Below are 120,622 nucleotides of genomic sequence, written 5' to 3'. Positions count from 1 at the left end.
ATCGTAGGTGAAAAAAAAACACAAAACCATCACACCCCTGCAATGTTAGCCTACATGGTTTTCTCCACCTATAAAACCGTCATCTTACATAAGAAAAAAACAGTATAGCCACACGCTTTCAACGTTTCATTTTGCGACTAATTATATTCATTTTTATATTTATTCGCTTTAAAACACGCGATATGAAGATACAATTTGTATACTTGGGATAGAGATTATGTCGGCACTGGCATAGGATTATGTCACAGGTATAAAATTTATATCGCCTGGATGGCATTTCTCACTTTAACCCAATTCAGGCCACTGCCCAGCGATACAATGTTTGTCTCTGATATGTAAGATTCCTATCACAATATACAATGTATGGGATACAACTGGCGTCACATACAGGGATACGATTTACATCCTTGGGATACGATTTATGTGTCACATACATGCAGGAATACGATTCATATCACTGTGGTGCAATTAGTATCACATACACGATACGATTTATATTACTGGGGTACGATTTGTGTCACATACAGGGATACTATTTAGATCACTGGGATGCGATTTGTGTATAAATAAAACAAAATGTTATATGTCGTATAATAATTACTATATTTATTCAATTAGAAAAGCTTTGATTTGGCGGACACATAAAAAAATTCAAATTTTTAGTTTGAGAATAGGAGGAAGATTATGTATTCAACTTTATATATTTCTAGCTGAATGAAAAGATAACTTAGACAAGTGGAAAGGGCAATAAAGGTTTGCTCCACAATTTATAGTATTGCGCCTATGAATATCAGACAGCATGCATGGTAGTTTCGAAAATTAATCGGCAGTAAAAATGAATGATGAAAGTATTTATACACTAAAAGCAGGATTTGGTAACTAGCTGTCTGGAGCAGCGTTAATATTTGTACATTTTTAGATATAGGTCCTGCCTGTTCAAGTCGATGAGACTGGTTAATAATTCTATAACCCGCCCGTTTCTGAATGACATGGAAGGGAGCAAGATATGAAATATGACTGTTACCCCATTCTACGATACGCTGTATATCTGAGGTAGATACAGTTCCTGGGATACACTGATGTTTTATTTTAATGTTTTATACGGCCACCACATTTATGCCATGAATGACTTAGCTTTCCCAATATCCTCAATATCATGCGTGGCCGAAGTGGTTAGCGTGGCGCAGTGATCCAGGAGTCTCACACCAGAATGTTGGCCAACAAGCATTGCCCTTGGATGCAGCGTAAGCATGATCAAAGTGTTTGAAGACCTCTGTGAACTTCCAGAAAGACTGTGCTTTGTCGTCAGTCACGCGAAACGAGATATTGTCCAACGACATCATCTTTTGACGATAACGAGTCGTTTCACCAAACGTACAACGTGCAGGCAGCATAAATAACCTCCAATACGCTCTCGCGGACAGTCTTTTAGTCTTCAGAACGCCTATATGGCATGAATAGTGTCTGTCTTACTTGATACCTCTTTGATCTTCAGAAAAGATTTACCTTGAGCTTTAATCGCTTAGGAATCAATACTTTCTGTCTTACGGGTTCCTATTATAAAAGTTATATATGCACATTTGTATACTGGTAAGTATAGTTGTGGTTTGTTTGGTGCCTATCGTTAGTGGATATGTGACATAACTGGTGGCTGGTGTAACTGTACATGTCTTGGTTGGTTGGTGTACCTGCACAGTGCTTGGTTAGTTGGTGTAACTGTATAGGGCTTGGTTTGTTGATGTACCTGTATAAGGTTTAGCTGGTTGATGTACCTATACAAAACTTGGTTTGTTAATGTACCTGCACAGGGCTTGGTTGGTTGATGTACCTGTACAAAGCTTGATTGGTTGATGTAACTGTACAGGACTTGGTTAGTTGATGTACTTATATAGGACTGGTTGGTTGATGAACATATGTAAGGCTGGTTAGTTGATGTACATGAATAGGGCTGGTTTGTTGGTGTGCATGTACAGGATTTAGCTGGTTGATGTACCTGTACAAGGATTGGTTGTGTAATGTAACTGTACATTGCTTGGTTGGTTAATGTACCTGCATAAGTCTGGTTGTTGATGTACCTGTACAGGGTTGGTTGGTTAATGTACCTATGTAGGGCTGGTTGGTTGATGTACATGTACAGGATTTAGCTGGTTGATGTACCTGTATTGTGCTGATTGGTTGATGTACCTGCAGAGGACTTGGTTAGTTGATGTACATGTACAGGGAGGGAGTGGTAATGTACCTGTACAGGGTTTAACTGGTTGATGTACCTGTACAGGGCTTGGTTGGTTGATGTAACTGTACAGGACTTGGTTGGTTTTTGTAACTCCATAGGGCTTGGTTGGTCGGTGTCCCTGTACAGGGTTTGATTGGTTGATGTAGCTGTACAGGACTTAGTTGTTTGATGTAACTGCACATTGCTTGGTTGGTTGAAGTACCTGTACAGGGCTTGTTGGTTGATGTACATGAATGGGGTTTAGCTGGTTGATGAACCTGTGCAGGGTTCAACTGACTGATATACCTGTACAAGGCTGGGCTGGGTTGGGTTGGTTTTTGTGCCTGCACAGGTCTCGGTTAGTTGATGTACTTACACAGGGTTTGGTTGTTTGATGTACCTGTACAGGGTTTGGTTGGTTAATGTACCTGTACTGGGTTTGGTTGGTTGATGTACCTGTACGAGGTTTAGCTGGTTGATGTACCTGTTCTGGGCTTGTATGGATTGACCGATGTACCTGTATATAGATTGGTCGATGTACCTGTATATGGTTTGGTTGCTGTAGCTGTTTATGGATTGGCTGTTGCAGCTGGACATTGGCTGGTAATTGTGTGTGGGTTGGTCGATGTACCTGTACATGGATTGCACTGTGTACCTGTATCATATGCATTGGTTGGTGTAGGTGTATATGGATTGATCGATGTAGCCGTATATCGATCGATCGATGTACCTGTACATAGATTGGTTGATGTACCTGTATATGGAATGATCGATGTACCTGGGCCGTAATATGCAGTCTATAAATTGCGTTTGTATGGACTCTGACGTGGTCCTATATGACGTTGGGTGGCGATCTCTCACAGGCAGACATTATTGAGCTCACTATTTTCTATTTTTCCCAACCGGGCAGTCTTGTTTCCTCCACCCATAATCCTGACCAACGCCATGTAAGTGAAATACTCTTCCTGAACTGACACATATTGACTGACATGCTTGATTACATGTCCTTAATTACATGTGATTATGTGGTCCCTAGGAAGAATTGACGACGGGCATGCACGTGGGCCGAGTCTTTGGTGTGATTTCTTGAATAGAACCTGCAGGAAAGCTAATAAATACATGTACCCACCATGATAAGGTCTATACAAACGTAGATGATCAGTTGGCCTTGTGTGGACATTTAAAGTGTGACTAAGGCCAACATTATATATTCATACTCACTCCGTGCTGTGAGCATAGATCTATGGTTGCATTTTTCATCCGAGACGCACAGCGTATAGCCAATAAGCATTCCCGAACTCTGTCGTCGAATACGCGTCACCTACTATATCTGTCAACTAACGTACAAATTTTTAAAAAAGGCTGAAAACTGATCTGTTAGTTCGGCTGACATAATTCATTCCTGAGAATAATTGTAAGTACCTGTGTACCGAGTGGCCACACAAAGTAAGTTAAATGAAGTGCTTGAATAAAACTTAAGTTTAGAATTCATATTCCTGTACACATTAGAGTAAACTATATTTAGTGTGTCAAGCACAGATTGCCTTGTTCACGAGTCGCACCGGAGTACGTCTGCACTGTGAGGGTGATCCTAAAACTGCTGCCATGGGCTGGGGATTCCCCACACCTGGGCCTTGCTCTTGGCGCATGCAAGTTCTGCTTTGTTCTGCTCTACTTGCTTCACGTGCTGAAAACACAACAGTTCGACCTGGTACCACAAGACATGCGCAGTGAATGTATTCTGACATCATGTTGATCTACATCATCGCATGCTCATAGCATGACAGTGTTTCATGACACTAGAAGTGTAGGTCCTTATATGTCATGGTTTGGGCGGGGGGGGGGGGGGGGGGCGTTTGGGTGCAGGTCGAAACATCATCGTGTGAGCAAGTGCGGTAAAACGTCCCCTGAGTTCTTGAAGACAAATAGTAGGCCTACATCGACCTTATGTATCATCGGTTTAATTGACTGTTTGCAAATGAATAAAACATTGCCCTACATAAAGTATTTACCGGTTCGTCCATATCACTAAGGTCAACATAACCTTGCATTTGAGCTTCAGTTAGGCCTATCATGGACCTATATACACCATAGAAATTTAGGTAAAAATGAACCCCAACAAACATTGAAGATGTAAAGAGTTCACGTTTGTGGCCTGAATTAAGTACCGCGGTGTATAGATGAAATCGATGCACCTTATTTGCAGCAAGATTTGTTTATTTTCACTGTGTACTTCTGGCTAACAATCGTCAAGCCCCTTATTAGCGAGTCAAAATGGGAAGACAGCAGGCCTAACGTTATTTTACGTGTAATATAAGTTGTGGCACACATGTGCAGACTCGTTATTGTCTAGGGAAAGACTCAATGCTTTTTAACAAAGCCTACTTCGGTACTCAGAACGAACCAAAGCAAAAATCAAATAAATCAATAAATCCAGACAAGCCCACTTGTTGGAGAAATAAGCTGGCTATGCGACGCTGTGTGTCAAAGAAGACATCGCTTGCATGTTAGATGCGATAATCCTAACCATGGCATTTCGTTTCAGTTTGAGCCTATTTCTTAAATTCAGGAAGAAGTAGGTCTATAGTTGATTACTCGACATATTTTCATATTTTACACACGGCAAAAATTCCGTTCGTTTCAAAATGACGAAGGTTATGCAGAGTTTCTTCTGTGTCCCATATGTCTTTTGGTTACAACGTAAATAAATGAATCTAGGTAGCGGTCTATAATAGTCCAATTTCAAAACAATGGTCAGCACTACAGCCGTCAAAGGACTAAAAAAATATATATATATTCAGTAGTAAGAGACAGTAGGGTGGATTCATGCAAAGAGTAACAGTCAGCAATTTTCAGTGATGACAAAATGACACAAGGAATGTTCTATGCGAAGAAATGCAACCACTACCATATTCCAGAAACATGAAAAAACAAAAAACAAAAAAAACAACAGTGAAGGGGAGATTACTCTCAATCAACATTTGCACAAATACTCCCCCGCATAGGCGGCTAACTCGGTCGAGGTTTCTTACAAACACCAAAACGAAACACCTACCAAAACATCCCTGAATCAAGAGTAAAATAAAAATTGATTCAGTTTTATATATTTCTCGAATGGGTCAACGTCTTCCCCTTCACAAATACACACGCATACAGATTTGGATCCCATGTATCCCAGAATAATGTCTAACCAGCTACGGGGTTGCATAACACTCTAACCCCTCGATGCCACCCTTCCAGCAGCTCTGCACCGCCTATGAACGTAAATAGTAGGCCCACGCATTGGCTCCCATAAACCAGTATATATGGTTATTATTAATACGTTGTCACACACAGCCCTATACTATTTATCCCCAGTGCAAAAATATGTATATGAATGAATAAAGCAAACATACATATGCATGCATGGTCATATACCTGGACAGGTTAGTACAGATGGTATATAGAATCTGTAAAAATCAATCACCTGTGTATTTATAGCATGTGGACAAGCTTATAATCACTCAAAGTGGCTTGAACAGTTTTCGTAGCTGCGTGCAAGATAATAAAAATATCGAATCCAACTTCATAACTTTATGTAACAGCCACGGCAGGTATAGGAACTTACAGATATGGTCAGCTTAAAAAAAAAGGAGCCCAGACTATTAAGCACTATATAGCCGCATGTTTATGCCTGTCTTATAGAGCGACAATGGCATCGTTATTCAGTTCATTCTTGAGGTACCGGTGTTTTCTTTTGCCTCATGGATTTGGATATTCTACAAGCCACTTTTATTTCTTTTATTTCTTTAGGTACCGGTATTTCCTTTTGCCTCATATGCCTACACTTGGATATCCTCCAGTTCACACTATAGACTGTGTTAAAAAACTATGAAGAGGTATTGTTAATACTCCAGTTTACTACACATTGTACCTTCGGTATATAAATGTATGTGAAGGGGGCCTCCGTGGCTCAGTTGGTTAGCGCGCTAGCGCAGCGTAATGATTCTGGAGTCTCTCACCAATGCGGTCGCTGTGAGTTCAAGTCCAGCTCATGCTGGCTTCCTCTCCCGCCATACATGGAAAGCTCTGTCAGCAACCTGCGCATGGTCGTGTGTTTCCCCCGGGCTCTGCCCGGTTTCCACCCACCATAATGCTGGCCGTCGTCGTATAAGTGAAATATTCTTGAGTACTGCGTAAAACACCAATCAAATAATAATAAATAAATAAATAAATAATGTATGTTAAGATAAAGAAGTAGTATGCAGATAGGGCATGTATGTAGGGAGAAATCTGGCCCATGCGTGGCTGATCTGTCTACCGAAATCTATACCGCCATTCCCAGGAGTTCAGCATAGTTACTTAAGCAACTCAACACTTATATTAATCCCCTTACTTATGCAATCCAAATCTAACTCAATATATTATATAGTCATTATATTTTTTATAAACATGTAATTTACATTGTTCTCACAAAACAATGATTACTTCACCATGGTAACCGTCTGTTTTGTTGTGGCGATAAATACAAGTGAAGGAATCCGAATACGTACAGTTTAGAGACGGGAGTCAGTCCGCTTAATCTATAATCAATGATCTTTTATATAATCATTCTCAGACATGCGCCTATACATATACTCGGTCCTTTCAAGGTAGATTACAGCCAGCGGTCATCATTGCTAACTAATCAAGGCAGAGTGTATAGCTGCTTTCGCAATGCAATTGTGTAAACTTTTGTCCTGACTTCTTCCAGCATGCCATATACACTTCACCTTACAGACACTTATATTAGTATGAGCTCATCTAGATATAACCTATTTCAATCAGTGGGCGAGTCAACCTTCTTCTGGTTTATTTATCTGACTTATCCAACACCAACAAGACCTTTTCACTCACACAGTATATAGTGATCAGTTTCATGTCCGAGTGGAGTGTCCAAGACATAAACCACAAACACTTTGGCTATATAGTTATTCACGAAGATTGGTACACGTTTATTGATTGGCGTGGTACATGTTTGCTTCGAATTACATTAGTGCGGTAGGCCTTTTCTCCACGGTGTAAACCTTTTCTCCACGGTGCAAACCTTTTCTCCGCGATATTTACCGTTGTTAATCTGAGGAACATACCCTTCCTGGGATGCTGAGTCTAAAATCTCAGATCGGAGCTATTGGGTTTCCACCGCAGAGAAAAGGTTTAGACCACTTAAAAAAAAAAACCTTTCCACCGCGGATAAAACCTTTCCATCGCCCGCGGAGAGGACCATTACACCGTTGAGAAAACGTTTTCACAGCGGAAAGAGCCTCTACACTGCGGAGAAGACCTTTACACAGCGAAAAAAAATGTTTTTCACTGTTTTCCGTTTGTGTTAATTCCCTTTTTCATATACTTTCTTTGTTTTAATAATATAAGCTTTCATTAGAAAAACCTTGAGCCAGGGTAAAACATGAGAAAATGTTATGAATTTTCGAATGTACACATGTATCCTTGGAGCAGGCCAGATCCAACGGCAATATATTTATAGTGCTGCCTCACTGGAACGCTGTACCGAAGACAACAGACACTAATCACATTGTACACCGACCGGCCCGGATAGCACAGTTGGTAGAGCGTCCGCTTCGGGACCGGTAGATCCAGGATCAATCCTTGGTCGAGTCACACCTAAGACTTTAAAAGAGGAAGTTGTAACTTCCTCGCTTGGCGTTCAGCATGAAGGGGATAGTGCAACGACTGGTTGACTCGGGCGGGGCGGCTTACTTACCTTCGGTAAGTCGTCTCAGTGATGCAGCACTAAATAAAAGAGCGGTGGAAATCCGTCCTGCAACAAGGAGGCACATTACACGTGCATGCACCCTAATGATTCCTTCGTCGTCATATGACTGAAAATTTGTTGAGTACGACCTTAAACCCCAAGCACTCACTCATTGTACACCGTTTGATACCGCAGGGTCGAGTATGCAGATATATAGTGCCAGTTAACATTACCGATGTTAAAGTCTTAGGTATGACTCGAGTCGGGATTGAACCGTCTAGGAACTGACCTATAAATTATGATACCAACGGGTCACTCCAGCCCACAGTCTATCATGCAGAATCTACTGTATCAACTGTGCAATCAGTTAAAAAAGAAAACTCCTATAATTAGAGAATTCTGTTTCAATGTTAAAGGTAAACTGCAAAGGTTTTGATCAGAAACTGAGAGAGTTCTTAGAATGTGTACATGTGTTACACTTCTTGTTATTTTGTGTGTCTAAACAATTTGTACCTTACATGATTAGCTACCAAACCGCACATATCTGCACACTCTATGGTATAATTTACTCAAAACGCCATGGTTTTGACCCCCCCCCCCCCCCACCCCGCCACCCACCCACACACACACACCTCCTGGTGTTTGCAGTAACCTTAGTCCATTAACCCACAACAACGTCAAAAAATGCGCTTTCAGACATGAGTAACAGGCACTGTCAATGGCGTCACGACATCCTAAAGATGAAGGAAGGTAAGTGATATACATTTTCCATACAACGTTATATTCTACAAATTTAAAGATTAATAATAAAAATACCTAATAAATTTTTTCAACAAACTTTTACCATCTTACAGCATATCAAGAGAAGGCTGTTGACACCATATTTTGCAAAATTTGATAACGCTGCAGTTCACGTTTAAGGTTAAGCAAGCACCTCGTGAATCAACCTTTCGGCAACCAATCAAAATTAACCAATTTGCGAGGACAAGTATATTTTTGAATGGACCAATCATAATTAACAGCACTATCAGTTGGCGGTTCCTAAGTTCGCGTTCTGAAACTGTGTGAAGATGAGCGAAAGTTTGTTCATATGGTACTAAAAGCAGCGTCTCTAAATAATATCTAATCCCCTTTCTGTGGGCATTTTATTGCGGATCCACATACATGCATAGATATAAAGGATAGTCTATTACCCATTGTTATAACGTTTGCATGGCACGACGCTTCACAACACGTCACATGTAAATACCGCCATGACAATTAACCGGCTACCTGTAGCAGGCCCAGTACATGTTGGTTACACACGATCTATATAGACCACCACGTGTGGCGGCTATAGATTAGTAAGTAGGTCTGTACCGTGCTGGCTTCATCGGCCTTACAATACGCCAAATTTTCCATAATTACAGCCTGCGCCTGAAGAGCATTCCATCCATTGCTAACATCCGGTGCATCGCTGCTGACCCAGTTGCCATAGCAACGCGTGAAAGTGCTGCTAGGTATCCATGGTATTTAAGAGCCAAACAGCATTTCACTTTGTAACATTGTGCCATTTGGTTCTTGTACTCATCTGTTGGGATTTATATTCACGTGTACGGAATATAAAACAGAAATTAAGTGAATCATGCTGTGATTGGAAGCATTACTGGCCTACACAGTTAAACATCTCGTTCTTTGCGGGGACCAAGGGATTTGTTTTCTTGTTAACGAGGTCGATGACAGAACATGAGTATAATGTATGACCGGAATGATTTTCATGACAACTTCGTGTACACTCCTGTGGCATGTTTATGGATGCCCCTGTGATTTTCTTCGATAAAACCTTATTTGTTCTTGTACAGTATATGGCCTACATATAGGCTACATACATTTCTGCTCTGTTTGGTTGTCAATGCTACAGTGGTCAGACAACACGTGGTGCGAGCAGTTCAACAATGGACTGTTTTGATTGGCTAGCACAGGCAGGGTGGCCAATCGCGTGGTGGGCACAGACGTGACATCCGCGTGCATACAGATTTACCTGAGCAGTTGGAGTGGTAATTTACGGAGGGTGAGGACAATCATTTCAACATACCTACACGGTGGGCTGCAAGATGCACGGGGAGCCGAAACATAGCCTGGCTCCGGCTTCACATACCTCCAGCGGACATGTCAAAGCGGAGAATGTTTATAGCAAAGAACATCAGGTAGGATCGAGCTTGTAAACTTAGCTTGCCCGCAGTTTAAAAACAAGGCTACGATCATGGGTCACGCCTGTGTCGTTGTTGTAAATTATGTAAATGTAATACATGTTTATGGCTTATAAGTATGCCAGCCTAGTTGTCCAAACTTCATTTATCACTACCGTAGGCCCAGTCTTTAATCAAAATATAATAAGGTACGTACCGGCAAGCAATTACAGCTTAAACTTTCAATAATAACAATTCGTAACTTTCTGATTGACTGCATCCTAGACGTTCATCCGATTGAGTCACTTGACCAGGAAGGGGAGTTTGGTGGGTGAGGCATACTGGTTGTGCTCCGGTATCCGGCTTACGGCCTAGGGTAATGCATAGCAGACCACCAATGCCCCCCCCCCCCCCCTCCCCTATGCTCGCCCAGAACACTAGTTCCAGTGTTCAACATCATCGTTAACCTAATGGTGTGTATTTGATATGATAAAATCCTATTTAAGTAGGCATACAAACACTGGTTCACGTGCCATGTGAAGCCTATGAATAAATGCCCATTAATTCAGTTCCCATTGGAGTAATTGTCATAGTGTAAATCTGGTGCTGTGAAGTCTGACAGGCATCTATGAAAGCACTCTGTATTGTCCATTTATATGACAAATGTGGGATATGCTGTTTCATGGTTTGTGTTCATATTTAATCACTTGAGTTAACTGAAGGGCACATATATATATATATATATATATATATATATATATATATATATATGCGTATATATCTGAAAACCTCTGCTGTTGCTGTAACAAATAAACTATATTAAGATAAGAATTGTTTGGAGGGAGGGAGGGTATCCATACTTTCTCTGTTTTATGGGCATGGCGGTTCAGTTGGTCTTTAACAAAATTGTTCTTAATGCATTGTTATTGCAATGATTAGCACTAGCAATGCATTAATATGTTATGTCGCAGTTTATATCAGCTAATGAAATACAAAATCTTGAAGTATTTTGTTGGATTGGAAATTTTTGTTAGTGTGATATTATGTACAATTCATGTACCAATTGCCGTAGTGATTAAAGCTCTTGGCTCAGTCAGCAATATTTGTAGAGGGTGGTGGAGGTTGGAGAATGGCTGTTGAAAGAGTGATTTTTTGTGTAGATGAAACATGTGGATGAGTTTCCCCAACTAGTTATCAATGCACTTCATGTGTTATTGTAACTGTTCTCCTCATCAGCTTAACACAGTGCTTTGCCGTGTTGGTTACGGAGGAGTTATTTGCACATAAATGTACTGGCATAAATGGTATTTTGTGTGAATGATACAAGTTGATGGGAAAGTCTAGTGGTTAAAGCCACACAACGACACCCCTCCTTGACCCCTCCCGTGTATGCTCCTTGATATCTTATCCAAACTAAATGTTCTTAAATCATTACAATAAAACATAAAATAATACATTGCGCATATATGTATGTTCTTTATGTTTAACAAAAATGGATGTTAGGTCAATACAAACATAAGTTTTAAACAATGAGCTACATATTATTCACAAATAAACATTTGTTGAACTTTTTTTTTTTATGAGTGGTACCTTACATTTTATTATTTATACATATTTTAAAATTAAGTCAGGGAGTGAGCATGCAAAAGTATTGCCAAAATCTTGTCCTGCTGATAGTTTTGAGAAAGAGTGAAGTGGAACCTCATGGCCAGTTTCTTTGCAGATCAACAATTATCAAACCTAGCAAAATAAAGTCTGTACCGAGAAACCTGTTTCCAGCTTTAGTTTCATTTATATAATAATTGTGTCCCAAATTTTCTAATGTTAATTAAGCAGTGTTTATAATGTAGAGGATTCTGTCTTCATATGAAGGATCAAACATTTTATTGCCAAAGAAATTTGGGATGTGCAATCCAACCCATGTACTAGGAGCACAACAGGTAACACCAAGATAATAAGGGGCCATTTTTGGGATTCTTCGATAACATGGGTTTAAAAGAAAACTCTTATGTTTTGATCTTAAACCTGTAAATCTAATGATATGAATAAGTTGGTTTCAGTTTGTCACAATGGCTATTACTTTACCCACAGAGATAATATCTGTCCAGAACTGAATTGATTTTATCCACAAATTGTGTTTTGCGAGTACTTCATGTAAGCAACAACATTGCAGTTCTTTTTATATTAAAGAATACAATGTCATCCAATTGCACGTGCTGCTTGCAAGCAGATCAACACATGGCTGTAAAGAGGCTCCCACATTGACCATTCTATGGCAAAGTTGCTAAACACTGATGTGGTAATGTGATTGGCATTGCATGTTGAAAAATTTAAGGGCATTGGCTGAGCCACAGAAAAATGGATAGTTCACACTAAATTCTCCGCAGTTCGATTTCGTAAGACTTGATGTGTGATTCAGGTATAATGGTGTGAAAAGAACCGAATTGTGGAGAATGCAACACCAGGTTGACAGCTGCGATGTTCACAAGATTTTCCATTGATTACCTCACCAAATTAACCATTAATTTGAAACCTCACCTCATTATAGAAATATATATGGACACTGATGAAAAACCGGATAGTTGCATAAAATACATACCAAATTTTGACAACAATAATATACTGGTACTGTATCTAAATAGATACTCGTGAAAACAATTTACGGATATATTTATGGGTATCGGATACCCATTAAAACACAAGGCCTGTGGAGCTACCAATCAACAGTCAACCAGTACCCTTTTTTGGGGGATTATTTGAATTTGTCAAGTACTTGGCGATGGGAGACAGTTCTCCCTGGTTTCCTCTGCCAGTAAACCTCACAGATATTTTTGAATATGGCACTAAGCTCTAATCTATTGAATAAATCAGTAAATTGTACATCGTGGTAATCGTATTGAGTGTATCAGCACTCTACTGTATCATCAGCACTTCAGTGTAGTATTATTGAACTGTTATTAGGTTTTCGAGAGATGAAGATTAGGTTGTTTGTGTGAATACCAAATTGATTTTTTCCATTTACCTGGTGATATATCGATAATGTTGATTATTACACTATAACAGTAAGGGAGTGTATAAGTACATGGAACGGCAAAAAAAAAAAAAAGACCAAAAAAAGAAAGAAAAAGGATCAGAAACAGGTTGTTCCCTTTTGGACTTTTGCTCACATTGGGTAAGATATATCCACAATTTAGGTATAGATACCCAGGCTCCACATGTGCTTGTCACCACATCGCCAAGGTGATGCCATCAGGCAGTCCTCTAATGTTTTTGTTTTTTTAGCGCTCTGCTTGGTTTCTGAGGAGCATGTTTTTCCTTACGCAATGCTTATGCTTAGGTTTATGATTTTGTAGATAATGCATAGTATAGTTTTTATAACATACGTTTCTGAATAAATATGTTTATAAAGGAGCATGGATGTAAAATTATGACCTTACCTCTTTTGAACTAGGATTATTTATTACTAATGCCTATTTTATTTTGTGAGTTTGTTGAAGATTATTTCATGGTAAATGTAAACCAATAGGGTGAAATCGGGTGCCTAGATGTGCGGTTAAACACCTTATTGAGTTGAAACAGGGGGCCAGATACAGTTCGATGAAAGGTGGCATTTTGTAATAGTTACTTGACACATTGTGCTTTATCCATGTCTAGAATAGTATGGTACTAATGTATGATATAAGCTACACTATCGTTCTTAATGGCAGAAGTGTCTGCTTTTGGCAGTGTTTGACTTGGTACAGAGACTGATTGTAGACTCTTAACTGCAGCAGGATTTCCCGTCAAGTTTCATCTTACTGGTACACTGTGGTTAAAAGTCTGGTCAGAGGTCAGGGATCAAGTACATAAGTATGGATCTGTGTGCTGAACTGTATGTACATGTATGTCTATGTGCTGAGCTGTATGTACATGTATGTCTGTGTGCTGAACTGTATGTACATGTATATCTGTGTGCTGAACTGTATGTACATGTATATCTGTGTGCTGAACTGTATGTACATGTATGTCTATGTGCTGATCGCCACGATGTGGCTGAAATATTGCTGATGTGTCGTTAAGCCATAATCATTCATTCATTCTATGTGCTGAACTGTATGTACATGTATGTCTACGTGCTGAACTGTATGTACATGTATGTCTACGTGCTGAACTGTATGTACATTTATGTTTGTGTGCTGAACTGTATGTACATGTATGTCTACATGCTGAACTGTATGTACATTTATGTCTGTGTTGAACTGTATGTAAATGTATGTCTTTGTGCTGAACTGTATGTACACGTATCTCTGTGCTGAACAGTATATGCATGTATGTCTGTATGCTGAACTGTATGTACATGTATGTCTATGTGCTGAACTGTATGTACATTTATGTCTGTGATGAACTGAATATACATGTATGTCTGTGCTGAACAGTATCTACATGTATGTCTGTGTGCTGAACTGTATGTACATGTATGTCTACATGCTGAACTGTATGTACATTTATGTCTGTGTGCTGAACTGTATGTACATGTATGTCTACGTGCTGAACTGTATGTACATTTATGTCTGTGTGCTGAACTGTATGTACATTTATGTCTATGTGCTGAACTGTATGTACATGTATGTCTATGTGCTGAACTGTATGTACATTTATGTCTGTGCTGAACTGTATATACATGTATGTCTGTGCTGAACAGTTTCACCATGTATGTCTGTGTGCTGAACTGTATGTACATTTATGTCTGTGTGCTGAACTGTATGTACATTTATGTCTGTGTGCTGAACTGTATGTACATGTATGTCTGTGCTGAACTGTATGTACTTTTATGTCTGTGTGCTGAAACAATTTGTCTATCTTCTTTTAATCCACACATTCCACAAGGTAATTCCACATCTTTTCTCAGATGTTTCTGGTTGCAGATGGAGAGTGGCTATGAGTGAAGTTGATCTAGTCTGTGACCTATATTATTCACAAGGAACTACCCTAATTTCTACTTGGCATGTGAAAGAGCAGCTTTAAATGTGATTTGTGCACCTTTTTAAGTTGATTTTGGAGACAAAACTACATATACGTTGGTAGGCTTGACCGAATTTAAGATCAGAAAAAGTATAATTATTATATACTACAATACAGAATAAATGCCCTCTTTTAAAATGCAAACTTTTAAGTAAAATTCAGTATATGCCTGCTGTCTGAGGAAGGCTTTGGTAATCACTCAGTAAGGTGTACCTGGAATTAAGATTCTGTCTATCTTAATCCCAGGTTGTACTCTGCAGTATGTGCACATGTACCTCACTGCATTTCAGGTTTACCTCATGAACTTGATGTAGCCTGTAGGGTAAGTAAACTTTCATATATGTTGTTACACGTGAAGAAATGGAGTGATTTTCAGCATATTATATTGATATGCTCCAGTGATTTTTGTGCAGACAGTAAAACAGCCTGTTCAGGCCTGGTTCTTAAGTTATCATGAGCATGACCATTGTCCTCTCCCTGCTGTTCAGACTGAGGCTTGATTGTTCAGCTTTGGGTTGACTTCTCCATTCTCTTGTTATCGTCAGAAGGTGTGAATATTGTTCCGTCTTCAGACATAGGCCTGTCCTAGTTTGCAAGCAAATGTGCAGTCCCCGCGTTTCAGCTCTTTGAACATATACTAGCCGTGAAAATGGGAAAATTTATGCTGCAATATATAACCTACCTCTGCACAACAAAATAAGTTCATCAACTTGATTAAGGGAATAAATATGTATTCTGTGACGTCGTGTCTGGTGTTAATATACTGTGCCTGTGTGAGGCACTGAATCTGGTGTTAGTATGCTGTGCCTGGGTGAGGCACTGAATCTGGTGTTAGTATGCTGTGCCTGGGTGAGGCACTGAATCTGGTGTTAGTATGCTGTGCCTGGGTGAGGCACTGAATCTGGTGTTAGTATGCTGTGCCTGGGTGAGGCACTGAATCTGGTGTTAGTATGCTGTGCCTGGGTTAGGCGTTGAGGATGGTGATAGTATGCTGCGCCTGGGTGAGACCTTGAGTCTGGTGTCAGTATACTGTGCCTGGGTGAGGCACTGAATCTGGTTTAGTATATTGTGCCTGGATGTGGCGTTGGGTCTGGTGTCAGTATACTATGCGTGGGTGAGGCGTTGAGTCTGGTGTCAGTATGCTGTGCCTGGGTGAGGCGTTGAAACTTATGTCAGTATACTGTGAATGGGTGTGATGTCATGTCTGGTGTCAGTAAACTGTGAATGGGTGTGACGTCATTTCAGGTGTCAGTATGCTTTGAGTAGGTGTGACGTCATATCTTGTGTCAGTATACTCAGGGCCTAATCTGGTGTCAGAAGGGCAGGGAGTAGAGCCACCGGTGAAGGGCACCTCAGTGTTCAATATTTTGATCCTCATACATTTTTAAGGGCCTCGTTACCACGTGCACATCACAACACATACCTAGCCCAAAAATTCACTCTAAGGATGGCTAGTATTGACTGATATTTGGAGAACTCTGCCATCCCGGATGACGTATGCATCTGATCATCACATTATATCATAACTACCCCAGGCCGTCATTGAAAAGTAAATTGAAAGTAATTCCCGGCCTTCATAATCTGAATGGTAATTGAATTATCATGGGTCCACTTTTCTTGATTCTGGATCCAACATTAAATATGTGTAAATTTATGAACTTTAAACCTAAACAACTGCAGTTGAAAGGCATGCATTGCTTTTGCCACTGAGGAGATTTTTTTGACACAAAGGGCACTTCAGGAGAATGGCAGTGTCCGGTAATCGGACATGTAAGTATACTTTCAAGTGAGGGCAAAAGTACTAATGTTTTCTTATTCTTGCAGTCTATTTCCATAGTGTAAACAGTTTTAATTTAAAGTCAAGTGTGATGTGCAGAAGGTTGATCAATATTTGAGGTACAAAGAAGGAGCTATGGCACTGATGTTCAGTTTAGGACAGGCAGTGTTACTTGTCACTACAAGGGAAATTTGTACTAAATCCATCATGATGCTGTAGTGGTGCTTTACAAGTGTACAGTTTGTGAGAAGGTCTGGCAGCAACCTGTGGATGGTTGTGAGTTTCCCTCGGGCTCTGCTTGGTTTCCTGCCATCATAATGCTTTCTGCTGTCGTACAGGTGAAATATTCTTGTGTACAGTGTAAAACACCAATCAGGTAAATAAATGAACACATGTATATTATGCTGGCCATTCTTTGTGAAATGGGCACTACATGTGATTGGGGTTGTTGGATCACATTGAATTTTGGTCCGCATGTGGTTATGGTTATGTTAGCATATGACACTTGTACCATGTGTACCATGAACATAGTGGTATGACTTCTGAATGTCAAATTGGAAAGTTTTTACATCTTCTGAAAATGTCAAGATGTTATTACGCAGAGAAATGCAAATACTGCTAGGATGTCGGCTGGATTTTGAAAGGTTTCCAACTCCCACACTCTGCATGTGATATTGATTGGCCTATTTGACAGGCTGTATTATCTGCCTGACAGTGGGGTTGGATGGATTCACTATATCCCTGTTCCAAAAAAAAAAAAAAAAAAAACACTCACAGAATTTAACATGGTGGTGTTTGTAATCTGTTAAATTCAGTGTTTAAATTAAAAAGAGCACTTCTATTCTTTATTTATTCAGCAGTAGTTAATGTTGTTAAGAATGTAACCTTTATAAAGCTGATCATGTAGTCGGAGGACTGTTTTAGTCGAGAAGGGACGAATTAGCCCGACATATGTCTACAGCTTAATGCCGTGTGCTTTTTCTGCCTGGCCTGTTAAAGCAGGATACATTTGACACCAGGAGAAAGCCCTGTATCAGATAAAGGACACTGCTCATGAAAAAAGCCTTCCTTATTGAGTTTAGACATGTGGACACGTTGAGAAAGCCAGAGCCCAGTATCTGGTACCAAACATCGCTCATGAAAGCAGTCTGCCATATAGGGTATAAACATGTGACACGTTGAGAAAACCACAGCCCTGTATCTGGTACCAAACATCGCTCATGAAGCAGTCTGCCAATAGGTCTGCCACAGGTACCAAACATTGCTCATGAGACATCATGACACCATGTGAAAAAGAATTTACATCAGGACAGTAGTTTTTCAGACACTTTTTTCAGGGCGAGTTATGATGGTAAGTTGGCCTTCAGACCACAGTTGTTTAAGATTACAGCTTCTCAGGTTTTTTTCAGTCTAAATTACAAATATTTCCATTGCTAGGAGATGGGTGTCACACATTGATCTACTTCTCTCTGTGTTATCTAGGTCATCATCTTGTCCAGGTATAAAGATCTGTAGATAATAACTCACAAAACCTCTCTCTCTGTGAAATGTAGGGGCAAGTTTAAAGGCACCTACCCCTATTACATTAAAATACTGTAATCCTTCAACCTTTTCGTATGTTATTCAAACATATTCTGAAGGCATTATGCTGTAGACTGATAAAATTATAGTTCTTGTGAACTTGGCATGCCTTAAACAGCTGGTTTGATGAGAACAGGTAGTGTAATTAGAGCAATAGACCAGCATAATTGTACAGCTCAAGGTCTCGTGCACATCTATCGTGCAGTGCAGCTTGAGTTTGGTCTTTAATGACCTGTTTAAACATAGCCAGTGCACTTACTGCCAATTGTTTGCCATGAGGATAATTTTAGTCTAGACAGTCTTCCCCTCCACTTGTTAGGGCCATAGTGATGCCGTGTTGTCGTGGTTGGCATGGGGAATTCCTGGGTTTTCATTGGCTGTAATTGGTTACACCTCTGCCAGGCTCCCTTAGGAGACATGTTATAGATCCTAAAGTGGACATGGACATTGTATAACAGAGGTGGAGATTGAGTAAAACGGTGCCAGTTGAATGAACCTATCAGTCAAACTCCTATTCCCCATATTACACCTACATGTATAACTTGTGTTTAAAATTTTACTGCATGCCAGCGCAACACAATTTGCATGCTTTCTGGTGTCTTGTTACCTGGTTCTTAGTTGTTGAAATATTAATAATGTTATGTGTCTGCATGTACCTGTCAGCAGTGTAAATTTGAGCGCTGCCATGTCTGCAATTACCAGTGAACAGCAGGTGAATTGTGTTCGACTATCTTGATGTTTACAAGGGGATTTTGTGTTTATACTATCGGTATCCTGATGTTAGAAGGAGATTTTGTTGTTACTGCCCTCATGTTAGAATTAGATTTTGTTACCATCCTCATGCTAGAAGCAGATTTTGTTTTACTATCTTAATAAGAGGTTTTGTATTAAAGTTGTTTCACTGATTCAAATTCTTTGTCTTTTTGTTTTCTGATCTAATTATAGCAAAACAACAATCATCTCAGTTGAACATGTTTGGTTAGAGCTAAAACGCTAGCCTTGGCACACACAGTACATCTACTTATCCCTGCTGCGCTGTTGGTAATTACTGCCTTTCTCTGTGACTTGTTACTTGGTTGCTATAATTCCTTCCCTTCTGGTTACAGTGATTAGAGAGTTCTAGGGAGTTCATAGGCGGCAGCATCATGCCCTCTAAGAAATATGCTGTGGATTTCTGAATGATATACAGTAATTCTTCAACCTTTTCAGATGTTTGCAAGGTGTTTATTCATGCATATTCTGAAGGCATTATTCTGTGTTGGCTAATAAAATTATACTTTCTGTGAAGCCTCCAAAATGAAATAAAAAATTTGCATAAATTGCACTGAAAGTTGCTCCTTCATATGCAAAAAGGTTGAGGTATTAGGGTAGCCAGCAGTGTGATAATAAAACTGCAAGTAACAGCTGTGCTATATACAAATAGCACACGCCTCTTTGTAAGAATTCCTGATATTTCATCATCATAAATAAGTCAGTGTCTCTGTGGGAATAATATAAACAGGCTCATTTTGGGGAAACTAGTACTCGGTGTGTGTTTTGGTCTGTTATTGGGAGCACTGGACTAGGTACATGTACACTAGGTGATAATGCAGTTCCATGGATGTGTGACTCAGATACCTTTCAGTCCAGTGCTGGTGTCACATGCAAAAACACTAGCCCTGCTGAGGCTCACATACAGGTCAAATCAGGTGAGGACCTTACATTGTACAGTGTATACAGAACAGTGTGGTCAGAGGGCGGATGGGAATGTGGAGGTTGGGAAACCATAGACTACAATGTGGTCAGCAGGGCAGAGGGAAATGTAGAGGTTAAGGAAACTATTGTGATGCCGGTTACAATTTGTAATCAGATTCACACTAGCTGGTGTAACTTCAGCTATGGCACAATTGTATCACAGAGTCGGTGGTTTCGGGGCTCTGGGTTCACTTGACAAGTGACAGTACATTTTTATACAAAAAACATACAGCATAGTAACAAACAAGTTTTAACAAGGTATACAGACATACAATTCTAACAATAACATACATGACTGGTCCCTGATATGCAGCGTTGCGGTGGATTAAAACAGTAGGTGGTCACCATGCCTACAGTTCCACTGCAAGACCAGATTAAAACAGATTATGTGTAAGGCCTGCTAACATTCACAATACAACAAAACCATACACTACAGTGTGGTCAGGCAGGGCAGAGGAGAATGTAAAGGTTGGAAACCATACACTACAATGTGGTCAGCAGGGCAGAGGGAAATGTAGAGGCTGGAAAGCCATACATTACAGTGTGGTCAGCAGGGCAGAGAGAATGTAGAGGTTAGGAAACCATACACTACAATGTGGTCAGCAGGGCAGAGGGAAATGTAGAGGGTAGGAAACCATACACTACAGTGTGGTCAGCAGGGCAGAGGGAAATGTAGAGGTTAGGAAACCATACACTACAATGTGGTCATCAGGGCAGAGGGGAATGTAAAGGTTGGAAAACCATACACTACAATGTGGTCAGCAGGGCAGAGGGGAATGTAGAGGTTAGGAAACCATACACTACAATGTGGTCAGCAGGGCAGTGGGGAATGTAGAGGCTAGAAAACCATACACTACAATGTGGTCAGCAGGGCAGAGGGGAATGTAGAGGTTAGGAAACTATACACTACAATGTGGTCAGCAGGGCAGTGGGGAATGTAAAGGTTGGGAAACCATTCACTACAGTGTGGTCAGCAGGGCAGAGGGAAAGGTGGAGGCTGGAAAACTATACAGTACAATGTGGTCATCATGGCAAGTTGAAATATAGAGGCTGGAAAACCATACAGTACAATGTGGTCATCAGGTTAAGGTGAAATGTAGAGGCTGGAAAACCATACAGTACAATGTGGTCATCATGGCAAGGTGAAATATAGAGGCTGGAAAACCATACAGTACAATGTGGTCATCAGGGCAAGGTGAAATGTAGAGGCTGGAAAACTATACAGAACATGGAAAAAAACGTACAGTACACAGTTATAGCATAGCTGCATGTATTGTGTGGGAAAGCCTGTGGTCACATGTGAACACAGTCATGTCTGGTTTATTGTGTTGTGTAAACAAGCTGATGATATGCCAGTTACTCCATGGGTACCTATATCAGTTCAGGACTAGTTCATTCAAATCACATGTCTGTCTAGTTACAAAGGCTGGCAGCAATTTTTAGTCTGTACATGTATTTTACAGGAGATGTGGTTATATAGATGTAGTCCGTAATAGAGAGGTTAATGGTATAAAACCAGAGAATGGAGACAATCCCAGTACACTGCTGAACGTTGTGTGAAATCAGCCCCTCTTGTTTCCCACATGCATTGTCTCCCATCTACAGATTCAAAGATTCTTGTTTATTATATAAAGAAGATTCTTTCTAAAGGTTGAGAATAAAATTTTAATGAGAGGAGAGTGGAGAACATCAAATTTTACTGCTGGTAAAATGAATTGTTCATGGAATGGACAGTAGACATTTTGCCATACTTGCGATGGCTAAAGTCACCTTGCATTGTAAGTCTGGATTTGTAGTTAACCGTGCCAGACTTTTTCCCTGTCCAGCCTACGCCATAGGTTTTGATGTGAATACAGGTGGAAGAAATACAAGGTCAAGTTTCAAGTATGTAGATTTTCTGTTGGATACATAGAAATAAAATCTAACCTTTTGATAGTGAAGTAGGATTCCCCTGTGACGAAGTATGATGTGTTGCTAGGAGTTACCAGTATTTGTGTAACATTGATAAATTTTTGGTTTATTTGTCATCACTTTGGTAACTTAAGAAAGGAACATTTTACACTGAAAAGGAAGATGTTAACGGCTCTGTGAGGTGAGGATTTGGTTTTACTCTACAAAATCATGAAATGTCCGACACTTGTTGTGTTTCTTTTTTTTTTTTGTGGTTATACACCTCCACATCTCATACTGTATCATGTGTTATTCCTAACGCAGGGTTTTACTATTTTAGTAACCCATACGTGCAGAGAAAAATAACAAAAATGTGTCATAGTCACATGCTCACCTTCATATCAAATATGTTCGTGTCATTCATACACAATATAGGTCAGGAGCTGAAGTACGAGCCAGTCACTGGAACATGACAAATGACCTTCATGGTTCCATTTGAGTGGTTACTTGATGTGTATGTCACCTTACGAAGAGTGCAGGAAAATAATGGCCTGCCCGACAAACTTTGTCTACAGTATGTGTTAAATTAAGCTAAAATTTATTTAATACTCTGTAAACAGGGAACTGTTTCAGGTACACACGTGTTATTGATATCATGTGATCAGGCATGTCGCCTTAAGTCCAGAAAGGAAGTACCTGTAGAGTATGTCAAAAATTTGGCTAAAAACATAAACGTTCCCTATATCTTCATAATAAAAGAAGTTTTAAAAAAAGTTAATAAAATTTATTTTATAGTTTAGAACCTTGCCCTATGGATCATGAGAATATTATAGACAAAATTAAAGGACAAGACCAATGAATTTGGACTGGGTTACACTTTATTATGGACGTACTTGTATGTACAAGTTTTAGGGTTAATGAATAACTCAGTTATATTATAGCCAATTTACATGGGCGGAGGCCTTTTGTTTGTGAAAAGACATCTAGAAACACCGGAAACCCAGTCAAAATTTGTTGATCTTGTCCTTTAAAACTGTGACTTGGTGACACACCTGCATGTTCGCTTTGGGGTACATATTGCATTCAGGCAGTGAATGACCCGATTTTTAGCAGAAACCTGCGCAATACACCACAGTGAAACAGGACACTGGATTAGAGTTACAACAGCCCATGCTGTCTGGAAGAATGTCTGATGAATCAGAGTGGTATGATGGGCCAGGTAATGAGAATATAGAGGGTGCGTCCAACACAAGGTCTATGACAATAACTGATGATATCCATGAATCGGAGTGGTACGATGGGCCAGGTAATGATATTATAGGGGGTGCGTCCAACACAAGGTCTATGACAATAACTGATGATATCCATGAATCGGAGTGGTACGATGGTCCAGGTAATGATATTATAGAGGGTGCGTCCAACACAAGGTCTATGACAATAACTGATGATATCCATGAATCGGAGTGGTACGATGGGCCAGGTAATGATAATATAGAGGTTGGGTCCAACACAGTGTCTGGGGGAAAAGAGCAACTTCCACCAATGTGTCCTCTGATCTTAAAGGCTAGTTTATGAGCGGTTATTTTGCGCCTCACATTTTAACAGTGAGTCAGATATTAGTTTTCAGGTTTGCAATAATGGTGCCTGTCAACTGGCATATATATATATATATATATACAAAACATTGAGGAGCATAATTAAGATATTGAGGAGATATTGGTTATTCGGCAAAATTAGATGGCTTATTTTATTGAGACATTGGTAAACACCACTCTATTGTACACGTGTGTGTTTGCTCTTGCAAGGTGTAGCTTGCCAGGTTCTAGTCTGCTGTTGATCTTCAAATATTGATCTTATTGGGGAAGAAAACATCCGATCTTCTTCTTGGACAAGTGTTGGACTTGAGTGAAGCCTTTATAATGGCTGGCGGAGAATTGAAAGCTTTGTAAGGAGTGTGATAGGACATGTAAATGCATATGCCACTGGATAGTGGGTGCAAAGATCAGCTGCAAGCTGCGGAGTGCATAATGAGTAGGGATTAGACAGGCTTCAGGTCTGGACGTCCTGTGTTTTCCTGTCTGTTTGTGGCATGGAGAAATCACCTCTATTGATCTGTAGTAGACACAAATACCAGTTTTGTAGAATCCTGACCTCTTTTTTTTCCTTTAAAGCTTTAAATTGTTTCAAAGTTTGGATCTTAGTTTTCACATGGAGTGAAGCATGCAAGTTTTATGTGACAGTGTTATGTGAGATAGTGAGGTATCAGAGTTACTTAAGACACATACATGTAGGGATGTTTTAATGCAAGTGGTGACAGTGTGTGGAGTGCAATGTGGAGGAGTGTGGAAGTAGCAGAGGGAATGTTGGATTGTGTGTGTGGGGGCTACGTGTGTGTGAAGGTGAAGGGGGAGGGGTGGGTGGCAGAAGACAGGATCCAAATTTTCCCATTTTACATATACACCAGGGTTTTGAAATGATTTAACAGTATTCAAGAAAGTGGCTTAAAATCACTTTGTCCGGAAAGTCTTGGTTTTGTCCTTGTTTATGTATACATGTCATATATATATATGTTAAATATATATATATATATCTATATATACTGCTGCACATTCCTCATTTCTTAACCTTAAACTCACAGAAAGACCATTTAGGTGCATGGATATGTTGACAGATTGCCTTCTGTGTAATGAAAATATACGTTCCTTTATTTTTTCAGAAATCATTTCCAAGATTTTACGAGTCGTTTGAAGAGACACCTCTCCTGATAGCCATCCTGACTTACATGAGCTATGCCTTCCTAGTTGTTGTGGGCTCAATTCGAGATCTTCTACAGTATTATGGACTCGACAAAAAGATCGCTTATCAAGAGCCCAAACTTGAGGTGAGTTTGTGATTAGAATGCTGTTTTCACATGGTCTTTTTAGTGTTAAGGGTATAGCAAAATTGCGGTAAGTTTCAATGCGGTTCTTCTTTTTCTTTCTTTTTTTGTGTGCGTGCATGGTTTGAATTTGTGGCGTATGTTATTTATATTGTTTGGAGTCAAATTCAATCAAGAATGAATCACAAGTATCCTTTGGTGAAGTTTGGTCATGCTTTTTTTTTTTTTTTGAAAAATCCTTTCAAGGTTGAAAACAAAGTTCTATTAATGATTGTAAGGTTAATTATTTAATATGTTGGAGGTAGAAACTGAGGAATTTGGCTTGTCTAAACACATGTGAATTCTGACAAACATACAGGTGAAATTATTGTATTATTTTCAGCTGCTTTTATATGTTTGAGATTAATATGAAAATATCTTTACTTATTTGTATACTTATTCCAGAGAGGGGTAATAAATCTTTTTTATGGGACCAGTTGCCATGGCTGCATAAACTCTCGGCTGCAATATTGAGTCTGCAAGCCTCTTCTAACCTAATGCGTACTCTTATCAATCAGCAGGCCTCTATGGTCTTTGCCATGTGAGCTTGTATACAGATAAAAGGTTGCTTTCACAAATCCCTATACATTCATCATGATGAACAAAAAGTCACAATGGCCTTCATGGGAGCCATTTCCTGTTCTTTGCATGATTTAATCGTTAGCCTGTTGTCAAAGCATGTAAGACAACCCTGCAGAATTGTGTACATGTTGTAGAACTGGAAATAACTCATGTTACAGTATAAAATTGCCAGTGTTTAATAGAAATGTACCAAAATTTTTGCGAATCTAAGGTTATTTATTTATTTGATTCGTGTTTTACGCCGTAGAATATTTCACTTGTACGATGACGGCAAGCATTATGGTGGGAGAAAACCAGCCAGAACCCAGGGGAACCCAATCTAAGACTATGTTGCTAAATGTATGGAACATGAAGATTAAGAAATATATTTGTTCTTAAAGAGATAACTACATGGCTTGCAGGTTCTTGGTCATTGTACGTGTGGTGCCAGGGCTTACTGCATGGTCTCACACATACATGTAGACACTCAGTGCTACTGTACACAGATAAATCTGGCTGTTTTTGTGATATCAGTCTACCCCTGCTTCAGCTATCACAGCATGGTTAGCTGTGTGGTGGTTAATGGGGCCATTTATGGAATGGCATATACCCTTGAACAATCTGATCCCATACACATGCACATAAGTGGTCGTTAACTTGAAAGTTACCATTAATGGGCTGTGTCAGTAGGCATCATTTTACGGATCAGTTTATATATTGAACCATGGAAGCTGACTGTCACTCTGTCTGGATCGTCCTGACTGATCATCCTGCAATATTAAACTCATTTGCAACAAACCAACTCAGGTTTGTTTCACTATAATTCTTCATGTCTTTCTGATAAAAGGAACAGTGTGCATGGGCAATACTTGAGATTCTAAAACAGGCAAGTTTTAAACACAATGTGAACATAGATTCTCTGGGATGGACTAGTATCAAGTACATGTGCATACCTCTGCTTGACTTTCCGGAAGAATCCATCTATTAAATATGCACGAAAGAATAGAGTCTTTTGGACGTTTGGGTTTGCAGGGTTTTGTCCCTTAGGTGAATGTGTTGACAGTGTTCACGATGCTCTGGTTTACAGGGTTTTGTCCCCTAGGTGAATGTGTTGACAATGTTCATGAGGTTTAGGTTTACAGGGTTTTGTCCCCCAGGTGAATGTATTGACAATGTTCACGAGGTTTAGGTTTATAGGGTTTTGTCCCCAACATGAATGTGTTGAAAATGTTCACGATGTTTAGGTTTACAGGGTTTGTCCCCTACATGAATGTGTTGGCAATGTTCATGGTGTTTGGGTTTACGGGGTTTTGTCCCGTACATGAATGTGTTGAAAATGTTCACGATGTTTAGGTTTACAGGGTTTGTCCCCTACATGAATGTGTTGACAGTGTTCACGATTTTGAAGTTTACAGGGTTTTGTCCCTTACATGAATGTGTTGACAGTGCTCATGGTTTTTTGGTTTACAGGGTTTTGTCCTATACATGAATGTGTTGGCAATGTTCATGGTGTTTGGGTTTACGGGGTTTTGTCCCGTACATGAATGTGTTGACAATGTTCACGATGTTTAGGTTTACAGGGTTTTTCCCCTACATGAATGTGTTGACAGTGTTCACAATGTTTAGGCTTACAGGGTTTTGTCCTCTACATGAATGTGTTGACAGTGTTCATGATGCTCAGCTTTACAGGGTTTTGTCCCCAACATGATTGTAATGACAAATGTTCATCAGGTGTTCGGGTTTACAGAGTTTTGTCCCCTACATGAATGTGTTGACAGTGTTCATGGTGTTTGGGTTTACAGGGTTTTGTCCCCTACATGAATATGTTGACAATGTTCACAATGTTTGGATTTACAGGGTTTTGTCCCCTTGCTACATAGTTGGGAGAGTTTCTATACAAGGTATGCCTACAGAAGAGTGAGGGACTGTTTTAACAGACCTTTGGCCAGTGGGGCAGGGTCAGTTTTCAAGGTCAAAGAGAGGGTGTCGCCAGATTATGGCTGGAGCTTCAAGTAAGTCAGAATTCAGCCGCCTTGTTAATTAAGTTTTCATGTTGTAGAATTCTATGTAACTGCAGTGGCTCAAATTGGTAGCCCTAAAGCGAGCAATTTCTGAATTACTTACATTCATACCTTTAGCAACTCAGTGCCATTTATGTATGGTCGCCCTGAAGTTTTATCATTCTGATGATTGTCCATGATAGTATCTAAAAAACTTCCGTGAGTTGAATGGAGTACAGCAGCAATGTCTTAGACCGCCTGAATAGGGAAAATGACATTTTGTGTTTAAGTTTGAATGAATATTATGCTTCTAAAACTCGCATAAGATAGGGTATACTGTATTATGTGTAAAATATATGGAAAAATGGACTTGGTTGCAACTTCATTTCTAGTAGTGCCAAATGCGTGGAGGTGTACCTGGCATTGGTGTCCTTTGTGATGCACTCATAAAACTGATCTTATATGGTCTTAACATAGGGGTAAGATGTAACACCAATCTACTAACCAGATGGAATTAGGCTAACATTAAGCTAACAATTAAGCTAACAAATATTTCTGCACATTTCCAGTTTTTCAGGCCGCGATATTGAGGCTTTGAACTTTGGGTCGTACAACTACCTTGGGTTTGCTGACGAATATCCACCCTGCATGAACAAGGTGGAGCAGGTGACCAGAGAACTGGGGGTCGGGGTGGGTGGCAGCAAACAGGAGCTGGGTATGTGCACCTTACATACACACACCATTATTAGGCAGATTTGGAGAGTTATAGGGATGTCAAGTGTTTTGAGATTTCTTTGGAAGGTATGATGATATTGTAATAGAAATAGTTAAGTTCTAGTAGCAAGAATATTTTATAACTCTACCATTTATTTATCTGTTAACAATGTACTTTTTTAAGTGAATTTTTAGTTTCATCAGAAATAAGCCAGGATAACTGTTCTACAGACTGCCCTGTGGTAAATGACTTCTTCGGTGGCCTAGTTGTTAGAAGTGTCTGATTCGTCGGGAAACTTGGGATCAAACCTGAGTCGTGTCATGCTTTAAAATGGTAAATGTTGCTGCCTCATTTGGTGCTCAGCAATTAGATGTTTGAGGAAGGAAACAGAACTGGTTTGCATGGTGTGAATATAATGTGACTGGGTTGGGTGTCATGTCTGGTGTCTTTGGCATGATACTTCAGCAGTTGCAGCACTTTGGTAACATGGACTCCAAGAATACAGAGTATATGTACACACACACACACACACAAAAACACAAACACACACACACACACACACACACACACACACACACACACACACACACACACACACACACACCTGATGATTCCTCCTCGTCATATATGTATAACTGATAAGTACAGTGTAAAACCCTAATCATACATATAGGAACATACATATACCCCTTAGTAAGTCATACGCCAGTTATTAGTTTGTCGTTGTGTATCTCTGGAATGAGTCATGAACACTTACAGAATGGTTTGGTTGATGTGTCATGGTATCAACAGATCAAGCATGCCAAGAGCTCTGCAACCATTGGTTGATGGAGGAGAGGGATATTCTTCTTGAACCTTTAATACATACAACTAGGGGGTTGGTTGGAAACCAGTCTTATAAAAACGGAACATTCCTGTGGATTCTGCTTTCAGTTTACAACATGCATAAGCAAGAATTCTCTTTGGTGAGCAGGAGACTTGAAGGGTTGTGTTCTTTTAATAAATAAATCTTTCAACATAAAATGTAATAAAATCTGTGCATGTTTTCTGTTTGCAGGCTATTTAGCCATCCATGAAGAGTTGGACTGCCTGATGGCCCGGTACTTGGGTACTGAAGCAGCCATGACATACCCCATGGGGTTTGCTACAAACTCGATGAACATTCCTTGTCTTGTCCAAAAGGTATGTGGGTCAGTTGATTGATCACAGTTTTTCCACAAACTTCATGAACATTCCCTGTATTGTTCACAAGGTTTCTTCTTGATGTATTAGTCAGTTTGGTGATCTCGGTTTGTCCACAAACTCCCGTGAACATTCCCTGTATTGTTCACAGGGTTTCTTCTTCATGTATTAGTCAGTTTGGTGATCTCGGTTTGTCCACAAACTCCCGTGAACATTCCCTGTATTGTTCACAAGGTTTCTTCTTCATGTATTAGTCAGTTTGGTGATCTCGGTTTGTCCACAAACTCCCGTGAACATTCCCTGTATTGTTCACAAGGTTTCTTCTTCATGTATTAGTCAGTTTGGTGATCTTGGTTTGTCCACAAACTCCCGTGAACATTCCCTGTATTGTTCACAAGGTTTCTTCTTCATGTATTAGTCAGTTTGGTGATCTCGGTTTGTCCACAAACTCCCGTGAACATTCCCTGTATTGTTCACAAGGTTTCTTCTTCATGTATTAGTCAGTTTGGTGATCTCGGTTTGTCCACAAACTCCCGTGAACATTCCCTGTATTGTTCACAAGGTTTTCTCAGTTTGTCCACCCCCATGGGAGTGAGTGTTAAGTATGTTAGGATTAGATGCGTGTGCCTCATCACAAATATCACCATGTTAAACTGAGAAAAGTTTATTAATTCACATTGTTCTTGCTTTGGCATGTTGAAGTTGTCTTTGACACCTGGACAGCAGCTAGCAGTTGTAGCTTTATTCTGGTAAATTCACCACTCAGAACATAGCAGTTAGTGTTCCATTCACCTTTGAGAAAAGTAAATATTTAAATTTGACTGTTCTGTTTCAGGGTTGTTTAATCATCAGTGATGAATTAAACCATGCTTCTTTGGTGTTAGGAGCCAGATTGTCTGGGGCAAATATCAAAGTATTTAAACATAATGGTAAGTTAGATACAACTGAACCATGCTTCTTGGTGTTAGGAGTCAGATTGTCTGGGGCAAATATCAAAGTATTCAGACGCAATGGTAAGTTTGATATTACTAAACAAGGTTTCTTTTGTGTTAGGGGCCAGATTGTCTGGGACAAATAAGAAGGTGTTCAAACATAATGATAAGTTTGATACAACTGAACCATGTCTCTTTGGTCTCTTGAGCAAGTACCAAGGTATTCAAACATAATGGTAAATTTGATACAACTGAACTTTGCTTCTTTGGCCTGGGGCAAGTACCAAGGTATTCAAACATAATGGCAGTGTGAACCATGCCTCTTTGATATTTGGAGCCTGATTGTCTGGGGCAAACACTAAAGTATTTAAACCTAACTTGTACAAGTAGTTACTTTGATACCCCTGAATCATTGTGGTTTGGTATTGTGAGACAGAAACAAAGACAATATTTATCAAGAAACCAATAATCTATAATAATTCTTCCAAAAATCTGTGTGAAAATTAAACTGGGTAGTGCTCAAAATGAGAAGTCTGGTAGAATGCATACTAAGAATGCATCTCTCCTGGGAAATTTTGATCTGTGGTTATTGGCACCCCAGGATGGACAGATAATAACACATCTGGGTGCTGACGGGACGGATCAAGGCAGGTGGTGTATGGTACAGTAAAATGGTGTAGCTTGTATCTGTAGCTTGGGGAATCCCTGCTGTTGCCATGACACTGCAAGGTCCAGCTCAAGTCTAAAAACTGGGTCATCAAATATAATAAAATACTTGTCAAATTATAAGTAAATCTTTATCCTGTGATGGTGGCGCTTCCCATTTAGCCTAATTCTCCATAAATGGTGCCACAACTGTAGCAGGAGTAAGACATCTACATTTAATTGATCATCATTTTAGTGGGGAAAAAAATAACCAAAGGCTACAACAATGTATATGTAGGTTACATGTGTGCACGATATCAAATGGAATGCATGTGCATGCATTTTTAGTGGATACAGCATAGTGATTTCATACATCAAACATATACGCTGTAAGTAGGGCACATGCACACAACTTTTACAGCAGACATTCAATGAAGTGTACATCACTCAAGGGGAGTAATTCATGTATTGTTTCACTACGAACAGAAATATGCAACTTTTCCTTCAAATTTGCTGAGCAGTACCCAGCATTATCACTTCTTACTCCTTGCGTACTCTAAAGAAAATGTTGAAACATTATGAATTAAGCATGAGAGGAATCAAGTAGATAATAATTGTGGAAATTTTAAAACCACTAAAATTACACTTATTTAAATTCTAAAAAAATGTAAATAGGATTAATGTTTTTGTCTATGCATCAAACAAGTTACTTATTGAAGTTCTCTCCCTAACCAATATTTTTCTGATAGGCTGTTTGGCACCATGTTGTGTACAATGGTTAAAATACAAAATCCAGGAAAATTCAAGATAGCCTTGGTTATCGCAGCAGCCACCGATGTGAACAAATATTGTTGAGCTACTGAAGTGATTATTTTCTGCAGACTCAGCCTGGAAAGGTCACTATCTGTATCTCTCTAAAAGATTAAACTCTATATTCTCAGATATGAAAGATCTGGAATCCATTCTAAAAGAAGCAATTGTTAAAGGACATCCAAAAACCAAACGACCTTGGAAAAAAATCTTGATAGTAGTGGAAGGTGTTTACAGGTAAGTCTGTCTTGTTTACCAGGGAATTATGTTGCTAAAAGAAGATGCTGCCAAAGGTCTCCTAAAGCTGTTTTCATTTATATAAGTAGGGTAGAAAATATTTTAACACAAACATACAATTTTCTTTGGTATATAAATACAATGGTAATACCAATTACGTTGGCTTTCACGTCACAACAGCTTCAGCTGTCTGCTTGGGTGTTTGCCTTTGGATCTGTTCTAGGTATGGAATCACTTACAAAGTTAACACGTGTGTAGTATGAGAAGTTCATTACCTAGAAGTATACAACTTCCCTATACATGTAGCGTGTCTCCATTGCACATGACACATGTTACATCATCCGTATAAGCTCGCACCACCTGGTGGAGAAATATGCCAACCTCTTGGGTGGAAATTTAAATGGCTCCTACAAGAACTGGCCACATCTTGAAACCAAAACTTTGCATTTAAAAACTGTAATTTCGCTAATCATTATTGCTATGCAGTTAAGAACCCATTGCCTACTTTTGTATTTCCAAACAACTCTAAAACAGTTACTATTAACGACATTGTTGTCCTTTTAAAAACCCTCTGTTGTTGTAATTTTTATTGGTCTGTTTCAACACAAACGCATTTGGAACATTTTTTCCCCCACCATGCATCAACCGTTTCTCAAGCGTTTGCTGCGCAGTTGTGACAAAACAAACATGTGGCTAGCTATAGGGAAGTTGCATACTGCCAGGTAATGCACTTTCAGTTGTATTAAAAGAGCTACATGATCTACATGAAAGAGCTACTTCAACTACATCTTCAGGCAATATTTTCAAATATTCTGAGAAAACTATAAGGTGTAGAGAAATAATGCATACTTTTGTGAATCTTGCATCTTTAGTGACATAAACAAATCATTCTTAGTGTTATTTGCATAACAATTGTGTGCATGAATTACACTGAAAAAAATGCTTTAGAGGTTTAAAAGGTTAAAGACGTACATTATATGATTACACTGCTCCCTTGAAATAACGCACTCATACGGACCCAAAAGTTATATTGGCTGGAATAAGCAGAAATCTGAACGTGACTTCACGATAGTAGTATGATACAAGATGTATACAAGAATTTCAGGTACTTGTGTTGAGTGAGTTACCGGGTTTAATAAAACAATAACAATTATAAAAATTCTTGCATGTCTCAGTAAAGGCTGGATCATCATCATGTATGAAGTGATTTACCATGCCTAGCATTACTGAATGGATTGCTTTATCCGTGAATCGAGTCAGGTATCTTCAAGAAAGGTGAAGTTTAGACCTGCATGAGTATATCAAGAATTCTTTCGTTGTTTATGGAATGGTGAATTTTTAATAAACCTTAATCCTTGACAATATGTAAGAATGTGGCGACATATTGTTACATCACTGGATTGGTGACAACAAATCTGTCGCTCAAAATAAGCACAAGGAATGATTCATGGCAAGTCGTAATAGATTGAGCAGATGTAACTCCAATATACATATATTTCATTTTTATTTACATGACAGCTGAACAGATTTATAATGTTTTTCAACCAAATTTCCACCACTCAGACAAACAAGCCTCATGGCAATTTGAAAAAAAAAACAACCTATGAGGAGATTCGCAGTTTTCCCTCGGCTGTCTAACTCTTCACTATTCGGTCTTTCAGTAAATATACTGTAAACGAAATGCGCCAAACGGAAAGTGCCACATACCAGGAGAATTCATAATTATGCGCAGAATGTTGCGACACCAAATTCATACAAGAGTTGTATTTTGTGTCCTGTTATCCACAGCATGGAAGGTTCTATAGTACGTCTACCAGAGGTGATAGATCTGAAAAAGAAGTACAATGCCTACCTATACCTGGACGAAGCCCACAGTATTGGAGCTCTAGGGCCACATGGCAGGGGTGTGGTCGACTACTTTGGGGTAAACCCAAGAGATGTGGACATTCTTATGGGTACCTACACGAAAAGCTTTGGAGCAGCTGGGGGATATATAGGGGGGTCAAAGGTAAAATGATTTTAGCATCATTACATGAAGGGCACCTGTATAGAGGGCTTGAGAGTGAGGTCAAAAAGCTTTGGAGCAGTTGGGGGCTGTATAGGGGGCTCAAGGGTGAGATCTCAAAAAGCTTTGGAGCAGCTGGGGATATATAAACAGTTCAGGGGCCTCAGTTGGGTAGTGCGCTAGCGCGGCGTAATAACCCAGGAGTCTCTCACTAATGCGGTCGTTGTGAGTTCAAGTCCAGCTCATGCTGGCTTCCTCTCTGGCCGTACAGGAGAAGGTCTGTCAGCAACCTACGGATGGTCGTGGGTTTCCCCTTGGCTCTGCCCGGTTTCCTCCCACCATAATGCTGGTCGCTGTCGTATAAGTGAAATATTCTTGAGTATGGCGTAAAACGTCAATCAAATAAATTAAATAAATAAATATATAGACAGTTCGAGTGAGATGGCCAAAAATTAAACTTTCGAGCAGCTGGGGGATATATAGGGGGTTCAAAGGTAAGATGATCTTATATAATGCATCATTATACAAAGTAATCAAAATGGGAAGAATTCTGAGCTTGCACTGAAGGCAATATCTTCACCAACCCAGGTATTCAGGGAAGTCATTATGAATTTAGTGTAATTCATAAGGTGTGGAAATCATGCAATTTTCTGGAGAAATGAGTGAGTGCAGTATATGAGATGTCGGAATACAGATCTGCTAAAAAGAGTTCTATTTGTGTTTGGTCAGAAAGTGCTTAATTTTTCTTTTTGACATACGAAATATGAAGTTGATTTCATTGTCTTTACCTCATGATAATTCCTCGTACAAGTTTGATCTGATAGTCAGTGTAAGGTGTTGTGTGAATGTTCACAAAAGCTTTAGGGATTACTATAATAAATGTCTGTCTGATCTAGTAACATTAAAACCTGTAATTTTATTTTTCAGAGGATCATAAATTACCTGCGTGCATACTCGCATAGCTCTATCTATGCGGCAACGATGCCCGCTCCGGTGGCTCAGCAAATCATCTGCGTCCTTAAAATCATCATGGGCGAGGATGGAACCACGGAAGGTAGGTGGCCTGCTTGCTGTGGGAACAAACCTTGTACCGGAGGCCTTGCACAAAATGGCATCCTGCTGTCATGTGACTGGAACATCCTGAGTGATGATTGATCAATTGTATGGACAAATGAATAGTGAATGACAGGTGTGAACAAATGAGTGGTGGACGAATTGTAGAGACAGTTGAGTAATGGATAAATTGTATGGACAAATGAATAGTGAATGACAGGTGTGAATAAATGAGTAGTGGACGAATTGTAGAGACAATTAAGGAGGAAGTGTGTGGATAAATGAATAGTGAATGACAGGTGTGGACAAATGAGTAGTGGACGAATTGAAGAGACAATTAAGGAGGAATTGTATGGACAAATGAATAGTGAATGACAGGTGTGAACAAATGAGTAGTGGACGAATTGTAGAGACAATTAAGGAGGAATTGTATGGACAAACGAATTGTAGAGACAGTTGAGTAATGGATAAATTGTATGGACAAATGAATAGTGAATGACAGGTGTGAATAAATGAGTAGTGGACGAATTGTAGAGACAATTAAGGAGGAAGTGTGTGGATGAATGAATAGTGAATGACAGGTGTGAACAAATGAGTAGTGGACGAATTGAAGAGACAATTAAGGAGGAATTGTATGGGCAAATGAATAGTGAATGACAGGTGTGAACAAATGAGTAGTGGACGAATTGTAGAGACAATTAAGGAGGAAGTGTGTGGATGAATGAATAATGAATGACAGGTGTGAACAAATGAGTAGTGGACGAATTGAAGAGACAATTAAGGAGGAATTGTATGGACAGATGAATAGTGAATGACAGGTGTGAACAAATGAGTAGTGGACGAATTGTAGAGACAATTAAGGAGGAATTGTATGGACAAACGAATTGTAGAGACAGTTGAGTAATGGATAAATTGTATGGACAAATGAATAGTGAATGACAGGTGTGAATAAATGAGTAGTGGACGAATTGTAGAGGCAATTAAGGAGGAAGTGTGTGGATGAATGAATAGTGAATGACAGGTGTGAACAAATGAGTAGTGGACGAATTGAAGAGACAATTAAGGATTTTTTTTTTTTTTTTTTTTTTTTTTTTTTGATTGGTGTTTTACGCCGTACTCAAGAATATTTCACTTATACGACGGCGGCCAGCATTATGGTGGGTGGAAACCAGGCAGAGCCCGGGGGAAACCCACGACCATCCGCAGGTTGCTGGCAGACCTTCCCACTTACGGCCGGAGAGGAAGCCATGACAATTAAGGAGGAATTGTATGGGCAAATGAATAGTGAATGACAGGTGTGAACAAATGAGTAGTGGACGAATTGTAGAGACAATTAAGGAGGAAGTGTGTGGATGAATGAATAGTGAATGACAGGTGTGAACAAATGAGTAGTGGACGAATTGAAGAGACAATTAAGGAGGAATTGTATGGACAGATGAATAGTGAATGACAGGTGTGAACAAATGAGTAGTGGACGAATTGTAGAGACAATTAAGGAGGAAGTGTGTGGATAAATGAATAGTGAATGACAGGTGTGAACAAATGAGTAGTGGACGAATTGTAGAGACAATTAAGGAGGAAGTGTGTGGATAAATGAGTAGTGGATTAATTGTGTGGATAGATGAGTAGAGGATGAAATGGATGGACAAATAAGATGTGGATTAATTATGTGGACAACTGGGTATTGAATGAATGGTATGGAGAAAGATGTGATGGGTGAATTGTGTGGACAAATGCTTGATTGTTGAAGTGAATAGGCAAATGATTGATGTATATATACACCTGCACACAGTGTAAATTGACTTCATTCGTAAGTGAATTCTAGATAAATGATTGGTTGATGAATTGTGTGGGCAAGTAATTGTTTGATAAATTGCATGCTTGTGACTAATGTTAAAGAGTTCTGAAATTAACTAATTGAGCCTAAACTGTTCTTGCTAAGTTGGCATCTCTGGCGATCCTGAGGCAATGTCTGGTCTGGCATGCCTGATCTGAATGTCCTGAGCTTTATCAGCTTTTTGTTGAGGTGTACTGGTTTCCATTTGACACTAAACCACGTTTTTAATGTCTTGTAAGTGATATTGTCTTCAGTGCATGTGTAGCATAAAATTTCACGTACTCCAGTGTGGTGGCATCCAGATATCTCTGGGCAAACAGGAATGTTATAATTCTGTGTGACACAACATTGTTGGAGCTTGCTTCAGTCACCATCACACAGGTATACCTCAGCTGTATGATGATTTTTATGGTTTCTCTCAGGTGAGAAGAAAAGTGTTGTAACGTAGTCTAACTTAGACCAGATTTGGTGCTTGCTTCAGTCCGCGTCATGTAGCTCAGGTGTGGTGATTTCTTGTTCTCAAAGGTGAGAAGAGGATAGCCCAGCTCAAATGGAACAGTCGTTACTTCAGAAGGAAGCTGAAGGAGATGGGACTGATCATATATGGTAACAGGGATTCCCCTGTTGTTCCCATGCTAGTCTATTTACCTTCTAAAGTCACGTAAGTTTCTTTCGTCATTGGTTTATTTGTGTTGAACATTTCATTGTCAGAGACAGACAATTCAACACAAGTTTTTGTAATAGCCAATGGATGTAGGAACCAGTCTTATAGTTATGAAGGATTTATATCCCAAATCAATTTGTTTATTTATCCCAAACTTTTTTTTATTTACAAACTTTTATAGAGTATTTTGGTGGAAATATCAAACAGTTAATGATATAAGCTCTGAAATTAGCCTTTGTAGTCGCTGGTCTTAAAACCCATTCCCTGGCTGTTTATCACTCTTGATCAATATGAATTGTGTTCTTAAAGGACAAGATGGCACTGCAGGCATCCACACTTTTATCTTAGTACCTTTCCGGATGTACATAAGTAAGGTCTGGCTGCTTAAATGAATAAATGGTTAACATTTGGCGGGAAAGTGAATGAATTTAATCTGCATTCGTGTATTGAATAGAAATAACACCAAAAGCTATTTTAGATTTGCATGTACTAGCCTGAAGTGGTAACTTTTGCATGTCACCTTCGATTACAAGTTAGCAAATGCCATCTTTTGGTTAGGATGATTGTCAAACCAGTCACAGGAGATTTCATGGATTATTTACAGGGGATTTAGCAGGCATGTACTTGAGCGTGGCCTTGGTGTTGTTGTTGTTGGCTTTCCTGCAACTCCCATCACACAGTCCAGAGTTCGGTTTTGCCTATCAGCTGCCCACAACAAGGAATCACTGGACAAGGTCAGTCTTCCTAAGGTCAATCTTCTCAAGGTCAAAAGCAGTCGGTTGTCTTGCCTGAAATACATCTATAGCATTTTGCATGTGAGCTTTCTGATTTTATAGCTAATTGAAAAACACTGTACATGGGCAATAGGGCTATGTGTAGCATTGCTACAGTATTATGTATTTTTGCTCAAACATCAGTAGGGCCCTCAGAAATAGGCTTATAGTCATAAGAGGATGTCATTAACCACTTGACAGCTGTGAAGACGAAAACTATTTACAGCTGTACCAGTATTTGTGATTATGCACAATGTTGTTTGCAAAGTTGAAGGCCTCAACATTGAAGCAACCCATTTGAACCTTGTATCAAGCTTCATCAACCTGGAGTCTGCTCACTTCAACCTTGCATCACCTGCTCAAACTTTCACCATGTTTAATTGGTTAAAGCCACACAAATTAATTTTTTTGTTTAACAGGGCAGAATGAACTTTTTTCAATGTTGGAGGAGGGTATAGAAGTAAAAATAACATTGAAAATTCATTTATTTATGGGAAATCCGGAATGTGATCAAATGCCTTGAAAAAATATATTAACAACAGAGAAATTAAGGTTGATTTTGAATTTTATAGTGCCTGCTTGCCTGCAGAGCACACGATAAAGTAGTGTTGCCTAACGAGTGAAAGTGACATTGGCCAATGGAGTGTGCTATTGAATCGTAAGAGTGAAAAATGTGTATCAAGTGAATGTGGATGTAGTTTGCCTAGGGATAGATTAAATGTATGCCAGCGTGTAACTTTGATGAAATAGCTGATAATTAGTATTTCTGCATAATAAATGCAAAGGCTGCCTTAATATTACTCCGTTGTATGTTTTTAACTTATCAGCAAATCGTTGCAGGTATGTAAATGTTACTGTTGTGATGTGGAAAATTCTTGTACTTTTTGTTGTTTTGCAGGCCCTTCAAATTATAAATGAAACAGCGGATTACTTTAGAATAAAGTATTCATCCCAAAAACCAGAAGATTATGCAGAAGAATTTATTGATGATTGAATACTATTTGGTAAGACGAAAACAATTTAGTTTTCTGAGTGATACATTTTTTCGCTAACGTGTATCTGTCAACCTATATTGTAACAAGCACTTACATTGTGTATTCATAACTGAGCTCATAAAATCAAAGATTAGAGCTTTATCTTGTTTTGTAAACTAGAAACTAATTGTCTGTTTTAACTTCAAGGAATATTTGTACATGTTTTCATGTTAGTGGTAAGTAGCAAAGTATGTTGTGTGAGAATTTATTAAGAGGAACAAAGTGAACAGACAGGATGGTTTTATAATATATTAAATTATTTTGTGAATGATTTAATTTACATTTTGAAAAACAGGTTCATTAAGTATGTTATTTCTCATTATTCTTTGTCTGTCAGGAAGTCAAGCCAGATGATCTCATCGAAGAACAAATATTCTGCTATTAGACTGTAAGACCGTCCATCTTGTTGGGGAGTGCACTTACTGTCATCAGTAGGGTCATTTGACTGGGGATTGTTGTGCAGATTGTCATTACAACCTCAGCCATCTTGTACCCTGTGTATTGTGAGGTTAGCTTTGGTAGCATATCAGAGTCTTGCTGAGTTTACATATTCGTTGTGTTTGTATGCCTGGATTTAAGTTTTTTTCTTTTTCTATCAAAAGTTCCTCTCTGTGATACTGTACTCAGACCAAATCATTGTGAGCGTTAGGTGCTTTAGGAAGCTTTGATGACCAGTGTATACCAGTACATGCACAGTCCCTTTGTGGGTCAACATACCCACAAATACTAATTACTCTGGATTTTGATTTATGTTACATATGATTTAGCTTTTGCGAAAAAAGGCTGTGACAAAGGCCCCATATTTAGTACAAAAATTGTGAAATTCTGTACTTGACCTGAGCATTTTGCTTGTAAGTTTGTACTTAATTTTCTGTAAGCCATGATGTTAAAATGTGAACATGTAAAGAGAGTCATGTGAAATTAAACTTCAACAAAAATTGCAGTAGTAAGCGTTGCAAATGTGTTTGAAATTTGGTTTGATAATGTAGTTCTTTAAGGAAATAACCTTGACCTATTTTCAATTTTTGACCTATTAGTGGTTTGTCTACATACTATTTTCAGAGAATAGTATCCCAGATAAAATACATGTGAAACAGAGAAATCATTATCTCAGTAATATGTTTCATTTTCTCCAGGAATGTATATACATGTCTTTTGCCAACTACTGCCTGCCACTTGTAAGGTTTTGCATTGGTGTACATGTATGTAGCAAAAGCTCACCAAATCTGACTGCTGGTAACCATGATCAACAGATTGCAGCATTAACTTTATTATGGCCATGTAATAAAATCAAAAATGACTTTTGTCACAATGGATGTAACTGGAAATTTCTTCCCAGCTTTAGTTGTTTTGTTATGTTAGTGTATTCTATTTTTTTTTTAAGTAAACCATGTGTGTATATTGATATCTAGGTATGAGGAAGACAGAAAATAACTACATCTATCAAAATGTCATGAAGCATAATTGAAAGACATATTTTTCTTTGACTATTTTGTAATTGTCTTGCAATGAAAATTCTTCATAATATTTGATGAGTGTTAATAATGCAGGCTTTGTTTATACAGACCATGGTCACTTCAGCAAAGGCACCTCGGATAACTTGGTGTCCAGCTTTTTCCTTGAAGTAGATATGTCTAGCAATATTAATCTGTTTTTTCATTGTAATTATTAACTTTTCTTGATATTCACTTCCACATCAGCACATATTTTAGGAATTTGTCATCCAATAGAACATCATGTGTAAGGGGCATGTGTTTCCCAGCAATGGTTGTTTTGTCGCTAGAGGATATTTTAAATGTCTGACTTTGGGTTAGTATGTCAGGTTATAATTTTCAGACATTTATTGGAGTAAGACCATATTTGTTGTGTTACAGTGTTCCACACCGATTTAATACTTTTGGCCAAACGACACTGAATTTTCCCAGTGTTATAAGTTTGTTTTCTTTTTGTTGATCTATCTGTATCAACTGCGAAGTGTATGTGCACAGTGTAGTTCTATGCATATGTTCACTTCAGAAAGTTTAGAGTAAGTTTTCATGTATATATGTACATTGTTTGATAAATTTATTTGTATGTTTGTGAGACTGGATTCATGTTCAAGAGGCATAGTACAAAAAATATACTTGTACAGTGTGGGGTGGTTTTTGTGCCAGCATGCTAGACACTAGCTTCGAGATTGTTAGGCCATGTTCCCAGCTCAGCTTCTGCATTTCCCACTCTATTCATTACATTATCAAACCTGGAGCTTTGTCCTGTTGCCATTGCTGTCCCCGTGGTGCCAAAGGCTGAAGGCGTGCGCCACAAGAACATTTCCCCTGATTTTGAGTGATGCTGAATTGATATCACTTCATTATGTGAGAACAATGAAGACCGTAATGTTGCAATTAACATTCCATGAATTTATCTTTCTGCCCAACCCATGTCAAGTGAGGCCTACTCAGACTGAAAATGGTCATTACTGGGTAGTGAAGTTTGAATTACTGATGTGCCAGGTACATTTGTGTTAATTTTGACATTATTTGACTTTAGAATGGAACAAGGCTACATTTACAGCTTGATATTGAGAGTAGCACATTCAGAAATATCAAGTTCCAGGTTGGTGAATGGAATGGAACAGATCTTGATGTAGGCAGGGAAGAATGTAGCAGCTATCAATGGATGAACCAGACCATAACCGTTGAGGTCATAAGTGCAATTCCAGCTATTGGCCCTAACCATTGAGGTCATAAGTGTGTATCCAGCTCCTGACTTCAACCATTGAGGTCATAAGTGTGTATCCAGCTCTTGACTTCAACCATTGAGATCATAAGTGTGTATCCAGCTCTTTATTCAAACCATTGAGGTCATGAGTGTGTATCCAGCTCTTGACTCCAACCATTGAGGTCATAAGTGTGTATCCAGCTCTTTATTCAAACCATTGAGGTCATGAGAGTGTATCCAGCTCTTGACTCCAACTATTGAGGTCATACATGTAAGTTGGTACCCAGCTCTTTATCCAAACCACTGAGGTCATAAGTGTGTATCCAGCTCTTTATCCAACCATTGAGGTCTTAAGTGTGTATCCAGCTCTTTATTCAAACCATTGAGGTCATAAGTGTGTATCCAACTGTCAGTCCTAACCATTACCCTCTTGAAAAGTGCATTTTTGTATATTTTAAGGATTTTTCATGGATTTTAACATCTGGTTCATTTCTGCTCAACAATTGCTTCAAATATTGTCGTTGGATTTTGTTGTAATGTTTTGAGCAGATTCATTTTTTGGCCCCTCAGGTTAACTGTGAAAACAGATGGTACCAATTCACTTCTCTCCCACCAAAGAATACATAGACTTGGATTGCCTGTATGTGTTCCCACACCATTCCATGCCTTTACATGTACCTTGGACATAGACTGTGTCATCACATCCTATTTGTAAACACTGTTGTTTGGTCAGGAAATTCATGGAACGCAAAATCACAGTTGGGATTTGGACAATATTCCATTGACTGTCTCTTCTATTAGGGGGTGAGGTGTTATTGACAATATAGTTCCCCAGACTAACATAGCAGTGCGTTATAATGAATATAAATATGAGCTGGTTACAATATATGCAAACATGTTTAAGCAGACACTTTATATCAAAATGAATCAAGTCTCAACTTAACTTTTCAACCCACAAATATTGATCATAAAGAGAGAAAGTGAATCTTACTACATTTTAAGAGGATGTGTTTGATATGAAGACAATGTTCGACTTCTCAGACAGCATCAAATGATGGTAGGCTGTTGATAGATTGAATCCACTGTTGTCTCTCGCCAGCTTACAGCAGCAGCTTCTGTTTTGTTCAGCTCCATATGCGGATGATAAACTAAAACTGTATGAAGAGTTAGTATCACATTAAATGTACACAGCTTTAATGTTGTATTAATTGTATGTGGTACTAGTATTTGACTTTTGAGCTGATGGATTTAATAGGCAATGGTGAGAGTGCAAAAGACTTGTCTTTGTTATAGCCTACCATGGAAGTAGCACTCATTGTGCCTGCTTCTGAAGCGCTTTATGTTATCAGGTATGATATGTTGGAAATTTGTACATAGTTCAGTTTTATATCATACTTTCCTACAGCATGTATTGGTCTCAATATAACTATTTTCTGATCAAAGGTCTGTGTTCTCATTTTATTTCAAACTGGTTAAGGAAGATGGCTTTTTCTTGAGTGATATCCTTTTACATGCAATCTAAAGCAATCTTGGTATGACTAGAGGGGAAGGCCTCCATATACCAATTTGTTCTACAAGACCTAATATTTACAATGTTCAAGGCATCAAAATTGATGTGATGATGCTACATTTCTGTCTGCAAGCAAGGATGCTTTTTGCATACATTAACGTCATGTCAAGTCCGCACAATATGCCATTCAAAATATGAGAATGGCTTGATCTTGTTACTACCTCGTCGGGTGAGAAGGTAGTATTGGCAATCTTTTAAGAATTTGGGTATAAACATGTAAAGTGGTCCTATCACAGCCTTGTGACAGACCTTCCACAAATGCAAGTATTTCAATTTGTTTTAGAGCTATGGCTATACATGTAATGAACAGATGGCCTGTGAGTTCAAGTCAGCTCATGCTGAATTCCTCTCTGGGCATACACGGGAAGGTCTGCCAGCCGCCTCCCACCAATGCGGTCGCCGTGAGTTTAAGTCCAGCCCAGCAACCTGTGGATGCTTGTGGGTTTCCTCTGGGGCTCTGTCTGGTTTCCTCCCAACATAATGTTGGCCTCAGTGGTATAAGTGAAACATTCTTGAGCATGGCGTGAAACACCAATCAAATAAATAAATAACATGCTACATCAGTACTGTGCACACCTGATATCAAAATTCAACCGTTATATGAATGAGATAGGATTTCACTTCTTAGCAACAAGCAAATAGGTGTTATTTCTTAAACTGGATTTCTTTTGATGTCTTACTCACGAATATTTGACTTACATGGAGAGAGTCAGGTTTGTGGGTGGAGGAAACTAGACATAGTCCAAAGTCAACCACTACATCCTTAACACATCCTTACTTTATAAAGGGATACAGAATTGTTGCTGATTGGTGAGAGACAGACAAGACCAGGCTATGTCTTAGCTAGCCTTAATTTAGGATAACACACATTTATTCAAGATCAAGATTGCAGACCTTAACCCAGACCTCCATTGTCACTCAATCGCACTCAAGTGATTCTGTAACTACAGCTGAATACGTAAATTGAAATATTCACTGCATTCACTGTGTAGTTTTACACTTTGTCAGATATTCACAACTTTGGTTTGGGAGGAGTTGACCATGTGGTGTCCACACCCATGTCTCTTTCCCTCACCGCTTCCTTAAAGCCCACTTCCTGTGCTCGTTTTTGAAATGCCACGCCCTCTGGGGTGTGTCGGGTCATACCATCCATGAACGTGGCCAGCCTCTGAGAAGAAAACAATCCCATCATTTCCACAGCATTGTTGATGACTTGTTTCTGAAAGAACATTTGATTGGTTGGTACAGTGACCAATCGTTGCACTACCTTGTCCACAGCTTCATCCAATTGGCTGGCTGGAACAGCCTCTCCAATGAGACCAATGTCTGCTGCCTGTTTGCCAGTTAGTAAGTCCCCTGTCAGCAGAATGCGCTTAGCTCGCTCAAGGCCTACTCTGTACACCCACATAGCAGTTGTGGGACAGCCCCAAACTCTAGACGGGGGGTATCCAATGCGGGCGTCCTCCGCAGCTACTGTGATGTCACAGAGTAGAGCGATGTCACTTCCCCCTCCAATGGCCACCCCGCTGATCTTACCAACTACAGGTTTGTAACTTCTCCAGATAGACATGAAGGCATTGGTGCAAGCAGACATGAAGGTGTAGTCGATGTACGGGTCCCAGGGCATGGTCTGACTGCCCGGCACTGTGCCCCGCTTTGGCTCAGCAAAGATCTTCAGGTCATACCCTGAACAAAACACCTTACTACCGGACAGTACAATCACCTGGAGGGGAAAACAAGGAAAATAAATTCTATAAGTGACAAAGAAATCTGGGAACAGCTTGATTGGTTTTTCGGGAGAGCAACCTTAGCGATGGATTAATTCTGGTGGGTGCAATGCGGCCGCTTAAAACCTGGTCAATATCAACTGCACAGCCACCTCTGATCAACAGTAGTTCCTGCTCTAACTATTCATAAACTATACCATTCATACCATAGAGACCCACCAAGCACTACTGCATTTATCCCCCGGCACACGTTCAGCATGGACTACAGCAGTCCATCCCATGCAAATTCTCCATCAACTATTCTATTTATCCTGCACAAAATCATTAACTCTCCCATTAATTTGCACATATGCATCATTAACTATTCAATTCATATCCTGCAGATTCATCGTGAACATTTCCATTTATACCCTGCACACCCACCAAAAACTATTCCATTTATACCCTGCACACCCACCAAGAACAATTCCATTTATACCCTGTATACCCACCATGAACTATCCCATTTATACCCTGCATACCCACCATGAGCTATCCCATTTATACCCTGCACACCCACCATGAACAATTCCATTTATACCCTGTATGCCCACCATGAACTATCCCATTTATACCCTGCATACCCACCATGAACTATCCCATTTATACCCTGCACACCCACCACGAACAATTCCATTTATATCCTGCAGATTCGTCGTGAACAATTCCATTTATACCCTGCACACCCACCAAGAACTATTCCATTTATACCCTGCACACCCACCAAGAACTATTCTATTTATACCCTGCATACCCACCATGAACTATTCAATTTATACCTGCACACCCATCAAGAGCTATTCCATTTATACCCTGCACACTCACCGTGAACAATGTCATTTACACCCTGCAAACCCACCATGAACTATCCCATTTTATCCTGCACATCCACCAAAAACTATTCCATTTATATCCTGCACACCAACCATGAACTATCCCATTTATACCCTGCACACCCACCATGAACTATTCTATTTATATCCCGCACATCAACCGAAAACTATTCCATCTATACCCTGCACACCCACCATCAACTATTCCATTTATATCCTGCACATCCACCAAAAACTATTCCATTTATACCCTGCACACCCACCATGAACTAATCCATTTATACCCTGCACAACCACTGTGAACTTTTCCATTTATACCTTGCACACCACAATGAACTATTCCATTTATACCCTGCACACCCACCATGAACTATCTTATTTATACCCTGCACACCTACCATGAACTATTCCATTTACATCCTGCACACCCACCAAGAACTATTTCATTTATACCCTGCAGACCCACCAAGAACTATTCCATGTATACCCTGCATACCCACCAAGAACTAGTCCATTTATATCCTGCACACCCACCATGAACAATTCCATTTATACTCTGCACACCCACCACAAACTTTTCCATTTATACCCTGCAGATCCACCATGAACTATTCCATTTAAACCTTGCACACCACCATGAACTATTCCATTTATACCTGCACACCCACCAAGAACTATTCTATTTATACCCTGCACACTCACCATGAACAATTCCTTGTATGCCCTGCATACACAGCAAGGCGACGTTAAACCCCAAGCACTCACTCACTCACCAAGAACAATTCCATGAACCATCCAGCAGATCCTCAATGAACTACCCCAATTATCGTCTATATATTCTCCATATATTCCCTCCTAATCTTCCATACAACTATAATTTATTCTCTGCAGATCATTCAAAAACTCTTGCAGTAATTCCTCATTCAAAGAGGTTAACTCCAGAAAAATCCTTCTGTGACCTATGTGCTGTACTTTCAACATGAAACAACAGATTGAGTAAACAACATATGAACAAACTGTGCGTACAATATACACTGACCAATTCTGACCACTATGCCTCATTTATTTATATATTTATTTTTGGCTAATGTTTAGCTATTAAAGATTAGTGTGATCCAAATATGACAGCTGAGGTTAAACAGAAAAAATACAAAGTGATCTCACAAAAGTTATGAAATATTTCTACAAACACATACTGGTATGCTACAAATACATGTATGTTGGTCACTCCACAAACACACAATGCTAGAACTAAAAACGCATTTATTGGTATTGCTACAAGCACAGATTGGTAACTCAGTCTCTAAAATGACGTGGTAAACTCTAGATGAACCAATTGGTAACTCCACAAGCTGGAAAGACAACCGTTTCCATCAAAATTAACTTCAACTTCTTCTCGAAAACCAACCCCCATTTTAACAGTAAAATCATTAGATTTGGCCATTTTGGTCGAAGATCAGATATTTTGAAAATCCTTTATAAATCCTTTATCAGATTTCCCTTCATAAAATCAGCTGCAAACAAGCAAGCAAACACTGGTAATTACAACCACACAATGTTATTTATAAACCCAACAAGCAAACATTTGTAACTCTACAAGTACACACTGGTAACTCTACAAAGAAACATTAGTAACTCTACAAGCACACACTGGTAACTATACAAGCTAGCACACATCTGTAACACAACAAGCACACAGTGGTAACTCTACATGTAAGCACACATTGGTAACTTTACATCCACACACTGGTAACTCTACAAGCATCCACACACTGGTAACTCTACAAGCATGCACACACTGGTAACTCTACAAGCAAGCACACATTGGTAACTTTACAAGCACACACTGGTAACTCTACAAGCAAGCACACACTGGTAACTCTACAAGCAAGCACACACTGGTAACTCTACAAGCAAGCACAAATTGATAACTACAAGCAAGCACACATTGGTAACTCTACAAGACAGTCCACACTGGTAACTCTACAATTAAAATGGTAAAACAATGGTAAAAATCTACAAGCACACATTGGTAACACTACAGGCATATATTGTTAACTACCGTACAAACACACATTGGTAACTCTACAAGCAAGCACACAAGACAATGGTAACTTTACAAGCACACAATGGTAACCCTAAAAGCAAGAACACATTGGTAACTCTACAAATAATTAAACACAAACTGGTAACTCTACAAGCACACATTGGTAATTCTACAAAAAAGCCAACACGGGTAACTCCTGTTTCTTAAAGTGGGCCTCTATTATGCCCTTGCCTCAGTTAAAGGATTAGTGTCCAGATTTAGCTATTTTTCCTTAGCATAAAAATTTATGACCTGTTTACAGGTATGTTACTAGGTGGGCCTCTGAGAATCGTAATTATGACCAAAAACAATAGATTTACTACCCTGGCTGAAAACGGTGTCATTTTCGAGATGGATTCTAGCTACACAGAAACAAGCATACCGCCATGTAAATTTGAACCCACAGTGGACGATTTATGAGACTGACATTTCTGATCAGACTTTAGATTTCAAGTTTTCAGACACTGAATTTGATCTTTGTCCAGGCATTTCCAACCGCACTGGCAACACGAACTGGTAAGGCAAAGCTGTATCCTGTGCTACACTGTAGGTCTACATTTCATTTGCATATCAGATTTAATATTTGCTATTCTCTCCTTTTGTCTGCTTCACAATAAATATCATTCCTTCCCCAAGTGGATTTACTTCAAAATGGGGTCTCAGAAATTAACTGGGTATAAAACCCCTCTGTTTTGTGCCGTGAATCCACACTTTCCTGAGGGCCAAATTATCTGGAAACTTTAAAAATCCAACTTCAGGGTTCTTCAGGGACCTGTTTTCACAACCGTATACAGTACAGCAAACCATTTCGTGGAGAAATTCAATAAGCTTGTTGTCACTTGTGTGGCAATTTAACACTGAACTAAATGGTGAAGCTCTGACAGCTCGTAAAAGTTGGACTTGTATGACGTCATTCAGCAGATGTTACCGAGTAATGGCGGAAAAAATGCATAAACCCAGTCTCATTATCTAGTGATTTTAATGCCATATTACTCAGATTTATTGTACTTTTTTCCAATATTTTTTTACATTCAGTTTAACAATGTATACAGTAATGGCTTACTATTAAAAAATAACTAATCTGTACACTAATTCCTTAAGTACCTTTACATCCATATTTTCATTGGCAAGCTCGACAGCAGTTTGTAGTTCTCTCGGCATGTGATGATCAATGGCATTCATTCGCGCCGGACGATTTAACTGAATATTGGCAACTCTGTTCTTGACAGAGTACAAAATGCTGTTGAATACAGGCAGGCTTGTTGATGACATCTTCCTGCACCATACAGGGCTCATAAAACTGAAAATATACCTTTACATGGAGTCATCTGTGCTTATTTATTTCATTGGTGTTTTATGCTGCACTCAAGAATATTTCAATTACCCTAAATGACCTAAAAAAAAAAAAGAGCATTTTCAGAGGCAAATAAATGTCACAAAATATTATTAGTGTTGAAACTTATAATTTTCAAGTAGAATATTATCCCATGTTCCAAGCAAACCTCAAAACACCTTTTATAAAATCAACAGAGCTCTTAGAATCGGGAAACTTGGACAAGTTAGTCATGGACGAAATTTATGGTCATTTAGGGTATAAGATGGCGGCCAGCATTATGGTGGGAGGAAACCTGGTATCCATCTGCAGGTTGCTGAGCTGGACTTAAACTCACAGTGACCGCACCGGTGAGAGGCTCCTGGGTCATTACCACGCACTGGCGTGTTAAACCCCTCAGCCACAGAGGCCCCTGTGGATGTCATGAAAAGTCAAAGGTCAAAAGTGTGATGGTGCTCAATGACATTATCATTGTTGGTGCCAAGTTGCTGAATATTAGCCTGACTAATCACAAGAAAATTGTTTGGTACAGGTAGTGATGACAGCTAGAGCTGGATTCAATTCCATGGCCTTACTGGATAAGGGCAGATGTCCTCATACGGGATCAAGGAACTTAAGCTACACAGAGTTTGGGAAAAACCTCAAAATTTGTTCAAAACTTCTTAAGTTCCCCACTGGTCAATAATATGATGTCACAAAAAGGTTGGAATTTTGATACAATATTGATGTATTCTGATGTATATTAGTTCACTGACTGCGAATGTGCTCTGTCTTTTTCTGAACCTTTGAAATTTTTGAGATATACCCAGAAAACTTCACTAGAAAGAAATTCAAGCCTACTGACATAACATGATGGACTTAGAAGCTAAATTTGTTTCATGTCTGGAACAAAAACAACTTGACAGAAATTATTGAGTGAGTGAGTGCTAATGGTTGAAGGGTTTTTTCAGTCATATGACGACGGAGTCCTTAGAGTGCACGTAATGTGCCTCCTTGTTGCAGGATGAATTTCCACCACCCTTTTATCTAGTGCTGCTTCACTAAGACGACTTACTGAAGGCAAATAAGCTGCTCCACCCAAGCCATTATACTGATACGTGTCAACCCGTCGTTGCACTATGCCCTCAATGCTGAACTCCAAGCAAGGAAGCTACAACTTCCTCTTTCAATGTCTTAGGTGTGACTCAACCCAGGATTGGATGTAACACCCCCAAACAGAAACTATTGAAACCTAGTTATGTTGTAGATAGGCTAGTGAAGTCTTGGGACACATGATTTGACAGCCGTATTGGTTTTATATATAAAAATAAATATATATAAAACCAGTGAGGCGATTGAGCTGAAATATTAACAGCCTGCAGAGCTTATAGACATATTTAATTGAGAAACATATGGTCCTCCTAGGTTCAAAACTGTAAAATCTCGCTATTGGGTGAAAATGTAATGGCACAATCATTTTCGCCCTTTTTCCGGCTCCCCGTATAACACCACATGAAATTGGTGTCGCCTCGTCCAGAGGTTTACCTCACAAAATCTTGGCAAATCGGCCTAAATCTAGACATGACAACGCAAAATTTTTTGGACGTTACGACACTAAGCGGTTGAGGCTCATACCCCGCTTATATTTCTACATCGTCTGTTGAGTATTTGCCACATTAGTTTGAACCGTAAAATTTTCACGCATGCAACCATAAAGCCGAGTCAGCCGCCCATCAGCCTCTCCACCTTCTGGAGGTTTTCTCCTGGAAAACGTTGTGTGAGGAGAACAGCGTGGTATCTCGCGAGACGTTATCAGTGACATTATGTCTGCCTCCAGTCTGTGCTTTTCTTGTTTTACTCTTTGATAATCCGAATTTCTCTCAGTCCCTAATCAATTTGAGCAATCATGTATCAGAATTGGCATCAGATGGGCCAGGCACCCAACGATATGCAGCAGATGAACCCTCAGCAAATGGCCTACCAACAGCAAATATATGGTTGGTATTATCAACAACAACAACAGCAACCATGGGCCGCACAACAAGGGTACGGCGGGGTGTCATCGGTTCTGAACACAGGGCAGCCGCCGTTACCACCACAGCCACCACAGCCTCCACAGCCCGAGGGTGATCCCCCAGTCGCCCCTGCACCCCCACCCAAAGATGAAAAGCCCCCGCTACCTCCTGACCCTCCACCTTCTGATGATGGACAGTCAGCTAAGGGGGAATCTGTAAGTATTGTCCTATTCATAGACCTGTACTGTATTTACTCTGAAATAGGGCCTGCGAGAGATACGAGTTCTTGGGAGTTCCATGTGGGGGTGCTCGCGCATTTACGGGAAGTTGGAGTTAGAAAGGCCTCCATTCGCCCGACACTAATGCGTGAACAGCGGATACTGCCAGGGTTCTAACCTCAACTTCTGAGGTTGCAGAACTGCCGAGAGCTTGCATCTCTCATAGGCCTTGTACAGTTGTTAATTTGCTCTAGTGGTAGAATACAATGTCATTTTATTGAAGAATGTACTTTTGAATTACACGATGGATGCCTTGAGAACAACAAAGAAAGGCAGCCCAGCCTAAAGTGTACAGATCCCAACATAAGTGAGTAGAAGTGCCGTATTGGCTCTGGCTATTGTAACTCTAGATTGATGCACATGGTAGAATGGCCTCAGTTCATTGAAGAGTCACAATTAACACCAAAGAAGTGGGCTGCCAACCAACTAAGGCAGGAATGCCGGTGGAATGCCAGAAAGAGTATATATATCTTGTATTATTACGAAGATCATGAAATGTTGAATCGGCTTGTTGGATATATTTACTTTCAATTTTAAGGGTTTATTTCCTCATGGTTTAGACATGTTCTTGCCACAGTATGGCTATAAAATTGCAAATGTCATTTAAGTGGCATTTAGCCATGATCATTCATTTATTCAATCTTAAGGGAACAGAGAGAAACCCATTTTCAGATGATCCTATCCGTAGATATTATGTTACATGACTATGTGTGTTACATTCCAGAGCTTGACACCATCTGATGATATTGAACAACAGAAGCTGTCACAGCTTCAGATGCAAGCACAACAATGGCAGCAACAGCAACAACAGCATCAATATCAACCACATCAACCACAGCAGTCTCAGCAGTATCAGGGCTGGAGCATGTACCAGCAGCCTCCCCCACCCCCCAGGGATGCTCCTAACCCATATAGCAACACGCAGAAGCCACCACCTCCATCACCAACAAAAACACCAGGTAACTAATAGAATCCAGGCATGTTTTTGTTTCTCACAAATGAATTTGGTGGCCAAAAGTTACAGTTGTTACTGACAGAAATTTGTTCAGAAATACTGAATCATGTATCTGAATCTGCTGTCTCTATCATTTTTCTGATAATGACCTGATGGGGCCCCATGGCCTCCGTTTTTACACGAATGACCCGGAAGCCTCTCATCAAAGTGGTCGCTGTAAGCTCAAGTCGAGCTCATGCTGGTCTCCTTCCTGACCATATGTGGCATGTGCCCATCTCCCATCATAATGCTGGCTGCCGAAATATAAGTGAAATATTCTTGAGTACAGTGTAAAACACCAATCAAATAAATAAATATAATGAGATAAGAAATCCAGAAATCATGCTGTGGAATCATACTTGACCATACCAGTAAAGAAATAAATGCTGTTCTCTACAGAAGTTGAAGCCATACTGAAAGAGGAAGAGGAGTTCAGTCAGCAGTATTCAGATTGGAGAAAACAGTACGATGATTGGAAAGAACAAAACAAAGGTATGCCATCATGCAGGGCTGTCACTGTCATTTGGGAGAAAATTCTTCAGTTTTGAAGATTTCCATGGGGAACTACGAGGCTTTTTAACTTTTTTTCTACATTTTAACCCTGACAACTTTTGTCTGTTAAAATACTTTTGAGAGTTTCATTACAGTGTAATTTCATTGGTTGTAATGTTCATCGACACAGAAAAAAAACATTGTCACATGAAACATTCAGTTGTTGGTGAAATATTTTATAAGAAATGTTTTCTTATAGTTATACTTAAACTTAAAACATGTTAGTCTTTGTCCTTCACAGTCTGTAATAGCAGGTCTGGTTGCACAGAGCATGACTTGAGTTTTGTGGACATTGCATGGTGACACAATCATGATTTGTGTTCTGCCTTTGGTCAGTGTGAGGGTGCAGGTTTGAATCCTACTGTGGTTGAGTTGGCTGTGGTTTCAAGCCAGGAGATAGTTTCAGGTAGCTGAATGAAGAGCATGTAGGTTACTTTAGGAACAATTGTAAAGCAATTGCCATCATATAAGTACGAAGTTAAACCCTTGTCGTATAGCTTTGTGAAGAAATATCATGTGTGTTGTTTTTGTTGTTTTCAGCTCACCCTAACAAGGAACTGTTTCAGCAGTATGAGTCACAGTGGAAGCAGTATGAAGTACAGATGGAGCAGAGGAAAGCTGACATCAAGACAAGGAAAGAAAAGGTCCTGCAATCTGCAGCCAGTGCTGCTCCCTCATCTGCCGGCCCAGACCCATCCAGTACCCAGGGTAGGACAAGTGAAATAGGTAGCTAAACAGACCTGCTGAGTTGTATTTAATGGCTGCTTTGAAAGCCAAAGACAAAAAGGTATTTAAAGTACTTTTAAAAATGATGTTTGTCTTGTGTCAACAAAAACTGTTGGCAGTGGTGCTCAAGATGTATTCAGAATCTGATTACTTCTATTTAAAAAATTCTGACAGTTTTAATAACTTCATGATTAGTGTCTGAAACTAAAATCTATTTTCTATACAGTACAGCTCGGACTAAAAGTCAAAAGCAGGCATAGATAAGTGTGATCCTGGAGGTCTTATAGAGAGCTTGTGGAGCACCTGCGGAGAGTTCCAGGGCAGACAGTCGCCTGCAGAGTCAGTGATCTGCCCACTGTCACTGATCACACACACGTGCCTGAGAACTGTCATGTCTGTGGAAAGCTGACGACAGAAAATTTAGCTCTTTGTTATGGCAATCTTCTTTTAAAGTAGTGATTTATGTGTGAGTCCACGTGAGATTCATAATGGATCACCACTGCTAAAACTAACTCTACATTCTTCATCTCCCTAGAACTGGAAAGTGCCATTTTGATGTGGAGGTCCATGAAAGCACTTGATTTTGTTTGTGTCATGTGAAGAAAGTTATTCGGTGGTAAGAATCTGTGAATCAACTGGCAATGGACATGCACCTAAAGTGGCTGCCAGTGGTATGTACGCGGTAATAGTTTTGTGCCACTATAGACTTCGGTTTCTCTGCCAGAGGGCGCTAAGATTGCCATTTTTTGGTTTGGCGGTAACAACTTAAGCTGTCATTGAGTGTGATTTGGTGTGTGAAAGATAACATTAAAGATGCCAGACAACTGTTGTTTCAGTGATGAATGGCTGCAGTTCCCAGATTTCAAGGACTGGCTTTGCGCGACGCCAGCAGTGTCAGTCGGGCACACAGCCAATTGTGTCTCCGAAGAATAGATGTCTCCAGTATGGGCAAGTCCGCCCTGGACTACTCATGACTGACAGTGGTGCTGTTTACAAACACATGTGTTGTGCGAAAATATTTTAAGCTGCGTTTTTTATTCTGAGGGACAGTGGAAAATTTATAAGAATCAAATATGGGTTGTCTGATTATCAGTGATGTCTGCACCGACTGAAGGTTATGGCACCAAGGCTGCGTACCGGTTGAATGCCACGGCATGGCTGTACCACGCTTACGAAAACGAAATGACCTAAAAAAGTATTCAAGCTGTGCCTGGTGTCACAGTTAGTACGCGAAAGCGGAGATTGGGACTGGTGTTTGAGGAACTTGAATTTGTATTTTAAGTACTTGAAAGTACTTGAAAAGTCCTTGGATTTTTTAGTTTGTCAGGCCTGCGAACCCTGAATACACTTTATTTGAATTTTTGGTTTAACACTTTATTTGAATTTTTTGGATTAAGACATGAGTGTGAAGGATCATGCAAAGGCAAGGCCACACAAGACTGCTGTCTGCCTGTGTTGGGGCGATGTCCTAGGTGGGAGGCATGCGGTATTGCACATGCTTTATTCACAAGAAAATCGCGTTTGTTCATGTGAAGATTTGCCGACTTTGCTATGAAATATCTGCTGTAAGGTTCTTTATGGCATAACATAAATGGATATCAAAATTAATACGCTGATCATCGATACCAGTTGATGACTTAGATCGCATATTTACTCCCTTAAATAAGTCGCTTAATCCACTTGAACTGATTTTGTTTTGCTGAGGTAGGTTACATATTGCAAGATAAACTTGCCGCTTTTCACAGCTAGAATATGCTAACATAGCTGAATACACGGGGACTGCACCTTTGCTTGCAAACTAGCTAGGATAGTATATTCATAACTTCGACGATAATCCTATGCGCCTCAGTAGCTCAGTAAAGTGTTTGTCTCATGTCAGTAAGGCGTTATTCAGTATCTCAGAGCATGATATGAGTGGTAAATAATTGACCTCTAGTCTGAGCTGGACTGTACCTGTTGTGATTTTGAAATGTTGAGTTGGAATGAATGAATGTGGCTGAATGCCACATCAGTAATATTTCAGCCATATCATGGCGATTGCAAAGTTGGATCCTGAGGCCAACAGGTGCATGTTTTTTTTTTAACATTTTCAGGTTTGGGGCCAGGCTCGCAAGATAATGCTGGAGGGAATTACAGCCAAGGGTTTGGTTATGGAGACAATCATCAGCAGGGATATGGCTACAACCAGCAGCGCGGTAGAGGAGGACAACAACAGGGCTTTAACCAGCTCAATCAGCAAGCATGTGGAAGTCCTGATTTTGCACGTGGCCGTGGACAAGGTGGTGGAATGCGAGGCCAGAGAAGAGGTGGGCCTCAGGGAGGCTTTGGCCAGGGGAGAAGCCAGGCGTTCCAGGGGCAGACTTTTGAAGGAGGTCAGAATGATATGGATCAGGGTGGAGGGGGTTTTATGGGGAACCAACAGCGACAGGGCTGGGACAAGGATGGTGGAATGGGCCAAGGAAACAGAGGCCGCGGAATGAGGGGCGGCTTCCAGCGAGGCCGAGGTGGGCCTGGGCCTAACATGGGCAGAGGAGGACCACAAGGCTATGGGGGAGAGGAGGGCAACCAGGATGACCTGTCACAGCAGCTCGGAGGCCCTGGGCAGCGGGGGCGAGGGTTTGGTCAGAGGGGCCAGGGTTTTGGTAGGCCCTGGGGGCAAGTTAACCAGGGGCAGGGCCAGCAGCGGTTTCAAGGCCCTGGGATGCGGGGTCAGGGATCTGGGGACATGGACATTGAGCCGTCAGAGGACAACCAGGAGGACATGGGGACAGTGTCCCAGCAGGGTGGCTATGACTTCTCCAATCAAGGACAGCAAGGCTCCATGAGCATGGGGGGTCCTAGACCCCGAATCCCCAACCAGAGAGGAGATCTTTCTGGTAGGGGCGTTGGTAGAGGAATACGCTTCCCTGGGGCTCAAGGTAGAAGCATGGGTCAGTCTGGTTGTTTCGACTCCAACCGGGGGATGGGCAGCAGATTTGGGGGTCCAGCTGGGCGAGGCATGGTGCGGGGAGGAGGCCCCCGGCAGCAGGGTCCTGTGTCCTTGATGGACCTGAAGGTCCCAAAGCCCACACAGAAGCTGGGTGAGGAGTTTGTGGATCGGGACAATGAGGACAGGGGTAAGCCTGATGACCCCATGAACAGGGACATGGATAGGTTAGTATGTATAGTACACACATGTAGTCTTATCCTAATACTTTGAGTGGAATAAACTCTGGCTTCCAAAACTTCAGTAAGTGGTGGTAATAAAGTCAAGACAATAATTATGATTAGATGGGATTTAGGAAAAACTTCCCAGGAGCTTGTTTCACAATATACACATACTTACATATTGACGTAATACTGTAATTCTTTAACCTTTTCATGTTTCTGCAAGGTGTTTATTCAAGGATATTCTGAAGACATTATTTTGTGTGGACTGATAAAATTATACTTTTTGTGAAGCCTTGAAATTTGTCACTCCCACCAGTGTTGTTTTGTCTTCAAAATCAAATTGAAACTATGCATAAATTGCACTGAAAGTTTCTCTTTCATATGTGTAAATGTTGAGGAATTATGGGACCTACAGTACTGGTCACTGTGGATGTTACATGCACATTACACTACTTGCACTTGGTGAAACATGCGTCAGTGTCCACTTACTCAAAAAAACTCTGAACATTAATACAGGCACGTAACTTCATTGGTGATATAATGCCCACAGTGCTGGTTAATGTGGTAGACTTGATGTGAACTCTAATTTACTTTATTTGTTCAAACTATAACATGCGACAAGTACATCTATGGAGCTGAGAAAAGGAAAAGAGAAAAATGGACAGGTGTTTGATATGCTAGAGGACTTAGAGCTCAGATTCATGTGAAAAACTACTCTGTAGATTGGAATAATTTTTCTAACCAGGGTTCTTGAAAAAAACCTGTGTTTCTTCAACAGACCAGATTTTCCCCACGTTTTTCCGTTCTGTTTTTGATATTCGTAGTAAGTGGTGAAGAAAGTGTTGTTACTTTAATTTGGTCAAAATGAAAGGTTAAGCAAGATAAACAATCCATTTGTTATGTATTGAAAGCATACTGGAATAGTTTTGCTTATGACAGAGGCAGTGACCATTCCAGTGACCAGATTGGCCAAGGGGAAAGCACTGCAGCTAGACAAGGGGGGAGCACCCAGGCTGAGCAGCACGACAGAGAGGTAATAATGAAATGCCTTCTAAAAATAAGAAAGTAGCAACCGTAAACCCATTTTACCTGATGTTGATGTCATCTTTTATACATGAATGGTATGTTTTATCCAGACTGTCTAAAAGAGATAAAACATTGAGGAACAACTTTGGTCTGAGCTGATCCTTGACAACAGTACTACATGTATGTGCACACAGTATGCCAATTGCCCATCAGTCTGGTTCCACATGATATTCTGTATACCTTGAACGTGGTGTCAGGTAAAATACATAGTTATCAGTGTTCCTATTGGCTGAACATACAGTTTCACATCCACAGTATGGGAGGCTTTACCCTTGCATGTGGAAGGGTTGTTACGACAAATTTACATACAAATGGAGTAGTAGGATGCTGTGTTGGAACCATTGAGCAGAGGACAATGAAGATGTTCTGTGCCTCCCCCTACAGCTGAAGCTGTTAGCACCACCTGACATCTTGATTATGTTAACATTGTGTAGAGATCTAATTGTGGTTTGTATCTTGTGACTTGTGGACTCCAGTTCAAATTAAATATGCCTGATATGTTGAAGGGAAGCATCACAGGCTCTGATATAGGTCACGAGGGCCATATAGAGGACGATGAAAATATGGACATGAACCAACCATTTGACAACCAGCAGTCCCAGCACCCACGTTTCCCCGTGCAAAGGGGCATGCCACGTGGGCGTGGCCCTAGAGGGAACTTCCAACAACCTCGTGGCACAGGCATGCCACGCTTCCCTGGACTCGATGGGGGCATGGGGATGCAGGGAATGCGGGGTGGAAGAGGACAGCGCTATCAACGAGGAGGAGGGTTCATGAGGGGTCAAGGACAACGGGGAGATACCCCACAAGGGGAAGGAAACTATCACCCTAACCAGTCATTCCAGTCAGGGCCAGAGGGAATGAGAGGCCGGGGACAGGTGCGAGGTAGAGGTATGATGATGAGGGGTAGAGGCAGAGGAATGGGATTCCCAACTGGAGACCAAGCAGGTGCCACCTCAGAGACTGGTGAGAATCAGGAAGGAGTAGTCTTCCAGGGTGAGGACGACGTACAGGAGGAGCAGGTAAGGGGAAGGTCACTAATCCACTAGAGCTCAGCAGGGCTCACATTCTGGTTTCGAGAAGGACGTAAATATTTCATCACCAGTGAGAGCTGAGTATACTGATTAGCAGTCATGGTCAGCTTTCTATCATTTATGTTTCAAAGCCATTGGCGTGCTCTGTGTGTAGCAACAGCTTGTCAAAAATAATAATTTCATCTGTTTCTTTTGATGGACGTTCAGTAATTCACCTGTCCAAATATGTTCCCGTTAAATGTGAGCAGTGAGAATTGTGGTCAGTGTATAGTCTCTGATTGTCCTCTTCTTCTCCCTCTCAGGGTTTTCCTGGGCTTGATCATGGTGAAGAATCAGAAGAAGGGGATGGACCCCAGATGAACCAGGGCAATCAGTTTTTAGTAGGCGGTGTGTTCCGCGGAAATTGGCGTGGTGGAAATAGAGGAAGGGGTGGAGACCATGGGCGTGGTGCTGACCGGGGACGAGGCATGGATGGTGGGCGTGGCATGAATCGTGGGAGTGACATGGATGGTGGGCGTGGCATGAATCGTGGGCGTGGCATGGATCGTGGGCGCGGCATGGATCGTGGAAGGGGAGCAGATCGTGGAAGGGGAGGAGACAAGGGGAGGGGTGGAGATCGAGGAAGAGGCATAGATAGTTCGCGCGGCCGTGGGCGTGGCAGAGGGGACCCAATGGAAAGAGAAGAGCTACCTCTAGATGTAAGAAATCCATTCTGTATTCATCTACATTCCGATCACTGCTGTGCTCATTCAGTTTTATCTGCTTTTTTTTTGATCAAAAACTCACATACTCACTTCATTAGCTCATATACATGGTGACAGTCATTTTATCAGTGAAGAGATCTGTGCCGAATCTCAGATCTGACCCTATTTAAATATTTAATGTGAAAACCTTGAAAACAAACCGTAATGTAACATGAACATGTGACATTGGCAGTCAAGGGAGGGCCACTCCTGTGCTATAACTGTATGGATGTATTTATTTGATTCATGTTTTATGCTGTACTCAAGAATATTTCACACATATAACGGCGGCTAACATCATGGTATGTGGCTTGTATTTATGTCTGTGTGATAGTATTGAATGTGTCTTGTTTATCAGTGTGATGTATTTATCTGTATGTGTGACATTGCAGCCTGTTGATCCGTGGAGGGGTGAGGTACTAGATGATGGCCCCTACAGACGGGATATGTATGATCCTCCCGGGGATAGGTTACGACCCTACCTCGACCCTTACGGCCTTCCACCACGTGACCCGTACTATGAACGATATCCCTATGATGACAGACGGGATCCATATGGGGAATACCCTCCCCCACTGTCTGAGTATGAGCGACGCAGGATGTACTATGATGACCCATATGCCCCAGAAAGGTGAGAAGGTCGTACTGGGGAAAAATTAGATAGAAGAATGTTTTGTTAGGTGTGTTAAGAATACCTGCAAGCGATTATTATCCTCTGACCAATTACTATAATTCGTTGACCTGTGTGCCATACCATCAAATTTGCCACCTTTACTTGAGTGATTGAAACTTAAAACATGATCACAGTGGTGGGGTGGACGATTGTTTTCTCACCTTGACCAATGGCTAGACAGACACTGACACGGGAGTGCAGTGCACATGCTTGGCGAGATGAAAGTAGTCCAGTGAATACAGGCTTAAAGAATTCGAGACAACATCTTTATTTTTATCCACGAATTAAAATGAAGAAAGTATCAAGCCACATTTGTTTACAAAACTGTAAATTCCGAAACTGTCTCAAAGCATGTTCTTGGCAAGGGACGACTGCTTCTCCAGCTGTCAGCTACACTGCATTGGTGATTGCATTATACAGATTGAAGTTTTCCAAGCCTCACGCATGTGGTGTTTTGTCATCCCATTTTAGAAGTGTTCTATGTTCCCACCATTTCATTTCAGAAACCGTCAGTTATACAAGTAAACATACTCGGGACAAGATTTCCTAAATTAATACATGTTCAAACCTTGTTCTCGCATTATTGTGACAACTGGCCGCCATGTCTGTACATCAGTATATTGGCATTGAGCCCGTATAGGTAGATGAGAACAATCTCCAGACATACCTGATTTCATGAAAGGGCAATCATAAACTGAACATGCATGGATTGAACAGCGTGTTTGCACGTGTGAACATGGATGGCCATAATCAGCTTCATATTGCAACAGTTGTAAACATTGTGTTATTGCAAGAGTAAATCTATTCCTATTCATACTCAATCACTGCGTCAGTCCTACAGATAACTGACAGCTTACAGAATTCAACATTGACCAATTAGATGAACTTATTTTCATTCATCTGCCCCGGATCAAAACGATTATGAAATCTCCTGCCAAATCTAGACTAGTGCCTAGTGAAGAGCTGAAGGATTTTAATTTGGATATTTAGGTTTGATCTTGTTTCTAAACCATTCTAGTAAAGCCATCCTAAAGTCATGTGCCAGTATAGGTGTCATGTGCCAGTATAGGTGTCGTGCACCAGTATAGGTGTCGTGCACCAGTATAGGTGTCATGTGCCAGTATACATTGTAGGTGTTTTACAAAGATATTGATAACACTTACATGTTATCTTTTTACCACGGGTAGAATTCAAAACAATTACCAAAACAACAGGTGGTCGGATCGGGTCTCTGCTGTGATTGTCGGGTTCTACAAACAGTGTTGGAACCCTGGTATATACCGGCCCTGCTAGCACAGTTGGTAGAGTGTCCGCTTGAGGAGCGGTAGATTCAGGATCAATCCTGGGTCGAGTCACACCTAAGACTTTAAAAGAGGAAGTTGCAGCTTCCTCGCTTGGCGTTCAGCATGAAGGGGATAGTGCAACGACTGGTTGACCCGTATCAGTATAATGGCTCGGGCGGGGCTGCTTACTTACCTTCGGTAAGTCATCTCAGTGAAGCAGTACTAGATAAAAGAGCAGTGGAAATCCGTCCTGCAACAAAGAGGTATATTACATGCATTCTAAGGATTCCTTTGTCCTCATATGACTGAAAAACTGTTATGTACGACGTTAAACCCCAAGCACTCACTCACTTACTTAAATGCTATACCCAGAGATGGTTGCGATTTGCATATCAATACAACTTGGCTGTTTATTTTTTAATACACTGTCAGTTTTAGATTAAGCTTTCCTCTCCAAAATTTCCACACAAAGAATGATATTGTTAGATCATGAAAGCCTCCATTGGTAAGGTGTGAAGACATATTTATGTTTTGATGCAAACAAAGTGATTTTTTTATGAGAAGAAATATGTAATGCTGAGTCTAATTTCTGTATTTAAAGGTGCCTTGTTTTTTAACAATGTTTTGTTCAATCTACAGAAAAAAACCCCCTAAAAAACGCTTGAGTTGGACCAATTATGGCAGGTTAATCAGAGTACATGCAACAGACAACTATTTTCACCTGGCGTTGCATCGGCTCAGGCTCGTTACCAAGAACAACCAAGATCTGAGTAAAAATTTAGTGTCTCACTAACATGTTCGCTGTACCTGCGCGTGTGTTTGTCAGTTTGCTGCACAAGTCTTACAGATGAGCTTATATAATAAATTAAGTTGTGTAATAGGCTGTTAAACAGTTTGGCGTCCGTCATTGCCTGTAGTGAACAAGTGATAGTACACAAAAAAGTACACAATGTGACTCGACAAATCACCTGAGCGAAGGGGCCTACATTTTTGGCTTGCGTCTTGACTCAGACTGACCACTCAAAGCCCTACACTACCCCTTCACTAATGAGAGTTTATCCATGAACATTGCCAGCCAGTGAGAACCATCAACCGTCCGCAGAGCGCTATTAAACTTTCCCTTGAGCATTCCGACCGCGACTGCTGCTTAGCTGATCGAAAAGGTCAACGAATTACAGTAGGTTACGTGTTAGAATTTCATTGTAGCCTGATGCTGTGTTGCTTTATGATTTTGTTTGTCAGACATTTGAATTTATATTTACTTACAGACATTAAGTCTTATGTTAAGTGAAAGTGTTGGCATAATCATAAAAGAAAATAAAATAACATCTATTAAAGCTTAATAATTGTTTTCATCATAAGTTAATAAAAAGCATTGTATACATATACATGAAGTGTACATCACTCACACTGTAATTTGTTATATGTGTAGTTTGCCAATGGCACTCGATATAACTGACCATGATTATATATGTGAAAAATTTCTTGAGTATACGTTAAATGGCAGCAGTGTTTTATCCTATGCAGATCTTACGACCTATACAGAGAACGTTACACAAGAGATCCGCTGGACCGAGACCCGCTCAGGGATCCACTTAGGGATCCATTACGGGATCCTTTGCGAGATCATTATGAGCGCGACCCCTTGCGTGACCCTGTGAGAGATCGTGTAAGGGACCCTCTGTTAAGGGAAGAGCGGGTGCTAGACAGAGAGCGGTACCTGCCCCCTGTGGATGTGGTGGATTATGGTCGCAGAACCACAACAGATTACTATAGAGAGAAGATATTTGACAGAGGTAATTAGTCTTGCACCCTCAAAGAAAAATAATTAGGAGCACATGATATATTTCAGTTTTGTCTTTTAAGAATCATCCCATACCAGACATCTGTGACTATTAAACGGTGACATTATGTCAATTGCAAGACAGTTTATTTAATCGTAGAAGTTGTCATTCATAGACTGCAACTGTGGCATTAACACAGGGTGAAGTTATCTATACATATATGTTGTGTGACATCATTGTAGTCATGTAGATGAATACACACGTAATGTCGTCAACCATTGATTTATTTATTTATTTGATTGGTATTTTACGCCGTACTCAAGAATATTTCACTTATACGACGGCAGCCAGCATTATGGTGGGAGGAAACCGAGTCCGGGGAAACCCACAACCATCCGCAGGTTGCTGGCAGACCTTCCCACTCACGGCCGGAGAGGAAGCCAGCATGAGCTGGACTTGAACTCACAGCGACCGTATTGGTGAGAGGCTTCTGGGTCATCACGCTGCGCTAGCGCGCTAACTGACTGAGCCACGGAGGCCCCCGTCGACCATTGAGCTTTGTAACCTGCTGTATATTCTGGAATACTTCATTTGTTTGTGTAACCTGAATGCTGAAATACTGCTGAGGTAGAGTTAAGCTCCTTGTCATCCACTCACTTTATCACTGTTCATCAGGTATGAACATCCATGTTTGTTGTTTACCCCTCAGACTACCCCGTCTCAGGAAGCACCATGCTGGCTGCCCCTGAGGTGATCGACTACGGCCATGGGAAGGCTGCCAGCAGCGTGGAACGGTCGCAGGAGCGTGAGATCTCGTCAGAGCGTGATGGTGGGGACAGGCCTCGGGGGTGGGAGAGAGACATAGACAGACGGGATCCAGACAGAGAGCGGTCATGGGACAGAGAGAGGCACGGGAGAGGTGAGGTCGTATTGAGAGAAGCTTTACAAGGTTGGGTTCTTAACGGTGGTGTATGATTTGTACACCTCTACAGGTGTCTGGGTTTGCTTTGGCTGCCACTAGCAGCTTTCTAAGTTGTGCAATCAGTTGATTGGTCAGTTTTTTCAACATGGGCCGTTCCCTTGTATTACCCATGTGCAGTTGAGTGGTTTAACACATTGATTTAAAACATTAGATTTGCATTAAATCTTATTTCTCTCATTTCATGAAGTCATTCAGACTGTCACTGAAAGTAAAACAATGTCCTGAACACTGCTGAAAAACCTTCTTAGTTCATAACGTTCCACAAACAGGGTAAAACATTCCAGTTTTGTCTGTCTACCCAGGCATGTCATACAAGGGTCAGATAACATCTTAGATAAGCTTTAGTCTGCAGTGTCTTCTGTAGGCTGTTCTTAAGCAGGTTATGTTGTTTATTCTTCAACAGACGGCCGCGATAGTCGAGATCGTGGTTATGATCGTGGATATGATCGTCATGGTGACCGTGATCGTCAGGGTGGTGAGAGACGGGATAGGGACAGGGATAGAGACAGAGACAGATATGGGAGGTAAGATTCTATCCCAGTGTCTGGTTGCCTGTACTTAACATTACAACTGTTAGTCTAAGCAGTTTAATTAAATTGTAATCCGTAAGTACATGTACGGTTTTAATGGAACTCCGCATGAGAGGATATCAAACAAGTTGTAGGCCAAATGTGGTAAAGTGCTTCAATTACTTGCCAGAGGTCTGTGGTTACCTAGGGCACTTCATTTTCTCCTCCCATAAAACTGATAGCCATTGTTTAAAGGAAAAGAAAACTCTCAAACAATGTGCATTATTTTTTATGCATGTTCATTAAACACACTATGAATACAGATGTTTGCAGGCTTCCATTTTTGGCCTGTTGTATGCTGAGCTCTTCAGTGCCTGGAGGAATTATAGATGTAATGGATATAGATTTCCATACTCAACTTTAAAGCACCTTGAAACACTTTTATTCTGCTGACATCAAGGTATTTGAACAGATAAACTGTTTCTGCCTTTACAGACCCTGTGACATTTTGTCTTGCTGACAACAAGATACTTGTACAGATAGACTCTTTCTGCCTTTACAGACCATGTGACACTTTGTCCTGCTCACATCCAGATAATTTGACAGATAGACCGTGTCTGCCTTTACAGACAATGTGACACTTTGTCCTGCTCACATCCAGATAATTGTACAGATAGACCGTTTCTGCCTTTACAGATGCCATGACACTTTGTCCTGCTGACATCCAGATGTTCGTACAGATAGACCGTTTCTGCCTTTACAAACCATGTGACACTTTGTCCTGCTCACATCCAGATAATTGTACAGATAGACCGTTTCTGCCTTTACAGACTCTGTGAAACTTTGTCCTGCTGACACCCAGATATTTGTACAGGTAGACTGTTTCTGCCTTTACAGATCCCGTGACACGTCATCAGTGAGTAGAATGGATGACAGGGACTACCTACACAGGAATTTCCCTTCACCGTACTCGGGAGACTCTCGTAGTCCTTTTCGACAGAGTGAAGAGCTAAAAATCCAGACTGTCAACGTGAATGATCTCCTCTGCTCACCTGGTCGTGATGGGCGACCCTCCCAAATAGTCATCATACTGCGGGGCCCTCCGGGCTCAGGAAAGTCTTACCTTAGCAAGCTTATTAAGGTGAGTACCCAAAAGTACTTTACTGTGTGAAAACACCTTCACTAACAAAGTATATGTCATATACTACAAGGATAGCTTGACTGCAGATATTCTCTTAAATCTTAAGTCAGTGAGTTCACTTGATCAGAGCCATCTCTTTAGGTCAGGAGGTGTGTTAGTTACTTGTGAGGTTGAGCCCAGTGTCGTCCACTTACATGTACATGTATAAACCTGACTATTGTTGTTCAAGCTAAATGTATACCCTTATACCCCTATCAAAGAATTATTTCTGCTTCCTCTGATTTAACAGGACAAGGAGAAAGGTAACAAAGGCTCAGATGTCCGTATTCTTTGTCTAGATGATTACTTTATGGTGGAGGTTGACAAGACAGTGAGAGAACCCTTGACAGGGAAAAATATCAAAACAAAGGTATGTTTATGTAGACATAGAGATTCCCTTACAGGTAACAAGCAGCAAGACATCTGATCCAACAGTTCCCACTTAAGGTGCCTAGTCTTTAAAAAAACTTGTGACCATAATGTACGAGAAATATCAATCCCTAGTATAACAAAAAAAGCAGAAGTTATTTAAATGAATAATTACATACATATTGTTTTTTTGTACTAGAGCTGATGTGTCTAAATGTCTTTTTTTTAAACTCTGAAGAGTAATCTCCCTTCAACAACAGTATGGACATGTTTTGTACATGTGACGTTGAAGGATTGTGCTTGTTATGGTGTGGAAAGCTTGTGAACAGTCTGGAACGCTCTGTGTATGTAGTTGAATTGTTGAGGGAATGTGCCTGTTATGGTGTGGAAAGCTGGTGAAGAGTCTGAGACGATGTGTATATATGTAGTTGTGTAATTGTTGAGGGAATGTGCCTGTTATGGTGTGGAAAGCTGGTGAAGAGTCTGGAACGCTCTGTATATATGTAATTGTATTGTTGAGGGAATGTGCCTGTTATGGTGTGGAAAGCTGGTGAAGAGTCTGAAACACTGTGTATAAGTAGTTGTATTGTTGAGGGAATGTGCCTGTTATGGTGTGGAAAGCTGGTGAAGAGTCTGAGATGATGTGTATATATGTAGTTGTGTAATTGTTGAGGGAATGTGCCTGTTATGGTGTGGAAAGCTGGTGAAGAGTCGGAGACGCTGTGTATATGTAGTTGTATTGTTGAGGGAATGTGCCTGTTATGGTGTGGAAAGCTGGTGAAGAGTCTGAGACGCTGTGTATATGTAGTTATATTGTTGTGGGAATGTGCCTGTTATGGTGTGGAAAGCTGGTGAAGAGTCTGAAAAGCTGTGTATATGTAGTTGTATTGTTGGGGGAATGTGCCTGTTATGGTGTGGAAAGCTGGTGAAGAGTCGGAAACACTGTGTATATGTAGTTGTATTGTTGAGGGAATGTGCCTGTTATGGTGTGGAAAGCTGGTGAAGAGTCTGAGACGCTGTGTATATGTAGTTGTATTGTTGAGGGAATGTGCCTGTTATGGTGTGGAAAGCTGGTGAAGAGTCTGGAACGCTCTGTGTATATGTAGTTGTATTGTTGAGGGAATGTGCTTGTTATGTTGTGGAAAGCTGGTGAAGAGTCTGAGACGCTGTGTATATGTAGTTGTATTGTTGAAGGAATGTGCTTGTTATGGTGTGGAAAGCTGGTGAAGAGTCTGGAACGCTCTGTGTATATGTAGTTGTATTATTGAGGGAATGTGCCTGTTATGGTGTGGAAAGCTGGTGAAGAGTCTGAAACACTGTGTATATGTAGTTGTATTGTTGAGGGAATATGCTTGTTATGGTGTGGAAAGCTGGTGAAGAGTCTGAAAAGCTGTGTATATGTAATTGTATTGTTGAGGGAATATGCCTGTTATGGTGTGGAAAGCTGGTGAAGAGTCTGAAACGCTGTGTATATGTAGTTGTATTGTTGAGGGGATGTGCTTGTTATGGTGTGGGAAGCTGGTGAAGAGTCTGAAACACTGTGTATATGTAGTTGTATTGTTGAGGGAATATGCTTGTTATGGTGTGGAAAGCTGGTGAAGAGTCTGAAAAGCTGTGTATATGTAATTGTATTGTTGAGGGAATATGCTTGTTATGGTGTGGAAAGCTGGTGAAGAGTCTGAAAAGCTGTGTATATGTAATTGTATTGTTGAGGGAATATGCTTGTTATGGTGTGGAAAGCTGGTGAAGAGTCTGAAACGCTGTGTATATGTAGTTGTATTGTTGAGGGGATGTGCTTGTTATGGTGTGGAAAGCTGGTGAAGTGTCTGAAAAGCTGTGTATATGTAGTTGTATTGTTGGGGGAATGTGCCTGTTATGGTGTGGAAAGCTGGTGAAGAGTCGGAAACACTGTGTATATGTAGTTGTATTGTTGAGGGAATGTGCCTGTTATGGTGTGGAAAGCTGGTGAAGAGTCTGAGACGCTGTGTATATGTAGTTGTATTGTTGAGGGAATGTGCCTGTTATGGTGTGGAAAGCTGGTGAAGAGTCTGAAACGCTGTGTATATGTAGTTGTATTGTTGAGGGAATGTGCCTGTTATGGTGTGGAAAGCTGGTGAAGAGTCTGAAACGCTGTGTATATGTAGTTGTATTGTTGAGGGAATGTGCCTGTTATGGTGTGGAAAGCTGGTGAAGAGTCTGAGACGCTGTGTATATGTAGTTGTATTGTTGAGGGAATGTGCCTGTTATGGTGTGGAAAGCTGGTGAAAAGTCTGAAACGCTGTGTATGTGTAATTGTATTGTTGAGGGAAGGTGCCATACAAGTTTTGCTTGTATTTTGTTCTGCAGGTTATGGACTACGAGTATGAACCAGAGATGGAAATCATATATCGTCAGGATTTATTCAAGACTTTCAAGAAAAACATTGACAATGGGTTTTTTTCTTTTATTATTATTGATGCTGTCAATGAAAAAGCAAAACACTTTGAAGATTATTGGAGCTATGCTAAATCAAAAGGTTTTCAGGTGAGTATCCTTAAAATACCTCACTGTTAGTGTTGTTTTGTTTACTGAAATGCTACTGTTTAATATTTTGCTAAGCTGTATCTTGAAGGTAAAGTTTTCAGTGTATGACGTTTTATCCTGACATAATAAACCATACTAAATATAGAACATAAGCCTGAAAATACATGTCACGAAATTACAGTCACACCGTGTAAAGTGGTTTGACCAAAACAACCTTGGTTGTATGCATAACATGAACAGTGTATATCTGGCTGCTACCTGTATTTCTGTCTTGGAATGTAAAAAATGTAGCCTTGGGAAGAAGGCGATTCCATATGTATTGGATAGAGTTCATTAGGAAAAATCTCTGTGATTATCATGGTGGTATGGCGCAGAATATCCAGGTTATAATCATGAAGATAGGGAACTTTATCTGATTGACACGACTGATTCGCTGTGCACCTGTCGATCAGTATATGTGCATGTCACACCTGACTCATGGTTTCAAGGCTCCACATGTTTTCATGTGAAGACTTTCTTCATTAATGAGTCCTTTAAACTTGAAACCCACGACTTACTGAAAGCAGTATTCATAGCCAGTTTGTCATCTGAAACGATATACATCAGCTCAGTTAGAAAACATTAGGTCTTCACAGAAAGATGTGATTGTGTCTGGCGGTACATAAGAAAGATGTCACAAAATATGCTTTAATATGTGCTGTATAAAGCTAAAAAAATATTAAGGAATTATAGGTGTGTTCAAAAGTGTATTAGGATTTAAGCCCAGTATTAACTGTAGTCCAGACTATAGTGTCATTTACTTTGTATTAGGATGAGACAAGTTCGATGCACTCCTTGGGGAGGGTTCTGGGTTCATCCGTTCTTAAAACTAATGGGCGTCTTCATACAAGGGAAGTACATGTACAGTAGAGTTCAGGCATAAAATCGTAGTTAAAGAAATAAACAAACAGAGGGTGTAATGTTATATATATACATATATATATATACATACATATATATATGCAGCATCATTTTAAGCCGTAGAAAGTAGGCCTGAACACGTAATTCAGTCAGTTGGTCTGTTAGTCAGATGTTGACATTTTATCTTCAACTTGGGTCTCCTATCATTTAACCTGGGCAACTCACTTAATGAGCAGCCTGAAGAGGACAGGAAATCCTATGCGGGGTATGTCGCAGGTATTTTAACTTTATGCTTGTTGATATTCTGATTACATACTGATTGACAGGTGTATGTTGCTGATATAGAAGCTGAGGCAAGTGCGTGTGCGAAACGCAATACACATAAGCGCTCACAACAGGAAATAGAAAAGGTGGGTGTGCATTTTTGCTGTTATTATGTCCACTTTGCTGTTATTAAGTGCTGTTATTATAGCCTGTTATAACATACCAATGAAATAAACAAAAACAAAAAAATAAGAAATGAGGCTGTCTGTTTGGAAGGATCTGTAAGGAAATTTAGCGAGAGTAGAGGTTTCCCTCTGGGATGTGATGGGTTTCGTTTATACACAAACATAATGACGGGGTGTAATAAAATGATCTGTGTTACACTTTGTGAACGTGTGTGAGGTAATATACAGTGAATCACCTAACATTCTATCCATGACTAAGTTGCAAATTTTGCCTGATTCTGTGAGTTAGTATTGATCTTGGAAAGGTGTTTTGAGGTTTGATACCGTAGTTAGGATGATACCCTACTTAAAATAGTTTCCACGCCCAAAAACATATTTTATGACTTTTTTTTTTAGCTACTTTTAATGCACTTGTTGGGGTGAAATTTCTTTCATTTATCAGAGGTGCATTTTGTACAAAGGGAATGTTCTCTAACAACTCTCCTCAGCTGATGTGGTATTTGGTGTGTATTTCAGATCATGGCGACCTGGGAGCCGACTCCAAGTCACATGATCAGGCTTGATGTGAGAGCCCTGCTCCAAGACGCTGCCATCACTGAGGTAAGGCAGCTGGTATTCTCCACTATTACTGTAATACATACAGCTTACGTACATACATTTAAAGGAGGTAATACAGTCATTGATAAATGCATTATCCAGCACTCCTTTACTACACAGTGTTTGCCACTTCTACATTCCCCTCCACTACTGTATAGGGCCGGAATTTTGACGAAAATCCATTCACTTAAAAATTTGTCTCACTCTCTGTTTATGAGAATCTAAGTTGATTCTCGCATGTCTGAACTGGACATTTCCCAACTTAAAATACTCGTCATCGGTTGTTAGCTCCACCAGGAATTGTTATGTGATGTCTCCCCTATTGTACAATGCCATATTTGTTACAGCCTGTTTGATATGTTGTACAGTTGTGGTAGGAATTCTGGACACTGATTAGTTACAATGCGAAGTTTCCAAACAATAGTCACTATTGGCGAATTTCTAAATGTCTACAAAATGGACCACATGGGTGCAGTTATAAGTCCGTCAACGATAAAAGCATAGCAAGACAGATTATTCTTGTTGTGTTTATGCCTTGACAGTAGAATATTATGTTTCAACAACACAAAGCCTGGGAAAATATTTTCTTTATCAGATTGCCATAACATTTGTAATGGGTCATATTCAGCAGTGCTCTGATAGCAGAAATACACCATTTGAAATATAGACATGCATTTCCTCAGGCTTTTGAAATTGGATTCTTTGGATTCCCTCAACTCAGTCTGATGAGAATCCATTTAGAATCTCCTAACTACTTGCGAAATTGTAGTACACAGTCCTTGTCCCTTCTGCTTCCTCCACCACTGCTGTAGTACATGGTGTTTGTCCCTTCTGCATTCTCCACCACTACTGTAGTGCACTGTCTTTGTTCCTTCTGCTTTCTTCACTACTACTGTAGTACACGGTGTTAGGCCATTCTGCATTCTCCACCACTGTTTTAGTGCACAGTCTTTGTTCCTTCTGCATTCTTCACCACTACTGTAGTACACATTGTTTGGCCCATCTGCATTCTCCACCACTATTGTAGTACATGGTCTTTGTTTCTTCTACATTCTGCCCCACTGCTATAGTACACAGTGTTTGTACCGTCTGCATTATCCCCCACTACTGTAGTACACAGTCTTCTTCCTTCTGCATTCTCCGCCACAACTGTAGTACACAGTGTATGTTCCTTCTGCAATCTCCATGACTACTGTAGTACACAGTATTTGTTCCTTCTGCATTCTCCACCACTACTGTAGTAGACAGTGTTTGTTCCTTCTGCATTCTCTGCCACTACTGTAGTACAAATTGTTTGGCCCATCTCTGCCACTACTGTAGTACACATTGTTTGGCCCATCTGCATTCGCCACCACTACTGCAGTCAAAGTTGCTGTCCTCTTCTGCATTCTCCACCAATGTTGGGTACACAGTCTTTGTTCCGTCTGCATTCTCCACCACTACTGTAGTACACAGTCTTTGTTCCTTGTACATTCTCCACCACTACTGTAGTACACAGTATTCCATCTGCATTCTCCACCACTACTGTAGTACACAGTATTCCATCTGCATTCTCCACCACTACTGTAGTACACAGTGTCCGTCTGCATTCTCCACCACTACTGTAGTACACAGTCTTTGTTCCGTCTGCATTCTCCACCACTACTGTAGTACACAGTATTCCGTCTGCATTCTCCGCCACTACTGTAGTCCAAAGTCTTTGTTCCTGCTGCATTCTCCACTACTACTGTAGTACACAATGTTTGGCTCTTCTGCATTTTCCACCACTGATGCAGTACACAGTCTTTTTTCCTTCTGCATTCTCCACCACTGCTGTAGTACACATTGTTTGTTACTTCTGCATTCTCCACCACCTCTATAGTACACAGTGTTTGTCCCTTCTGCTTTTTCCACGACTACTGTAGTACACAATCTTTGTTCATGCTGCATTCTACACCATTTGCCGTGAATACATATACCTTTAAATTGTGTATGTCAGGTAGAGAGCTTTGTTTTTGGTAGAGCTATGAATACCTGTAAATCTGGTGTCAGGTAGAGAGCTTTGTTTTTGGTAGAGCTATGAATACCTGTAAATCTGGTGTCAGTTGGAGAGCTGTGTTTTTGGTAGAGCTATGAATACCTGTAAATCTGGTGTCAGGTGGAGAGCTGTGTTTTTGGCAGAGCTGTGAATACCTATAAATTGTTTGTGTGTCAGGTTGAAATGGAGGACACATCAGATGAGCCGGGCAATGTGGATATTCAAGGTAAACGTAAGAACAGCCCCACAGATGATGATGACGATGATGATGATGATGACGACGGTGGTGGGGTAAGTCATCGATCTTCTCCTTGGTTGTTGTGTCTCTTGGTCACATGTTTTAGCATGAAGTCACCTGTCAGTGACAGTTGGTCTTGTCCTGTTGAGAAAATTGTACCTTTATTTTGTTTTTCAAACAGTTATATTGTGTATTATACTAAATTGTGTATTATACTAAACATATGTCATAGACTTCTTGTTTCCAGCTCCTTCATGGAATAATTAACTGTATCAGTTAATTTTAGAAACTTCAGATAAAAATAAATAACAACACCATGTTAATGCAGTAGAATTCAGCCTATTTCTCTTTGTTTTCTTTTTACTAAAAGTCAGTTGTCTTACCATCTATTAAATACATTTTAATTTCGTTTTTGCTGTTATCACAATTAAGTAGCAAATAGCTCATTCACAGGTAAGCTTTAAATACTACCATTACACTGACGGTATAAATATCTTTGTACCCAGTAAAGATGCCAAAATACCCTTTTATCAGTCAAAGTGTGATAGCTCAATCCACATTTGAGGTGTTAATATCCCTCCTCTCAGTTATATAATGTGAAATTATTCCAGTCCAAAGAATGAATACTAATGGTGATCAGTTAGGATAAAACTGTGTAACTCACCATAACTACAAATATATTTCCCATTCATTGTTATGGTAAAATTTACTCTGTGCAGATAACATATGTAATTGACCATGACTATGTCCCCATTCAGGCATAGTTGTGAAAAATTACCCCTGTGCAGGTAACACATGTAATTGACCATGACTATGTCCCCATTCAGGCATAGTTGTGAAAAATTACCCCTGTGCAGATAACATATGTAATTGACCATGACTATGTCCCCATTCAGGCATAGTTGTGAAAAATTACCCCTGTGCAGATAACACATGTAATTGACCATGACTATGTCCCCATTCAGGCATAGTTGTGAAAAATTACCCCTGTGCAGGTAACACATGTAATTGACCATGACTATGTCCCCATTCAGGCATAGTTGTGAAAAATTACCCCTGTGCAGATAACACATGTAATTGACCATGACTATGTCCCCATTCAGGCATAGTTGTGAAAAATTACCCCTGTGCAGATAACATATGTAATTGACCATGACTATGTCCCCATTCAGGCATAGTTGTGAAAAATTACCCCTGTGCAGATAACACATGTAATTGACCATGACTATGTCCCCATTCAGGCATAGTTGTGAAAAATTACCCCTGTGCAGATAACATATGTAATTGACCATGACTATGTCCCCATTCAGGCATAGTTGTGAAAAATTACCCCTGTGCAGATAACACATGTAATTGACCATGACTATGTCCCCATTCAGGCATAGTTGTGAAAAATTACCCCTGTGCAGATAACATATGTAATTGATCTTGACTGTGTCCCCATTCAGGCAAAGCTGTGAAAAATTACCCCTGTGCAGATAAAATATGTAATTGAGCATAACTATGACCCCATTCATGAAAAATTCATGAAAAATTTCCCAGGACAGGTATAAGGTGTAATTACAACTACATGTACAGTACTGTTCTTGTCCAAAAGCAAGTTGAGTGTGATTTCAAGTACTCTGGGCGTACTCTGTTCTCTTCACGTACTGGGCATACAGCTACCCACGTGTGGCAGCCTGCTGGTCGTCCAGATCACATTGACGCATTATTGTCGATACAGCATACATCCACCAGTGGCTGTCAGCTGTTTTTACCTTTCGTGTTGTGGTGATATAGTGCCAATGATGTCAACAAATTCAGTCGAGGAAAACTTGCAAAAGTGTAATTCGCTTACGTAGTGAGATATTATACTGAAAGCTTGGAAGGAGACAAGTATTAGGAATGTGGACTTAAGATGTGAGTTTTATTTAAATTTATGAAAATGAAATGTGAGTAATAAACTCGAGTTTCATTGTCTGGGTTTGTCTTTTCCTTTAACTTGTGCTATTGTGCACGCAAGCCATATTTCATAATGATGTTACACAGCTCAGTGTGGCGATGAATTCAGTTAATTTGCAATCCCGCTGCTCGGCTGGTGTCAGTATGGAACAGAAATGTGCTTTGGACCCAAATCCTTTAATTAAAACAAAGTACATGACAGTGCAACAGAAAGGATGTCAACTGAGTGTGATGAACACACCACGTGCCACACACCTGCATTGTTTCACGTATACAGGGTCTACATTTCATCAGCGCTGGCCGCCGACGTAGAAGAGAAATATTCTTGTGTACCACATAAGAAATCAAATAAAGTTGATCACTTCACCATACTATACGCTTAGTGTCCAATCACCGGGCGAACAAGGTCAAACGCCGTGGCGGGAAAAGTGAGACAAAGGCATCTGTATTTCACCACGCTGGCCGAACTGTGTTAGCTGAAAGCTAAGAAAATAGTGTAATCTTAACTATGTTCCCATTCATAGTTATGGATAATTGACCTATCAGAAACTAGTGAAAGCATAAACTATGGTACCTGTCATAGTCATGAACAATTGACCTGTCAGAAACTAGTGTAAGCATAACTATGACCGTATTCATAGTTATGGATAATTGACCTGTCAGAAGATAGTGTAAGCATGGCTATTGCCCCATTCACAGTAATGAATAATTGACCTATCAGAAACTAGTGAAAGCATAACTATGGTCCCTTCCATAGTCGTGAACAATGGACCTGTCAGAAACTAGTGAAAGCATAACTATGGTCCCTTCCATAGTCGTGAACAATGGACCTGTCAGAAACTAGTGAAAGCATAACTATGGTCCCTTCCATAGTGGTGAACAATGGACCTGTCAGAAACTAGTGAAAGCATAACTATGGTCCCTTCCATAGTGGTGAACAATGGACCTGTCAGAAACTAGTGTAAGCATAACTATGATCCCATTCGTAGTTATGAATAATTGACCTGACAGAAAGACAGTTGTGAAGATGTAATCATTCCTGTCATATTTAAAGTGTAATTATCCAAGTGACAGTTATGCTGTAACTACTCCAAAGTTAAGGTGAAGGTGAAGGTTGAGGCATGTTATAAGGAATGGTCAACAGTACATGCATTTACCAGTCATAATTACAGTGTAATTACCCTAGTTACTAAGGAAATGTTTTTATCCCTGACATTAATATTAAATTAACCCTGTGTCTGTGTAAGACCCATTCACAATTGATATGTTACTGCCCTTGTCATAATTAAGGTGTAACATCCCCAGCCACAACTGAAGTCTAACAGCTCCAGTCACAATTGATATATTACCGGCCTCGTCATAATTAAAGTGTAACAGCCCTTGTCATAACTAGGGTGTAACAGCCACAACTAAAGTGTTACTGATCCAATCACAATTAAAGTGTTATTGACCTTGTCCCAATTAAGGTGTAACAGCCCTGGTTATAATTAAGGTGTATCATATCCAGTCAGAAGTGAAGTGGATGTGCCCTTGTCAAAATTAAGGTGTAACATCCCCAATCACAATTGAACTGTTATTGGCCTCGTCATAATCAAGGTGTAGCATCCCTTGTCAATGTTACATTCCCAATCACAACTGAAGTGAAACTGCCCTAGTGATAATTGATGTGTAACATTCCCAGACACAGCGGAAGTGACAGCCCTTGTCATAATTAAGGTGTAACAGCTCTGGTCATAGTTAAGGTGTAATAGCCCCACCCTCAGCTGAGGTGTCACTGACCCAGTCACAATTGAATTGTTTATGCTGGCCTTGTCATGATTAAAGTGTAACAGCCCCATTCACACTTGAAGTCTTACTGCCCTTGTCATAATTAAGCTGTATTAAGTATCCTCAGTCACAACTGAAGTGTTACTACCCCTGTCATAATTAAGGTGTGACATCCCCAGTCACAACTGAAGTGTTAGTGCTCTTGTCATAATTAAGGTGTAACAGCCCTTGTCATAATTAAGGTGTAACATTCCCAATCACAAATGAAATGTAACTTCCCTTGTTATAATCAAGGTGTAACAAGCCCAATGACAATTTAGCTGTAACTCCCTCATTCTTAATTAAGGTGTATTTGTCACAAATAATCTTCTTCATATTTCAAACTTTGTTCTACAAAGACCCAAGATTATGCAGCAACATGACATCAGCAACCTTGTGTCCATTGCATCACATTTCATACATGATGACATTACACTCTTTGTGATGTCACCACACGCCAGCATCTCGACTCAACATGCATGTTACCGCAAACATCCATTCTCATCCATTAATGGCCATGTATGTCAAGTGTACTTAAAATATGAAGGCCTTTTAAGGTATAATTGCCTTTATATACACAACTTAAATGTACGGGTAACTGTGAGTAACAGTTAATTTGTATGACTGCTTCAACCAGAATCGAGATGTAAGTAGCCACCATTAAGGTATCACACATATGATGTGTCATTGTCTAATATGGATGACAGTTATTAACTGCTCTCCAATGTAGTTGATGTAGGGACTACTTCTTTCTCGTACGGCGGTATGTCTGGAGAATCATTTTGCTCATGTTCTAGTTGCATTAAGCCACATACAACATCAATAGGAGATAGATTGGTATAACAGCCTGTCTTACATTTCACTAAGGAACTTCAACAGTGGGGCAGATTGCAAGTTGAAAGACCCATTGTACTTTATTGTGTGCCATATCCATAAGGTACAATGTAGGATATCAACTTGCTATTGAAAGTGGTCATCTAGGAACCAGCACATGCTGCTCAACATTTTCTTTTATGTTTATTCTGTTTAAGATATCTCAGCAATAATTCATGTAGAAAACTGTGTCAGTGTAAAGAAAGTAGCAGTAAAAAAGTTTCTTTTAAATTGCTTTTTTCCACAGGGGTTTGATTTGTCTTCCACATGTCTGTAAATTTTGTATAACTTCGTGTCAGGGATATTTTGTGAGGGTCTTGCTCACACTATGTAGGATTGATTACAGCTCTTGTCCTGGGGGTTTGTGGTGTGGCATGACCCTTTTGGACATAACTGCTGGGGGATAGGGTAGCTTGGGGGAGACTGTCTGAAAATAGGCTTTCTGCTTTTCACACCAGTTTGATCTGAATGAAGATGCTGTAATGGCAGACATTGTGAATTTTGTCTGAAAGGTCAAGCATTTGCACAATTTATCTGTGAGAGATGGGTCAAATTTAGCCATCGATTAAATAACTGACAAGCTGATATGAACAATCCTGAACTTTTTTATGGTGACTACAGAGTAAAATTTAGTCTACTGGTGATTTTATGTTTGTAGTGGGTGTTTGAATTGCTGTTATATCAGTGTTTTATGATCAGCAGATGTATGTGTATAGATGTATGTGTTATTTATTTACAGCTTTGTGGTTTAATCTCCAGAACCTCCATGTGTAACACAAGGCCATTGTGGGGACAAGCATTGCTGATTAAAGTGTTGTGCAATATAAATCTGTCAAGGGAAGTCCTACAATAACATTTTTGGTGGGTTTTTTTTAATGTCTATGTTATACCAGTACTGCCTAATTCAGAATATAAGCAGTGTTCTGATGACAGTCAGTTTAATATTACCATCCTTTCTGATTCATTTGATTGGTGTTTAAATTACAACGTCTCAGATATATTTCACTTATATGATGGCATCCGATCCTGCCTGAGTGTGTATAAATGATTATGTGTGGTGCAGTGTAACATCGAGGCCACTTGTCTACATTTACATGTGTAGCTTATTTATAAAACGATTTTCAGCACCATGGATTAATTAAATGTGATTCATATGGCTTAAAACACAATTTGTGATCTACAATCAGGGTGTCCCTCGATTAATAGTGTAGGAGTAATATCCTGGCCCACCACATGTTTCGATGACTTTGGTGACATGTTTATTGTTTATGATCATTTCTCAGTGTCCATTTGTCACAGGTGCGATTAAAGTGAAAGTCGCAGCTCTATTTTGAAAATCATGCACAACATATTGATATCTAGTTAAAAAGACACACCTTACTGTTAAGGTCGGATCGTAAGAGAAATAGGCCAAGTACTGGTTGGCTCAGTGTCAGTATTATGTCTCGAGGCAGGGCGTCATGTCTGCTGTCTTCTGCATGGTGTTTTAGTTTGGCAGCCTCATAAATATGTCATCTTTCAGTCTGGCCTCTTTCATGGAGACCCTGTAGTGATGTTGTTGAAACAATTTTAAACCCCAAGCAAACAAACCTAAGCCCAGGCAAGGTTCACACAGTACTCATTGTGGTGTTTGATTTCCTATATATCCTCAGAGATGTTCACAGATAAAAAATATACTTTGTGGAGCCCTGCAAGGAGCCAATTCAGTTAACAGTGCTGAGTCTCTATAATCTAATTATGGATGTTGGAACCTGGTGTGTAATCTGTGTAAAGCGAATGGTGCTGAGCTGTTGTAGCCTGGTGCGAATGTGCAAACTCACTGCTTCGTAATATTGACGTCTACTCTGAGTCACTGAGAAAAAATACTTCAGAGACATAAAATTTTGTTCCATAGAGCTCAGAAGAAAAAAGAAATGGCCAATTCTAGGTGAAGAATTGAGTTAAGGTTAACTGATGCTTAAGCAACAGGATGTAGAATGAACTGTAATGGGGTTTGTTGCCAACTTTTTGTATGGGTTCAAGTTGCAAGCCTTTGGGAGGAGGTCTAATATAATTTCATCATGTTACAAGCCTTTGGGTCTAATTTATGCAATGTTACAATTGTCCCTCAACCTCAACCCCCAAGAAAAACGAAAAGATTAAGAAGCAAGTGTGCATACATGTAGGTAACATTTTTTTGTGTCTTGTGTATTAAGCATGTATTGTTATTAAGTTTAGCCTTCATCCTGTAAAGCAGCCAAATATACATGCTGTGTTGTTATTAAAGCCTTACATACATACAGTTCGCCATCTGTGGCCATTGTTAGAATCTGACTTGTTGAGTCATATATAATACCTGACCATCAACATTCTCAGGCCTGTTGTCAGCAAACATCAGAGCTTAACCCAAGCTTCTCTCAGAGAGCTTCTCTTATATCATCCACCTCTTCCCAGTCACATGGTCTCTTTGTCTGGATCTCAGCTTCTTTGTCTTTGTCACAAAATATCCCGGAAGTTAGGGTGATAGCAGCTGGGTTATTGTATTGTAGTCTCTTGTACCTGTGAACTTTATAGCTCACCTCTAATGATGTTTTATACTCATTAGTTGAGAGACCATGTTGGCAGAGAGCAGTGAGAAGCGTGCCGCTCAATACCCCATATTCAGACCCCAGAGTTTGTTAGCTGCTTAGCCCAGACCTAATGTCCTCCTCAAATATTATTTGAAGCCTCCATCATACAAATATATATATATATATATATATATATATATATATATATATAATGTGTGTATTTATCTTTGCGCCCAAGATATACGATCAGGGAATTGTTTGGGGGACAAACTCCTCATGGGTAGGGTATTGACTATTAAAAGTCACTAAGTGTAATTACTTACTGTGTGCCAAAAGTAGATGTTAGTAGTCTGAGGTTTTCTCCAAACTCTGGTTTCTGACTTCATTAAACTTGATAACCATTATGTAAGTGAAAAATTTTGAGTAGTTAGGTTAAGCACAAATGACAAGAATAAATTTTATTTGGAGTGAGAAAGTCTTACAAGTACAATATTCTTAGTCATAAATGTTATCTCCAAGTGAAAATTTTGGAGCATAGATTGGACTAATTGGAGCTTCTATTTGGACCATTGAGTCAACTTGAAGGCATGTCATGTCTGCCTGTGCATCCATCTGTCCACCCATTACCAAACATATTCAGTACATATTCATACACCTTTGCAAAATTTGATGAATTTGTATCACTGCACCAATGAGAAGCCTATATTTAATAATTAATTGAAAAATGAAGGTAGCTGAACAGAATTTTACGGATATTTCAGCTTATTTCTTGTGAACATAATAAAACCTTCTCTTTATATTTAAACATAATAGTGTCCTTGATGCTGGGGCCCTGGATGTTTTAAAATAGTGCGTTCCATCTCTTCACAGTCCTGCAGGAAATGCTGTATTTAAATAATTACAGATAATTTAAAACATTTTTAGGATATTATATAAAACCTATTTTGGTTTTAGTTGATTTTTGTTTTTCAGTCTAATGGTGTCATTTTACTGGTTTTGCCCTGATTCTGGATAATTTCATTCTCATGTTGAAAGCTGTAATTGTTTCCTTGTTCTGACTGGTTTTGTGGCCATATTGCTGTAATACTGCCAATTGTTTCCTGGTCCTGACTGGTTTTGTGGCCATATTGCTGTAATACTGCCAATTGTTTCCTGGTCCTGACTGGTTTTGTGGCTATATTGCTATAATACTGCCAATGTGGCTTTAAACCCTAGTCATTCATTCAGTCATTCCAAGACTGCATGCTGGGAGATTTAAGTGTATTTGATCTTTGTTATTAAGGGTCATTGTCAGTAGCAGGGCCGAGGAGTTTAATGAGCACAGCATCACATTTCTCACTTTATTGCTCCAAACAACATCTAAAACACATTGGAAGAAACAGACACCCTATCATTTGCCAATAGAATTCTGTTAACCGTGGAAGTTTACTAATTAGTATTAATTAGTATCAGTTTCTTAATTATAAAATTGGAATATAAATGTTGTCACATAATGTACTTCTGTTTGATCTAAGAATTTTGTTTGTAATTTACAGTCCTCTTATTCTATCTCAGTTCTTGGCCATCAGTCAAGATTCCAGTCACGTTAAAGCATCGTTAACCATTCACGTGGTTACACATTTGTCTCTTCTGAGGCTTCAGAGTAAATAAGATTTGTGATGTGAAGAATGTCATTATTGTCCCCTTTTGGAAGTCAGCATGGAACGATGGAGGACATCCGTCAATAATATGTACTTGCACAGCTTTTTCTCAGGACAGTCCTCACATGGCGTACAACGTGACTTTATCTCTGAACACAATCTTTTTTTTTTCACAATATTAGGGGATTTTCATTTAGACCCTGATGTTTATTCTTGGTGTTTTTCATATTAGTTTTTTTTTTCACCAGTCTCATCTAAACCTGATCAGGCTATGGCTTTACCATTCATCAATACTCAGTTACACGGCTGAATGGTCGCGTGAGTTCAAGTCCAGCCCAGCCCATGCTGGCATTCTCTCCCATAAATGTCCGCAGCAACCTGTGGGTGGCCATGGGTATCCTCCCACCATAATTTCTGGTGGCTGTTATATAACTTTCGCCTTGAGTACGGCGAAAAACACCAGTGAAATAAATTAATTAATAAACATATGAGTGAATAAGCCATTGATTATTACCAGTAAATGTGTGACTGGCACTAATGGAGCTTCACTTCTATGGTTATCTTGTATTTAGCTTCTCCAAAAAAAATACTTCATACATAAGATTATTTGGGAATATACCTGCCCTACATGTTCTTCTGTCTGTTCAAAGTTTTTCCAGATTACAACTATCTAATGAGATAATATGTTGTGCAGCACATTCTTACTCTGGGGTGGCAACCTGATGACCCTTTGCCTTTTGTTTATACCCATTACATGCATATGTTTTTTTAAAGGGACAGTTATACAGATTTTGGGTGAAACAGTTTTGTTGGGAGATAGGGTACCTGACCTAAAATTTGTTCTGACTGTTACTTTTTTGCCCTGAATCTGAGAGCTCCATTAATGTTATGAAAATATTTTTGAGGTTTGTTTGGAAGGCATTAAGTGACATTGAGTCTCCAGACTAGTTGTGTGCTGGCCAAGATGAACTATGATAATACTGTGACATGAAGTCTCCAGGCTAGTTGTGTGCTGGCCAGGATGAAGTATGATAATATGGTGACATTAAGTCTCCAGGCTAGTTGTGTGCTAGCCTCAATGAACTATGATAATACTGTGACGTTAAGTCTCCAGGCTAGTGTGCTAGTGTGCTGGCCCCAGATGAACTATGGTAATACGGTGACATGAAGTCTCCAGGCTAGTTGTGGACAGCCAGGATGAACTATGATGATATGGTGACATGAAGTCTCCAGGCTAGTGTGTTAGTGTGCTGGCCAGGATGTACTATGATGATATGGTGACATGAAGTCTCCAGGCTAGTGTGTTAGTGTGCTGGCCAGGATGTACTATGATAATACGGTGACATGAAGTCTCCAGGCTAGTTGTGGGCGGCCAGGATGAACTATGATGATACGGTGACATGAAGTCTCCAGGCTAGCTGTGCGCTGGCCAGGATGAACTATGATAATACTGTGACATGAAGTCTCCAGGCTAGTTGTGGGCGGCCAGGATGAACTATGATGATACGGTGACATGAAGTCTTCAGGCTTGTTGTGTGCTGGCCAGGATGAACTATGATGATACGGTGACATGAAGTCTCCAGGCTAGTTGTGTGATGGCTAGGATGAACTATGATAATACTGTGACATGAAGTCTCCAGGCTCGTTGTGAGCTGGCCAGGATGTACTATGATAATACGGTGACATGAAGTCTCCAGGCTAGTGTGCTAGTCAGGATGAACTATGATAATACAGAGACATTAAGCCTCCAGACTAGTTGTGGACAGCCAGGATGAACTATGATGATATGGTGACATGAAGTCTCCAGGCTAGTGTGTTAGTGTGCTGGCCAGGATGTACTATGATAATACTATGACATGAAGTCTCCAGGCTAGTTGTGGGCGGCCAGGATGGACTATGATAATATGGTGACATGATGTGTCCAGGCTGGTTGTGTGCGGCCAGGATGAAGTATGATAGTACTGTGACTTGAAGTCTCCAGGCTAGTTGTGTGCTGGCTAGGATGAAGTATTATGATTAAGTCTCCGGTCAACAATCTTTAATAAGATATTTTTGTCTAGCATCTTTAATGATCATTTCATAATTTGTTATTCCGTACCCTCCCCCTACTGCTGGGGGGATGGGAGTGGGTCATTAAAACTGGTCAAAGTTCACACAGGGTGAGACTTTCTTTTGCTACAAAACCTCTCTTTGAGTTATGTTGATCACCATGCTGTATTGATGGTGGAAAGACAGATGATAGGGCACAAGATTTCATCTGCGTGGTAGATTAGGTTGTACCTCCTGTGACCTAAATCCCTCACTCCCCCCACCCCCTCCACTCCTGTAAGTGCTACTCGACTCCCTGATCTTACACTGAGACCACAGAGAATTATGTAGTTAAGCCTCTAAAGGGTTCTGAATCCTTCCAACCCCAGCATTTCCCAGTTGTTACCAACAGGCTTTTGTAGATTAATTTTTCCATAAGCTCAGATGTGTATTTGACATAATAATTTTACGAGTCTAGCTGACATGAAATCATGACAGATTCCCTTTGAGCTTACCATTGATGGTGTCATGTTCTTGCACATGTGAGGAATAAAAAAATCGTTAGATGTTGTAAAATGATCTACCATTTTATAAGTAGGGTATAGGAGATAGTCAGTTCCCTCATCTGTGGGGTTAGACATCAGTCTTCCAGTTCTAGCAACTGTTCTAGTGTCCAGATTAAATAATTCAATCTTACTGACACATTAAGTTTCTCAGATTGTTGGATGAAGTAGAAGTAAATGCAGATTAAACTGGTTTTCATTTTTGTTATCCTTTTTTTCCTCTAAACTTTCATGGTGCTCCATTCAAGCTTTAGTATACTGGACCCAGTTGTTCAAATGTGTATTAGCAGTTAAGGTATTAACTTTATTCTGGACTAAGTGCCATTAGTTTTGTATTAGGCCAAGACTGGTATTAGGATTTAAGCCTGGCTTAGCTTTTAATACACTTATGAACAAATGGACCCTGCTAAGAAAAACGTGTGAAAGCATGTTTTAATAATTGAATGCATATTGCTGGGCTTATACATGTAGATATAAGTATCATAAAATAGATTACATGTAAAATTTATTTGTAAATCTTTACTAAAGTCTGAAGGAATTAGAAATATCAGTCATTGTGGACTATACCTGTAGATTTATTTATTTGATTAGTGTTTTACGCTGTACTCAAGAATATTTCACTTTTACAACAACAGCCAGCATTATGGGTGGGAGGAAACTGAGCAGAGCCCAGGGGAAACCCACAACCATTATTTAGACTTCATTGGAGCAATATAATTGTTTAAAATTTACCCAGATAGGTTGATTTATTAACATTTCATGTTGGCTTTTCCTCCAGTCATATAGGGAAAGGTATGTCTACAGGGAAAGTCGTATAGGGAAAGGTATGTCTACAGGGAAAGTCGTATAGGGAAAGGTATGTCTACAACTTGAAGAGGGTTGTGAGTTACCCTCAACCTCTGATCAGATTCCTCCTCTAAACATAATGCTGCCTGCTGTTGTTTAAGTGAAATATTCTAGAGAGCAGTGTAAAACTTCAATCAAATAAATAAATAAATACATGTGAGTACATCTACGCACATTTTGAGTGGATGTGAGAGAATTCTTATCTACAATTAATTTACAAATGAATTAATAATGAACTTTGTCACACCTTTTTTTCTCAAGACATTTTGATCATTTTGAGACAGTTGTTTGGTGGAATACTTTTATTTCTCTCTTATTTTTCAACGTAATGTTTTTTAAATTTGGCACACAAGTCTGAATAAGCTAAAATAAAGTCCCACAAATTTTTTATATCTTTTCTAGTTTAGAAGGTATTAATAAACAAATATAATTATTCGTTCAATATAATCGGCTACAATAGGCAAAATACAGAATTTTGCTTAGGAGGGGTTCAAGTATCTTTGACCAAAGATCAAGGGGTTTAATTGAAGTTTGTAAATTCCATTCACATTGATAGTTTTGGGATTTGTTATGTGTACATGTATGTATAGCTCTGAAAACAGTGAGGTTGAATGTAGACTACATTTGATCTATCTAAGAAACATACCAGTTTTGGGACTCTGTGCCATTGGAAATCGCATTCAATATAAAAACATTATTGTAAAGTCTTTGACGAATGTTAGATTAAATCATACCTTAATTATTACTTCAGTGTGGATAAGTACACACACCTAATGACTTCTCGTCATCATATAACTGAAACATTGCTGAGCATGACGTTAAACCCTAACCCACAGATTGTGTATCCCTTTACATGAATGGTTCAGGTGTCCTGTCACCATTTAGAATCCCGTTTACAAATGAGGACTATTTTAATGCAAAATAGCAGGCCCTGACCCTCCCACTCTGAGTCATGGCTTGGTGATTCCTTTTGTGATTAATGGTGCTATACTCTTTATATGCCAATGAGTGCAATGCTGTCTCGAAGAACATTTTTTGTGTTTTCCCTACTGATTTATAGGACTTTGGCTGATATCGATCGTAACACAGGGCCTTTCGTTGTATAACCTCTATTTCATCAATTTATTTTAGAGGGTTAATGGTTTAGAAATGGTGTGTTTCATAACATGAAGCCTTAAAGATGGAAAACATCTTGGCAGATATAAGAGTCATCCCTGCAACCTGCAGGTGATCGTGGGTTTTTCCTCCCTCTATAATGCTGGCTGCTGTTGTATAAGTGAAATGTCCTTGAGTACGGCGTAAAACACCAGTCAAGTAAATAAGTAAAATCATTCCTCCATCAACAAATATCAAAACTTATCAAGTCCAAAAAAAAGTTTATGAAGGGAGTGAACAAAAACTGTAACAGGATTTTCATTTCTTAGAAGTAAACATTCATACTGTTGTATAATATACTCGGGAATAAATGTGTACTATAGTGTATTATAACTGTTCTCAGAAGTAAACATGTCTCATGTATAGAGGATATACTGCACAGTGAAGGTCGAATACAGTAAACAGTTTTTGAGTGAAAGGTGATATGTCATTTCGTGTACTTTGAACAAGTTTAGTGAATGTTGATAGCTGAAGGCCTTCAAAGACTTGTGCATGTAGTATGACATAGTACATTTGATTGTCTCCGATGGACATTGTGTCTTAATGCGTGGCCTAAGAATGTTAAATTTCACTTCACTCATATTATGAAGTCATCCAGATTAGCTTGGATCGGAACATCACAAAACCAAATGTTTCTTATAAAATATCAACATAGCGAAAGTGATATGTAACTGAGTGAAATATTACATGTACTTCTATCTGTGAAGAAAGTCCTGACATTTTATCTTTATGTAAATAATAAATACAGGATATTGAACAGTGAACAGGTTGAATACAGTAAATAGTTTTGAGTGATAGGTGAAAATGATAACAATGAAGACCTCAAGTGTCAGGTGGATTAACATTTCAGCATTGAACAAGAAAAATATTTACACTATTCAACAATGTGCAGTATTATTTATCTATTTATTATTTATATTATCACATGATTTTGCATTTCTGACCTAGTTTGGCAATGATATTGATATTACCTGATAATCTGTGACATTCTACATGAAATATTGCATGACATGGGAATGTTAAAAATCTCTATTCTAGTGTTACGATGTCATGCCATTGAGCTCAGATTGAAGCCTTATAAAACAAAATGTTTCTGGCGTTTGGGTGTGAAATACCAAATGTATTGTATAATTACTGTACTCAGAATGGCAGAAGTGTGGCACATGTACATGTGTATTGTATAATTACTGTACTCAGAATGGCAAAAGTGTGGCACATGTACATGTGTATTGTATAATTACTGTACTCAGAATGGCAAAAGTGTGGCACATGTACATGTGCATTGTATAATTACTGTACTCAGAATGGCAGAAGTGTGGCACATGTACATGTGTATTGTATAATTACTGCACTCAGAATGGCAAAAGTGTGGCACATGTACATGTGTATTGTATAATTACTGTACTCAGAAGGACAGAAGAGTGGTACATGTACATGTGTATTGTATAATTGCTTAACTGTACTCAGAAAGACAGAAGTGTGGCACATGTACATGTGTATTGTATAATTACTGTACTCAGAATGACAGAAATCTGGCACTTGGACATGTGTGTTGTATAATTACTGTATTCAGAATGACAGAAGTGCTGCGCATGTACATGTGTATTGTATAATTACTCTACTCAGAATGACAGAAGTGTTGCACATGTACATGTGTATTGTATAATTACTGTATTCAGAATGACAGAAATCTGGCACTTGGACATGTGTGTTGTATAATTACTGCACTCAGAATGACAGAAGTGTTGCACATGTACATGTGTATTGTATAATTACTGTACTCAGAATGACAGAAGTGCTGCACATGTACATGTGTATTGTATAATTACTGTACTCAGAATGACAGAAATCTGGCACTTGTACATGTGTGTTGTATAATTACTGTATTCAGAATGACAGAAGTGCTGCACATGTACATGTGTATTGTATAATACTAATAAACTGCACAGAGGAGTGAACATGTCTGCTATAGCTCTGCTCAGAAGTATTAAAATGTGTGATATAATTGTAAAGTAACTGAATACTTATTTTACATCAATCATAGATTTGAAACTGCCATTAAGGAAAATTTGTCTCTAAATTTGAAGTTAATTATGTGTTATGAAAGTGGTCAGAGAAACCAATAAGTACAATTACATTAGCATGTTGACTGTTTGATAATAGAACTATCATGTCCTTCCCTAGTTCTGATCTGATCTCCATCCATGATGTAGTTAGCACTGATGATTTTATTTTATACACCTTAGCTGAACCTCCTGGATAATACAAATACATGTCTTTGCGCAAGTTACGATCCTCCATGAAATCAATGATGTACTCCCTTGTGGAATTCCAGTGCGAAAGGAAAGGGGTTTTAGTATCATCAAAGAATGAGAAGCGGGTTTCTGTGTGTTATATGTTGACCAGAAACGACCTTATTGGTTGATGGCTGGTATATGAATAAATAAATTCAGTGTGGACAAAGAAAGGGAAAATGTTTCATATTGGGCCAACAAAAGGAAAAGGGTTTCATTAAGGACATAGAACAGGCAAAAGGTTTCAGTAAGGGCAAAGAACAGGAAAAGAGTTTCAGTAAGGGCAAACAAGCGTGGCCAAAGAAAAGGGAAAGTGTTTCAGAATGTGCAAAATAAAAACAAAAAAGAACAGAGGGAAATGGAATGTTCAAAAATAAAACCGGGAAATGGTTTCAAAATCAACAAAGAACAAGGAAAGGGCTTTAGTTTTGGCAAAGAACAGGAAAAGGGCTTTAGCATGGGCAGAGAACAGGAAAAGGGCTTTTAGCATGGGCAAAGAACAGGAAAAGGGTTTTAGCATGAGCAACAGACAGGAAGAGTTTCAGAATAGGCACAAAAAAAAAACATGAAATGGGTTTCAGAATGGGCAAAGATCAGGAAAAGGTTGCAGAATGGGCAAAGGACAGGAAAAGGGTTTCAGAATGGGCAAAAAACACCAACAAAACATTGAAAAAGCTTCAGAATGGGCACAGAACAGGGAAAGGGTTTTAGCATGGGCAAAGAGCAGGGAAAGGGTTTTAGCATGGGCAAAGAAGAAGGAAAGGGTTTTAGCATGGACAAAAAAATTTAAAACGAGGATACGGGTGTCAGATTGGGCGAATAGCAGGGAAATGGTCTCAAAATGGGCAAAAAAAAAAAGAAGGAAATACTGAGAATGGGGATGAGAAAAGGCAATGAACACAGAAATGGCTTCACTGTTAGCAAAGAACAGGGATGGGAATGCAGCATGGGCAAATAACAGGGAAAATGTTTCACATGGGCAAAGATGAGTTTCATTTTTGACAGAGAACAGCAGTAAATTTCCACCGTCTGTTCAATAACACATTAACACATCTCATTAGCAGAAGCCCACTTCCATTAAATACCAATGTGACAGTATAGGTAGGTGGCATGTATGACTTTTAACAGACAAGGGCTTTTTGGGATCCCTGACAAAGGAGGGTACAGCCTTGGTAATAACGGATCAATATAGATGTACCCATATGCTCACTGAGCGCCCAGAAGAGAATTTGTGGTTATTTGTATTCTGTGGTAGTGAATTATTTCTGTTATTGTACTTACATTTGTCAGTGTGATTGAAAGAACAGTTCATGTTTAGGACATCAGATGAAAAAAAATTAAGGCAACTGTGTGGTGTACAATAATTCATGGGAACAGCAGGTGTCGTAAAAATGTCTTCTGCAGACTTTTTTCTGCTGCATTTGCACCAGCAGATTGACAAGCAACCCAATGTGAGCCCTATTTTCACCCATATAAAAACTTCATCTTCCATGGGCTTCCTGGAAATTGAACTGCCGGTTTCCCAGTTCTGTGAACGAGAGTTGTATAAAGCCAGGCTCCCTGTGGATTTCTAGTGTAATGAGCTTAAATTGGCCATGATCAATACACATACAGTGTATGTGTTTTGCCAAAATGAAACCAAGTCACCAGGCCTAGCTATGACCTTCAAATATGTTGTGTGTTTCAAAAGGACTGCATACATTGAAGTGAAAGAAAAACTACCCAGAACAGATGTCAATCAGTCGTCCAAAAAATTTTGCTTCCAATTCGTGAATAAAATTGTTCCTTGTGTTTTCTTATAGGATTTCAGATTTAAAGAATATGACCCATTTTTACTGTAATTTAAGAACAGAATAAAAGGAAGGGTTTTGGCTTCACAGAAACAGATAGCAATTTCTTTGAACCATAATAGCTCAAAAGCAAACTTCTTGTTAGGTTCAGTGTCACCTGCCATTTGTGGTTAAACTCTATCTGATCAGTATAGAGAATAAAAAAATGTGGTTGTTTGAAGGTCAGTATTAGCTGGTAAACATGTTTACCTCAGTGAACATGAATCGTAGTTGATTGATGGACATGCACATAATACCAGTTAGGACCCACTCCAGATGTACCCATTAAAACTGTATACATGTAGTGGATTGAAAGGGTAACATGTCAACCACAAAGGGTGTTGTCAATAAGTACCAAGTTTTGTAAGAGGCTGATGTATTATTTTGACTGGAAGTTGTGCCTGTCAGTCTGATTTTTTTTAAATGTCCGTGGGGATCAGTCAGTTAGAAACTAGCCACATTGTTCAGCTTATGAGTTATTCTGGCTGCAGATCCTACTGCTGCATTGTAGTTGGCTGCAGCACCTTCATTTGTAGCACTTCACCCATAAACCTGATGACTGTCACACAAGAGATACATTATTGAGCCCAGTTATCTGCCCCATAGGTGTGTTGTTGACATACTTCCGCCAAGAACTAAGTCTTTTATTTTAAGGTTTTCCTAATTTTTAAAAATAAAAGCTTTTGTGCTTACGGCCTTAGGTGTATATCACATGTATATGATCGCTAATGCAATACTCATGTAAAGAGCTGTGGATAACAGGGTTAAACTCTCTACGAATGAGAGTTTTACTCTTTGAAAAACTTTACCATGGCACATGATTGATATCCAGTGAGAACCCAGCTGCCTGCAGGCAACTCATGCCTTCTGGCAGCTTGGACAGCTCCAGGATTGCAACCCTTGTTTCGTGTGATGAGGCTGTGTCCATATAGATATATATTTACACATCCATTGAAACATAATCAAGACAGTGTGATAAATCTTCCATGGAATGAGTGTAATTATTTACCCTTTAGCATGGAGCTGGCAGAAATAGATGTTATGGATTGAGAATTCCCCCAGTGTAACTATAGTGTTCTGGATGTCTCTTGGTGGTGTCAGTATCATCTATACGTATAGGCCTTGTTTTGTTTCGACTGAAATGAAGCAATTTACATTGCTAAACAATGATTGTGATGCTAAGATCTTTCAGGCCAAAAATGATCTGGTGGATAAAAAATGATCCATTATATCACCCTCCCCAGCACCGTTTCCATTGTCATCATTGGTATTGGGAGATAATCTTGGCATTTCATATAATAATGATAAAAAACAATAAAAAGGAGCAAAAACAAGAAAATGAAAACATGGTTTGACTGTGTGAGTCTGCATCTTAATCCAGGTGATACATAAAAACATATCTGGATATTTTAATATAAACTGATCACTTATACACCTATATACATACATGTATATGCCTGTAGATACAAGCCACTATACCAGTGGAAATATGGTACTGTGGACAAATCAGTAGCATGTTTACTCATTGACCTCATTATGTTTATAATGTCTTCCCTGCATGTTTTTCTTCCTCAGTGTGTTGGTAATAAATATTGATATTGTTTTTATCTCTTTTTAATTCAAGTGCTGTTATTTTTAAACTAGTTTATCTTTACAGGGTATCAGTTGATGTCACTTGTCTTTTGCAGGATTACTGTTTTATGAACATGTATCTGGTTACAATTTTTGCATGTTGTCTTGTGCTGAGAGTGTAGTTTGTCTGACACCTGCTAATTAGTGAGCTGCCTTGCCTCTGCTGACAGGTGCACAAGAAGAGTCGCTGGGAGACTGACACCTCTGCGGAACAGCTTGGTAAGTCATCCACACCCCCTTTTCAACGAATTCTAAAAACGATAACAGCTAGTGATTGGTTAGAAATAAAGAAAGTGTCCTTGAGGTTTGTTTATATACTTTTAATGGACTTCCAACAGTAATGACCACAGCTTTTTCATTGCTTTTACAAACAGTTTAGTAACAAAGGTAAAGTGTTATTCAAAGTATGCAAGAACTGCCTTCAAATGTTATTCAAAGTATGCCAGAACTGCCTTCAAGTGTTATTCAAAGTATGCCAGAACTGCCTTCAAGTGTTATTCAAAGTATGCCAGAACTGCCTTCAAGTGTCATGCCAAGTTTGTCAGAACTGCCCCCAAGTGTTATTCAAAGTACTCCAGAAATGCCTTCATTTAGCATGTTTCGACCACACATCTTTTTACCTGATGTATATCTTAGTCATTTGTATCTGTCTCATGAAAGACTGGGCCCAAATTTTGTTTTTTTAATTGAATGGAAAAAGAAACTGAAGACTCTGCCAGTAGTATTGAACACAGCAGTATACCAGTTGCGTGTGCTTTACACATATCTTTACTTTGACTTATTTAATAGGTCACTTTATAATTTGCCCAGTGGCTGTCAATGTACCACTCACAATAATACCGATACTAATATCAAATAATATATCAATATTATGCAGACACATGCATATGTTGATTGTATGCATTAGCATATGTTGTAGCAGATTTGTCTTTGCGCAGATTTGATAAACATAGGCTGTGAGGACATTTTGCACAGTTTTGACATTAAGGTCAATGACTTTTAGTGACTCGTCAATCATACAAACTGTTATTAGTCTCTGAAAGTCTGGACACTGCAAAGTACATATGTTTGTATATTGATGTATACCCACACAGCATGGTATACATCAGGTTGAGCACTCAGAGCCATCCATTCTGTAGACTTTGATACATAAGTGTGAAATATTGTTTTCTGGATGACATTAGCATTAATATTTAATACTGACACCATTGTGAGGATGGATATCACATTGTTTCTTCCGTCTCTGGTTTTACGATGTCTAGGAAGATTGTGTTTGAGACACTGCTGAAAAGTTGATCACTGTCTGGAACTGGCTGTGCCCTGATTGAATGTTGTTCAGTATGAACCTGTCAAACTTAGACACAAATGTTTATCCACAGAGCAATCTCAGTGAATATGTGGATGACATTTGACCTGTGTGACAGAGCTGGTACCTTGCCTCTTTCATGGAAGACCTGCATGGTGTCACATAAGTTGTGGCCATAACATAGCTGCATGCAACCTATTTGGAAGTTGAACAAATTTTGGAAGTCTTCAAAGTCTCTTGAAACTTTCTGTGGCATTAAGCATATGTTTCTATAGTTACCATTTGTCAACAGCTATCATGCTATTTTCTTAACTTTTGGTATATGTTTGAGAGCCAAGATGTGTATCTAGCACACATTTGGGAATCGTCTTATACCCTATAGATTGATTAATTCGGTGGACAGTTTCTATTTTCTTCCAGCTTAAGCAGCATTGGAAAATTCCAGCCATGTATCACCTTGTCTTCCGGGTTTGTTGAAGAAGGTTTAGGCTGATGTAGAGTGGGTCCTTGCCGTTAATAACCTGAAATATTCATGATATTCTCCGCCTACATGCATGCTGATGCCACTCAGCAGACCTACATGTACTTGACTCTCGCTTTAATAAGCTCCTTACTTAGCCACAGTAAGATAGTCCACCCTTGGGACCACCTGCATTCAATACTCTGTGATGGAGGGAAATTGGGTCTTCTGTCAAAGGCTACACTCATGTGGGGGTGGGGGGGGGGGGGTGGAGGGGGGGAGCTGGGGTGATGTATCCACACATTGCTCATTAGTTTCAAATTGACCTGTACACCTTTAGTAATGAGCCATCACTATGACACAGGGTTCTTCCTGAGGAAGGTGCATTATTATTCCTAAGGGATGGTGCATGGCAGGCTTCTGAATATTTTTTTCTCAACCACGCATGATGGGTAAACATAAACAGGTTTACCACGTACAGTGTTCAATGTTTTGGGGTTTGCTTCTTTGGTTTTTGTCTGTGTTTTTCCTGTTTTCTTTCTATTCAGAATCTGGCAGTATGAAGTGAAATGAGTTGTGCAGAAGACAACCATGCTCTCTGAACCATTGAGTCATTTAGCTCTGCTGATTTTGAAGGTGTGGTCTTTCTAATTCTTGGACAACACGGTAACATGAGTTCAGCATAACTTTAGATTCAAGAAACCTAGTTATTGTGATGCTCTGCTTTGACATGGTGAAATCATTGAAGGTTAAGGCTCACACCCAAGCTAAACTCGGCACATGGCCAATCCATCCTAGAGCTACATGTACATAAAACTGAAAGGAAGCCAGCTTATTATATTTGTGGATTTGGTAGAAATCAGTAAGCTGAATAGATTTGCAGTTGATTACTGGGTATCATACTTCTGCAGAGAACTTTTCAATAAATTCCACAAACATGAAGTCTATAAAAATCAAAACAGCGTGCCAGACCAGGTGTGTTCACCCCACAACAAACAACAGTGATCATTTGGGTGATGGTGTTCTGATAGTGTCAGCCATAGCACCACACCTCGGCAGCACTCCCACTTCCTTGTACTGCTGGGGGCCTCCATGGCTCAGTCGGTTAGCGCGCTAGCGCAGCGTAGTGACCCAGAAGCCTCTCACCAATGCGGTCGCTGTGAGTTCAAGACCAGCTCATGCTGGCTTCCTCTCCGGCCGTACGTGGGAAGGTCTTTCAGCAACCTGTGGATGGTCGTGGGTTTCTGTACTGCTGTGTATATCCACAGTGTATAGGCCCCATATATGTCAAACCCAGGCTGAATTGTTCATTTTGTATGGATCAAAACGCCTCCTACCACCCTCAGTTTCCCTCCCAATTTAAGCTGCATGGGAGATGCATCATGCATAATTTGATATGTCACCTCAGGGTAGATACCTCTGTTAAATGGTTGCCTTGTTAAACCCAAACAACATGAACCTGTGGTGATGTGGGCAAAGTTATGGCCTGATTGTCCCATTTGCATATGTGTTACATTGTTTCATGTAGTGACTCAGCTCCCAATTCAAACATTATCGTGTATTTCCTCCAATAACACTTTGCAAAAAAACCATGCCATTCGTTTTAATTTGAAAAATAAGCCAATCAGCAGCAACTTGGAGCAAAGACAGGTACATGGATTTTTTGAAATGTTCTTAAACATCTGTTTGTCTGTAGCAACATTAGCCCACACAAGTTCCACTCATGAACAACTTCACAAATCAAGCATTTGTTGAAATAATGGTGGTAACTGCTGAGCAAATCCAAGCTGTTGTGTTGCCTTACTGTAGTTCTCTAACATTGTGTGTACTGGCACATGTAATTGTTTCTAAATATAGCTCTTCCTGAGGGTATGGCATGAAGAATAAAGTGCACGTTCATATTCAAATTTAAAAGTGTCACACTTCTTCCTGATTTCCAAAGCACATTTATAATGGAGATGGCTGGCAAAGAGTTGATTTCTTAACAAAAAACTGTTAAGAGTAAATGCAGTTTGATTTGATACTTCACTTATTAGACGACAGCCAGCATTATGGTGGGAGGAAACCTGGTACAGCCTTGAACGAGTAAGAAGGGGTTCTATTGCAAACCTGTACATGGATGAGAATCTTAAACATCCATTCAGACAGAAGGTTTCAAGTTTTCTCAAACAAGCTGGCAATGTATAATACCGATCTAGGGGTATCTTGGTGAACTGATTAGCTTTATCATTTTTCCTCTTGAGACTATCAGGGTAACCAAGAAGCCAGCTGACAAAATGCTATCTATTACTAAAGAAAGTACATGTGTAGTTATCACTGTCACCTGCCTTGTGCCAGTATACCATAGTCACAGTGTGTAGATCTTACATTAAAGGAAAATTTTGAATGTGGTGTTTGAGTTTTAACTGAGGCCTAAATGATTTATAACTGGTTTTAGAAATATTGGTCTATATTTGTTTGACTTGGGTATTCGCGTGATTACTTCTATGACACCATGTACTGGGAGGAATTGAACTCACTTCTAGCCATATCTGTCATTTGATGCATTAAAACGTTAATAATAAGTACAGTATCATTCCTATATGAACATTCCTGATTAACTAAGAAATTCGGTGAAACCTTAGTTTTCATGTCTATTTCAATGCCTACACATACATGTAGGACTATGGGTTTCGTGTATCTGCTTATCTGCTGGACTGTGTCTATAGTGAATGTATGAACCTGTTGGTCATGTCATCTCTCCTTAAAACTTGTGCTCTGTTTCCTTATGAAACCCTCACTGGAATACATATTAAAGTGGAAATTCACCTAATGTTTGGTGAGTTCAGATGGCTGAAGTTCTGGCTAACATTAATTTCACACTTCATCCATCCATCATATATAGTGGGCAGGGGAACAGGCGTCTGCTGCGCCAGTGGGGATTAGTTTCTTCATTAGAGAAATGAACCCAGCTGAGCCCAGATCAGTGTGCACACTTGCATTGTTTAAAATGGTCTTTGTTTCCACTGGCTTTGAGCTAACATAGGAGTTTTTATTCTGCGCTCAAGTCTACATGTTCTTGGTTATACCTTCCTCCTGGGAAAGTGTCATGTACCACACTAATCTATCACTGACTCCATTACCTTCATCTTTTTTTGTGTGTAAGTTTTCCTGATTTGACCTGTGCCTTCATGGCTGAGACATTGGCGGGAATTTTACCATACAGGTTACTCTCATTTACATGGAGTCTGGAAATACATGTAAACTCATGTAGGAGATCTCAAAGAGAGCCTCCATGTTTTGCTGGAACCTTACCTGGTTTTCACAAGGTGTCATACTGGTTGATTTCAGATGTATGACAAAGCTGACCTCTAATGGTGTAAATCAGTCATGAAATGCATCCTTAAGTAAAAGTTCCGTCTGGATGCAATGTGCTGTTATTTTCCTGGTTGACCTGATTGATTGATAACCAGACGTAGACTTTGACTGTATATTAGGTTAAAGTAAAGCGCAGTTTTGTGAGATTTTGTAGAAGGTGTGTCAGTGTCTGGTTAAGCCTTTGCTTTAGATCAAGTTCATAAATTAGGACACTAGTCGTTGATTTAGGTTGAGGTACTGACAAAAACTGTGATTTTTTTTTGTTTTTAAGAGTAATAGAGAGTTTATAAATATGGACACTAGTTGGTGATTTAGGTTGAGGTACTGACAAAAACTGTGATTTTTGGGGTTTTTTTGTTTTTAAGATTAAAAGGGAGTTTTTAAATATGGACAGTAGTTGGTCATATATGTTGAGGTATTGACAAAAACTGTGATTTTTTGTATTGTTTTTAGGATTAAAAGGTTAAGTTATATTTCAAGGGAAGGTCATTTGAAGCTTTTAGCATGGTGTAACAATGTTTTCAAGGTTTTTATCTCACCTTACTTTTTCAAAATGTGAAATTATATGGTAGCCTTTCAAGCAGCCTGCATTGAAATTTTGGTAGCTCTGATTTTTTTTCAGGTAGCCCAGCAAGATTTGCCTTAACCATCTTTATTTAGTTCACTAATAGTCGTTGTCGTAGAAGTGAAATATTCTTGAGTGCAGCGTGAAAGACCAATCAAATAAATGAACAAAATAAATGATAAGTTCTCATTAATCTGAAGGTGTATCTGAGTTGCAGTTTGATTACAACTGTTCATATAGCCAATGTGGCAATCTAATATACAGCCCCTTGCCTTGAATTCAGTGGAATTTGACACATTTATGAGGCAGAGCGCCAGCGATTCTGGACAATGCTGTGTAATAAAATAATAAATAAAAATATTATAAAAATTATAAGAGGAAGGCGGTACTGAATAAACATTCAGTTGGGTGTAATTTGACAGGGAGTACTGGAGAAGTGTTACTGCTGATTAAAACTCAGTTAGAGAGACTATATACAGGTATTAGTTACAGGCCTTTCACAAGTAATTTTTGCAGGCAATTTCACACTGTATCGCCTGCTGTAGTTGATGTGACTGAGGCTCAGCTATAAATCATGCCCAGAGCATAGGAGTGCTGTCCACTCCTATCATTTTTTTTGTATACCATACATCTTTTATGCAAGTATTTATTCCCATTCCTTGAACTGTTTTAATGTTAAGGTGTTATATTTCAACTTCATGGTGCAAAAAAAATTAGAAACGTTGATGAAGCCAGTTAATGTTTGCCTTTAATGTTCATGGCCTCAATGCTTTTTCGAGGAAAGTGCGATACATATCTCAGTCCCTGTACTTGAGGGTAGTTCAGTCCCTGTCCTTGAGAGTAGTGTAATCCCTGTCCTTGAAGGTAATGTAATCCCTGTCCTTGAAGGTAATGTAATCCCTGTCCTTGAGGGTAATGTAATCCCTGTCCTTAAGAGTAGTGTGATCCCTGTGCTTGAGGGTAATGTAATCCCTGTGCTTGAGGGTAATGTAATCCCTGTCCTTAAGAGTAGTGTGATCCCTGTGCTTGAGGGTAGTGTGATCCCTGTCCTTGAAGGTAATGTAATCCCTGTGCTTGAGGGTAATGTAATCCCTGTCCTTGAAGGTAATGTAATCCCTGTCCTTAAGAGTAGTGTGATCCCTGTCCTTGAAAGTAATGTAATCCCTGTCCTTGAAGGTAATGTAATCCCTGTCCTTGAGGGTAATGTAATCCCTGTCCTTAAGAGTAGTGTGATCCCTGTGCTTGAGGGTAATGTAATCCCTGTGCTTGAGGGTAATGTAATCCCTGTGCTTGAGGGTAATGTAATCCCTGTCCTTAAGAGTAGTGTGATCCCTGTGCTTGAGGGTAGTGTAATCCCTGTGCTTGAGGGTTATGTAATCCCTGTGCTTGAGGGTAATGTAATCCTTTTACTTGAGGGTAATGTAAACCCTGTCCTTGAGGGTAGTGTAATCCCAGTCTTTGAGGGTAATGTAATCCCTGTCCTAGAGGGTAAAGTAATCACTGTCCTTGAGGGTAATGTAATCCCTGTCCTTGAGGGTAATGTAATCCCTGTCCTTAAGAGTAGTGTAATCCTTTTCCTTGAAGGTGATGTAATCCCTGTTCTTGAGGGTAATGTATTCTTTTTCCTTGCGGATAGTGTAATCCCCATCCTTGAGAGTAATGTAATCCCTGTACTTGATTGTGCAGTGTAATCCCTGTACTTGATTGTGCAGTGTAATCCCGGTCCTTGAGCGTAGTGTAATCCCTGTACTTGAGGGTAGAGCAATCCCTGTCCTTGAGCGTAATGTAATCCCTGTCCTTAAGAGTAGTGTAATCCCTTTCCTTGAAGGTGATGTAATCCCTGTTCTTGAGGGTAATATATTCTTTTTCCTTGCGGGTAATGTAATCTCCGCCCTTGAGGGTAATGTAATCCCCGTACTTGATTGTGTAGTGTAATCCCAGTCCTTGAGCGTAGTGTAATCCCTGTACTTGAGGGTAGAGTAATCCCTGTCCTTGAGCGTAATGTAATTCCTGGCCTTAAGAGTAGTGTAATCCCTTTCCTTGAGGATAGTATAATCCCTAATCATATGAAGCGGTCAGCACAACTTGGTGACCTGTTCCAGCCCTACCAGAGAAGTAGTCAGGCAACAGTCTCTAGATATATGTTCTCATGGTAACCAAAATATTCTTAGTTGAAGTCCATGCTACACCTACAGGGGATTCATTTCCCATACCTACACCTACAGGGGATTCATTTCTCCATACCCACATCTCTAGGGGATTCATTTCACCATACCCACACCTACAAGGGATTCTTTTCCCCATACCCTTACCTACAGGGGATTCATTTCCCCATACCCACACCTACAAGCGATTCACTTCCCCATACCCACACCTACAGGGGATTCACTTCCCCTTACCCACACCTACAGGGGATTCATTTCCCCATACCCACACCTACAGGGGATTCACTTCCCCATACCCACACCTACAGGGGATTCATTTCCCCATGCCAACACCTACAGGGGATTCATTTCTCCATACCCACACCTACAGGGGATTCATTTCTCCATACCCACACCTACAGGGGATTCATTTCCCCATACCCACACCTCTAGGGGATTCATTTCCTCATACCCACACCTAAACGGATGGATTTTCCTGACATCCACACATATTTACAAGCAATTCATTTCCCTGTACCCACACCTACACAAGATTCCTTTTCCCACCTACATGGGATTAAATTCCCTATAACCACAATTACAGAGGATTCATTTCCGGTAAACCCATATCTGCAGTGAAATTCCCCTATACCTGAAGATATAAGTCCTGCTATTTCTTTTTCTATGTCACATGGTTTGGCAGCCATATTGGATTTGTAGCAAATCGTTTAAACATCTTCTTCTCAATAACCGCTGAACAGATTCTGAAATTTGATATGCAGATCGTTTGTAGTTACAATAAGTTTAAGAAAATGGTTGACTTCTGGTAAAAACTGTAGAACATTGCCATTGGTCGAAGTTGTGATGTCACAGCTAGCTATGAAATTTTTTTTTATTTACCTATTCTGGTAAATTTTGGGTCGATGATTCAGAAGCTGCTTATTTTTTGTTTATCTTTGTACCTTTTTTAGATATAATCAAAAAACTAAAATTTAGTTACATAATTTCAATGGCCTGTTCTGGCCCTGATAGCACAGTTGGTGAAGCAGCACTAGACAAAAGAGCAGTGGAAATCCGTCTTGCAACAAAGAGGCACATCACATGCACTCTGAGGATTCCTTCATTGTGATATGACTGAAAAATTGTCAAGTACGATGTTAAACCCCAAGAACTCACTAGCCCTCACTTAGCATTCAATGGCCTGTAAGTGAACAACTGTGTTAGCTAGAAATGTGAAACTTGCACCAAGTTGTTTCCCAAGACATGTTCTTTCTGTAGTGTGCCGACAAATTGGAGCTATGATTAATCGTTTGAATGGCATTTGAATGATGCCGTCGTTTTGTTTTTAAAAAATAGATGTTTTAACATTGAATTAGATGGTAACTGGACTAGGTTTATGCTATCTGACCATTGAGTTAGATGGTAACTGGACTAGGTTTATGCTCTTTGACCACTGAGTTAGATGGTAACTGGACTAGGTTTATGCTATCTGACTCGTTGCTTTCTGCAGCACTGTCCATTATTTCCCAAAGCAGTTATGCTGTCTCCTATTTGACAGTGTAGAATTATAATGGTGACAACAAACGATGTGGACCCTGGACAAAACTGCTTGGCAGTTGTTTTTTTTGGTTTGTTTTTTTTTTGTCTGTGGAGCTTATTTCTGACAGAGCTATCATTCTTCAGTGTGAATGTCATTACTTTTTACACCAAATCATTGTGCACAATAAAATATTCAGTTTCTTGCTCCTCATGATAGACAGAAAATGAGCAGATTTGGCCTAATAAAATTGGTTAAACACAAATTAGGTATTGTTCTGTCAAATGGTCTGCTAACACGGTTGTTGCCATGGGAATTTGCCTAAACACAGACTCATTAATATGTCACATACATGTGTTTGCTTTAACAATAGCATGGTGATTATGTTTGTTACTGTTACCAAGTAACGCTCTGTCAAAGATTGCTTCAAAATGTGTCAGAGACATATAGCAAGGTAGTTATGTTTGTGTTGTGGCTACTGCGATGGTGATTCAGATATTTTAAGGGCAGGAGCATCTTTTGTCACACCTTTCCTGGCCCAGGTGTTAAGTAATACGTCCTTGCAATTTACTTTAAACATGGAGGTCATGAGGAGTATTCTTTATGGGTGTACAAAGTTAGATTGATTTGAGGATATGATTATTATGAATATTATTAAAAGGTTTAAGACAGGACATGGGTATGTAGAAAGATGATACATGTATCTTATACAATGATAACGTTGGCTGACAATAGCTACATGTAATAATACACTGATGATGCATGACCATATGGGCATGTAATAATATGAAAAAGATAGGTGACAATACTTACATGTAATAACATGCAATGATGGCTGACAATACATACATGTAATAACTTAATGATAGCTGGCAATACCCACATGTAATAACATAATAATGATAGCTGACAATACTCACATGTAATAACATACTGATGGGTGACATTATTTACATGTACATGTAATAACATAATAAGGATGGCTGACAATACATACATGTAATAACATGGTAATGATGGGTGACAGTACCAACATGTAATAACAAGGTTATGATGACTGACAATACATACATGTAATAACATGGTGATGATGACTGACAATACACACATTTAATAATATGGTAATGATGGCTGACAATACATACATGGTTATGATGACTGATAATACATACGTGTAATAACATGGTGATGATGACTGACAATAAATACATGTAATAGCATGGTAATAATGGCTGACAATACCCACATGTAATAACATGGTAATGATGGGTGAGGGATACCTACATAGAGGCATAGCCAGCTCTTCCATTCTTTCTATAAATATGCCTGTCATTTAATTTGCAGAGGCATAGAATGAATTCCTTTTACTGAGCAAGGGTTACTCTGTAGATCTGAGAAAACATGAAGTTATGGCCTTGTGTGTTCAAGTTTGGTTGGCATGAATGGCAAAATATTTTATTGTCAAGAGAAATGAGCATGGAAGGTGAAAGTGGATGTCAGTGCTGGCCCTGCTCCTCACAGTCTGGACCACCCTAGCCAGCTGCCAGCCACCAGCCACCAGCCAAGGTTTAAAAGGTCCAGGGTGGCCAGCAACCAATAGCAAATGGTAGTTTGTCTGGCAGTGAACGCGTCTCAGAGATGTGCGCTCTGTGCATGCATTGATTCAGTGAAGTCTCCAGTGGCAGGAGGTATATTGTCTACTGTCTGGGAGACACGTAGCGCGCTAAGGCTGGCCTGCAGTCACCCGTTGTTTCCATCCTGTCCTGTTGACAGAGTCTCACTCCTGTTCAGGTAGTCCACAGCTCTCTATCTGTTCATGACGAGAGGACATGCTGCAGCAACATGTCTACTGTTACATACTCTGAGACTATACTGCTTATGTGTAAGTCCTTAATTATCTGATTCTTCACTCTTTTTGGTTGCCTTTTCTTCTTGAAATGAAACATTTGGTTTCATTGTGTTTGTAACGTTGCAGGTAAACTATATCCACATACCAGTATGATTTCTGCGTTTTTGAATATTTCAGAACTGTTTGTAAACACAGATTGGAATTGGTTTTAGAAGAATTTGAGTTGATTCTGTTGAATGAGAACATTGTGTTTTTTTCTATTGCAGACAAGCTTGATGGTATCCGGCCTGGCAAAAGGAAACGGACACCATCACCTCAGAACTTGGAGGATTACCTTCAGCTGGATCTCAGGCCGATAGACCCCAGTAAAAAGAGGGTAAGTTGGCTTTTTGCACTGTTTCATTGGTAAACTGGAGGGAAATTGTTTCATCTCTATGTATTTTGTAAATTTTAGTGAAATTTGGAATGTACATCAGCAAGGTTGACATATTCAGAATATAACAAACCCAAAGGATTTGTTGGTGCAGGCAGAAGAGTACTAGAATATCTGACAAAACACACATTGTTTTCATATATAAGAAAGTCTTGAAGAATCTGCACTTATTTGTAGCATGCTTGTCATGTACTATAATAGCAGAAACTGTTGCTGAAATTCATGTACAGTAGTGAAGATTTAGTGGAAAGTTTGTGTCAAAATCAACAAATTAACTTTTGGAGCTGTGTCTTGTTTTGAATTTTATGTGTTGCTGAAACTCTTCACATCACAGATAGAAATTGTACAGGGAATTTTATGGCACACCCTGTAGAGTAATAAAGCAGCTATAGTCGGGTGTTTTGAAAGCCTTGCATGATTAACACATGAATCTAGTAATGTGGCAATAGTAGGAGAGGAATGGGAATTTAGTAGTGATAACTCGCTGTTGAAGAAAAACCTCTGCCTGACTGATGATAACCAATCTAATGACAGCCACTTGGAATAAATAAAACCCCGTTCCTTGATTCAGCTGACCTGTGTCGTCATGAGAGACTAAGATGGTTGTGTTTGGTCAAGTGACGTATTTTGAGAAGAATCTCCTTTTATGGTTATCAGACTAATATATCAAATTAGTCCAGAGAATAGAAGAATAGTTGAAAACCTGAAAAAATTAAAGTTGATTATTTTTCAAGGTGGTAGGTAATCTAAATGTAGATTAATTATTTTGTGATTCCTGTAGAAATAGGGTTAAAATGAAGTGTTAAAAGTAGCATGAGTAGTGTGGCAAAAAATAACATTGATCCTAATCTGTCATAATTAAAAATTAAGAAATCTTAAGAAAAGATGTACAGTTGTAGCGTCATAGTTAAGGTTTAGATCCCTGCATTTCTGCAAGGAAAGCGCCTTATCATGTCATTTGTAAATTACAATCTAGTAAATATAATTATTTAATATATATATATATATATATATATATATATATATATATGATGATGATAAAGATTTTTCTCTGATGAGGGTTTTAGCTCACTCACAGAAATGAAGAAAACATGTGAGGAAAATCTTCTCCGTCGCTTAGGGTACTAAAAATACTAATAATAAATAGATAAGTGACCAGTTTTGATTTCTTACTGAGCATTCCAGGATGTTTTTAGATGTAAGTAATTCTAATAAATGGGTATGGTTTATGAATATGAAATGTATATTCTTACAGCTCATTTTAGAATTTTTGAGAAACTGTTGTTTGAGGGATTTAGTGCTCATATACTATTTACAGAAATTGTCTGCATTCATAATATGAAAATTAAATTAGCTTGTTCTTGGTTTCTACAATGGTCTGGTTTTCCTTCGTGAACAGGTGCGCTGGGCAGATATTGAAGAGCGGAAAGAGCAGATACATCGCCGTGAGCTAGGATTTGTTGTGGGCCAGACACAGAGAGACTGGGAGAGAATTACGGATGATTCATATGCAGACAGACAACTTAATCAGACGAAATATTTTTAATTTGATAAAGGTACAATTCATGCTCCTATAAGGATCAATGTTGTTTATTAGACCAACCTTATAGATGTAATGGGCATGATTTTTGCCACGGTCGTGTTGGCAATGTTACGCGGTCGTATTGATCCACGTGAAATTACATTCCAGTCCTTTTATTGTGGGGACTTTGGCGAAGGCGATTCCCGTGGAGATTTCACACAAAGTGCCGCTTTCTCTGCTCTCCATTTTAAAACTGCCTGGCTTAAATGATTGTGAGTGGACGCAAACTTTGGCTTGTGAGATTCATCACTTGTACATTCTCATCATCCCCCCCATGCTCTGACTATTTATCAAGCCTTTCCTGTGCCTCGTCCGATGGAAATGAGGAGCACTTGTATAAACTATACAAACTGTTGCCTTTATGTGAAGATGACATATTCATTTTTAATCACTTGGAGCTGTAAGAACATCAGTTTGATAATCTCACTTGTTATTTGCAGTTTTATTGGAAAACTGTTTTAGCCCAACATGACCTTACACATGAGTTGTCTTTGGATGGTGGGGTGGTTCCTCTCACCATAAAGCTGGTTACTGTGTTGTGAGTGAAATACTCTTTGAGTACCGTGTAAAACACCAATCACATAAATAAATACATAATTATGTGTGTTGTCCCTGTATGTCGTTCAGATACCAGTTGTGGCCGAGCCATTTCAGTATCCCCAGACTATAGATATATGTCATGTGTTCCCAATCGCTGATAACCTTTCTTCTTCCCTTAACTTGCCAATACAAGATCGCCAAGGGTAAAGCGCGTATTTCATATTTCTTGCTCTAGATTATGGACCACAATGCCACGCAGATGTGACCACTTTTACCATGAAGCTTTTGTACAAACGCCCACATTATGGCGCGGGCCTGCATTTTGGTATAACTTGTCTACTTTACCCATAAACATCTGCTCAAAAAGTGTCGGACACTGACAATGGCCATGGTACTTCCAGCGCCTTTCAGCGAAGTGATCAGTTTTGAACCAACATGGTGTTGTATCATAACTATGCCAGCTACCCACACACTATTTGTGTATAAGGCTACAATGCCTGCTAATGTCTGTCCATTCAAATCTGTGGACAGCGACGGTCCACGGTGGGGTTGTATCCTTTGTGTTGGATCTGAGTGCCTTCGTTGAACCGGAACTTAAAGCACAGGAGTGCCGTTGTATTGGCCTGCGTGGAAAGGCAACCTGTTTTATATTCTTGTATTAAGGGGGTCATTGATTGTCTAAATGTGTGAGTGAGTGAGTGCTCAAACAGATTATTGATGAGTATGTCAATAAAATCAACCTGCATTTGATGTATTTACAATACTGACAGAATTTGTTATCTATGGGCGAATGTGGGGTTTAGTATTTACAAATTACACCACCTTGTAGAACACGTGACCAGTTCTGTCTGAAGTGGTGAAAAACATCGTGAAAACAAAAGAATTAGAGAAATCTTTTGAATAAAAGTTTTACGTCTTGTCTAGATTACATAATTTATATTTTCGTGCACTTAATTTTCTAGTTGTGAAGAAAAATCGTGAGAACAAAAGAACTGAAGAACTCTTTTTGAATAAAAGTTATATGTTTTTGTCTAGATTACGTAATTTTATATTTTTTTATATTTTATTGCAAGATTTTGATACTTTCAAGTGGTGTAGAGAAATTGTCTTCTTCTGCTAGATAGAATGTGATGTCATAGCGGTTCAGGAAATATATCTGGTTCATGGGTCACGCCGTCAGACGTAAAATATCAGCATTGTTTCACCCTGAGTGAGTGAGTGAGTGCCTGGGGTTTAACGTGTTTCACCCTGAAGACATAACAGTGCCAGCATTGCAATCTCCTGCAGATGTTACAAATCTGATACTTTCCCTCATTCTGTTGGTAAGCGTGGCTCATGTCCAGACAGTAGGGAATCGGATCTACATGACGATATAATTAAACTGATTAGTCTTGTTGACGACGCTTGACCCCCTAGTTCGTCATCCTCCCCAATCTAAATTCACTGGTCTCCGCTTTCTCTGGTTTATTTTTTATAGGATATTGACCGGAAATGAGAAATCGATAGTAATACGTCTTTGAAGCTTCCGTTTTTCCTCAGATTTTGTCGTTACATTGCCTCTGTCGAGATCAGCTTTTCTTTGTACCCACTTTCTTGGTTCTTTGGTGGTTTGTGTTAGACGTTGTTTTGGGATTTTTTTATGATTGTTTTGTGATTATTGACCTGGTACATTCGCTTTGGTTGACGACTGGTATACGAATGTCTGTCTGGACGCATAGACTCAGAGCCAGATCAGGATCAACACTGAAGCCTGGGGTTAACAGTTGGTTGATGTATATGGCTTCCAGGCGGACGCCTGAAGCATATATACCTTTATATCGATGTGGCTAACTTGTTTACAGCGGGTTCTCTTTTGGCGTTTCGGTTGTGTGCATCCGAAGTCTTGTGCCTAACAGAGCATGTATGGCCCCATAAGCGAAGGGTCAAAGAAAAGACAGTCTGACATCAATACGTGTGCAGGGTTAGCTGTCTGTACCATTGATCTAAACCACTGGTAATTACTGCTGCTCAGCAGTCCCTGAAAGCTGGGAACTAGAGTATAGATTAATTATAATTATAAACGTGATGAACTCTTTAGTCTTACTTTGCAAAAAGAAATATGTTTTATTTCCAAAATCTTTTCACCATCAGGGTATCGGAGAACACGAATTTATTCGGTACTTCGTGACATTTTTTAACCCATTAACGCCTTTGGTATTAAATTTATACAAGCTTGTTTGCAGTCAAGCATCCATCAAAATCATGTTGGCGACATTCTGCTGAAACGATTTCCTTGTTACTCGAGTCAGGTTTTGAATGGAGGATTGAATGAGCAGACCTCTTTGTTTACCTTAACCGTAGAGTTAGCGAGGACTGCTGATGTTTTCTTGTCGTTCTTTACTACCAGGAAGAGATAGAAATGTATCGCCTTGGACAGATCTGGTATTTGCATGAGGCAGAAAAAAGAAACCATTCATCTGAAGTGCTTACAAGTTTCCGGGCACGTCGTGAAAATTGTGGATAGATCATTATCACACCAAGTATAATCTGGGATGGTTGCAGAAATTGACACGTTAAATGGATTTGCGACTCAATCTGTGTACATTCCAGAAAATCTGACAGGTAATACTGTAATCTGTGCTTTTTAAGAATTAATGTGCAAATCAACCCATGTCTCAATGGTAGTCATCGGCCCTCATGTTGTACCTCATATCATGATATACCACATACTTGTATAATTTATGTTGATTGACTTTGTCAAACCAGTTCATTTTTATCACTCATTTTATATATATTACTCATTGTATATGTACAAATATTATGTCAGGTTATCCGCAGGGTCATCCGTTTTGAAGGGAAATTAGCTAACTGAGTGTTAAGTTCTGCCCCGACGGGGTTTGCGGTTATATAATATAATATAATGGCTCGGGCGGGACAGCTTACTTGCCTTCGGTAAGTCGTCTCAGTGAAGCATCACTAGATAAAAGAGCGGTGGAAATCTGTCCTGCAACAAGGAGGTACATTACATACACCCTAAGGATTCCTTCGTCGTCATATGACTGCAAAAATGTTGAGCACGACGTTAAGCCCCTAACACTCACTCACTCTAAACTTTTGTTTAGGACGGCTTTGTTATTTTTCAATTTATTACGCTCAATTATTAATTGCGTGATTTGATTGCTTTAGCAGTTGTAGTCCTTGGTGATTTCTACTTTTAGAATTTCAAAACATGAATTATGACAGTGTAAGCAAAACGTAAAGAAGAACAGAATCCGCATTCATTCCCCTTGGTGGCAGCTGTCAAGGTAATTTCTTGCGAGCTTACGTATTGGTGGCAGTTATTGAGGTCATTTCATGCGGGCCTACGTATTGGTGGCAGTTGTCGAGGTCATTTCATGCGGGCTTACGTATTGATGGCAGTTGTCGAGATCATTTCCTGCCTTCTTACCTATGGTGGCAGCTGTCGAGGTCATTTCATGCGGGCCTACGTATTGGTGGCAGTTGACGAGGTCATTTCAGGCGGGCTTACGTATTGGTGGCAGTTGTCGAGATCATTTCATGCAAGCTTACGTATTGATGGCAGTTGTCAAGATCATTTCCTGCCTCCTTACCTATGGTGGCCGTTGTCGAGGTCATTTCATCTGGGCCTACGTATTGGTGGCAGTTGTCGAGGTCATTTCATGTGGGCTTATGTATTGTTGGCAGCTGGCAATGTCATTTCATGCGGGCTTACGTATTGGTGGCAGTTGTCGAGATCATTTCATTCCTCCTTACCTATGGTGGCCGCTGTTGAGGTCATTTCATACGGGCCTACTATTGGTGGCAGTTGTCTAGATAATTTCATGCGGGCTTACGTAATGGTGGCAGTTGTCGAGATCATTTCCTGCCTCCTTACCTATGGTGGCAGCTGTCGAGGTCATTTCACGTGGACTTACCTATTGGTGGCAGTTATCGAGATCATTTCATGCGGCCTTACGTATTGGTGGCAGCTGTGAAGGTCATTTCCTACGGGCCGACGCATTGTGGCAGTTGTCAAGATCATGTCCTGCGGGCCTTGCGTAATGGTGGCTGTTTTGGATGTCATTTCATGCGGGCTTACGTATTGGTGGCAGGTATTGGTTGCAGTCATTTCGTACGAGCTTAGTAAGTATTGGTGGAAACCATAGGACTCATGGGTGACAGTTGTCGAGATCATTGTTGCAGCATGCCAATGTAAGCAGGTTTGCACGCGTGAGATGGACGGCGCGAAATGACATGCAGCACCAAAGACTGATATTTGTTGATGACTTGTTAGACACTTGCAACGGACTTTAGATCAATACTCGTCTATAAACAGGGCATTTTTAGATACCATATTGCGTAAATCTATGTATAATCCAGCAATTTCGCAATCCGCGAGACCAGTGGACCCTTTCCCTTTGATGTACACCTTCAAGGCGAAAACTTCGGTCAGTATGTGAAAATGGCTTCTTCTTTACTTGCTCAGTCCACAGCAGGAGAGTAGTTAAAATTTCCATGAACCCCAGCTCCATACCACAGTGATGTGTCCGTGCCATGTTCGCAGTTTCACTGGAAGATGAAGGCGATGGCAGTTATTATCGCGCTTCTCGAGTCTAATGTGCGCGTGACTGAAGTCCGTGAACGGGGGTCGTGGACATGTATAATAAATGCTTAATGCAATTACTGGAACGGAAGGCTGCTCGGAAATCCAACAGTCACGTCAACTTGGCTTATGTGCTCAGTTTTCTTTTCGGCCTTTTATCGTGGCCGTAAATAACCCATCCTGTATGCTGTAGTCTAAAGGGCTTGTTGACACATGATAAATAATGGCGAACCTGTTTGAGGATTACTGTCGCTAAAGTTGATCTCATCTTACACTGTGGCGCACATCATAATTTTTACAATTAGGTTAAGTGTATTTTGGTTTGATGGCTAAACTAGGATGGTTTGTCAGGTGATGCCTTTGAGACAATTTTCCTGTCCGTCTTCGCCTAGGTTAAACTGTAAAGCCGTTTACGAGGAAAACACCTGACTGCAAAACTCGTGTCACCTGATAGCCAGACATGCGTGGGCCACTTGAGCATCTGCTCATTGGAAATTGAGCCTTATCCAGAACGTTCATCAGCATGATTAAACTTGCTGTGTTCGCCGGCTTGTCCCATCTTGAGCTATAACACGTGTTCATATTAACAAGCATGACCACTTGACAGCCTTTGGCAACGTCATCGTTAAAGATTTTAACTTGCCCACGTTATAAATTTGGATGTTGACACTAGACTCAGAAAATTTTGATGCCTGTCATATATGATGATGACAGGAACAAAACATCCCACTGATGAAAAAAAACGTGCCCCTACGTTTGGGGGCATCCTGCTTTAAGTGGGTGTTTTCGTGTCTGTTTTCTTACTACTGTTTTCATGACACGACTAATATTTGACTTTCGATTTGGTTTTGTGTGTTACACTGTGAATAGATGTGAACAGATGTGAACTATCTAGTACAAGAGGGTGTACTTTCTCAATATTTCCTGTAAATATAAGGGCGGCAGAGGAGGGGATGGGGCGGGGCTGCCATGGTAGAGGCATTTCTAAAGAAATTTCTGGCTTTTGTCTGTTGTTCCAGGCAGTGAGGGACAAATGCTGGTGAACTGGTTGAAACAAGATAAGCTTGTGTTCCTTTGAAATATAAATGCTGTATTACCGTATTCAGTATTTTCAAATGTGTTCGGTCTTGGACTTTATGTATGTAAAGCCGTACACTGCTTCACAACCGCTAGTTGTCTCCCCTGACGAGTGAAGTTCTTTGCACGCTGTCCCGCCTTGTCAAAATCATCGGTCAGATATGTACATTATTGGGGTTGCCTTATTTTGCCCTGGAAGCTATCCATAATTTATTACTGCCGTATGCCCTCACCATACGTAGAGCTGAACCAATCACTTCAAGTTTATCCATGGTTGTTCTTTGTTTCGCATATTTCTAGCACATGCTTCAATTTATCAGGAGTAAAGATTATACGAATCTGAAATTGATCAAGGTGTAACTGACTAAAGCTGTTATGTATGGCGTCTCTATGTCGTTGACTAAAGAGGTCGTATATTCGAATCCCCCTGGCAGTGGTTCGACCGACTGTTTTCGCACGTCAGTACGTTTGCCTGCCTTGGTATGTAAGTGCTTGAACGACGAAAACACCAAATAGGAAACAGTGTGGCGCACGCAATGTGAGATGTAACTCAGGCAACATGTGCATATAACATACCAAGGCCCATGATTTGAGACTATAAAAGCATAGAGAGCAAACCCAGAGCAGTGACGATAGTTTGATAGTTTGAAAATGGTCTCACGGAATTGGTGAAATACGCTCTGTTGTGTATTTACCTCAGGCAGGGTTTTATTCTAACTTTTGTTTACGTACTCAAAAATCTTTCACTTACACAACAGTCACCTGCATTATGGTGTGAGGAAACCGGACAAAGCCTGGGGGAAATCCACGACCATCCGCAGGCTGCTCTAACTATTGAAGTAAATGCTTAAACACCCCGTTCCCTCCTCCAGCACCATGGCTTAGGCAGAATTGGGTAAATAAAAAAAAAAAAAAACATACACTGATGTTAATTGCAATATAGCAGACGTGATCTAGAATTACTCGAAAAGCCGTATTGTCAGCATATTTAATAAACGAGCACATTAAAACAGTTGCAATGGAAAGACTTAGGCATATGTACAGTTTAATACGTTTGTCATTCGTGGACGTAGAGAGCTTCAAGGTGAACGTGATTTAGTATTTTTGGAGCGCCATAGGGACCAGTAAGACAACGGATCAGTCTCCCTAGACAAGAGCTCGATAGTACTAAGAGTCCGACCACACCCAAAGTAAGAGACTGTGCAGAGCTGGGAACCGTGTGTGTGGACGGGACACGCATCGGCTAGGTTAGAAGTATGGCTATAAATTACGGAAAACCAACACTGTGCTACCTGGCTTCCTGGAGTAATTCAAGTCGAACCGCTTAAAACATTAAAACTCGCTACTCTACCAGCAAAGAACTTATTTCACATTCTGTTTTCGTCTGGAATCGAAAATTAATTTGAGAAATGAGTGTTCCTACCCTATACTACATTGTATTTTATAGCCTTGACATCGGCGGCTAACATCTCTCAGGAAAATCATAAATCAAAATCAAAATGCCACATATGAACTGTTGACGTCCTGGATGAGGATGTTCCATTATTTCCTTCTATTTAGCACAGACACGTTTTAAAGAAGAAACATAACCTCATATCAATTATTGAAGAGTTCTCGTTACACCATACTTCTGACTTTGTTTATTTCATCCCAATATTTTTCGACAATTGAGTATCAGGACAGCTTTTTCTCAGCATTGTGTGTTGTAAGAAGAGAGCAGTTAAAGAAGGCAGTTCTACACGGATCGATTAGAAGCTGTCCCACCTCTTCGTGGCCGTGTCGAGCTTCACCCACGTCGTTTAACTTGAGATAAAAGGAGAGGTTTATAGCTGAGGGTTATAGGTATGGAGGAGGTGTGGGCTCGGATCCGACGGCCCGGGTTATAGACTGGCTGTGTGTCTTGGGAGGTGAGGATAGACACGATCCAGGCCCTGGTCTTGTCTGTCCGCCACGCCTCCCCTTTCTCTTCCCCACAGTCCACATCCCGGCCCCCATCATTACCTCAACACGACATTTCGACCCCAGACCACCCAGGCCAGCGCGCAAAAGCATTAATTTCACCTTGTCTACACTGGGGGCCTTTATACCTTTGACATTAGTGCCCCAATGGCGCGGTTTCACTGGTAGATTAATGCGAGACTTTGTTTATATATGCTCGGATCTGGCATTTGGAATGGAAGTCATAAATTCGTTTTCTTTTGCCATATATCCCGTAGAAAAGTGTCCTTTGTAAAAGTGGCGCTGGAAACAAGATGCTCTATGTCAATACAGATAAACCAACACTTAAACATTTATCGGCAAAACGGCATCTTTTTATTCTTTGGGCGTATTAGGTTTCATTTTACGAACGGATGCAGTTGCCATTACGTGCACTCTCCGTAACCCACATGTATTTGCTGTTCATTATTTCACCGTATCATCTCATATCCAGGCCACACCAAGCTGATTTAACCTTGTCTTGTCATTGGGCACTTGCCCCATGTGAATTTGTTCACTTGTGATCATTCCAGGATTTGCGTAACGTGCTGTTTTTATGTACCTTATCTAGTGTTGAAATGGTATATGGTTTCTTGATTTTGACATGTAGGTTATTTTATTGCATTTGTAAAGGAATCAACTTATGTTAATATATTTTTAGAGAACTTCGGATGGCGTCAAGTCCAATCCGCTTATAGATTGCAATAAATTATATTTAAACAGCTAGCACGTGGTAAAGAACTTCCTGTTATCTAATGAAACTTCTAATTTACAACTCATATATCCATGTACCGGTACCTTGTAAAGGTGTCAGTATATAGTGTTCCATTATACAGAAGAGTTTCCATGACAGTTTAGGCGAAGACATTTTATCAACTCTAGGACTCCTAACTTCTCCATGCAGTGTCTTTGTGATAATGTATGATGGTCCACACTTGGTCGGCTTACTGCACAGGGCGCACCTGTTGTCCACGTATGGCAGGACAAGGCGTTCACTGGTGTGTCTGAAGTTCTCAGCCAATTTAGCATGGCTGGGTTTATATAAGTCTTTCATTTCACTCCGTTCTTACACTGTATTATTATCTCTGAGACGTGCACTTGCCATTAACATGCATTGTCTGCCGGTTTCCATTTGAATAGGTTATGCAGTATGGATCAAAGTGACACCACGTTGATAGAAAAGGTGCTGCTCTGTAAGCGTATTATAAAGAAGAAGGTGGCTTTTTGTGACGAGCCTGTGGGCCGTGTGGATGATTCAGTTGTCTGCAATAGCTCAGTGTTCTGAGATATCTGCGCACTATTACTACATCACAAACACAATTTCCGTCACCAGAACGGGACTGTGTGTCTTACAGCTCCATACATAACCATCGTGGTCATTCATTCAAGCGTCCTGTCAGTTGGCTTGACCTTGATTTAGCCTCTCTTGTTAATACTGTTTTCCTTCATATACATGTGCAGGAAAGCAAATCAACACAGAATGACGTTTGCCTAGTAATATTGCAAGTCATGTGCAGTGGCTCATTTACTCCCACTCCCATAACCATGTTTAGTGCATGTTAACATTTACGATGGTGGGCGAATATGCGAGGGTATCTAGCAAGCTCTTCCTCCCTTTTGCTGCATGGTTTGGTTTGAAGGCGATAGCTGTTGTTTACAGACTTCAGACGGCGCAAGTGTGTACATCATCAGTGGTGTTTAGAGGGCTATGTCATCGATGAAATAAACCATCATCTTTAGGGGAGGTTTTGGCGCTTTGGGCTCGACTTTGGAGCCAACACTGGCCATTCGCACCGGCCAAATAGTTTATCCAATCTCGTTAAATGATACCGGCAATAAATATGTTGTGCGAAGCCATAGTTGGCCAGTGTTTATCCAACGGCTGTCTGATGTCGCTTGGCACTGACCCTAATTTATGCTGGCCACAATGATTTCTGTGTATAGAGTTTCGCCTTAGCATCCTATGTAATGCGAAAAATACCTCTTGCACATATCTGGTACTATACACTAAAAGAAGTGGATTACATGAATTATGCTGGTCACAATGATTTATGTGTGTTAAGTTTCGCTCCCTGCCCTGTATATCGAAAAATACCTCATGCGGATGCCTGGCAATTTACAAATGTGGTAAGATTGAGCTCGAGTGAATAGTCTATACCGTGACACAGTTGTTACAGAAATTATTCTAGCCCCAGTATGATTGGTGTACATGTGTATATGGTTTTGCTGAGGACAGCATTCCGAATTACGGAAAACGCGCACTCCCCGCTGTATCTCTGCTAACAAGATCATGCTGATCACGAATATGGAATGCTGGAAAATACCCCAGTGTTCCTCACATGTACTTACTACAGCACTGGTTCAGTAGCATGAAGAGAACGTCTATACATAAGTGTACATTCAGGTCATATAATGAGTCTCTTCTTCTCCAGATACTGAAAACACCAGTGTTGCTTCAAAACGTTGATGAAATGATATGATGATCAAATTGTTTCAAGTCTTTACTGTGCTTATGTCATTAACGGATGGACCGCTTCAGTGGCCTAAATAATTAGAACGTCCACCTCGATGTCGTGAAAATTTAGATTACACCCGAGTCGGGTCGTACCAAGGCTTTAAGGAAGGAAACAGGACTGGTACTAAAATAAAAATGGTACTAAAATGCACGCATTTGGGTGACTGTACTTGTGTTCACGTGACGGTGGTGTTTATTTATTTATTTGATTGGACGTCTGTCATATGACGAAGAGGTGATAAGATTTTCTGCACATGACACCTCTTGGAGCATTCCTTTAATTCTCTGTAGATGTTCTGCGTCTCTTGTACCTGGCATTTCGTTATAATCAAGGGAATTGTCATGGTTTCACGTTCAGAACATACACGCTTGTATAAATTTATAACCCAGTTATAATTTTTCCTTGTTTTACAGGTAAAGGAAGTCAAAAAGCGATATCTGCATCAGAGATTTTGCCCGAACCGGACTTTATTCCTTAGATCTGCTACAGCTTCCTGTCTTCGTATCGCATCACTGAATTTGGGCGCGGCAATTCAAGTCAAACTTCGTCTCGGATTCTGAAGACGGACATTTATCACATCTCCTCGCCTCAGTCGATACCAGCCTCTGGGCACCTTATATACTTCCCTTAGTCCTCCAGTTATTGTGTCTTAAGTCCCAGTCGGTGCTTCTATCAGCTGGTACGCGCACATGCACATTCGGATTAACTTTGATCTCCATGCGTGTTTTAACGCAACCATTATTATATCTGCGAGAAACTCTTAGATATATATATGCTCGTGTAAATATTATATGTTTTATAAAAGAAGAAGATTTTCTCCTTGTGTTCATGCATATTCATGAGTGATTGACCAGTGAGATGACCGGATGCTGCGACTCATTTACATTATGTTAAGACGAGGAAGTGGAACTGGGTTTAGATATTTTGTGGGGGACTGTGTATGTCCCAAAAATGAATGTCTCACCATCAAGTTACGTTATCATTGTGCAGAAGTATCGTTAGTTAAATGTCTGCAGGTGAGTGTGAGGCTTTTGTGATTTTAGAACTAGTGTAACATTATAGTTGACGAATTTATAGTAGTGATCGTAAGTACATAAGTATAATGAGATGAGACTTGATGGTAATCCCCCGGATAAGTGGAGGGTGCAGGTAAGGTGTTTATAGTCATCATGTCGGAGAAGCATTTACCCAAACTGATTAACAATAAATACATCGTAACAGTTTTTCGAGTCCTGTCTTGTTTTCTTTTTGGTCTTCTGTTTATAGTGTGAGGTTATGCTTTTGTAGGGCTGTGCACGGAGGCGGTGGGAAGGAGTAAGTAGGCAGGTGAATAGCCGACATTACCTGGTGAGTGTTCTGAAAACTCCCCATGTTAGAATGTATTAACAGTGGGTAATGATGAGGATGCTGGCACTCAATGAAATAAAGGTCAAAAGTATAGCACGTGCAAAGATTAAAGGTAATAATTTTTTTGTCGGAATATTAATGGCGTTACCAGGAAATTTATGGAAACATCATGTAGAGTACAGCTGAACCCATGAACCCAATTCCTCTTGGATTGTGTTATAGGGGTGGGCATCGTTAAGGTTGAAAAGAACTAACCTGGACGCATCAGTGTAACTGCTGTATATCAGGTCCGGTTTTATGATGATCGCTTCTTCCAGCCTGGAATTATAGCAGAAACGTGAGCGAATCCAATCCCAGTCTTTCCTTAACCTTTGTATTTCCCTTCGATCTGTTATCTGTATGACATCTGAATTATGTGATAAAAGAACTAATCACAATACAAAGCTACGCGGTCGCCGCAGTCATCGTGTGTTTCGTGTTGATTTGTCTGGAATCTGTAGTCGAGGTATCTTCCAGCAGAATGTTTGACTGTTACGCCACCTCTTTTCACCGTTAGGTCTGTTTGGTTTGACGATTGTCTAGAATCCTTTACTCTTCAAAAATCAATCAAATCAGCCTCTGTGTTACGTTGTCTTTGTTCTCGTGGGGTTAGTTTCTTCTGAGAGTACTGTGTTTAGAAACCTTTAGTCGTACAATTCAAACAAATCAGTCGCATTGTTACGCTGTTTGCATTCACCGTGAAGTCGGAATATTGCCTCTGGAAACCGGAATATTGCGTCGGGAAAAAAACAGGGATGAAGTAAAAACAAGCTCGAGCTATTGGGAGCTGCGGGCATGGAGCGGTTAGTGCGTAGACTGTGCTGTCTTACAGTTTGCAGACGCGGTGAATTACATTGCACATTACAAAATGTGTAATACGTGGCAAAATACTTGATTACCAGAAAGACGCTTACTTAAACACTTTCCTGTCCACTACAAGCTTAAATTTTGCATATTTAATCGGTTTTTTTTTCATTCATTAGGCCATTCGTTTCTGTACAATAACTGCTTTAAATGTCGTATACATCGAAGCTCTTGTCACCCACCCTGGCCTTTAAGGAATATTAAAGTCAGTTGATATTTTACCAATGTCTGAACATTTGGAGGCAGAATGGTGTGCAGGTGGTAGTTCCAGGAAAGGTAGGAGGATTTCATCTTATACCGCCTGCAAAGTGTCGTGAAATAAATTGTAAAACTCCTAACGTCTTTGATTGCGAATACAGTGATCTTTTTTGTTAAGGCTGACATTAACCGTGTACTGGTTAATGGTTTGTGTACGGATAACTCCCATAGGCAGACACAGCCAGGGGACCGTTTCACAAAACTTCTGTAACCCCTTAGGTCTGTTAGCAGACTAAGGATCATTTAGCCGTACTGTAAGCCGGGTACGAAAAAAAATGACTCGGGGGTTTCACAAACGTAAAATTAATTGTCTACAGCTTAGTAGGTATATATCTCTACATCAGTCTAATTGGTTGAATCCATGGTGATAATTATTAAATTGGCTTTAAAACAGAAATAAGTTAAATTACTATCTATAAATAACACGAAAAGATGATACAGTTTTTTTCAGTTTTGATTAAGTTTAAAAACGAAGGGTGATAACTCTCACAACAGACAGTCGAAGCGAAACAACAACAACAGATGAGTCACGGTGGTTTGTGAGTTTATAAAGACCTTCATTTGCTGATAATAACTAATTTATTCTCCAATCCATATGTGAACTTTCAAAACTGGGACCCATGTCACTTTTAAAGTTGTATTTGTTTCCTTCTAGCCACCTTCGGACGTGATTAACGATTTGGTACTAACTTTCAAAATCTAAGACAAAAAACTTTAGCCGATAGCCATATATGTTCCTTGTGAAACGGCAGCATTACTAGTAGGCTAACTGAGTTAGCCGTCCACGCCTAGCTTTAGACTTCTGTGAAACGGGTCCCAGGACACATCGAGCATGTACATGAGTTGAATGGGTTCTATACGCAATGGTATTATTTCATGAATTTTGTGAAATGTTGGTAACAATTAACCATCTAGCTATGAGCAACTTTATACAGATTTATTATATGTTGATTTCACTCATTTAAAACCTGAACTATGGGTGGATTCTAAAGTTGACAGGTTCGGTCTGAAATGAGAAAATTAGGCTTTTACCAGGACTAGAAACCTCAAGGATTTCCCATGAGTAAACCGATTGCAGATATCAATTTTTCCTTTAGAGCTGAACTGGTGGACTTGCATGCAAGTATCACATCGAATAACCTTCCACTGTTGTGTAAGTTTATTCTTGTATTGGAGATTTGCATTGATTTGTCGGACAGGTGTAGAATCCACCAAAGCCATTAAC

General features: G+C 39.8%; 3 protein-coding genes across 4 annotated transcripts; 2 read left to right on the top strand and 1 right to left on the bottom strand.

Moving 5' to 3' along the window:
* The first annotated feature begins 9,707 nt into the window (after positions 1-9,707).
* Positions 9,708-41,484, top strand: LOC135467732 (serine palmitoyltransferase 2-like). The gene is made up of 13 exons (XM_064745557.1): positions 9,708-10,129; positions 24,811-24,975; positions 27,430-27,584; positions 28,142-28,287; positions 29,345-29,469; positions 30,305-30,398; positions 31,988-32,093; positions 33,882-34,101; positions 35,026-35,152; positions 37,514-37,649; positions 38,257-38,386; positions 39,324-39,429; positions 39,797-41,484. The coding sequence occupies exons 1-12, from the start codon at positions 10,037-10,039 to the stop codon at positions 39,417-39,419; spliced, it is 1,593 nt and encodes a 530-aa protein (XP_064601627.1). The 5' UTR covers positions 9,708-10,036; the 3' UTR covers positions 39,420-39,429; positions 39,797-41,484.
* Positions 41,485-44,551: 3,067 nt separating this feature from the next.
* Positions 44,552-51,467, bottom strand: LOC135468453 (probable enoyl-CoA hydratase, mitochondrial). 2 transcript variants are annotated; one of them, XM_064746720.1, is made up of 3 exons: positions 51,362-51,467; positions 49,519-49,714; positions 44,552-45,452 (listed from the first exon to the last, which is right to left on the bottom strand). In XM_064746720.1, exons 2-3 carry the CDS (start codon positions 49,708-49,710, stop codon positions 44,742-44,744), a joined length of 903 nt encoding a protein of 300 aa, XP_064602790.1. In that variant the 5' UTR covers positions 49,711-49,714; positions 51,362-51,467; the 3' UTR covers positions 44,552-44,741. The 2 variants fall into 2 exon arrangements, with proteins under 2 accessions (XP_064602790.1, XP_064602789.1); XM_064746719.1 differs by having other exon boundaries at positions 51,272-51,461.
* An 85-nt stretch (positions 51,468-51,552) lies between these two features.
* LOC135468656 (uncharacterized) lies at positions 51,553-117,412 on the top strand. Its single transcript, XM_064747027.1, has 22 exons — positions 51,553-51,956; positions 52,744-52,978; positions 53,413-53,505; positions 54,106-54,291; positions 56,385-57,444; positions 58,381-58,474; positions 59,034-59,549; positions 59,864-60,259; positions 60,697-60,935; positions 63,788-64,056; positions 64,754-64,963; positions 65,430-65,550; positions 66,433-66,676; positions 66,966-67,085; positions 69,431-69,607; positions 70,834-70,917; positions 71,473-71,556; positions 73,748-73,861; positions 93,135-93,183; positions 104,449-104,558; positions 106,015-106,171; positions 117,303-117,412. Exons 1-21 carry the CDS (start codon positions 51,633-51,635, stop codon positions 106,159-106,161), a joined length of 4,872 nt encoding a protein of 1,623 aa, XP_064603097.1. The 5' UTR covers positions 51,553-51,632; the 3' UTR covers positions 106,162-106,171; positions 117,303-117,412.
* The last annotated feature ends 3,210 nt before the right edge of the window (positions 117,413-120,622 follow it).

The sequence above is a fragment of the Liolophura sinensis genome, chromosome 6, assembly GCF_032854445.1.
Source record: "Liolophura sinensis isolate JHLJ2023 chromosome 6, CUHK_Ljap_v2, whole genome shotgun sequence".
Taxonomy (NCBI): Eukaryota; Metazoa; Mollusca; class Polyplacophora; order Chitonida; family Chitonidae; genus Liolophura; species Liolophura sinensis.
The sequence above is the reverse complement of the archived record's forward strand: the minus strand, read 5'-3'. Positions and strand labels throughout refer to the sequence as shown.

Bases quoted from the DNA above. Each gene is read 5' to 3' on its own strand.
- LOC135467732 (XM_064745557.1), top strand. From the start codon at position 10,037: ATGCACGGGGAGCCGAAACATAGCCTGGCTCCGGCTTCACATACCTCC. The intron at 24,976-27,429 runs GTGAGTTTGTGA...TTGGATTTACAG, and splicing joins ATCAAGAGCCCAAACTTGAG to GGTTTTGTCCCCTTGCTACA. The intron at 29,470-30,304 runs GTATGTGGGTCA...GTTCTGTTTCAG, and splicing joins TTCCTTGTCTTGTCCAAAAG to GGTTGTTTAATCATCAGTGA.
- LOC135468656 (XM_064747027.1), top strand. From the start codon at position 51,633: ATGTATCAGAATTGGCATCAGATGGGCCAGGCACCCAACGATATGCAG. The intron at 64,057-64,753 runs GTAATTAGTCTT...TTTACCCCTCAG, and splicing joins AGAGAAGATATTTGACAGAG to ACTACCCCGTCTCAGGAAGC. The intron at 71,557-73,747 runs GTAAGGCAGCTG...TTTGTGTGTCAG, and splicing joins AAGACGCTGCCATCACTGAG to GTTGAAATGGAGGACACATC.
- LOC135468453 (XM_064746719.1), bottom strand. From the start codon at position 51,309: ATGTCTAGATTTAGGCCGATTTGCCAAGATTTTGTGAG. The intron at 49,715-51,271 runs GTAAACCTCTGG...GTATATTTTCAG, and splicing joins ATTTGCCAAGATTTTGTGAG to TTTTATGAGCCCTGTATGGT. The intron at 45,453-49,518 runs GTACTTAAGGAA...TTTCCCCTCCAG, and splicing joins ATGAAAATATGGATGTAAAG to GTGATTGTACTGTCCGGTAG.